General features: G+C 39.0%; 12 protein-coding genes across 20 annotated transcripts in view; 6 read left to right on the forward strand and 6 right to left on the reverse strand.

The window, feature by feature from the left end:
- Window positions 1-246: 246 nt before the first annotated feature.
- LOC306846523 (interferon-inducible GTPase 5-like) lies at window positions 247-3,608 on the forward strand (the record flags this gene model as incomplete). The annotated part of the gene is made up of 2 exons (XM_079379956.1): window positions 247-823; window positions 1,529-3,608. The coding sequence occupies 2 exons, from the start codon at window positions 247-249 to the stop codon at window positions 2,155-2,157; spliced, it is 1,206 nt and encodes a 401-aa protein (XP_079236082.1). The 3' UTR covers window positions 2,158-3,608.
- A 955-nt stretch (window positions 3,609-4,563) lies between these two features.
- On the forward strand, window positions 4,564-10,710 carry LOC306846198 (interferon-inducible GTPase 5-like). Its single transcript, XM_079379356.1, has 4 exons — window positions 4,564-4,634; window positions 4,899-4,987; window positions 9,192-9,759; window positions 9,852-10,710. The coding sequence occupies exons 3-4, from the start codon at window positions 9,198-9,200 to the stop codon at window positions 10,478-10,480; spliced, it is 1,191 nt and encodes a 396-aa protein (XP_079235482.1). The 5' UTR covers window positions 4,564-4,634; window positions 4,899-4,987; window positions 9,192-9,197; the 3' UTR covers window positions 10,481-10,710.
- Window positions 10,711-13,516: 2,806 nt separating this feature from the next.
- LOC306846219 (uncharacterized protein) lies at window positions 13,517-15,258 on the forward strand. The gene is made up of 3 exons (XM_079379390.1): window positions 13,517-13,533; window positions 13,734-13,857; window positions 14,529-15,258. Exons 2-3 carry the CDS (start codon window positions 13,794-13,796, stop codon window positions 15,134-15,136), a joined length of 672 nt encoding a protein of 223 aa, XP_079235516.1. The 5' UTR covers window positions 13,517-13,533; window positions 13,734-13,793; the 3' UTR covers window positions 15,137-15,258.
- Window positions 15,259-24,121: 8,863 nt separating this feature from the next.
- Window positions 24,122-39,874, forward strand: LOC306846183 (E3 ubiquitin-protein ligase TRIM16-like). Of its 2 annotated transcripts, none has more exons than XM_079379337.1 (6): window positions 24,122-24,788; window positions 25,200-25,295; window positions 25,388-25,609; window positions 26,429-26,588; window positions 26,732-26,779; window positions 38,983-39,873. In XM_079379337.1, the coding sequence occupies exons 1-6, from the start codon at window positions 24,204-24,206 to the stop codon at window positions 39,519-39,521; spliced, it is 1,650 nt and encodes a 549-aa protein (XP_079235463.1). In that variant the 5' UTR covers window positions 24,122-24,203; the 3' UTR covers window positions 39,522-39,873. The 2 variants fall into 2 exon arrangements, with proteins under 2 accessions (XP_079235463.1, XP_079235462.1); XM_079379336.1 differs by having other exon boundaries at window positions 24,128-24,788; window positions 25,376-25,609; window positions 38,983-39,874.
- A 1,668-nt stretch (window positions 39,875-41,542) lies between these two features.
- On the reverse strand, window positions 41,543-51,433 carry LOC306846194 (uncharacterized protein). Its single transcript, XM_079379349.1, has 3 exons — window positions 51,082-51,433; window positions 42,471-43,873; window positions 41,543-42,309 (listed from the first exon to the last, which is right to left on the reverse strand). Exons 1-2 carry the CDS (start codon window positions 51,164-51,166, stop codon window positions 42,615-42,617), a joined length of 1,344 nt encoding a protein of 447 aa, XP_079235475.1. The 5' UTR covers window positions 51,167-51,433; the 3' UTR covers window positions 41,543-42,309; window positions 42,471-42,614.
- Window positions 51,434-54,356: 2,923 nt separating this feature from the next.
- LOC306846202 (uncharacterized protein) lies at window positions 54,357-59,698 on the reverse strand. Of its 4 annotated transcripts, none has more exons than XM_079379365.1 (4): window positions 59,560-59,698; window positions 59,258-59,360; window positions 57,572-58,551; window positions 54,357-54,530 (listed from the first exon to the last, which is right to left on the reverse strand). In XM_079379365.1, exons 2-4 carry the CDS (start codon window positions 59,325-59,327, stop codon window positions 54,504-54,506), a joined length of 1,077 nt encoding a protein of 358 aa, XP_079235491.1. In that variant the 5' UTR covers window positions 59,328-59,360; window positions 59,560-59,698; the 3' UTR covers window positions 54,357-54,503. The 4 variants fall into 4 exon arrangements, with proteins under 4 accessions (XP_079235491.1, XP_079235492.1, XP_079235490.1 ...); XM_079379364.1 differs by having other exon boundaries at window positions 54,360-54,514; XM_079379363.1 differs by having other exon boundaries at window positions 54,360-54,514; window positions 59,258-59,363; window positions 59,560-59,692.
- Window positions 59,699-60,487: 789 nt separating this feature from the next.
- On the reverse strand, window positions 60,488-66,468 carry LOC306846196 (uncharacterized protein). 3 transcript variants are annotated; one of them, XM_079379353.1, is made up of 3 exons: window positions 66,393-66,468; window positions 66,089-66,168; window positions 60,488-63,902 (listed from the first exon to the last, which is right to left on the reverse strand). In XM_079379353.1, the coding sequence occupies exons 2-3, from the start codon at window positions 66,159-66,161 to the stop codon at window positions 62,731-62,733; spliced, it is 1,245 nt and encodes a 414-aa protein (XP_079235479.1). In that variant the 5' UTR covers window positions 66,162-66,168; window positions 66,393-66,468; the 3' UTR covers window positions 60,488-62,730. The 3 variants fall into 3 exon arrangements, with proteins under 3 accessions (XP_079235479.1, XP_079235478.1, XP_079235477.1); XM_079379352.1 differs by having other exon boundaries at window positions 66,376-66,465; XM_079379351.1 differs by having other exon boundaries at window positions 66,283-66,447.
- A 3,534-nt stretch (window positions 66,469-70,002) lies between these two features.
- LOC306846186 (tripartite motif-containing protein 16-like) lies at window positions 70,003-79,198 on the reverse strand. Of its 2 annotated transcripts, none has more exons than XM_079379341.1 (6): window positions 78,540-79,198; window positions 78,142-78,237; window positions 77,828-78,049; window positions 77,401-77,560; window positions 77,210-77,257; window positions 70,003-70,870 (listed from the first exon to the last, which is right to left on the reverse strand). In XM_079379341.1, exons 1-6 carry the CDS (start codon window positions 79,110-79,112, stop codon window positions 70,356-70,358), a joined length of 1,614 nt encoding a protein of 537 aa, XP_079235467.1. In that variant the 5' UTR covers window positions 79,113-79,198; the 3' UTR covers window positions 70,003-70,355. The 2 variants fall into 2 exon arrangements, with proteins under 2 accessions (XP_079235467.1, XP_079235466.1); XM_079379340.1 differs by having other exon boundaries at window positions 70,004-70,870; window positions 77,828-78,061.
- Window positions 79,199-82,836: 3,638 nt separating this feature from the next.
- On the reverse strand, window positions 82,837-87,354 carry LOC306846195 (uncharacterized protein). The gene is made up of 2 exons (XM_079379350.1): window positions 86,925-87,354; window positions 82,837-84,371 (listed from the first exon to the last, which is right to left on the reverse strand). The coding sequence occupies exons 1-2, from the start codon at window positions 87,010-87,012 to the stop codon at window positions 83,191-83,193; spliced, it is 1,269 nt and encodes a 422-aa protein (XP_079235476.1). The 5' UTR covers window positions 87,013-87,354; the 3' UTR covers window positions 82,837-83,190.
- Window positions 87,355-87,386: 32 nt separating this feature from the next.
- Window positions 87,387-90,365, forward strand: LOC306846209 (uncharacterized protein). Its single transcript, XM_079379376.1, has 2 exons — window positions 87,387-87,887; window positions 89,041-90,365. Exons 1-2 carry the CDS (start codon window positions 87,815-87,817, stop codon window positions 89,886-89,888), a joined length of 921 nt encoding a protein of 306 aa, XP_079235502.1. The 5' UTR covers window positions 87,387-87,814; the 3' UTR covers window positions 89,889-90,365.
- A 4,303-nt stretch (window positions 90,366-94,668) lies between these two features.
- Window positions 94,669-105,934, forward strand: mep1bb (meprin A subunit beta b; the record flags this gene model as incomplete). The annotated part of the gene is made up of 14 exons (XM_079379957.1): window positions 94,669-94,749; window positions 94,987-95,005; window positions 95,117-95,164; window positions 95,253-95,296; window positions 95,404-95,482; window positions 95,714-95,831; window positions 95,950-96,128; window positions 96,507-96,725; window positions 96,918-97,076; window positions 97,358-97,573; window positions 98,446-98,913; window positions 100,708-100,887; window positions 101,739-101,955; window positions 103,937-105,934. The coding sequence occupies 14 exons, from the start codon at window positions 94,669-94,671 to the stop codon at window positions 104,154-104,156; spliced, it is 2,247 nt and encodes a 748-aa protein (XP_079236083.1). The 3' UTR covers window positions 104,157-105,934.
- Window positions 105,935-111,211: 5,277 nt separating this feature from the next.
- Window positions 111,212-121,353, reverse strand: part of LOC306846171 (PH domain leucine-rich repeat protein phosphatase 1-like) — a 33,716-nt gene continuing 23,574 nt past the window's right edge. For both annotated transcript variants that reach the window (XM_079379317.1, XM_079379316.1), the window contains exons 11-17: window positions 121,132-121,332; window positions 120,390-120,552; window positions 118,759-118,889; window positions 117,891-118,007; window positions 117,622-117,816; window positions 116,501-116,729; window positions 111,212-115,570 (exon numbers count right to left, since the gene is read on the reverse strand). In XM_079379317.1, coding sequence (XP_079235443.1) covers window positions 114,485-115,570; window positions 116,501-116,729; window positions 117,622-117,816; window positions 117,891-118,007; window positions 118,759-118,889; window positions 120,390-120,552; window positions 121,132-121,332 — 2,122 coding nt within the window. In that variant the 3' untranslated portion in view covers window positions 111,212-114,484. The remainder of the gene's footprint in view (window positions 115,571-116,500; window positions 116,730-117,621; window positions 117,817-117,890; window positions 118,008-118,758; window positions 118,890-120,389; window positions 120,553-121,131; window positions 121,333-121,353) is intronic.

The raw sequence follows: 121,353 nt of genomic DNA on the forward strand, positions 1-121,353 counted from the left end.
ATTTGATTTTCAACAGCTAAAATGGAAGTTTCAGCTGAAATGAGCCAGTTTCAGATTAAAACAGATAATCCTGAAGAAATTAACAACAACAAAAACTAAATCTGTTACTGTTATTATTGCTTGGTTATATAGAACGTACTTTTGCAAAATAAAAAATCCTATTAATTGCATGTGTTGCATTTGTAAGGCCTATATATATAGCTTTACAATTCTTTTTTATAACATTGGATATTATTCTTTTTCTAGATGGCTACATTAACATTTGAAGATGATTATAATATAATAACTCCAGGGGAGCTGGAAGATATTAAAGAATCCATATCTACTCAGGATCTCCCAACAGCAATAAAAGCGATCAAAGAATTACTTGAGAAACAGGATCTTGTAGAACTTAACGTTGGTGTGACGGGGGAGTCCGGTTCTGGGAAATCCACGTTTGTCAATGCATTCAGGGGTTTAGGGGATGAAGAAGAGGGCTCTGCTCAAACTGGCCCTGTAGAAACCACTATGAAGCCTGAAGCTTATCTTCACCCAAAATACAAATCTGTGAAAGTGTGGGATCTTCCTGGCATTGGAACACCAAACTTCAAAGCCGATGAGTACCTTAAACTGGTTGAGTTTGAACGCTATGATTTTTTCATCATCATCGCTTCAGATCGGTTCAGAGAATGCCACACTCAGCTGGCCAAAGAGATCACGAGAATGGGGAAAAAGTTTTATTTTGTGCGTTCCAAGATTGACTCAAGCATTGATGCTGAGAAGAGGAAGAAGAGCTTTGGCCAGGAAAGGACACTGGATACCATCCGAGAGGACTGTGAGAATGGTTGGTTATTCAGATCACATGACATCAAAGATTTAGTTGTTGTCTATAAAAGTAGTGTATTGAACAAATATATTTAAAACATTAAAAAAAAATGATGATAATATTAATTAAATTGATAATGATATGTTAGCATACTATTGATATTAATTATCATAAACAGTGTTGGGTAGTCAAGTGTGCCTCACACATTCTGAAAAGTGAAGCCAAAACATTTCGATTGCCATCTGCAGTATAAACCCGCACTCTCAATGTAAAGAAATGGGACATGAGCTGCACTAAATAGTCAAATAACTTCAAATAAATGTTTCCCAAAAATGGTGTCCATGATTTTAGATATGTTCAAGTGTTTTTTTTTTAAAGTTTGGTTGAAGTTATTTATTTGATGCTATAAAAATGGGGTGTGGTGTCATGATGCAGGAGTTTGATACGGCAGCTCCACCTCACGATCACTCCTCAGACAGGCTGCAAATGATTCATTATTGCGTGGACTTGGGCTCCAAATGAATCACTACTGTGCAAACCCAGGCGTTTTAAATGAGCATTTTAAGATCTTATATAATGCAATTACAAGTACTCAATTTTTGGAATCTGATTACATAATCCAGATTACATTTCATCAGTTACTACCCAGCAATGACTGTAAATAGATAGTAATCCTTTTGTTTGTGACTTATTTCTTGATGTCCTGTCCCTGTTTCTGTCTAGGTCTGAGAAAGATTGGTGTAGAGGATCCTGTTGTGTTCCTGATCTCTGGTTGGGAGCTCGGCAAGTATGATTTAAATCTGCTGCAGGAGAGGATGGAGCAAGAGCTTCCACAGCATAAGAGACGTGTGCTGATGCTGGCTTTGCCAAATATCTCACTGGAGATCAATGAGAAAAAGAAGAAAGTTCTGCAGGAAAACATTGTAAGAGTTGCCTTACTGTCTGCTTTTGTGGCTACTGTTCCTGTCCCTGGTCTTTCAATCGCTGTAGATGCAGCTCTCATCGCAGAAGAGCTGAGAAAGTACAACAGCGCATTTGGCCTGGATGATCCATCCCTACGGAAGCTCTGTAGAACATCTGGGAAGACCATAGAGGAAGTGAAGAGTTTTATGAAGTCTCCTTTTCATAGAGGGTTGAGCACAAGTTCAATATTAACCTTGCTGGGTGCTACAGCTCTTCTTATATCAGAAGATGTTGTTGAGATGTTTGTGAGCTTCATACCCATTATTGGCTCTGTGGTGTCAGGAGGAATGTCTTTTCTGACCGTCTCAACTATGCTAAAGAAAGCTCTGAATGACATAGCTGATGATGCTAGGAACGTGCTGATGGCGTCACTGGAGACTGAAGTGTAAATGTAAAATTGACAAGAATATTCAACAGCATTTCTAAACACTTGCTTTTGGGATATTTACAGACTAAAGCATTCTTCACAATTAACACAAAATGAATTAACTGAATTTTGATACATGATGTATTAAAGCATTTATCACTTTGTGATGAGTGTTATATTTATGTCTAAATATAAGGAAAATATTTTACATTAAGTTCAATTTGATGCCATATAAGGAAGTGCGGTATGAAGCAATACTCCTACTCATGTTTCGTTTTGAGTAAAATAAAGGTCAGCAGCATGCTGCACATAGTCCCCAACACTTTGAAGCAATAGCATGTGGAGGGCTTACAACGGAAACTCATCTCCAAACTGCTGTTCTTCATAATCAAATTCAAACACAAAACACATTTGAGCCAACCAGACTGGTTTAATTTATAAACCTTGTCATTCAGATATCGGGATTTATAAACTAAAAACGGTCATAGAAAGTATTCTACTCCTTATATTAAGCTTTAAATATGAAGATACATTTCTAGCTCTGACTGATTATAAATCGTAATTTTGACTGATTTTTTAACTAATAAATTCAACATATATTTAGACTGTAGATATTGCTATATTAACTATGAAACTTTATTGCAATGTTGCTGATATATGTACACTGAATAAAGACCAATCACGCTTCCATGGACAGCAAACCATAGAATATCACGCACTTTCCCCAAAAACAACTTTTTTCCTTTATTGAAAAGGGGGAAAACATCCCTCTTTGTTCTCTTTCTCTGGATCATGGTTTCTACACTGGTGATTCTTTTTAACTCTTTTTGTTTTTACCATACAGTGCTGTAATCCTGTCAAGCAAGTCTCTTACTCTCATTACTATGGTGAAAAAATGTAGCCTTTTCGGAGTAACCTGGGTGTGTACGATTACCTTAGAGTCGTCTGAGAACGTATCTGTTTTTAGACAAATGTCCTGACACGCTTTATTCATGACTTACTGTACTGCTTTTCACTAACAACAAGTTACAGAACTGGTTTGAAACAAGAACAACCTCTTAAAAAGTAAGACGTCAAAACTCTGATGTTCAGATATAATGAGGCCTCAAAGGTCCACTAGAACAAGTCACTAAAAGCTAAAGGGGTGATTTGCCTTCTGGAAAGATGTCTTACTCAAATCAGCCAAATACTAACGTTATCTTATTTTCAACTAAAAGTTTATTCATTTGTAATAATCAAGGACTAAGAAGTTTTTCTGATTGTTTTTGTGTGTTATATATGCCATGTGATCTAACATATATTTGCATGATTTTTGCATCAAGTATGGCTCAACGACACACTTTCTATAGACACACAATATTGACAGCATCTAGCATAAATATCATTGCATATGAATAACTTTAGAGATTACAAATGTTCATCAATGAATCATGTTACAAATGAATCTTTATTAAATCAATATTGATGTAATGGAATTAATCAGTTTATTCTTTCATATTTCTAATCAATGAGATTAAGTATAACAATGCCATCACATTATTTTAATGCAACTTGACACATGTACTTAATTTAAAATGGTCACATTTTCTTAGATAAGAAACTTTGATGTTGTTAACCTTTTCAACATCGTCTCCTTTTATGAAGAGCAGAAGAGGCGTTGTTTTCCTGCATTTCCTGTAATCTACAATGATTTCTTTGTTTTAGTGGTGTTCAGAACCAGGTCATTATCCGAACACCCCTCGACTAGATGCCCTATAGTGTGTCTCATGGTTTTCTGATATCACCCCCACTATTGTGGTGTCGTCAGCAAACTTCACTATAGTGTTAGATGAGTGGATGGGTATGTGTAAATAAAGTGAACAGGGCTGGACTGAGGACACAATCCTGCAGTGCTCCTGTATTCAGGGTGAGAGTGGATGAAGTACGATGACCCAGCCTGACAATCTGTTAGTCAGAAAGTCCAAAGGCCATGAACAGAGTGTGATGGTTAGTCCTAGGTTGCTGAGCATGTTCACCATTTATGAGGCACTATTGTATTAAACGCAGAACTAAAGTTCACATTCTAACATATGTGACTCATTCAACACTTGTCAAGAGATTACGTGATTTAAAGTATATAAATATCATACTAGACATTAGTGGGGAAGAGATCTTAAGCAAATATTGTAAGAGTAGCCTTCCTGTCTCAGTTTTTGTTGCTGGTCTTTTATTTGCTGTGACAAAAATCTACATGCACAGACAGAACCAGAATCTTCTCAGTACGTATACACTGCAGTAAAAATGAGTCTAGCGATGCCTCTGGGTGTTAATGCACAGATATGAACAAAATCACTCACTATGCTACTGTGGTGATTCATACAAAGTGAAAGTGAAAGCATTTTTTTGGGTGGATCTCGATGCTATTGTTTTGCATAAAGTAGAAAAGGTTAGGTCCGGGTTTCACACGCTTCACTTCAGATCATAGGCTGGCAGGGTCCTTTTGCTGCTCAGAAGAATTTGGTAAGAAATATACAGGCTAACTGGCTCTTTTGCAATGTATTTTCACTGATCTTCTAAATGTCTAAAGCACTTTTGAAAACTCTTAACAGGAATATCTTGTTGTAAAATGAGGTCTATCTGGGATATCCTCAATTTTGTTACCTCACGTTTAATGTAAATTTCTTTAAAGTCTTCTTCAATGTAGTAATGTAAAATGCTTTTTAGAAGCTTTTTCTAACATTAAAATGCATTGATTGAATGTACTTCAAACTTTTCTTTGTACAGCAGTGAATTTCACATCTGTGAAGGAAACAACAGAACTTGTCTTCTCAGTCTAATAATTCTTCCTGTGTCTCATGCTCTGAAACATAAAGGTGAGATTAGAAACATGTAAGAGTCAGTTTTCAGATCTTACCAGTTCATTGCTTTATTTTTGCATTTGCATTTAAGACGTACATTTCGGATTGATGTCTACATGTTTGCTTTGTAGAAGCACAATACCCCTTGATGTGTCCAGGGCAAATAATTTTACGAAACTCATTCAACTTCACTGACTCATCTGATGACCTGAGGGAGCAGGGCAATCGTAGGGTAGGCATACAGGCAATTGCTGGGCCACTCGTTGGACTGAGCATCTCCTTCCTCTAAAGAAACATACTGGGCAGTGAGAGTTGTCTTCTAAGGCGAAGAGGTCCACCTCTGCCCTCCCAAAGACATTCCATATCATCTGAGTCACCTGGGGGTGTACTCTCCCAACATGTCCGCTCCTTGGTTCAGCCTGTGAACTGCCCTCAGTGAGCACAGGTTGCACTGTGGCCATAAAAGGAGGCATCTTGCCATCCTGTAGAGCAGGGGTTTTCAAACTGTGGGTCGCAGAGTGGGACAAGGTGGTTCGCACAATGCCACTTGGCTGCAGCTGAATTTGCATTTCAATGACGCGCACACAGTTCAGTCTAGGGCTGCACGATATAGCCTACCAACATTAATTACAAATTGCAATATTCTTAGTACAATTTTTGAATAGCAATTAAGTCTGCGATTTAAAACATGCATTGCGTGTTTTGAAGCGTGGACGCGAGCGAGTTCTAATAACAGTGAGGGTCTCAGATCGACGTTATTATTAAAAGGCTCGATCGGTCCCGTAAGGCTCCACCTGTCCGGCCCAAGGAAGGTTTCCGGTGGTGGATGAAGGTTTCCTGCGTGCTCGGTCTTTCCAAATGTGCAAAGTTTTTCAATTTTAATTAAACTCTAATCTGACTCCATTTTATCATTTAATCTGACTCCATGTTATTATGAAATACAATTTGATTGCTTGTCCATTTCTAATTTATTATTCTGATATTTGATTATTCTAGTTAACTCTTGACTTTATATTTACTCGTTCATTCGGTTGCTCATGTCTTTAACAAGGATGCAACGTAATCTACTAGAGTCAATAATTACAGAGTAAAACAGAATAAGGTCACATGTAACAATTTATTCTCAGTCAGGTAAATACTGTATGTATTATCTCAATTCCACAGCAATTCAAAGAGATCAAATCATATCAATACAAAACATCGAATTCTCAAAGATAAATCTATGAGTAAAGAATGCAAACCTGACTTTATAGAAATACATAGTGTGAGTATTCAGACATACCACACTACGGGCTTCTGGCTACAGAAATCGCCCTGATCCTTTTGCCACATTCTCCTTAAGTACTTCAGACCAGAATAAACATCCCCCAAACTCGAGACAAGAACTAACAATTTGAATTTGCTTTGATCAAGCAGAGTTAGCACCTTTTTGGGACAGAAGGTAATTTGCATGAAAACCACTGGGAACTGACCCACCCTCTATAGTATGCAAAATATCTCTGAACTCTCAGGGTCTGTATTCCCTTTTAGTTTACTTCTTACAAGAATGAGACCATTGTACCAGTCGCCCTGAGACAATTCAAATGATACCAAACATGACTGTAAATAACATTTGCATTAATGTAGAATATTACATTCTTCTATTGACCATTCTGAGTGAGTGAAGGATGGGGGAAGGAAGGGGATGAAAAGGAACTGATGCATATGTGAGAGAGGCATTTTCTTGTATTCTCTCTCAGTGGGATGTGGAGACAGATGTCTGTATGTTAATGCACTGTGTGTGTGTGTTGTCCATCTCAGGAGTTCAAATTGTCTGAGTTTCTGTAATTCTTACAGTCCGCATTATTAATGAGAAGAAACTTGCTCACTTCACTGCGCTGTATTCTGCATGAGATTGCATACACCGGTAAATTCACGTTACCAAAAGTATCCCTTCTCTTCAATGCCATGAATGGAGGTGAGGGCAGTAGAGGCAGAAGAGCCACAACTTGGTGAGTTCATAGTAAACTTCCAGTAAGAAGGGTGTCGGTCCTTGGTGGCAGGTTCACTGGCAATATACTGGAAGGAACTATTTGTCCTGGTGGCTGTGAGCAGGCTCTTCCAGAGCCAACCATATTAAGCCGAGTTCCTCCACAGCCTTAGTGAGAATGCAAATCAGTTCGCTGTCTATGCCGGCCTGTGTTGACCCTTTTGTGGGAAAGGTGTCAGAATCCTCTCAGGACCACGCCCAATCTTCTGCATCTAAAGAAGTCAGTGACATGGAGTTGTCAGCAACAGCTTCCTCCTCAGATCCACTGAAGAAGACCAAATGCAGCAGACAAGGGGCACTGATCTTCATGTGAGAAGTGTACCAGCGAATCATAATTCTGCGAGGAAGTGTAGCATGCAGGACCTTGTGTCGACATGAGGTCCCTCAAGCTCAGCTGCTAAGACCCATGACTCTGTTTCTTCCTCAAAGGAACCTGGGAGATAAGAAACGGGAGAGTGGGAGGGAAAGGGCTGCCTTCATGGAAGAAGACGATCCACAAGCAAAGCAGGTTTAGGCTCATGCTCTTGCAGTTAGAGCAGTCTGTCTCAGTCTGTCTCGCAGTTTTGTTGTGGGCAGGCAAGTGACACACTCACTGTGCCCCTCTGAAGTGTGCAGGTGTGCTCTGCACGAGCCTCACTCATGGCTTGACATTTAAAACAAATGTCTTTTTCCAGCAGGGAGATGATCTTTGTGCTTAAGGAAGACATTTTGATGAAATAGCATCCGGTGCCAACTTATACAGGCAGTGGGCTCCACCAATTATGGCAGGCTGAAATGCTATTTGTTCTTGCAGCTTCACAATAAGCCATTTTTAAAGCGAATCCCAAGCATTTTCATGTTAGGGTTACAATACGGGCCATTTTTATGGGACACACCCTTGCCAGGATTTCTATATTGCCTAAAATATCCATGTTTTGGCTGTTTGCACTGTGCAGATCAATCGTTGTATGACATTATTTCACGAGAGCTATAGAGAGCAGAGCAGATGGCTCCTTATGCTTTCAAATTGCTCTCGCTGTACTTTGTTGTCATACAATGATCGGTGCGGAGCTTCAAGTCGAACAAACATACAAACGTGCGCGTATTTGTATCGCTTTGATCGTTCTCACCTTCTCACATGCCACGATTGGTCAGTTATGTTCAATACCTGCATGTTATTGGTCAAACTACTTTGGATGTTTTAGGAATTATAAAAATCCTGGCCAGGATGTGTCCTGTATAAATGGCACATATGGCCACCCTATTTTATGTTGGCGTCAATATGAAACATTAGCATATTGCCTGTCCACTTGTTGGTCTTTTCGTGTTGGTTTGAATGAAAATGCAGATTTATTCTTTGCCACTAGGTGCCCCTTTTGAAGCTGTAAAATAGCTGTTTCCCTGGTAACGCTGTACACAAAGCAGCACTGCACTCACAAACACTGCTTTATCAGGCATTACAGGCATGATGAAATGAAATTGAGACCAATCGACCAATCACCGCAGATCACGCAAAGGAAGGGTTTGGAAAAATTAATCGTTGAGCGAATCGTTTGGACGTTTTTGAGCAAGTAAGGGAAAAATAAATGCATATTATAAGACAATGAAAGTGTTTTTTGACCTTGCATGCATGTCAACCTGTTTTTGGGCACTCCCAAAACCAAAATATTAACATTTTATTACCCATAATAGGGGCACTTTAAGCTTACGATGCTTTTGGGAAATGTAGCCCAGTTCCTTTTCAAAACATTCCCACATAACCACGCTATGGGGAAACTCCTGTTTACTCTGAATGCCGAAGCCTGATTTGTTAATGTTCATGATTCAGAGTCGACTCTTTCTTTTGAGAGACAACAACTTTATACACGGTGCCCTTTCAGATTTAAAACTTTGCAGGATGTTTTCATTCACTTAGAGCTGTGTTACACACTGCATGAAATGTAATTTTCAAAAATCCATAATAGGGGCTTTAATCCATAACTTTAAGTACATCGTAGACCCATTGAAACCAATGGAGCTATGATCAGCTTAGGCTTACGATGCTTTTGGGAAATGCAGCCCAGGACGTTAAGTCTCAGCTGAAATTGGCCAGAGAAAGGGGCTTCTGACATTTAGTGTTTTTTTGTTTTTTTTGCTACATATTTTCAAGAGTTTCTTTTTATAACACTGTTGAACTTGACATGATTTTGTATTAATTTATTTTCTTCTAAGATAGGTATGATGGATGATTTCTATATGATAACTGAGGAGGACCTGGAAGATATTAAAGAATCCATATCTACTCAGGATCTCCCAACAGCAGTAAACACGATCAAAGAATTCCTTGAGAAACAGGATCTTGTAGAACTTAACGTTGGTGTGACGGGGGAGTCCGGTTCTGGAAAGTCCACGTTTGTCAATGCATTCAGGGGTTTAGGGGATGAAGAAGAGGACTCTGCTCAAACTGGCCCTGTAGAAACCACTATGAAGCCTGAAGCTTATCTTCACCCAAAATACAAATCTGTGAAAGTGTGGGATCTTCCTGGCATTGGAACACCAAACTTCAAAGCCGATGAGTACCTTAAACTGGTTGAGTTTGAACGCTATGATTTTTTCATCATCATCGCTTCAGATCGGTTCAGAGAATGCCACACTCAGCTGGCCAAAGAGATCACGAGAATGGGGAAAAAGTTTTATTTTGTGCGTTCCAAGATTGACTCAGTCATTGATGCTGAGAAGAGGAAGAAGAGCTTTGACCAGAAAAGGACACTGGATACCATCCGAGAGGACTGCGAGAATGGTTGGTTATTCAGTTCATAATGTTTTTATTAGATACAGTAATTATTATAAAATATTTAATGACTTATTTCTTGATGTCCTGTTTCTGTCTAGGTCTGAGAAGCATTGGTATAGAGGATCGTGTCGTGTTTTTGATCTCTAACTTTGAGCTCGGCAAGTATGATTTAAATCTGCTGCAGGAGAGGATGGAGCAAGAGCTTCCACAGCATAAGAGACGTGTGCTGATGCTGGCTTTGCCGAATATCACACTGGAGATCAATGAGAAAAAGAAGAAAGCTCTCGAGGAAAACATTGTAAAAGTTGCCTTACTGTCTGCTTTTGTGGCTACAGTTCCTGTTCCTGGTCTTTCAATCGCTGTAGATATAGGCCTTGTTTCAAGGGAGATAGAAACGTACTACAGTACCTTTGGTCTAGATGATCCATCCCTGCAGAAGATCTGCGAAAGATCTGGGAAGACCATTGAGGAATTCAAAAGTCTTATGAAGTCACCACTGAGTGGTGGGATAAACCCAGCTTCAATATTATCCTTAGCGGGTGCTGCATCTCTGTTTGTGGCTGAAAATACAGTTGAGTATGCTGTGAGTCTGGTACCCTTACTTGGCAGTGTGGTGGCCGGAGGAATGTCCTACATGACAGTCTCAACAATGCTGAAGAGAGCTCTGAATGACATAGCAGAAGATGCCAGAAAAGTGCTAATTGCTTCAGTGCAGACTGAAGTGTAAACACAGAATATGACATAGAAATGACCTGTATTCAGCTGCTTTGATTCAAACTTATAGCACATTTCAGTTAGTTCACTAAATGTGATCTTGCATTTCTTTTAACTTGGTTCTTTTGTTTAATTTCTTTAACTAAAATTTACTTTCCTCTTGGAGAAAAAAAATGCAGCATCATAATCTCTGTTGCTACACTCCTGATACATTACATTAAAAACATTTATCACTTTGGGATGCGTTTTGAATTCAGTTGTTTTCTTAATTGATATAGGGCAAACTTTTGACTATAATGCCATTTGAGGAACAATACTGCCAGTGCTGGTTTCGTTTATGAGTCCAAGATAAAGACCAGAACAGGATGTTGAATTTGCATGCACGTCTTCTCATGTCACAGGTTTTAACAAATGAACCAATCCAGTTTCACTCGTTCATTTACTTGCAGCTCTCTGGAATAAGTGATTATGCACAACCCGATCTCATGAATATGGGTATAAATAGTAGGCTACGCCAAATAAAAGTAAAAACTCGTGGTATTGATACAAAAAAAAGGGACGTGTATATGCTACGTGATGGGTAGGGTTAGGGTTGTGGGGTAGATGCATATCATATGCACCCAACAAATTTCATATCATATGCACGCGAACATTGCGTATTATATGCACGCCAAACACGCGCATGTCATATATACGCCAAAGTCCATTTTTTTCGTATCAATACCACGACTTTTCATTTTTATTTTGGCGTGCTAGTATTTATATGCATTTTCATGAGACCGGGCTGTTCTGCATGTCTGCCAATGGCAGGAAAATCCAACCAAATTTAGGAAATCAAAATCAATGTATGCTAATATGGACCTGTTTTACTTGATGCCTTCAGAGGTGCTACCAACGATGATCATAACAGATGTTCATTACATATGCATTGTATTTTAAGTTATTGGTGAGGGAACATATAGCCTCCATTGTTAAAATAGTGTTTGAATAAGTTGACAACTGTATTAAAAAAAACTAATTCTGCACGTGTCAGTGTTGTCAACTTATTTGGACTCTCTTGACATAAACAGATATGTTTTTTTGGCTACACAATATTGTAATGTAGAACACAAAATCATTGTGAGACAGATGTTGGTTAGCCGTGAGCTGTGGGAGTTCATATTATCTGTTTGGTTCCTCTCCAGCGTGCAGCTGCTCTCATGTCGTCTCAGGGTTGCCAAATAAGAAACACTCTTTCTGCAAACACTCGTATGTTGATAGTCCAGTATGGATGATTCGGTGCTGTTTCAAATGGCTTGCTCTACTAAACACTTTCCCACATTCGGAGCACACGTGATTTTTCACACCACTATGTATTTTCTGGTGCACTTTAAAATGACCAAGCCTTAAAAAGCTCTTTCCGCAGAGAGAACACACACAGGTCAGCAGTATAAGAGATTCTTCCACAGTTATGAATACTGATGTTCCTCTCGCACCTCATTCAGTTCTTCACCTTGCTCTTTCACTTCCAGCAGGTCTGAAATCAACATTCAAAAGATTAAGGGACACAAAATCAAAAAACAAAACAGCTTTTTGTGTGATCTCATTCTCATGTGAATGCCATCAAACATTAGTATAGAACTGCTATAGGCCTACAACATGATTGAGGAGTGACCTCTAAAACAATGCTGCTTGTCTTCATTCTATCAGAAACAAAGCACGAGACAAACGACTTGTTTCTCAGCAAATACACACATTCTTGTTATTATATTTTATTTTGAGCTAATCTAATGTTTGGTTCCTGGGTAATCATGTGTTGGACGGTCAGTGCAGAAGTCACATAATATTTTTTTTAAATAAAAGGGATATTTTTCTAGATTTTTTTTTTTTCAAAATCAGAATCATAATTTTAAAACATAGTGATGTAAAATGTGCTGGTTAATTCAGTTTCAGGCTGATACTAAAATAATAAGGATGTGACTAGCCACATTATTTTGAAGGAGTCTGCTGTGATTTAAAATGTGGGCAACATTTATGTTTCAACAAACTGTTGAAAGTTTCATGATCTATCTCTAAGTCACCTCGAAAAGCATCTGCTTAATGAATGAATGTATTAAACCTTCTGCACATTTACAGATCAATGTTCGGTTTATCCTCATATTATATTTCAGAGTGCAGAGCAATGCAAAATCTAAATATGGGTTTCCTACGCCTACGTTTATTTGCAGTAGCAGGTTAAGTTGTAAGTCTTTAACAAACTCCATGTTTATAATAGTATGAGGCTAATTATTAAGTTTCTTTATTCACTGTAAAGAAAAAGAAACACGCATAATCACTCTTTCCCTTTTCGATTCGCTTTATGCACCGAAAAATTATGAATACAAATTAATACAATTTGGCAACATTAACGACATGTATTATCACTTATCAACGCATAAATCATTAAAATATGAAATCAATAATTATTTTCATTATGTGACATTTATTTTATGTTACTAAGCACACATTAAATAATATTATCATGATGCTGAAAGCTTATCTGTCAGAAAAACGTGACCACTTTTGAAAGTTTTGTGGTGCTTTATTCACCATAAACACCGAAACATCTGCTCTGATCCGCGGCGCAGCCCTGATGACGTCACATCGACACACACCGGCTCCGACAGGCAAATTAAAAGTCCCCTTACTACACCTAGCTGTCCGTGCGAAATAGGTGTAGTGCTAGCTTGTAGACATTTTTATTTACCTATTTATTTAAAATCTAAAATAAAAATAAAAACTTTGAACACATAATGTTATTTTACCACAACAAATCATTTGATTAAGCACTGGTCGATAGTTTTTAAAGTCTGAGCATCAACATAAAGCTAAGTAACATAATGTTTGTATGAAACTGGCCTTATTAGGAGAATTTGAGAAGAGATCAATGAAGCCATGACTTTACACATTTCAGTGTAAAGTGTAACCGACTGTGACCCAGGCATAATAATAATAATTATAAGGTCTTTAATTTTGTATTTTACTCTTATCAAGATCCTCTGGCCGTGACGTCATCAGCCCCGCGCCTCCTCCTGTCAGCTGATAAAGGTCTGTGTTTTTCAGCATTTCAGGTGTATAAAACGACACTTAACGTCGAGTTTTCTTCGCCTTTTACTCCAAAAACATAGTACCTCTACTGTAACTGTAGTAATGTGAGATGAATGTTGGCTGTTAATTGTAATACATATGAAGTGTCGGTAGTTGTGAGGTAAAAGACGCGATCATTGATCAGCTTTTCCTGATTAAAGCACAGCGATCTTCATCTCGACACGTCTCCAAACACTCAGAAGACGCAGTTCTGCTGGAAGATGGAGTTTATTAAAGTGGAGGTGGTGGATCTGGAGCAGCTCGGAGTCACAGAAGAGACCGCAGGTGTCCTGAACTAATCAATCATCTTTAGATCTGCTGTCTCTTATACATCAGCAGGAGTCTCCAAGCCTGCGCTTATTTCATCCAAAGGAGCATTTAAAACACTTTTCTGTTTCAGTATATGTTTAAAATGTAACTTATTCCTGTGATTTCAAACCTGAATTTATCCTACTCACATGATCTTCAGAAATCATTCTAATATTCTGATTTGCTGCTCAAGAAACATTTATTATTATTATGTTCAAAACTGATTTTTTTTCCAGGTTTCTTTGATTAGAAAGCATTTATCTGAAATGGAAATCTTTTATAACATCATAAATACCTATTTCATCACATTTGATCAATTTAAAGCATCCTAGCTAAATAAAACTATTAATTTCTATCATTGCTTTTGAATGGTATAGAGTATAATGTTACAAAAGCTTTTTATTTCAGATAAATGCTGATCTTCTTCATCAAACAAGCCAAAATATTCACATAGAAAACAGCTGTTTTAAATAGTAAAAATATATATATAATTTTTTTTTTTACTGTATTGTAGATTAAATAAAAGCAGGCTTGGTGAGCAGAAGACACTTCTTTAAAAAACACTAAAGATCTTACCGTTCAACAGCTTTTGGCTGGTGCTGTATCTTCTGCTCCTCAGTTGATTTTTCCAAACGTGTTCATTCTAGATTTGACGGAAGAGGAGAGTCGAGATCAGAATGACGAGGAGGAGGAGGATCTCACGGCCGGAGAAATCTCACAAACAGAAACAGATTCGACACAAAGTACAGGATGCAAGAAGTCGTTCCTCTGCCCGCACTGTGGAAAGAGCTACAAGCGTAAAGGAGACCTGAAGGATCACATGGCGATTCACAGCGAGCGGCCGTACACCTGTCTGCAGTGCGGCAAGAGCTACACACAGAAGATCAACCTCCAGAATCACCTGCTGATTCACAACGGAGAGAAGCCCTTCACCTGCTCGCAGTGCGACAAGAGCTTCACGCGCAAGGGAGACCTGAAGAAGCACATCATCGTTCACTTCGGAGAGCGGCCCTTCACCTGCCAGCAGTGCGGGAACAACTTCAGACACCAGGGGAACCTCACCAGCCACATGAAGATCCACACCGGAGAGAAATCACAGCGCAATTACAGCGACAAGAAGCTGGCGCAGGTGTGCAATTACAAGAAGCCGGTGCTGTATCACGCCGGAGACATGCCCTTCAAATGTGACCCCTGCGGTCAGAGATTCATTCTGTCCGCGCACCTGAAGAGACACCAGAAGTGGCACTCGCATTAGAGATCGTTCGCACGCCTGGAGAGAGCTGTGTGTGTGTGTGTGTGTGTGTGTGTGTGTGTGTGTGTGTGTCTGTGTGTGTGTGTCTGTGTGTGTGAGATCGCAGCACATCATCTGTTCTTGAGTTCAGACAGAAGCGTTGTTTACAGTCCTGACTGAGCAAACTTCATTCTCAGTTCCATCATCCAAAATAAATGTTTTTGTGTACATAATGTATATTTATTATGTATATATAAAGACACATGCATGTAGAAATTTTGAAAATCTTTACATGTATACATTTATATTCATATAATGTACATTATATAAATATATTTAATATACACACAACATTTTCTTAAATATATGCATGCATGTGTATTTATATATACATAATAAATAGTGATTAATCACATCCAAAATAAGTTTTTGTTTACGTGTGTACTGTATATTTATGTATATATAAATACACACACATGCATATATTTATGAAAAATGTTAAGTTTATATATTAAATGTATTTATATATAAAATGTATGAATATACATGTCAGTGTTTTCAAAATATATGCTGTATGTGTGTCTTTATATATACATAATATACACAGTACACACATTATGTAAACAACTTATTTTGGATGCGATTAATCACGATTATTCATTTGACAGCACTAATTTAAAGATTAAATTATTCACAAAAGAGCAGTTTTACTGACCTGCAGATTTCACTCGCTCGATGAAACTGAAGGTCAAGTCAGTGCTATTAGCAATGCTTTTATGTCAGGAGTAAATCGTATTAATTATAATTACATTCATTTGTGAAGCATTATTATTATTGTATTTTCCTCCATATGTTAATTTAGTTCATAGCTGTTGAGAAGTGATGCATGAGAGTTACTGTTACTAGAATCCCCAATAAAAATAAACTTTCTTGTGCAACCTAACGAGAGGACTTCTGCGTCTGCCGTTCACACGAGTTCAGCTGTAGCTGTTCAGCTCGGTAATGACTATATACTGTTTTCTTGAGTGTGTTTCCTCACTGAAGAATTTTGCAACATTGATGCCGTTTCTTTACTGTTCATTTGAAGCAGTCTGTATTGTCTAAAGTGCTATATGAATAAATGTGACTCACGTAGTGTAGGTTATATAGGGCTGTATGCAAAATGCATTTGTATATGTATTCATTCGCTTGAGTTTTCTGCTCATCTGACAGTTTTGATCAGCTGGGCCAAAAACATGAACTCAAATGCCAAGAAAAATCATTGATCACTGGTTTAATCACAGAAAACACAACCTGACTGAACAACCACGTAATTAACGGTTCACTGCTGGGAATATATTAGCAAAACTGGGTTCTTTGTGCCTTCAATGTTCATTTCAAGATTTAAATGGTCAAAAGCACAGTATAAATGGGAGAAATCAAACATAATCTACAGTAAAATCACATCCATTGGAATAAATGCAGTATAGGTGTGAATACATAAATATTTTGTTTATTGATTGCCTTCATATCTAATCAGACCTCTTAAAAACTGTTTGATTGTTCAAAGCCAAATGATTCTGAAAGATAGCTTAGGCACCTGGAAAAGATCAAAATAACCTGGAAAAAGCATCAGATTTGTAGCAAGTTTCCGTGCTGGTTTAATGCATGCGAGACAATGACAGAACAGCACAGAAATGATCAAACTGTGCAGAAATACTTGCCAAAATACAGCCATCTGTGTTTCACTGCAGAAAGAAGTAATTCATCATTTTATCACTGAAGTTTATTCTTTGACTGAACGCTTTGCTTTTGAGAAAAAGAAAACACAGCTATTCATTGTTAATGTTGAATGGACCTGAGCTAGTATACATGAAATCCAGTGGCAAGAACACTTCAAATGAGAATGCTTCTGAAATCAGTTTTTAATCTTCTGGAACACATTTCAAGGAACACAAGAGTTTAAGTGCTGGAACTAGAAACACACTTCTGTCGGTCTGATTGTGCCGATCCAGTGTCCAGCTCTTTAGATGCTAATAAGCAAAAAAGTGGCTAGATGACAGAATTATTTATTTAACAGAACAATCATGAAATAAATAATCGCAACACTGTGCTGATCCAAGACCTCTCAATACGGCTGGCTCTATGACAAACTGATCAAGATAAAAGCATCTGCATGGAAATGGACGAACAGATGCAGTGTCTGAGGGGTTTCTTTTAGAGTACCATCAGTGTGATGAGGACATGGGTATTTATTTTGCAATTTAAATTGCTATTTAAAAGCAAAACAAAAAAAACTCCAGTACACTTCTGTACACCGTAGAAAAATATGGATTATCATATGTCTACTTGAAAATGATTTAGAGAGAAGTATTATTTGTATGGATTGGCCGTTATTGAGCACTATGTAAAGCACAAGTGCATCACAGAAGTAATAGAACTTGTGACGCTTCAGGAAAGCCCTAATATGGAAGGCATCCAGCTATCGCTGTAACTGAATAAGATAGAAACACATAGAGTGATGAAACATGAAGACAACACACATCTGACTGCAGCATTGTATAGTTTATCTGTGTTCTTAAAGCCATCTCGGGAATTTTCATTATTATGTTTATGATCCATTGCTAATCGCCTTTATAAAGTAGAATATATATTTCTGCGTCACTCTGTGATAAGAAGCCACATCAGAACATTCGACTGATGTTGTGGAGTATATGTTATGATGTTTTTGTTGGACAGCAGGTTTTGAAATGCTTCTCATTAGAAGGAAATATGTTTGGCGTGTTGATTTTTCACACACACACACACGAGTTTCCTCGTCTCATCGCGTGAAGTCACAGGTGATTTTCTCAATATTTAGATTTTTTTGCACCCTCAGATTCCAGATTTTCAAATAGTACAAACAATATACCATAATTTGTAGGATGAGAAACTGGGAAAGTGACTTTTTTTTGTGTTTCAGACGTGTCACTTTGCTCACATCTGATTGGTCCAATTTCAGTCTGAGATCTCTAACTCAGAACATAACCTGCCCCGGAGCAGAGTAAGTTAATCTGGTGATGAACACAGCTAAAAGACAAGCCACTTTCATGGTACCTAAAACCCAGGATTGGTGCAAACTAAACTGAAACTTACCTGGCTAACCAGCTTCACGGTACAGGCCGCAGATCTAAACCAGGCTGGATTTGCTTGGTTTTGTCAGCTCTGAAACTCTGCGTTTGTTCAGCAGGTGTGCATGCGCTCACAGACACTCAGCTGTTTCTTCTACGGAGCGATGACGCCGATGTCTGCAGCTGCGATGGGGTTGTAGAGTCTCTTTGTGAGCTGGCAGCAGTACATCATGACATGCACAGCTTCAGCGGGATTGAACCAGGACGGATTATTGCCCTCTCTCATCTCAGTCCCCTTCAAACACACACACACACACACACACACACACACACACACACACACACACACACACGTCTGAGGGTGCTTTCACACCTGTAGATCATATGCTTTGTTCTCAAACAGGGATATCGTTTGCTAAAATGTTGCATTTTCTTCTTGGTTCGGTTCGCATTCACAAGGTAACATTGCTAAAATGTTGCATTTTCTTCTTGGTTCGGTTCGCATTCACAAGGTAACATTGCACAGCGTACCAAACTGTGTTCATGCAAGTCACATGTGAGTAAAGCTGTCCTCTAATTGGTCAGAGTTCACCTGCTTACAGTATTTGTCAAGATGGAGTGATGTTCATTTACTGACACTTTTTAAATTTACTTGAGTACTTTATCAGTGTTTTTCTTTAGAAAACTTTACTTCACAACATTTCAAAGCATAATGTCATACGTTTTACTGCACTACATTTCATCAATTTAAGTTGCTGGTTTTTTTTTTACCTTTAATGCTTAAGAACATTAAATATATAATACTTTCTTGTACTCGAATAAATCCTTGAATTACTTTTACTTGAGTAAAAGAAAGAAAGTACTAGATTTCTAATGTAATTAAGTATTAAATTATATTTATTATGAAACATAGTGCAGTAAAAAGTAAAATATTGTGCTTTTGAATGTTGTGAAGTAAAGTTTTCTAAAGAAAAACACTAATAAAGTACAGAAACTTAAAAAGTACTTTTACAGCAGAATAAAAATACTTCACTACGGTCTGCCTCTGAATATATCTATCTATATATAATTATATTTTTTATATATGAAGAATTAATTTGCAAAAATAGATAAGTCAGTTTTTAACAATTTTCAAAAATCATGTTTGTTCATTGTGCATTCCTATTAATCTCAATCTAACTGCAGTTGGGTTATTTTGATTAGGTTAAAAAAATACAGCTAACTAACACAAAAAACACATGATAACAAACATGATTTCTGAAAAAAACACACAAAAAAACAGAGTTATCCGTTTTTGAAAATAAACTCTCCACATATACTCATATATATATATATATAAATGCAAAACCAAGTCAGAACAAATGCAGTTACAGTCAGAAGGAATCAAGGCTTTGTCCGGACAGCATTCCTGTAATGTGTGGAGAAGAGCAATTAATTGCACATTTTAATGTGAAGTGCAATAACAAATATTCACACTCACAAAATCAGACACTGACTGCTGCTTTTATATAACATCTGTGACCCTGGACCACAGAACCAGTCATAAGGGTAAATCCATCATGCATCATCTGAAGCTGAATAAATAATCTTTCCTTTGATGTATGGCTTGTTAGGATCAGACAATATATGGCTGAGATACAACTATTGCAAGGTGCAAAAAAAAAAATCTAAATATTGAGAAAATCACCTTTAAAGATGTCCAAATGAAGTTCTCGGCAATGCATATTACTAATCAAAAAATAGGTTTTGGTAAATTTACAGTAGAAAATTTATAAAATATCTTCATGGAACATGATCTTTACTTAATAGCCTAATGATTTTTGGCATAAAAGAAAAATCAATCATTTTGACCCATACAATGTATTGTTGACTATTGTTACAAATACAGTAGTATTTATAAAATGATACTGGATACACATTCACCTACCCCCCTGCAGTCTTAACAACCTGGAGCTGAACACGCTCAAAACTGTGGAGATGATTGTGGACTTCAGGAGAAACCCCCTGCTCTCCCCCCACTCACCATCATGAACAGCACTGTGACTGCAGTGGAGTCATTCAGATTCCTGGGCACCACCATCTCTCAGGACCTGAAGTGGGATAATCTCATTGAGTCCATTGTTAAAAAGGCCCAGCAGAGGCTGTACTTCCTTTACCAGCTGAGGAAGTTCAACCTGCCACAGGAGCTGCTCACACAGTTCTACTCCGCCATCATTTAATCCAAAAATTATCTAAATTATTTTTGCGCCTGAACTTATTGAATATGCATTCACGAGTTTCCGTTTCAGATGCAAAATTTATGGGAGGAGAGTATTAAAATGAATCACAGTTCGATTTAATAAAATTTGCACTCATCAAATTACTGGTATTTGCACCATTATTGAATGCCTAAAAAAAGCATGTCTTAAAGCAGATGATAATTTACACTGCTCCTGGTAGATTGCGCTGGTCATTATTGAAATTATCTGGCTGCGTCTGTGTTCTTTAATGTGTGTATTGTCAGTAAATCACATGCAGAATTTCCCCTCCCATCAGTGCTTTTATGGAATTACGTTGCAACGCTAAATGATGTTTTATTAACAAGGTTCGGGAGGAGCACGTCAGATACTTAGCCTAATTAACACAGGAGGTTCCCACTCAAGTTAATCAATGTTCGGCTATAAATACAGCTGACTTACCTCTGTTCATTCGACGAATAATCAGCATCCCTCCTCCACCCCTTCTCCACTCAAGAAGGTATCACTCTCTTATCACTACACATGATAGGATTCTTCTTTTAGGAGATTTTAATGTCCATGTATGCTGTCCTTCGAAACAACTAGCGGCGGCGTTTTTGAATGTCATTGACTCTTTTAATCTAATGCAATGGGTTAAAAAACCTACACATAATCAAGGTCACACTTTGGACTTAATTTTGTCTTTTGGTCTGTCTATAATTGATACTGATGTGATCGAATCTCCTATTTCTGATCATTTTCCTATCATGTTTAAAATGTCTCTTCCCGCAATCCCTCATATAACTGCCTCTGATATAAGACAAGTCCGAGTGTATTCACCACGATTCTGTGAGGCCTTTACTGAACGATACAATGATATCAGTTCTTCTGTATCCCTTGAGTTTTTAGTATCTGATTTAGATGTCGAACAACATTTTGAATCGCTAAACACTGTATGGTTGGAGATATTAAATGCTATTGCACCTTATAGGTCACTAAAGCCGAAGCGTAAATCAGAGCCTTGGATAGATCAAGATATTCGTTCACTGAGACAATCATGTAGGAAAGCAGAAAGAAAGTGGAAGAAAGACAAACTGCAAATATCTTTTAATATATTTAAACACTGTTTATCGTTATACCAGAGAGCTGTTAAGAAAGCCAAGTCTCTCTATTTTTCTAATTTGATCGAGAAACATCATCAAACTCCTAGAGTTCTTTTCTCTGTTATAAACTCGGTACTAAATCCTTCTGTACAGACTTTCCAGAATCCTACCAGTGCATTATGTGAAGATTTCTTGAATCATTTTGGGGACAAAATTACTCATCTGAGAGCTCAAATACAAGTGACCAATGATGAAATGATGACGTTAATGAGTCCATCGGCCTCTTGGACCACTTTTAAATTCTATCTCCCTGCAATCTTTAAAGGAAGTAATCACAAAACTAAAACCCTCCCCAAGCCCCCATGATATTATACACACTCGCTACTTGAAGCAAATAATTGATACTGTAGGATCAGGGCTTGTATCTCTACTCAATAAATGTCTGCAATCAGGGTTCATCCCTGATAGTTTAAAAATGGCCACAGTCACCCCTGTGCTAAAGAAACCCTCACTGGATGCTTCTATTTTAGCAAATTTTCGGCCTGTTTCTGTTCTACCTTTCATCTCTAAGGTGATGGAAAAAATTGTCTCTTTACAACTCCAGTCGTTTTTAACTAATAATCACATCTATGAGACTTTTCAATCAGGCTTTAAATCACTGCATAGTACTGAAACTGCCCTTGTAAGAGTTCTTAATGATATTCTAATGGCCACTGATTCTGGTGATTCTGTCATTTTAGTTATGCTGGACCTGTCTTCAGCCTTCGACACTGTTGATCATGCAATTCTCATCTCTTGCTTGGAGTCTTATGTGGGTCTGGGAGGGGCGGTTTTAAATTGGTTCAAATCTTTCCTAACAAATAGAACTTTCTCAATTAAAATAGGAAATTTCTCTTCCTCTTTACGCAAGCTAACCTGTGGTGTACCCCAGGGGTCTGTTCTTGCACCTACTCTCTTTTCTCTCTATCTACTTCCCTTGGGGTCCATCTTTAGGAAACACGGCGTTTCTTTTCATTGTTACGCTGATGATATGCAAATCTATCTGCCTTTGACCACGGAAAAGAAGCATGTTCTTAATAGTTTATCAGCATGTCTGGATGACGTAAAATCATGGCTCTCAAAAAATTTCCTTTTTCTAAATTCAGATAAATCGGAAGTTATTGTTTTTGGCCCCTCTGAAACTAGAACACAAAATATACCTAATCTTGAGTTCTTAAATTTAGCTATTTCATCCCGAGTGCGAAATCTGGGTGTGGAAATCGACAACGGCTTGAAATTTGACAGACAAATCAGCTCTGTAGTAGGTTCTAGTTTCTTTTATCTTCGCTCTCTCTCTAAAATTAAAACCTTTCTTTCTAACGCCTCTTTAGAGGTTGCTATCCATGCCTTTATTACATCTCGGCTGGATTACTGCAACTCTCTATATTACGGTGTTTCAAAGACTCAAATTTCCCGTTTACAAGTCGTTCAAAATGCAGCAGCTAGATTCCTGAAGGGATGTAAAAAATTTGATCATGTTACACCCCTTCTGAGATCTCTACATTGGTTACCTGTTCAGTATAGAATTGAATATAAAATTCTATTACTTGTCTACAAATCTTTAAATAATCTTGCACCATCTTATCTGACGGACTTACTCCACCCATACACTCCTAAGCGAGGACTTAGATCGGGAAACAAATTCCTCCTTCAGATTCCCAGAACCCGCTTGAAAAAAAAGGGAAATAGAGCCTTTGAAGTGGCTGGCCCCACTCTCTGGAATAATCTCCCGACCCAAATTAAAATGGCTTCCACTTTATCTGAGTTTAAATCTGCTCTCAAAACTCATCTGTTTGTCTCGGCTTTTAACATGTAATTCATCCTGTTTTTATTGTTTCTAAGTGATTATTGATTGTGTTCTTTCTTGTGTATCTATATTGTAATTATTGTACAGCACTTTGGTCGGCTGGCGGCCGTTAGTAAATGTGCTTTAGAAATAAACGGAACTTGAACTTGAACACTAGAGTTCTCACCACACAGCACGCCAAATACGCATTACCTTACTCGTGCTAAACATATGTAAGTGTGAACTCGTGAATTTGCCTTGTTTAGTAAATCTGGCCTTTAGTTCCTTGCCACTGTCACCTTTGGCTTGTTTAGTTGGGGACACTTAAATTATGGCATCATCGTCAGCTTTATTGCACAGATACTATTTGAAGAGAACTCAACTGAGCTGTACTATGACATAACTGAATCAATGATGAACTGACTTTAACTGAAAAACTGACTGTTTGCTATTGTCCTCTTGCATTGTTGACACTATTTTCCTGTTTAACACTGTAAAGCTATTTTGACACAATCTGATATATGACAGCTGGGTGGAGTGGCTATCTTGAGTCCTGCTGGGCCTCTGTGTGTACCGGGACATTTCATTCCAGAGAAGACAAGGTCATGGACTCGATCATCTGACCAACCGCTTCAAGTCGAACACACCTAATGTCTTTGCATTCACTTTAATAACATTCAGGTGTGTCAAAACTAAACTCAGGAATGAGGAACCTGTTTTACAGACTCACAGACAAACCTGTTTTGCATGTCACTCAAACACAGAACCAGGAAACAGGAATCACCTGACTTCAGGGAAAGAGACACTGAAGTGTAGTTGAGCTGTTGTGTGTTTGTGTCTCTATATTCATGCATTAAAATGGCAGAAGCCCGTATTTCAGAGGAGCAGTTCTTGTGTTCAGTGTGTCTGGATCTCCTGAAGGATCCAGTGACCATCCAGTGTGGACACAGTTACTGTAAGAGCTGTATTACAGACTGCTGGAATGAGGAGGATCAGAAGAGAGTCTACAGCTGCCCTCAGTGCAGACAGACCTTCAGTCCAAGACCTATTTTAGGTAAAAACACCATCTTGGCTGAAATGGTGGAGAAACTGAAGAAGACTAATCTTCAAAGTGCGGTTCCTGCTGGAGCTGGAGCTGGAGCTGGAGATGTTCAGTGTGACGTCTGTACTGGAAGAAAATACAAAGCCGTCAAGTCCTGTCTGGTGTGTCTGAACTCTTACTGTCAGAATCACCTCGAACAACATGAGAGTTTCTTTAAAGGAAAGAGACACAATCTGACTGAAGCCACTGGACGACTGCAGGAGATGATCTGCCAGAAACATGAGAAGCTCCTTGAGGTTTTCTGTCGCACTGATCAGGAATGTATTTGCTTGCTGTGTACGATGGATGAACATAAAAACCACGACACTGTATCAGCTGCAGCACAGAGGACAGAGAAACAGGTATTTAACACTAGACACTGATGAAATATTGCTGACACTCGTTTCATATGTGTTTATATCAGCACCATATTAACAGCTTACAGCATTCACACTGAACACGACAGCAGAAATGAACAGCAGCTGCAGGAAGAGATTCACTGCTGGAAATACACTGTAAACCTTTATCAACACAATCTTTCATAAAATAGGCCTTGATTAAGAAACATAAAATCCCCCATTCTTTGACAAAATATATATTTCTATCAGTCAAAATGCAGGTTAAATGCAGTGACAGACGACACAGAAACACTGTCAGAGTGAAGCTCTACGTATGCGTCAGGATTACTTTTATGATAGTTACACTTGCATTTAATCTTTATAATAATTCATGTACAATAGTGGTAAATGATAAATCATGTGTTTGTCCTGCAGAAGCAGCTGAAGGAGACGCAGAAGACGTTCCAGCAGAGAATCCAGCAGAGAGAGAAAGATCTCCAGCAGCTGAGAGAGGCTGTGGAGTCTCATAAGGTGAGTCTGGAGAAGAAGAGAAGTTTGTCTCCGTCTCAGTTCAGACTCACTGAAGCCTGAATCACTGTGTGTCCTAACAGCGCTCTGCACAGACAGCAGTGGAGGACAGTGAGAGGATCTTTACTGAGCTCATCCGCTCCATTGAGAGAAGCCGCTCTGAGCTGATACGGCTGATCAGAGATCAGGAAAAGCAAGCAGTGAGTCCAGCTGAAGGACGACTGGAGCGACTGGAGCAGGAGATCAATGATCTGAGGAGGAGAGACGCTGAGCTGGAGCAGCTTTCACACACACAGGATCACATCCAGTTCCTGCAGGTAACACAGATCTAGAAGAACAGCATCATAGTGGACTTGAGCAGATCCTGCTGTGACACCAGACTCACAGAGAAACATTTCATGAGTGTCTTATTATATAATCATCAGTCAGACTCTCTTCTTTTAAAAGAGATGCCTCTTAGGTTTCAGCAGCAGAAATCTTGCTCAGATGGGTCTTATATCAGTACTATTCTTTAAATCACTTGTAAAAGCGGCGTCCCACTGCTCCGTATAGTCAGTCCATCCCTGCTCACTTTACAATATTGCCTCCCCCTCTCAAAATTACGGAAAAAGACCAAAATGCAAGCTGCCACAAATAATCCGTGTTTATTTGATTCTGCATTAAATTCTACGATCACAGAATCATGAAATCCTGGAGTGACCGCACAATGCTTCGGTGTATTGAAACCAAACCAAACCTGAGTGTGTCTTAAGGGTCCTTGTGAGGTTTCAGTGTTTCTATTTGCTGTAAAGTAATAAATAATGATCAATCCAATCATAGCCTTTGAGCTGGTTTTCCTGAGCAAATCTACTCAACTCTACAATCAGACTCCATTGATGAGCTTGAGCTGTTAGATGGACATTTATGTTCTTAGCAGATGTTTTATCATCCAAACTGTTTCCTAGAAAGTTCACATATAGTGTAAGCAGCAAATACTAGAATCTGTAGCTCTAATGAGATGTAATGAATATGAGAAGAATGAAGCTGATGCTGTGAAAGTGCTGGATTGAGTTACTAAAGATCAGTCAAATCTGATGTTGGAGCAGGTTATTGGGTGAAGTGTGGAGCTGATGAGTTTTGAATTGTGTTTTCTGTAGAGCTTCCAGTCTCTCTCAGCTCCTCCTGAATCTACAGACGTAAATGATGATCTCTTCAGTTCTCTCGTCTCTTTTGATGATCTGAGAGAATCTGTTCATCAGCTGAGAGACAAACTGGAGGATTTCTGCAAAGAGGAGCTCAAGAAGATCTCAGACAGAGGTAAAGTCCTGCAGATTCATCTGCTCTCAGAAACCAGTCCATCATCATCATCTCATATCATGGAGAACATCATATTAGAAATGTGTTAGGAATGGATGCAGGATCATGAGAATCACACTGTTCATGTCTGTTGATTTCCACAGTCACATTCACCAACATTGTTCCCAGGACCAGGAACCACTTCCTACAATGTAAGTCAGTAAGAAAACAAGAGCAGTTTTTGAAGGAGACACAATTAATATTATTACTGATTTAATTAGTTTTATAATGTGTGCTTAGTTTGGTCAAGTGTGTTGCTGTGGAACAGTGTGAGAAAGAATTTGAGTGCTCTATCTGAGCATCATGTGGTCATAAATAAACAAGATGAATGCAGTGCAGTGCTGGCCACCGTGTTTTGCATAAACCTTTATTTGTAGTTTTTTTAAAAGATAAAGTATAGCCTGCATGCAGATTAATAAATGCACACATACAGCATATATGTGGGTATGCATGTTTTTATGCACATTTACTGTAAACACACACACACTATTTTTAATGTTTTTGAAGGAAGTCTGCAATGCTCATCAAGCCTGCATTTAATTCATCACAAATACAGACAAAAACAGTCATATTTTGAAATATTTTTACAATTTATAATAATGGTTTTCTATTATAATGTGCATTCAAATATCATTTATTTCTGTGATCAAATCTGAATTTACAGCATATTTACTCCAGATATCAGCGTCACATGATCCTTCAGAAATCATTCTAAAATGCTGATTTATTATCAGTTTTGGAAACAATTGTGCTGTTTAATATTTTTTATAACCTGTGATAATTTTAGGATTCTTTGAAGAATAAAAGAACAGCATTTATTTAAAATATAAATATTATGTAACAACATGCACTACTGTTCAAAACTTCGGGGTCATTTTTTTTCCAAAGATTATTAATACATGTATTCAGCAAGGATTTTAAATTGATTAAAAAAGTGATATTAAAGCCATACTGTCAGGAAATATTTCTATATTTTGAAAATCCTGCCAGGATTCAATCAATCAATCCTGTATAAAGCATCACAGGTTCCAGAAAAACATTAAACAGCACAATTGTTTCCAAAACTGACAATAACACATCAAATCAGCACATTAGAATGATCTCTGAAGGGTCATGTGACACAAGACGAGTAAAGGCTGATCAGAATTCAGCTTTGCATCACAGAAATAAATATAAAAAATATTAAAACAAAACCATTATTTTAAAATGTAATCATATTTCACAATATTACTGTTTTGTCTGTATTGTTTATCAAATAAAATGGAGGGTTGATGAACATAAGAGACGTCTTTTAAAAACATTAAAAACAGTAATGTGTCTAATAGTAATATATCTAAATAAATATTCTAATAGCATGTTCTCAATATGAAAAGCAGCAGGCTGGCCATGAGCAGCTTGAAGTACTGCATTGCATGTCATGGTCAAGCTCTCAAACACATCTGAGTGTTCATATGATCTGATGTGGTTTGGCCCTGTCCTGTCTCCCTGTAGCACTCACTGTCTCAGCTGTCTTACATTACAGATGATGGCTGAAGTAGAAAAACTAGTATTTATTGTTTAATACATCATGTTGGAATTAACATTAGACAAGCATAAGTGATGAAAAATCACTCAACATTCAAGTTTACAGAATACATTTCTATAATGTGTTACTCACTGCATTTATCTGCTGACGAGATAGCTAGACAACTAATGAGAACTCATGTAATTATATCCCACATAACGCTTGCAATAAAACAGAAATAAAAGCTTGGCCTTTTTCACGAAACCAGAATCCAAACGCTAGGCGCATATGTCAGCAATGACCAAAACACAATGCTGCATCATACTAGAAGAGTTAACGGAAATAAATACAAAGAATCAAATGGAAAAACAAGAACTTGTCCTTATCTGAATGTAAATGTGCTGTAAGTTATATCCTAGAGCTGCTGCTATTCTGCTGCTATCCAGGCGCGTTTCTCAGACATCATTCTATATTTAGGGGTACATTTCAGGTCAGCCAAGAAGTCAGAAAATGAGTATTCTTTTTTGATAAATAAACTAGGTGGTTGAATAATATATCCCCTTAATGTGTTAAATTAATTATTTGGCAAGCTTAAGCTCTAATGACTTTTTAAATATGTTAATGAAAATTAATGTTTGATTCATTATTTTGTCAACTGTGTTACGGACAAATTCTGTGAATTCAAATGAAACATTTCATCCTGCTATCATGAAGGATGAAACTTTCTTCAACATAAATCCACAGTATGCAGATTTTAGCATTATTCGCCATCCTTACCAAAGACATCCATCTCCAGACACACAGTTGACAAAGTAACACAGTTGATAGGTATGAACTTAGAACCCATAAAGCAATTTAAACACACACAGATTATAATAATATACATTATATAACATTAATGACTATATTATATTATTATAAAGTTAAATAAAGTTTTATAATGCATCATGACACTTCAAGTTGTAAGGACTTGTTCAATAACATCACAACATTTTATCAGTCATGACTATGCGGAAATTAGGGTCATCATACATGCCATTCTTCCTGGACATGTCCTGGCCAGGATTTCTATATTGCTTTGATTCAAAGCACCTCAAGAGTGTTTCGAAAACATAAGGAACCGAAGTCATACACCACACGCAAACGAAGCCAAAACCTAGATATTTTAGGCAATGAAGAAATCCTGGCCAGTACGTGTCCGGGAAAAATGGCACGTATGTTCACCCTACAGAAACAGATATATGCTAAATCTGTAATATTATATAGGTTTAAGTCAATCATGAGGAATTCTGAATGCTTTATAACCCTTGACAAATGTGAATATACTGTGTATATAATATTATGGATAGGCCTGAGTTTGGTGTTTGGTTTGAAAGTGTGGCCGTGATTCGATCAGTTAAGTTTATCCACTGTAATGCAAATCATGGTATTTAGGTAATTCCAATGTAATTTCCGTGTAATGACAATAGTTTGTGAATTTATTTCTTTATCAACAGCACTCAGTGGGAGCATAAATTGACCCACAAAAGTTGTTTGCACTGCACTCTTTCGTCACTTGATCTTTCGTTTAGGCGCATTGATCCATTAAATCACTTATTAGACAAAACCATGATCCGCACTCACATGAAATAGTCTTTTCTTTTCATTTTATTCTACAGTTTATCACCAATAGGACAAGGACACATACATTTCAGCTCAAAGGCCTTCCTCAGTGTTTATAAATTGCATAAATTGACCCTGAATTGCCAACAATGTCAGATAACACAGCTGACAGATAACACATAGTTGACAGATAACACAGCTGGCAGATAACACAGCTGACAGTGACAGATAATACGGCTGACAGATAACACGGCTGACAGATAACACAGCTGACAGATAACACAGTTGATAGATAACATAGCTGACAGTCACTGATAACACAGCTGACAGATAACACAGCTGACAGATAACACAGCTGACAGATAACACAGTTGATAGATAACATAGCTGACAGTCACTGATAACACAGCTGACAGATAACACAGCTGACAGATAACACAGCTGACAGATAACACAGTTGATAGATAACATAGCTGACAGTCACTGATAACACAGCTGACAGATAACACAGCTGACAGATAACACAGCTGACAGATAACACAGTTGGCAGATAACACCGCTGACAGTGACAGATAACACAGCTGACAGATAACACATAGTTGACAGATAACACAGCTGACAGTGACAGATAACGCAGCTGACAGATAACGCAGCTGACAGATAACACAGCTGACAGATAACACATAGTTGTCAGATAACACAGCTGACAGATAACACAGCTGACAGTGACAGATAACACAGCTGACAGTGACAGATAACACAGCTGACAGATAACACAGCTGACAGATAACACATAGTTGTCAGATAACACAGCTGACAGATAACACAGCTGACAGTGACAGATAACACAGCTGACAGATAACACATAGTTGACAGATAACGCAGCTGACAGATAACACAGCTGACAGTGACAGATAACACAGCTGACAGATAACACATAGTTGACAGATAACACAGCTGACAGATAACACAGCTGACAGTGACAGATAACACAGCTGACATAACACAGCTGACAGATAACACAGTTGACAGATAACACAGCTGACAGTCACAGATAACACAGCTGACAGATAACAAAGCTGACAGATAACACAGCTGACAGATAACACAGTTGACAGATAACACCGCTGACAGATAACACCGCTGACAGTGACAGATAACACAGCTGACAGATAACACAGCTGACAGTGACAGATAACACAGCTGACAGATAACACACAGTTGACAGATAACACAGCTGACAGTGACAGATAACGCAGCTGACAGATAACACAGCTGACAGTGACAGATAACACAGCTGACAGATAACACATAGTTGACAGATAACACAGCTGACAGATAACACAGCTGACAGTGACAGATAACACAGCTGACAGATAACACATAGTTGACAGATAACACAGCTGACAGATAACACAGCTGACAGTGACAGATAACACAGCTGACAGATAATACATAGTTGACAGATAACACAGCTGACAGATAACACAGCTGACAGTGACAGATAGCACAGCTGACAGATAACACAGCTGACAGATAACACATAGTTGACATAACACAGCTGACAGATAACACAGCTGACAGATAACACAGTTGACAGATAACACATCTGACAGATAACACAGCTGACAGATAACACAGTTGGCAGATAACACATAGTTGACAGATAACACAGCTGACAGTGACAGATAACACAGCTGACAGATAACACATAGTTGACAGATAACACAGCTGACAGATAACACATAGTTGACAGATAACACAGCTGACAGATAACACATAGTTGACAGATAACACAGCTGACAGATAACACATAGTTGACAGATAACACAGCTGACAGATAACACATAGTTGACAGATAACACAGCTGACAGATAACACATAGTTGACAGATAACACAGCTGACAGATAACACAGCTGACAGTGACAGATAACACAGCTGACAGATAACACAGCTGACAGATAACACAGCTGACAGTGACAGATAACACAGCTCACAGATAACACAGCTGACAGTGACAGATAACACAGCTGACTGATAACACAGCTGACAGATAACACAGCTGACAGTGACAGATAACACAGCTGACAGATAACACAGCTGACAGATAACACATAGTTGACAGATAACACAGCTGACAGATAACACATAGTTGACAGATAACACAGCTGACAGATAACACATAGTTGACAGATAACACAGCTGACAGATAACACATAGTTGACAGATAACACAGCTGACAGATAACACATAGTTGACAGATAACACAGCTGACAGATAACACATAGTTGACAGATAACACAGCTGACAGATAACACATAGTTGACAGATAACACAGCTGACAGTGACAGACAGCTGACAGTGACAGATAACACAGCTGACAGATAACACAGCTGACAGATAACATAGCTGACATTTCGGCCATTTTAGGGCCTTGTGCAAACTGCTGACCTTGGACTAGTTAGTACATGACCTTGATTAACTTATGTTTTTTTTTTTTTTTTTTTTACCTTTATTTAACTAGGAAAGTCACATTGAGGTTAAAACCTCTTTTACAAGTGAGACCTAGTCAAGACAGGGTCAGATAGCAGGATTAAACAAATAACAAACCACAAACAAAACCAACATCATCAATGAATACAACAAAGAATACAGTAGCATAAGCATTTAGGTATTACCTAATACCCTGTATAATACTGTTCACAAAAACGACATTAATAAGATCGTGTTGATAATGAATTTAAGTGGAAGTAGAATTATCAAAACATCTACACTTAGCAATGACCAATTCTTTTATTCTATGTTTAAAATCTTTTAAAGAGATGAGGGATTGTAGTTTAAGTTTAGTCTGCACATCATTCCAGGACCAGGGACCATAATAGAACAGACTTAGCTTTCCAGCCTCTGTTCTAATAGCCGGCACTTTAAACTGTAACCATTTTTGTGACCTGAGATTATAGGAATTTTGAAATGATAAAAATGTCCTATATAGATATTTTGGAAGTTTTCCTAAAAGAACTTTATAAATTAAAATATACCAATGTTCAAGCCTGCGCAAATGCAGAGATGACAATCCTACCAAACTGTAAAGTAAACAATGATGTGTCCTAAAACTAGAGTTTGTGATATATCTGAGAGCAGAGTGATAAAGGGGGTCAAGTTTGGACAAGGTGGACAAAGAGGCAAATCTGTAAATAGTATCCCCATAATCAATCTGTGACAGAAAAAGGCTAACAACTAAACGTTTTCTTGAAACCAAAGAAAAACAGGACTTTAGTCTATACAGAAAACCCAATGTGAATTTTAATTTCTTTACAAGGAAACCAACATGATATTTAAAATTTAGGTTTTTATCCATCCAAAAACCCAAATATTTGTAATTATCTACAGACTGGATACAAATTCCATCTAATGACTTGATGGAGAAGGATGATAGTTTTGTTCGCCCATTCTGAAAAACCATAACTTTAGTTTTATGTGGGTTTAGCAACAGCTTCAAATCTAATAGGGCATATTGCAGGATATTGAAATCTGCCTGCAGATTTGAAAAAGCTAATTTAGCTGTGGGGGCACAAGAATACAGAATTGTATCATCTGCATAGAGGTGATATTTACAAAAATTAAAATTATCACAAACATTATTAATATAAACTAGGAAAAGCAAAGGACCCAAAACAGAACCCTGTGGAACACCCTTAGTTACAAGGACTGGATTTGACAGGTCATTGCCATTTTTGACCATTTGTGAACGATTGGTCAAATAGCTATGAAACCATTTGACCGTGTTACATCCAATACCAGCTCTCAGCAGGGTATTAACCAATAATGAATGGTCCACAGTATCAAACGCCTTTGTGAGGTCTATGAACAGAGAAACACAGCTAAGTTTACTATCCATAGCCTCTTTGATATCATCCATGACTTTTAAAGTGGCGGATATTGTACTATGCCCCGAACCGGAACCCAGATTGCATTTCATTTAAAATATTATGTGAGTGTAAGTATGATTTAAGTTGAGTAGCAACTAAAGATTCCAATATTTTGGAAAGAACAGGAAGATTAGAGATGGGTCGAAAATTATTCATATCAAATCGATCACCAGATTTGAACAGGGGAGTAATGTAGGCTTGCTTCCAGATTGTTGGGATCTGATTACAACTTAATGACATATTAAAAATATGAGTAATAGGCTCAGCTATAACCGGTGCAGCCACCTTTAACAAAAAGGGATCTAGACCATCAGGTCCAGGCGCCTTTTTAGGGTCAATAGAATTTAGTGATTTCATAACATTTCATAACATTGTTTTTATATTCTTTCTCTACATATTTATAAATATAACATGTGACGCAAGTTCACCAGAACATGTTGATAACACAGTTGACGGTCAATTAATCTACTCTACGTGCAGACAATAATATAGATAAAATACTGAAGAGGAGAATTTATGACTTTCCACACCGTCTTCAAACTTGTCTCCAAAAAAAGGAAAATACATCAAGTGATGTTGAACATGTGACTTTGGAACAAACCATTGCTGATTTATAGGGGGTTTTATAGTGAGTAACACAGTTGACACTGATTTCTCGGACGTACACAAAATGGATGATTTAATGTAGATGCATGAGCAAAATATTTTTTAAAACATCTTTCTCATAATTTAATGTTTATTTTGTACAAATAATTATATGAAATATATACAGAAAAATATATTTTAGAGCTAATCTGAAGAGCAAAACCTCACATTTACCAAATCAGACAGCACAAAACAGCAACTTCCAGTATAGAATAAGCCATTTTTGCAAGATAAAAGATCTGTTGGATTTTTGTATTAAATTAATTAGAAATGTCCCCTGATATAAATGTGATCATTGTTTTAAGTGAAAAGTTAATGAAAAATAAGTAAAATTGATAATAGAGTCCATGGACATGACATTGGATTATAGAATCACTCCTAAACCCTTTCATTTCCGATTATTTATAAATTAATGTTAGTTCCAGGCCAGAGGGAGCACCCAACCACCGAGCAACAAGGATCTCATTTGAATTTTGACATTTTAAACAGCATGATTAAATCAATTAATCACAATCCCACTGTGCATCAAGCGCCTGCCGCCATTTCAAGGCATCCAGTAGCCAATAATGTGATTAAATGTTTCCAGTTAGCAGATAATATAGCAATTTTTCTAAAAGACCTAAAAGAATTAAAGGTGGCTTGTGAATGTCTTCATGAATTCTATTTAGTATCAGGGTTAGCTATAAATATTTAAAAAATGTGAATTGTTTGCTTTAAATGAAAGATCTAGTAACTTTACAGAATTTTGTGGCATTCCAATAAAAGACTATATTACTTGTTTAGGAATTATGATATGCAAAGATCAAAAAGAAAGAATTCATCTTAATTATACCCCAATAATAATAATAAAAATAAATAAAAAAATTAACGTGGCTGATGAGAGACCTTTCTTTAAACGGGACAGTTTTATTATCAAAATCTGAAGGATTATGCAGATTAGTTTATACCGCAATGGCTATAGATATTCCAAAATGTATCATTAATGAGATAAATAAATGTATATACAATTTTATTTGGTAAAATAAACATCATTATTTGAATAAAAAAATACTTTGTAGTCCACTTAACCAAGGTGGGCTAAATGTACTTGATTTTGAAACATCTAACACTATTTTCAAAATTAAGTGGATACAAATTATATCCATTCAAAAGATCAGCTATGGCATTACATTCCTAATATTATTTTTGAAAAAGTTTGCGGTATTGAATTTCTTCTTAATTGTAATGTTAATATTAGCAAGCTTCCCATAAAACGTTCTAACTTTCACAAGCAGGCATTGTTATCATGGATAATTATATACAAACACAATTTTTCTCCTCACAAATGCTTAGTTTGTAATAATAAATACATTACAACCCAAAATAAATCTCTTTTTTTATTTCATTGGTTTAGAAATAATACTGTGTTGGTTTCACAACTTTTGAATATTAGCAATGGTCATGTTCTTACCTTTTCTATTTTTAGAAAAAAAATCATTTTATATACCTGCTAAGGAGTTTATGATGGTAATTAATGCAATTCCTTCAGAATTTAGGAAATTATTAAGAAATGATATAGACAAAAAACATATATAAAAATAATAATTTAGATTTTAGTCTTAAACTGGAAGGTATAAATATAAAAGAACAAAAAATGTAATAATAAATATCTTAGAATATTTGCCAAATTTCTAGTGTTCCTTTAGCCATTGGTTTTTGGCGATCACAATTTCAAGATGTCAACTGGAAAGAAACCTTTAAGATCTCCAGACGTTTTTGTATCACAAATAAAATCTTAACTCCACAGGACCTCCAATCAACCACATCCACTGCTCTAACTCCCATCTTCTCCTTCTGTCCCCTCACCGAGGCAGAAGTATCCAAACTTCTCCTCTCCAGCCATCCTACAACATGTCCTCTCGACCCAATCCCCTCACACCTTCTCCAAACAATCTCTCCCACACTCTTACCGGCACTCACACACATTATCAACACATCTCTGCTCACAGGCATCTTCCCCACAGCATTCAAGCAGGCTCGGGTAACCCCACTGATCAAAAAACCTACATTAAACACTTCTCTTTTAGATAACTACAGACCTGTCTCTCTCCTTCCATTCATAGCGAAAACACTCGAACGAGCTGTCTTCAACCAGCTCTCGCGGTTTCTTTCACAGTACAACAAACTGGATGCTAAACAGTCAGGTTTCAGGAGTGGCCATTCAACAGAGACTGCGCTACTCTGTCACTGAAGCCCTGCTAATTGCAAAGGCTGATTCCAAATCATCTGTCCTCATTCTGCTGGATCTTTCTGCTGCTTTTGACACTGTCAATCATCAGATTCTCCTGTCTACACTCTCATCACTGGGCATCACTGGGATTCCACTTCGCTGGTTTGAATCCTATCTCACCGGTAGATCCTTCAGGGTGGCCTGGGGAGGGGAGGTATCCAAACCACATCAACTGATCACTGGAGTTCCTCAGGGATCGGTTCTTGGACCCCTCCTCTTCTCCACATACACTACATCGCTGGGTCCCATCATACATGCACATGGCTTCTCCCATCACTGCTATGCCGATGACACACAGCTCTATCTCTCTTTTCAACCAGATGACCCAACGGTAGCTGCACGGATCTCAGGCTGCCTGGCGGACATCTCGGCATGGATGAAAGAACATCACCTACAGCTCAACCTGGCAAAGACGGAGCTTCTGGTCTTCCCTGCCACTCCGACTCTACGGCATGACTTCACGATTCAGTTCGGCTCATCAATGATTACCCCATCAACTTTGGTCAGAAATCTTGGTGTAATCTTTGATGACCAGCTGACCTTCAAAGAGCACATTGCAAAGACTGCTCGTTCCTGCAGGTTTGCACTACACAACATCAGAAAGATCAGGCCCTTTCTGACAGAGCATGCTGCAAAACTTCTTGTCCAGGCCCTTGTTGTTTCTAGGCTGGACTACTGCAATGCTCTTCTGGCTGGTCTGCCATCAAACACAATCAAACCTCTACAAATGATTCAGAATGCAGCGGCACGACTGATCTTCAACGAGCCCAAAAGAGCGCATGTTACACCTCTCTTCATCTCCTTGCACTGGCTACCAGTGGCAGCTCGCATCCAGTTCAAGACACTGATGCTTGCGTACAGATCTACCACAGGCTCAGCACCCTCCTACTTCCACTCACTATTACAAACCTACATCCCCTCCAGAAGTTTGAGATCTGCTAGTGAGCGACGCCTTGTGGTACCATCACAGAGAGGCTCAAAATCACTCTCCAGAACATTCTCGTTCACCATTCCTGGCTGCTGGAATAATCTTCCCACCCCTATCCGGAACGCCGGATCCCTGGCAATCTTCAAGCAACAACTGAAAACTCATCTCTTTCGGCAGTACTTGACTTCATCCTAAACTCAAAAAAAAAAAACTCTTTCCCTCTATCTTTCTCTCCCTCCCTTACTAGCTTGTACTTATTTGAACAATGACTGAGACTTGGTGTTACGAGCACTTCCTCTGTCTGACTGCCTCTTCAAGATGAATCGCTTCTTGTATTCCCCGATTGTAAGTCGCTTTGGATAAAAGCTTCTGCCAAATGACTAAATGTAAATGTAAATGTAAAATGACAGAAGCATCATCCAAGACTGTTCATCGTGTTTATCCTGTAAAACAGGTCATTGCAAAGTTTTGTAAAGACATTGACTTGAAGTGTGTTTTCTGTAAATAGCAGAATGAGAGTATTGTCCATTTATTTTATGATTGTATTTACACAAAAATATTTTGGTGTTTTTTTTTTTTTTTTGTTAAACACAGATCTAATATTGAATTGAAACTCAAAGAAAAGGATGTTTTATTTTTTTATGAGTATACTGTTGATTTAAAAATATGGTATATTGTGAATTTACTCATCATATTTGGACATTTTTTTATTCACAAATGTAAATGGGCAGCGAAAAAACCTAATTTTACTCATTTTAAAACAGAAATAAGTCACTACCTGTACACGTTAAAAGAAACCAGAAATAACAAAGCAAAAAAAAAAAAAACACTGTTAATTACTTTGAAGCCTTAAATCTTGTTTTTGAATACTTTGTAATTATTTGTGCTTGTTTACTGACATGTGTTTTTCTTGTTGCTTTTCCTATTTATTTTCATTATAGTATTTGTTTTGTTTTATTTAAAATTGCATTGGCCTTGTATGTTCTATGGTCTTTGTTCTAAAATCTGCAATAAAAAAAGCGCCTGCCGCCATTGTTTTGAATGCGCTCCAACACTAACCGGAAACGTCCGAGGAACAAAGACGTCACTTCCTTAAACAGCCGTTGAAATGTGCGCGAAACCGGACGCGCGCTCTCAGATGCACGCGCGCACTTGTCTCTCCTCTCACTCAAAGTGTGCGTGTGCTCGCGCAAACTGTGTCCTGTGCACGCGCAAAGAGAAAATAATCACTTCATCCGATGTTTAAGTGAATAAAATAGCCAACTGACCGCCTGGAGTTCCACAAATATTGACTTTTTTATTTTAAGTATAAACATTATTTACAATACACAGCGTGGTTTTAATCCTATTTTTAGGGGGACAAGGACACCCCTCAGATAGGCTGGGTCTCGTGAACCCTGAACATGAAGAGTTCAGCTACATGAACAGATCAAACAGATTCATAATTCCTGATTCTGATGTGTTTTATCTCCTTCAGATTCCCAGCAGCTCACTCTGGATCTGAACACAGTGAATAAATACATCCGTCTGTCTGAGAGCAACAGAGTGATTACTTACACTGACACAGATCAGCCGTATCCTGATCATCCAGACAGATTTGATGGTGTGTGTCAGGTGTTGTGTAGAGAGAGTGTGTGTGGACGCTGTTACTGGGAGCTGGAGTGGAGTGGAGATGAATATGATTTTGTATATATATCAGTGTCATATAAGAGCATCAGCAGGAAGGGAGGTAATGAGTGTATGTTTGGATATAATGATCAGTCCTGGAGTTTGCTCTGCTCTTCCTCCAGATATTCATTCATACACAATAACATAGAGACTGTTCTCTCTGTAAAGTCCATCAGCAGTAGAATAGGAGTGTTTGTGGATCACAGAGCAGGAACTCTGTCCTTCTACAGCGTCTCTGACACAATGAGCCTCATCCACACAGTCCAGACCACATTCACTCAGACCCTCTATCCTGGGTTTGGGTTGTCTTGGGTTTTTAATGTTGGATCATCAGTGAAACTGTGTTGATGAATCAGAATAGACTGATGAGAGATTCTACCCATAATGCTTTGAGCTGCAGGATAAATCAGTAACAGTGTTATTATTGAGTCTCTTCTTTTCTCTTCATGACATTAATACTGCAGCTGAACTTCTGTCAGTGAAATAACATCAGAATAAATGTAATAAATCCTCATATAGAGTCCTGCTGAGTGATCATGTGTTTCTGTGCTTTACCTACATTTATGTTCATTAAAATCACTCATTTAGTTAATCATATTAATAATAATGTGTAATAATTGATATTTTCATTTTTACAATTATTTTAATGATTGTTTTGAATGTTCAGTTCTCTGATATAAATAAATCTTCTCACTTGATGAACAAAGGTGATGTGTTTTATTCCTCTGTGCAGATCTCCAGAAGACAAATCAAGCTCTTTCAGTTTCCTTTGAGCCTCAAAGTCTTTGCACAATCAGGCTTTGAAATAGACCTTAAACAATGGGTCAGTACTTCACAATTCACGTTTATTTTCATTAAATGCATTGGTTGGAATATACAGTGTCTGTAAATATATACAGAAAAAAGAGGAAGAGGGGGTTTCAAGCATCAAAACAAAACTTTAATAACAGCTTTAAATTATTTTTGTAAATCATAAAGTGTCCTTTTAATTTCATTTCTTCTGAGCAAACATAACGAGTATTGTACATTTTTACCATGATTTAGAGACAAAAATGTAATTCAGTGTAATGATCTTATACCAAAATATCTTGTCAGGCATATTTAGAACAATAATTATCTTCTAATTAAGATCACATCAGACCCTGAATACTAATGAACCGTCATCTTAAATCTTTAGCAATCTTTTCCTCGATCCTTCAAACCTCTATGTTTTACTCATTTGTCAACAAAACGCTTTTAATCATTTAAATATAATCCAATTTAGTATGATCATTTTTTATATTGTAGAATAATTTGTTTTGTTTGAACATAAATATATCTGTTATGCTGCATGATCATGGAACTTTATTTTCCCCTTATTTTGACATTTTATTTTCATAAAAGTTATTTAAATCATAAAAGTAGACACTTGCATTTAATACGCTTTGTGTGTATAAAATCAGATTTGTAGATTTTAGCTGGATGTGAACACCAGACTACTCCACTTTAAACATTTAACACTAATATTGTTTCCAGTAAAAATATCTAAACATTCTTAAAACAAGATATGTTTAATTAAGAAATAAAATGACAAGATAAGTCTTGTTTTCTGGAATAATAATTGATTTTCAGCTTAAAAGAATAATAAAATGATCTGTCAATGGGGTCAGAAAATTAAAAGTAATTCAAATGGAAAACAAGGTCATCTGACCCCATCAGCAGTTTCTGTTGTTGTTGTTTTCACACCCTTATTTTTGAACCAGGGATTAATAATTTTAAATAATAATTATAATAATAGTTATGTAGCCTATAATAATAGATGCAGATGAATTTCCTCATTGATATATATTTTTGAGGGAATAATTATCTCATAATTTGACTGCAGCTTTAATCTGATCTGGACTTTCCTCTTTCACTTCCATCAGGTCTAAATCTGCTTATTAAAGATGCAGGGACACAATTTAACAGTGAAATATACAGTAACTATCTGTGCTACAACGGAATGTGTTTATGAATACAATAAGTTAATATAATACGATACAGGAACAGGTAAAAGCCCTGAGCTGTGATTATTTCCAGTCACTAAATGTGCTGAACCATTCGATGCTTTGAAACTTTAATGTTAACTAAACAGTCAGAAGTGATGAAGAATAATCACCAAACTGTGTTCCTCAGGTTCTTCCTCTGTCTTTCTGCATCACGCTCCTCTTTAATAAACATCTTTACAATAGTGTCACACACATAGAAGTCAATAAACCTAGAGTTTTCCCGGAGTTTTAAAGTCTCCGTCACTATTTTTCATTATGGGAATAAATGCACTGTAGATCATGAACTTCTGAACTACGAACCAAATACTTCATGAATATAATAATTCATAAAATGAGGCAGGTCACACTTGACAGATCCTTTTTTATTTGTCAATTTCATCATGTACAGTTTGCACGCTACACATTTGCGGCCTTGGTTATGAGAGAACTAAATGATGTAATTAATGTACTCTATTCAATCATAAACACACGGGGCTTGACTGATGTTTGCCGTCCAAGTAGACCGTATGAACACCAGTGCGCCTGTAATGACCTTATTTCAGTGAAGACAGATTCTCACTCGCGCTGAAGGAGTTGATTAGAGGAACAGAAATCATTCATTCTGTTTAAAAAACACCAGCGGTGCCATTATTAATGATGCACGTGAGAACCAATGACTTCTCTGATGCCAAACAAGCCATATTCTGAAGGACAGAGATGAGCTGAGAGATTTGAGAGTCACAGCAGAGAAATAATGACTTATATTTCTGTTCTTAACACTGGACTAGCTTTACAGTGTTTGTGTGGTTCTCGTTTGGAGCTTCACAGCCCCGGGTCTGTTCATAAAAAACACTCTGGACATTCTGATAAACATCTTTTGTGTTTGTGTTCAACAGAAGAATGTCTAAAAGTTTGGAAGAAAGGTCTCAGTTTTTTGGAAACTCACTAATTAAAGCTTCCAACACTTGCTTTTTTTGTCATGCATCACCTTACAACAAACATGATTAAGTAAATAAAAACTGTTGAAGGAATAGTTCATCCAAAAATGACAATGTGCTGAAACCGTACTCTCAGGATCATCAGAGATCAGCATGAGTTTGTTTCTTCATCAGGTTTGGAGAAATGTGTCTCTGCATCAGTGTCTCAGCAATGGATGAGCTTTAGTCTTCTCCAGATGTTAACTGATGGACTGGAGTGGTGTGGATTATTGTGATGTTTTTATCAGACTCTCATTCTGACGGCACCCATTCACTGCAGAGCATCCATTGCTGAGACACTGATGCAGAGACACATTTCTACAAACCTGATGAACAAACAAACTCATCCTGATCTTGGATTTTCAATTTTTAATGAACTCCTCCTTATAGGATATTAATGCAGATATAATGTTATTTAAACATCATTTCTAAAAGCATCCCTGCAAGAATAGTGACATTCACTTCGTCAGCTTGGGACAGTGCTTCTTCTTATGAGTGAGCAGCGTACTCAGCCGTCCGAAGCACTTCCCACACAGCGGGCACTCGTAGGGTTTCTCTCCGGTGTGCACTCGCTCGTGTGCTTTGAGCGAGTCGGAGACGGTGAAGCACATCCCGCAGCGAGCGCACTTGTACGGCTTCTCTCCGGTGTGAATCCTCTGGTGCCGCTTGAGGTAAATGAGTCTGGTGAAGGCTTTGCCGCAGTCGAAGCACACATGCGGCTTCTCTCCGGTGTGGATCTTCTGGTGCTCTTTGAAGTTGTGGTGCCATAAGAAGCCGCGTCCGCACTGCGAGCAAATGAAGGGCCGTTCGGTGGCGTGTGTTTTCACGTGTTTCTGCAGATGCCGGGCCTCGATGAAGCTCTTCCCGCACTGAGTGCAGTGGTATAACTTCTCTCCTGAGTGCTTCTTCATGTGACCCACCAGGTTCCCGTGATATATGAAGCTCTTGCCGCACTGAGGGCAGGTGAAGGGTCTTTCTCCGGAGTGAATGCGTATGTGGATCTTCAGGTTTCCTTTATGCGTGAAGTGGCGTCCGCATTGGCGGCAGGTGAAGGGCTTGAGTCCGGTGTGGATCTTCGTGTGATGCAGGAGGCTTCCTTTGTGCGTGAAGCTCTTTCCGCATTGATCACACCCAAACGGCTTCTCTCCGGTGTGGATCCGTATGTGATCGGTGAGATTGTCTTTGTGGATGTAGCTCTTGCCGCACTGCTGGCAAACGTACGGTCTCAGGCCAGTGTGAACTCTAAGGTGATTCTTAAGGCTCTGTTTGTGAATGAAGCTCTTGTCGCACTGATCACACGGGAACGGTCTGTCCACGGTGTGAATCCTGTAGTGATCCATCAGGTGCTCTTTACATGCAAAACTCTTCTGACACTGAAAGCAGGTGAAGGGCAGTTTGCAATTCTCTCTCGGAGCCGCTTTCTGCATCAGGTTGGTTTCGGTCTCCGTGCAGCTTTCTCCAGAGTGCACCCTGAAGTGGTCCATCAGGTGCTCTTTGGACTCGAAGCTCTCTTTGCATTCGAGGCAGGTGAAGAAAAAACCGGCTGTTTTCTGAGCTCTCTTATGAGACAAGCCCTTCCCGGACTCTGAGCAGCTCAAGATCTTCTGTCTGCTGAGGACAAGCTGAGGATCCTCCAGCTGATGATTATCGTCTTCGCTCTCCTCTTCACTCTCATCCTCGCTCTCCTCTTCACTTTCCTCTTTCACTTGCATCAGACCTGAAGTAAACATGGTAAAAAAAATTATTAAAATCACAGACTGACGATTGTCAAGGTAATGGAAATAAAATTTGCACCTCTGCATTGATCCGGAAAGCAATGCATAAAGTAAAAAAAAAAAAAAAAAAAAAAAAAAAAAAAAAGTGTATGTATATATGTATATATATATATACACACACATATACATATACATAAGCCCTACTTCTTATAAAGAAATTACATTTTTAAAATGCTTTAAGACCGTCAAAATACAAATTTTTTTACAATTATTTTTAAGAAAACCAAAATTCCCTTGATGTGTTGACATGAGCTTATTGCACTATAAAACATCCTGTAAGTTTGAGAACTCAAAACTTTGTTGTTAGTCTAAAAACAGCTTAAATTGAAGCCAGTCTGCCAAAACAACAGCTTGTGGAATGTAAGACTCTGATGTAATAGTGTGGATGGTCTCCGCAGAAGATGATCAATGCTGATTCTACATCGATGCCTCTTTAGCCCCGCCCACTGATTCTACACTGCTGATTATTTAGCCCCGCCCACTGATTCTGCACTGCTGATTATTTAGCCCCGCCCACTGATTCTGCACTGCTGATTATTTAGCCCCGCCCACTGATTCGTGCATGTAGTGTTTACAAGAGAGGCAAACGCAGACTCCTTTACAAACGAGGCAAAATTTTGAACAACTAAAAGATGATGCTGTGCTGACTATATTGGATCCGACAGTAATGTGAGTAACTGTTCATTACGTGATCAGTGTTGCTTTGTCTGTTATTACAGATCGTTTGATATCTATTGAGTTATGCGTTTTGACCCAAATCACAGCACTGATTTGTGTGAGGAATCATAGCAGTGGCCGTTTACTTCCAATTCTACAATCCTCCACGCCTATTCAAGCAGAGCGTTCTGATGAGGGGGCTTAAAAACAGCACAGAAAACAGCCTATTGCTTCTAAATTATGATGTTTTTTGATGTAAAAATCTTGATAACATAAGTGGACCTCAGAGAACAGTAAAACATAAAAACAAAGACGGTTCATGACCCCTTTAAAATAAAAGTGACACCTTTTATGTCATTTTTACACTGTGTTCCAAATTATTATGCACATAACTAGGGGTGTGCTCAAAATATGGATTCTTAGATATATACCGATATAATAAAAAAAGATACAGTATCGATATTCTAGCCCTTAGTATCGATACTCCGCCCAGCCGTTAGGGGGCGCAGCGGCACCCGCGAGTTTAAAAAAACTCATGGAAAATGTTAAAGCAAGATGTAGCATTTAAGTGATTTCATAGTGAAATATGTTATGGCAGTACATGGTGTCACAAAAAAGAATTATAAGAAGATTTAATAAGAAGTTAAGAATAATAAGAAGAAGATTTTGTGCTTGTGTGAGCTCAGACTGTACCCTTGGAAAGTTAAATGTTGACTTGTGGTAATTTCCAGATTAATACAATTTGTGTTCAATTAATCAGAGCACTTAAAGTTGCAAATATTTAAGCAAAATGCACTTTGTTATAATGCAATTTTGTCTTCAATAAATTGAAGAAAAATGCAGAGTTCTGTTTGTTGACTAAATGTGTTCAGCATTAACTAATTGGCTCTGGCCCATGTATTTTTATTGAATCGTATCGAATCGTGTCACATTGTATCAAATCGTATCGAGACAGCTCTGTATCGAGGTACGTATCGAATCGTGACCTGTGTATCGAGGTATGTATCGTATCGCCAGGTTCTCCAAGGTATACAGCCCTACACATAACATATCTGTATGATTTCATTAAAATAATTGTTTTCCAAAGAAAGTGTGTTTTATTTTTCATGTTTTCAGATAACTGATATCAATCATAGACAGGTTAGTTCATTAGTTTGCCAGGTGATCTTAGTTAAACAGAAACCTACTTAAAGAAGTTGTTCCACATTTTTAAGCAAGTCACAATTCTCATGCGATACGGGGAGGAAGAGAGATCTTTCTGAATATGAAAACTGGGAAATAGTGCAGTGTCTTGCAAAAGGCATGAAAAAGATCGATATCTCACGAAAACTGAAAAGAGATCATCGAAGTGTCAAAAGATTTGTGAGAGATTCACAGCACAGAAGAATTTGATCAGATAATGGCTTATTAAGAAAGGTTTCTGTCAGACAAACTTATGAAAACATATTCTAAATAATAGAACCCAATTTTAAGTTCATCATGGTGAAGCTGGACATTCTGGCGCTGATTGTAAGAATGATAAATGCATGTTGATGTCATTAATGAATGCCTCATTCATTCATTTAATATCTTGAATAAAATATGCCTATTTTCCGAAGTTTCTCTTTCTTTTTGGCATTATCGCCCGTGTAGACATTTCATGACGGTCAGTTTAATTTCCTTGAATAAAACAATCGTTGCGTTGTTTTTAAACTTGTAGTCTAGCGATAACATGGGCTATTTGATATTTATCATGTATGACTAAAATCATGCAGGGATTAAAAACTAATTCTGAGCAAAAACGTTGAGGTTTTTTCTTTTCTGGTAGCCTAGTTCAGAGGTCTATACTCTAAATAAGGATAAATAGGATTGGAACGCATCTCCAGAATCGCATACACGGATGCACGTTGCCATTATGGTAGTCAGCGCCGAAAAACAGGCAAAGAAAATATAAACTGAGGCTACAAAAGTGCTTCAGTCAAGATCAGCCAGGGATTGTGTTTTCTTTTGTTCTTTGATGAACATTAATGACTGGCGGCAGCGGCTGCTGTCAATGCATGTCCATACACCCTTGTATTCTCTCTCTACTCTTCACGTTCACTTAAGACATAACCGATTGTATTTACGGGATATTTTGATATAATTCTGTGTGTATTTGTCCATTCGAATGTGTAAGAATGTGAGAAAGAGAGCTGGGTCCAGTGTTCGCACTGGATCGAGAAGCAGAGTCAAAATTTAATTTTATAACAAGTAATTCGGTTCCTGACCTTCCATCTGATCCGATTTCAAAAATTGGAACAGCTTTTCGATTCCCAACCCTCCTACTAAATTATTTCATTCTTGCTGTATAGTGACTATGGGGCCATGTCACTTTTTTTTTTTTTTTTGCAATTTACTAGGTCTATCATTTGTCTTTTTTTTCTCTATAAACTCAATAATCGTCTTTCACCTGACTGTTGACATCGACATCGCGATACTTAAAAGACATCGTCAATATACGATAATATTGTCATATCGCCCAGTCCTACCCCTAACCAAAACTCACAAAGAGAGACATTTGCAGTGGGCTCAGAATTACATAGACTAATTTTCAAACAGTTTTATTCAGTAACAAATGCCGTGCTACACTTGATGGTCCAGATGGACGGAGTTCTGGACGGCTGGTGAATGGCCACCCTGTTCCAACAAGACTGAGACGTCAGCAAGAAAAGGTGGAGTGATGATTTGGGCTGGAATTTTGGGAAGTGAGATGGTAGGTGCCCTTTAGGGGGGGGTCAAAATGACCTTTGCAAGATATGTGGAGTTCATAGCAGATCATTTTCTGCAATGGTATAGAAATTAGGGCTGCATCTAACGATTATTTTGATAATCGATTAGTTGGCCGATTATTCTTTCGATTAATCGGATTAAAAAAATATTGACCAAAAAAAACACTATTCCACATTCTGCCCAATGTCCTTCAAACAAACGTGACAACTGAATGCTATGAAAACATACAGTGCTTAATTTATTAGACCACTTAGCATAATAAAGAGAAAACATATTTTAGAAATTTGTCAAAAATTTGTTTAAATTAAAAAATGTTATTGTCATTTATTAGACATAATAATAAAAAATGGCCTCATAACAGCTTGCATTCTTGCTGGTATTGTTTATGTACTTTTTGACTGCAATTGGGTATCGCGAAAAATAAATACTCAAATAAAAAATACAAGAAAAAATAAGTGCTCTGGTTTTCTTTCATAGATAACAGCAATAATGATATTATAGCATTAAAAATAGCCTACTACTGTTACTAAAGAGCTTACACATATTGGAGTACTAACCAGTACAGAAAGCCGAAAAATGATTTTGGTTATCACCAATACTGTTACTTTAGAGCAGCAGTGGCACAAACCTTACATAAACACATTGTTAAACTTACATAAATTTGTTAAGCATTGTAAAAATTGAATATAGTTTAAACCTCTATTAAAAATTAAAATAATAAAGATAATAATAAAGAGGAATAAAAACACAAACTCAGTGTTAACCAACAGGTAAGAGTAATGTTCTGCAGGAACTACTTTGATCACAGTCACCTCGTCATTTCTTTATCCTGTAAAAGGCCGTTATGGAGCGTCTCATGTTTATATTCAGACAGACAATTACACGCTGTTATCCCTTTAAAGTTCCTACTCTCATAAAATATTTTAATTTATTTTAAACCTTAAATTAACTTTCAACAACAGATAATTCAGCACAATGGATATGTTTGCGCTGAAAAGCCTATTAATTGTCTCCCTCTCTACTGTGTTCTGTCCGCCCGCCGCGCCGGCGCTCATTCGGTATTTTAAACTTAACACAGACTGTCAGGACGGACCTTTATGCAAAAATGGAAATGCTCGCGTGAATTTGTGGCATTTATAGATAAGGATATGACCGTAAACTGAACGTTTTTGCGCTGAGGACGCACACGCATCTGTCAAAGCGCCTGACAGGGCAAGCCATTACTCTTATGCATTAACTTAAAGCTTAAAATAAAGAATTATCATGTTTTGGGCAGCTTGGATCACGTGCTTCTCCGGCAGAATCTCATTCTGTTTCCTCCACTATTTTTAGATGCATTTTGTCCATAGAAATGCATTATTCAGTGCCGTAATTTGACTAACCAGCTGAAGTTGGACGTGCACTGTGGGCAGACCCGATTAATCGATCATGAGAATCGTTGTCGATGATTTTCATAATCGATAATAATCGATTTTATCGATTAGTTGTTGCAGCCCTAATAGAAATAATAATCGTGCCTTCCAAAATAAAATGATTTTCATGCAGGATAATGCACCATCCCATGCTGCAAAAAACACCATTGATTCCTTGATTGCTATGGGCATAAAAAGAGAAAAAAAAATTAACCACAGGCTCTGCACCCTCCTACTTCCGCTCACTATTACAAACCTACATCCCCTCCAGAAGTTTGAGATCTGCTAGTGAGCGACGCCTTGTGGTACCATCACAGAGAGGCTCAAAATCACTCTCCAGAACATTCTCGTTCACCATTCCTGGCTGGTGGAATAATCTTCCCACCCCTATCCGGAACGCCGGATCCCTGGCAACCTTCAAGCAACAACTGAAAACTCATCTCTTTCGGCAGTACTTGACTTCATCCTAAACTCAAAAAAAAAACCTTAATCTTTCCCTCTATCTTTCTCTCCCTCCCTTACTAGCTTGTACTTATTTGAACAATGACTGAGACTTGGTGTTACGAGCACTTCCTCTGTCTGACTGCCTCTTCAAGATGAATCGCTTTGTGTATTCCTCAATTGTAAGTCGCTTTGGATAAAAGCTTCTGCCAAATGACTAAATGTAAATAAATGTATGGTGTGGCCACTGACCTCAGTCCTATTGAGAGCCTGTGGAACATCCTTTAAATGAAGATCTATGAGGGTGGGTGGCAGTATACCTCCAAACAACAGCTCTGGGAGGCAATACTGGCATCCTCAAATGAAATACTGCTGGAAACTATACATGGACTTACAAGTTCAATGGATGAGAGAATTGTTAAAGTCATCTCCAAAAAGGCTGCATATTAAAATGCAACTTGAACTGTTTTGTTTGTTTTAAATTGTTTATTTTTGGAAAAATAACCTGTCCATGCAGCACATATGAAAGATTTCTGTCTTCAGTTCATTATAACCCATTGAATGTTTTCAAACAGCATTCTACATTATTTGGAACAACATAGTCAATCCCACCCAAAATATTAATAAAACATCATCTCCGTTCTTTAGCCAAGAACTCATCACCAAACACCAATGACTTGTACATAAGGGTACAGTCATTTTAGACATGTCCAAAACGGTTGCAACAGATGGAAATACAATTTTTAAATACATGAATTATGTTTCAATCTCTGTTGCCACAATTTTGAAAGTTTTGGACTTATTCTGTTTTAAAGAATGGAGTGCCCCAATACTTGAGTCCATATAGTGTCTGTACAAGTCACTGGTGTTTGGTGAAGAGTTTTTGGCTCAAGGTCTGCATATAAAGTCACACCAGAGGTGTTCAGCTGCTTTCTGCAGACCAGTCAAGTTCTTCCACACTGACTCAATCAATCATGTCTTTCTGAACCATGTCTTATACACAGAGACACTGTCATGTTAGAATAGAAAAGGGTTCTGTTCAAACTGTTTCTATAAAATTAGAAGCACACAATTCCCTAGAATATCATTATATGCTTAAACATTAAGATTTGTACTCATAGAAATTACTAAAGCAGTCAAACCTGTTCATTAGAAGGAGGTGCCAATACTTATGGCAATATAGTGTATATTTAAAACAATGCATGGGGAAAAATGGCTTACAAACTTTTTCTATGTAGTTATATCTAATTTTGCGGCCATGACATGACAATGCAGCTATAACTCCTTAAATAATGGAAAAGTTATGGCTTACATAGAGCCAAAGCTATAATAATACAGAATAATTAATGGAAGTTGTTTTATATTTTTCTGCTATAAAATTCAGATTGTTCACCCTAATTTTTAGGTAATCAACGTCACACCACGGATTGTGTTGATTGAGCAGGAAGGTTCACTGAGCTCAGATTAATTACATGCATTTGTTTCTGAGTTTATTAATCCTGCTTTCTCAAAATGCTGCTTCTCATGCGCGCGTCCGCGGAATCTGCTGCTCTCACGAACGCGCATGGCTCGAGATTGTCGTTAATTAAACTACACTTCGGTTGTGTACCTGTATGCTGTCAGAACACTAGTTATGGTGCCTTTGCGTCCTTTTCTGGCTTGAATTATGTAGCACGAGCGAGCGAGTCAATAAAGAAATGTTTTGATCGAAACAAAGGAAATGGGATCGTGTTTGAGGAGTGAACACTGCTTAACATGCTCTCAAACCAGAATACTTCTTCAACAGCAGTTCTGTCATTCAAACAGTATTACCATCAACACTGGCATCTACTTAAACACAGAAATACAGTCATGAAAACATATTTCCTCTGGTTATTTCACAGCAAGCAAACCTCTTGATTCCTCTGTTTGCTCATCTTTCACCCTGCAAGCCTCGGGAATCCGCATTTCTTCACTCTCCTCTTTAATAAAGTCCATCTTTGCAGCAGAATGTGATGAAGATGAAGATGATGAAGAAGCTGGAGTTGTTTTGGTCTGTTTGTAAACGAGTCTTCATCGCGGTCCGATTACTGTAATATTCGCCGCATGTTGACTCGTATATTAATAGTTAGCACTAATGTAGGTCCTTTTAATCCAGTCGATGTATATTTGTAGGTAATATCTCCTGATTTTGACTCTAAAGTGTGCTGTTGAGCGACGGACTGACGTTAGCGTAAGATGGCAAACACGGCTTCTTCTTCTTCTGATGTTTTTTGGCAAACCAACTTAAAGGTGCATTACCGCCACCTACTGACCTGGAGGGAAGGATATATACGTGTTTAAATAAATAAATACAAATACTATATATGTACACTATTATATTCTTTCCAAATTTCCTTTTTTGTAGACAATTAAACACTTTTTTAATATTTGATTGTATTTGTCTATTCCCTAGTAATATCTTGAGTGATACTTCATCATATCCCATCAAACCTAATTTATAATTAAGTTGATTTCTTTCTCTTTCATACGCATCACATTCTAGAAGAATGTGCTTTACTGTTTCTGGATTCCCACATTTATCACATCTGCCAGTTTCATGCTTCCCTATTTGGTGTAAATTGAAATTTAAAGCTGAAAGTCCAATCCTCAATCTCGTTATCTTTCTTCTTACTCCCAGATCTTATTCTCTCTTCACCCCTGTATCTGGTAAAGATGCCTTCCGTTTGCTGCACTATCCCATATCTTTCTTACTTCAACTGAAATTATTCTTGATCTCAGATTTGCTAATTGCTATATATATTTCTCTATATGAATGCTTCAGAGCCATGTTAGCCAAGCAGTCCACTTCCACCCCAATATGAGCCGGTACCCACAGGAAGTAGACCATTATCCCTAACGGTCTAATTCTATACAAGTTCTGCAATACTTCATATTAAATCTTGGCGTGCTGCAGATATTCCACTCACTAGACTTGCCAGTACTGACACTGAATCTGTACACATTACTGTATTATTTGGTTGTATTTCTTCAATCCACTGTAATGATAATATAATTGCTATTAATTCTGTAGTAAACAGACATATGATCTGATATATTTTGGCTATTTTTATTTTAAATGCAGGAATATATACTGCTGCTGCTGTCCTTCCTGATCCTTCGACCCATCCGTATATATATCTGCAACTGAGAATAATATGCTTGATTTATATACCGTTGAACTACTATATTTATAGGAATGCTCTTCTCCTTTTCATTTATTTCTATTTGTATTTGAAAGTCAATCAGAGGCATTGGGACCATGCACGGTGGAACTCAATTCTGACGGAGTAGCTAATGACCCTCAGAATACTTTGTCCGGTAATTTATCTTCATCAAAGTGGATCATTACTGAAAGGCATTATTTCTGCTGTATTTGAGTGTTTTAAGATCAATCACTGCCGCCCCATGCAGGTAGATGTTCTACGTATGCGTATGACGTTTGACGTAATCGGGCGACATTTCACCGCTAATATTTTTATTTTTTGTTTTGTTTTGCTATCACTTATATTATGGCAATTTGTCTTATAGCAGTGCCCAGTGTATACATTTATTTGTGGCGGCTTGCCACAATATCAAAACTGACCGCTACAAATAGATTTTCCAAAAGGCTTATACTTCGTTGAATAAAATGCTGCGCGGGTGTTTTTATATGAATGTATCTTTTAAAAGAACCGTCCGTTTTCTTCAGAAAAGCTTTGATGTCAGTTTTCATTTGGTCTTTCCTGTAATGGCTGATAAAGTAGCGCTTATTTGATTACAGTCGTTACCGGGGAAACAGCTATATCACGCTCCAACAGCGCCTCCTGCTGGCAGAGAATCAACTTGCATTTGCTAGTCTGCGGGAAACACTGGTGTCTGTCAGCAAACAGAAACAAAAAAGCATGCTTCAGAACTGTTTTGAGAAGGTGCTTAAGTTTTGAGCCATGTATTATTACTATGAATTAGGCTACTACTACTACTCTTACTATCTTGTGCCCTGCAATAACCATTTACGCAAACTCTCTTTTGATATAAAGGGAAAAAAAGAGAAAATCAGCCCAAAAAATCAGCATCATATATCAGCCATAGGCTGCCCTGATTTCTAAATATCGGCATTGGCCAGAGAAAAAACATTATAGGTCGACTTCTACTGCTGACACTTAAATTAATTGTTTTGCCACTTTTGCACTTGTTATTAAAGTATTTTGAATGCAAAGGGAACCTTTTTTTTTTTTAATTAGTGTTTATTTGTATGTTTATTAAAAACACGTTTTGTAATAACCAATTGTTCCGGACCTTTGACACTGATGAAAATTCAGATTTGGACCTTTGAATGTAGACTTTGAGAACCCCTGTTCTATGGCATCGTGAAGCACCTTTATTTCTAAAAGTGAGGCAAGAGAAGCATCATCTGCAAAATAAAACCACTTCTCTCCAAGACAGGTGTATGTATAATTTATCATAACATTTAAAAAACTGTGAAACTAACAATCTGTTGAGAAGTAATGTAACAATACTCCACAAACATGAAATAAAGTTATTATAAAATGATTCCCATAGCAGATGATTCTTCATGTGAAGGGCTTGATAGGGCTTTCTCAGTGGTTCCTCGATTATGAAACCCTTCTCCAATGCATATTAAATCTTCCCCGTCTGTGGATGCTTTTTAGTCAAGCGTTTAGAATTGATTAGTGATCAGTTTTTAATGTCTAATTGTGTTTGTGTGACTGTATGTAATAATGCTGGAAAGCACTTTGGTCAACGGCACTTGTTTTAAATGTCCTATAGAAATAACATCTGTATTGTAATTAGGTAAGACAATATGAAAGGTGAGCAATTTCCATCCTTGACTTTGGTTTATTGTAGCATGAATAATGATAAAAGTACTACAGACACACTTTGGTTTTCCTCTGTTGATGTTTTAAATCCGCTTCTTCAGTGTCAGTCTTTGGGCAAAACACAGTCCTGTATCACGACACACTCCACAGAGTCTGGTTTTATTTAGCATATAGAGTGCGCAGATGTGTTATAATACAAGATAACTCCGCATCCGTGTTATACGTAACCTCAGCTGGCTAAACTTTTAAAACCGTCACACATTACATTTAGAAGTGTCTCTACTCATCACTATTATGGCGAAGCATCAAGCAGTCACATGACACTTCATGAGGGCCAATGAATGGGTTTTATTTCATTTTTTCAAAGGAATAGTTCAGCTAAAAATGGAAATTCACTGAAAATGTGCTCATCCTCAGGCCATCCAAGATTACTGTGAGTTTGTTTCTTCATCAGTTATCCACACCAGTCCAGTCCATCAGTTAACATCTGGAGAAGACAAAAGCTGAAACACATCCATCAAGACGTTTTTAACTAAAATACAAGTCCATAATCCATAATAACACTTCCTCCAGTAATAAAGTCATCTAGTCTGAATCAGGAGAGAAAAAGTACAGGGTAAGCACAATTTACATTATATTTAATCATTTAGCATGCTTTTATCCAAAAGCGATTTACAAATGAGGAAAATAGAAGCAATCAAACCAACAAAAGAGCAATAAATCATAAGTGCTGTGCCAAGTCTCAGTTACTCTTAACACAGTACAAGTTGCAAGAGTATGTAGAATAGAAAAAGAATAGAGAATGCTAGTGTTAGAGGGTCTTTAATATATCATAAATCAAGAGAAAACTATTAGAATACAGAGTGATAGTGGTAGAAGGTCAAGTTTTTATAATAAATAACAAGAAAAGTAGGTAAAATAGAAATAGAATAAAGTGCTAGTGTGAGACGTCTCTTGAAGATGGCTATAAGGACTAAGCTGCTCGGATTGAGTTGGGCAGGTCATTCCACCAGGAGGGAACATTTAATGTAAAAGTCTGTGAAAGTGATTTTGTGTCTCTTTGGGATGAACAATAATGCATCGTTCAGAACGCAAGCTTCTAGAGGCACATTAATCTGAAGTAATGAATTGAGAATAATGCAGGGCTCCAAACCGTGACTAAAGCCCGAAACACACTGCACAATTTAAGTAATCTTATAAGATCACTGCATGTCACATTATTCGACATGCATCTAATAACCTTGCCTGCGATGTGTGTGTAGACTGTAAGAAGATGACACCTATCGACTCGTACGCTACAATGCACATTCCTATAGAAGAATAAAACATCAGCATGCGCTAGTAGTAAAATAAATAAAAAAGAGCATGATAAATCACACTTCAGCAGTTGTATTTTTTATGTGTGCTGAAAAAAATTGGAAGCGGCGAAAGAGGAAGGCACAAGAGCTTTTTATGCAGCTTTATGTTTTAGCGCCATGTCATGTTGATTTCAAGTCGCATTTTCATTGGTTGGTCAGTAAACGTGGATTATAGCAGCAATCACACTGCGATGATCCTGCTGTATCGTAGGCTATCTTTGGTCGCAAGACCGTGACAACGGCCGTCTTTGAACCTGTCTCACTGTACGACACAGGATCACCGATTAGGAGCCACGATCACAGAAATCACCTCGATTGCTTCACGATGCCAATCTTTTGGCTTTTTTGCTGAGGTCGCCACTGGTGACTACATAAATTTACATTAGATATGAAAATGTGCAAGTAGCGGCTTTTTTCTTGATTGTTTTACGATCACATCTTTTGTTATGTTGACAGAATAAATGGAGACAATGCGCATCAAAGTTTTAGAGGAAACACAGTCCTGATCTCTGCCGAACCACAGCGCTGACGGCACACCTGCTAAACACAGCTCCAGCATCAGAGACTGAAAGTGACGGAGACGTGCGAATTAAAAGTGCAGAAAATCAGAGTCTATTTCATGCACAACTTGAACAAACTACAACAAGTAAAGCTGTCAGCTCTGTGGATATTGGCAATATCGTTAACAATTCTCGTTTATAATCGATACTATGGCTTCTGGTATCAAGAAATTTAGTCTATGTGCTGTGTTCTGTTAATTCTGTTATTATTTGTAGCATACTTGCCGTCCAGTAATCGCAATAAGCTTTGTGCCATTACCTTTTAATAAACAAATATCAGCTTTAGAACGGAATTCATGACGAAGTTCAAACAATAAACCGCTCTTTTGGCGCTCTTTAATGTGGCGTGAACGATTGCTTTAGCGAACCCCTCATATCTTTCTCTTTACCACTACAGTACAAAATAAACATGAATGAACATCAGAAGGCAGGCTATTTTATAAGAGAGCCTACAGTACAGCTTACTGAAATGTCTCAGCGTTTCAAGCTGCAGAAAACGTGTAAAGCTTGTAAACAATGCCACGTAAGAATCATTTACCTCAGAATAACCGTTCAACTTTCATAAGCTCATCAGTCAGCTAGAAAAATAACTATAAAGAGGAGCATTCTGCTAAATATATGCGCTATTTTGCATATTCATATTTTTACTTAACCTGTTGTCTACATGATAAGAGAATGCGAGGAGCTAAAGATAAAATTCAAGACCTCCTATAAAATTGCATATTACTTATGAAGTAAAACAGGCTGGATGTGTGAAAGACAAATAACAACATTTATAAGATGCTTTGAAGAGGAGCCCAAACTATACTCAATGGCTAAATGATGCTGACATGATGGTCCATGATATTGGCACAGATTCTGTGTAATAAACAATTCTTTGTGACTGTATATAGTTCTGAAGTTGGAAAAGTGAACCTTTAGTTCCCAGGACATCTACAAGATAGATTAAAATGCTGAAAGACATAAACACATGACAGTATGACTGAAATGGTAAAGTGTAAAAAAATAAAGCACATTTATTCTGTGGCACCTAAAAAAATTATAATTTGTTAATAATAGTTTCTTATAGGAGCCAATGGCTCTTTAGTTGATTGTTTTTGTCTGGAGCCCTGGAAATGTTTGCAGAGCCAGTGTTTGTTCTGCAGGAAACCATCAATGCCTTCAATTTAATGCGAGCAGCTCTTGGTAGTTAGTGCAAAATGATTATTAGCGAAAACAGCTACAAACAAATATGCAGCTGGATTTTGATGCGAGAGACAACAGGAGACTGGAGGACGCGTGATTATGGATTATGGACTTGTATTTGAGTTAAAAACACCTTGATGGATGTGTTTCAGCTTTTGTCTTCTCCAGATGTTAACTGATGGACTGGAGTGGTGTGGATGTTTTTATCAGCTGTTTGGACTCTGACATTTTCATTTTGGGGTGAACTATTCCTAGATTGTAAAATAGATGATATTCCGATTCTCGGGTTTGTATGTAAATGTATTTTGTTTTTTTAAATACTTTTATAATGATCATGTTAGTTGATTGGCAAGTCATATAACTCTCCCGTCTGCGTTCAGTTCACATGGACAAGCCTATTCCTGGAGATGAACCTCCTCACTGTCTCAGCTTTGGACAAACCTTTTTTAAATGCTTCCCTAGATTCCCATATCGGCTGAAAGTCTTCCCGCATGAAGGACAGAGGTACGGTTTCTCTCCGGTGTGAACTCTCTCATGTACTTTAAGGGCTCCTGAAACTGTGAAGCTCTTCTCACAGTGTGAACACTTGTAGGGTTTTTCTCCCGTGTGGATCCGTTCATGCACTTTCAGTTCACCGGCTCTAGTGAAAGTACTTCCACAGTCCAAACACACGTAGGGTTTCTCACCAGTATGTATTTTCTGATGGTCTTTAAACCCATTGAGCCACAGAAAGCTCTTCCCGCAGAATGAACACACGTACCGCCGCTCGTCTTCGTGAATCCTCATGTGCGTCTTCAAATGCACGGCCAAGAAAAACTTCTTGTCGCAGCGCTGACAGTGAAAGGGTCTTTCTCCGGTGTGAGAGAGCAGGTGAGTTTTGAGATTGCAGGCCTCTGAAAACCTCCTGCCGCATTCAGGACACTGGTGTAACTTCTCTCCAGAATGCACTTTCATGTGTCTTTTTAAGCTGTTTTGATGAGTGAAACTCTTCCCGCACAGCATGCACGCAAAAGGTTTCTCTCCGGAGTGGATTTTCATGTGTTCCTTCAGACCTTCCTTCTGCGTGAAGCTCTTTCTGCACTGAGGGCAGGAGAAAGGCTTCTCTCCGGAGTGGATTCTCAAGTGTCTCTTCAGATCTCCTGAATTTGCGAAGCTCTTTCCGCACTGAGAGCACGGAAACGGTTTCTCTCCAGTGTGAATTCTTATGTGCCTCTTAAGATCTCTTTTACACGTGAAGCTCTTTCCACACTGAGGACACATGAAAGAATTATTAGGCTCAGTTGTTTCTGGAGAGGAATTATTTTCACTCTGAGAGCAACTGAAAGATTTTTCTCCACTTATGAAACATTGAGGCTCCTGATTCTGCTGTTTCTCCTCCGCTTCATTCAGTTCTTCACTTTCCTCCTTCACTTCCACCAGGTCTAAAATAAACACAAAATCAATGAATGGACTGTCAAAGACTAAATATTTGTTTTTAATCATTTAATGTGCTTAAAAGATATTTTGTAGAATGTCGTAAACCAAATAGTTGCTTTTCCATATTGTTTTCCATACTACTTTTATTGTTTTTTTTTAATATCTTTCATATAGAAGTCAATGTGGACCAGCAACTGTTTGGTTACCAACCTTTTTTAACACTCGTCTTTCATTTTAAACAAAAGAAATAAACACACCGACGTGGAACAACTTGTGGGTGAGTAAATGACAGAATTTTCATTTTTGGGTGAACTGTCCCTTTAAATTATGCCATATAGATCGTGGGTAATCAAATATATGCTGGTCCCCATTGACCTCCATACATTTCATACGGAAATCAATAGGGATTAGCAACTGTTTGTTTACCAGGATTTAAAAACATATATATTTTTACAAAATAAATAAATAAAAGCAAACTTGTGGTGAGTAAATGATGACAGAATTGTTTCTTTAAATTATGCCATATTCATGTTAATGCCATCAGATATGGAGCATAATATGTTTCTATCACACTGTTTTATTTAACCATGTTTTTAACAGTTCCTATCTTTTGTTCCTATCTGTCAAGAGAGCAAACCACAACCTGAGCGGCCAGCAAACTCATGTCTTTCCTCTGTCTGTGTGTCAGTGTATATTAAAGATGACACCCACCTCTGTGTTCCTCCGTTTCCTGCTCTTTCACTCCATCACTGCCTCCACTCTCCTCTTTAACTAACTCCATCTTCTTCAACACAGTCTATCTCCACTGTTTCTCCTGCTTGTGTGGAAACCAGACTCTGTCACGGTTATGATTTATGAATACATCACTGATCAATATTGTCATGTTTTCCTGTGGATTCGCTTTACTCAGAAATTAACATCAGTTTCGGCGAGAAACCGTCTAACGTTATTAGCGCTTGACATAAACCTGCAAAATACTACATTCAGTAACCAGCATTCATTCACATTGCTACCTCAGAACAATCTTTAATATCGTGTGCATCTTTAAAACACGTCAAAAGTTTCGTGCAGTTTTATAGTCGACCAATGCAGAAGCGCTCCTTCAACACCAATCACTCCTCCTTCCGTGAACTAGCCCGAGCCGCGTGACGCAGCACGTACGGCGTCTGAGAGCAAAATAAAAGTCCGCCTCTAAACATCGACGTCTATCTGACGTGTTTTCATCTGAAATGCTTATTTGTGTAGTTTGCTCATCTGTAATACATAACTAAAGCGTTTGTCTAGAACATTAGGGACGTCTTTGACCGTTGCGCCTTTTTTTTAGCGTTTCATGTTGTTTATTATAAAACAAGTTCAACTTACAAAAAAATATTTTTGCAAAGAAATGAATAAATACACAAATAAATGTAGAATATTGAAGTTATAGTTATTGGTGTAGAATGTTCCATTGGCCATGAAATATTTTTACGTATTTGATGTTGCTTATTTTATTGTTTGTTTGTTTGTTTGTAAATATGATCAGATGCATCATAAACAAATTAAACTTTTAAAACAAATAAATAAATCTAGAATATTGAAGTTATAGTTAAATATGCAGAATGTGCAGTTGGCCATGGTATATATATTTTTTTACATATTTGTTGTTTATTTATTTATTGTTTGTTTGTAGGGCTAAGCAAAGTATTTCTTCCAGCCCTAGAAATATTTCTGATTTGTAATAAGAAATTAGTGCATCAAAGTCAATACATTGTTGTTAACATACATTTAAACCATATGATCAGATGCATTGAAGAATGCCAAATCTAAACACAAAACATTTAAGACTCAAATCAATGTGCATCTAGGCCTAGACACCAAAAATCAGAAATAAGTCCCCACATGATTAAATAATCCTACAAACCCAGGCTTGGTTTGCAACAGATCAGGCTTACAGACACGTTTGGAATTCATATTCTTCATTTTAATAAAGGGACTGTCAGATATTTTAACACAAACGATTAAGAGCAAAGGTTGAAGGCAGGCAGCATTCAGAAACACAAGCCACTAAAGCCTGACAGGACAGGCAAATGAATGCAAAAGAGTAATTGAGGGCATGATTGGAACAGGCAGGATCCTGATGACTGTGAATACGACAATAACAGTGAGAATGATCAGGCTCTGCAAACACAGGACAAAACAAAAGAGGTTTTTATGTCCGGGTTTCTCGTTCAGTTTCAGGCTTGAAGCTCCATCTAATGGAGTGAGGAGGAATTTAAAGGCACAGTTTGTAATGTTGCTATAAACCAGGTTCAGCATACATAAACCACAACACTCACTGTTTCCATCAAAGCAGGAATCAACAGTATTACAGTATAGCTCTAAGAGATACAATGTTACAAAAACTGTTCATTAGAATCAGATCAGCTCTTTGTGCTCACTGAAGAAGTCACTGCATGCTACTTTAGTTTGCTGATCATTTTATACATGGTCAGAACCACTAAAACTACACAGCTGATGCGTTTATCAGTCCATTAAATGATTTATTTACATGATAAACTAGCATAAACTAGCACACATTCAAGATTGATTGATTTTTGCAATAAAAACAGAGAAATCATTTTCAGTACTGAAGAGCTATAATTAACAAAATTACATTTTAAAGACTTTAGAAAGGCAAATACACTGATGTTTGTATAGTTTGATAAATGCTACCACATGCAAAGAAATGTGAATACTGTATCGGTGCATTCAAGTCATGTGGGATAGACCGTATTTACGAGTTAAACGCACATAAATGCCTCCACAAAGTCGTTATTACGAGTGGAAAACTCCACATTTCCTCGAGTTGGGGAGGTGTCAGTGAAGAAACATGTAGGATGCAATGGAGCAGCCAAAGACTATAGATCTGCAGCATCTGTATTAATGGTACACGCTGCAACGTTTCAGGAATGACATCTGCATATTCACACTCGAAAGAGCAATATGGATGGGACAAAAATATATGTGCAAATGTATGCGCATTGAAGCTAGAGCACACTTTCTACAGCATCCTCCTCAGTATTTAATTCTGTAACCAGGGCTGGATAAAACTAACTGTGTTTGAGCAGTTTTCACAGCAGCTCATGTTTAGCTGATCGCATGGAGGTTTATGTGGCAGTAGGCTATGCTTCAAAGTCGTATAAATTAGCAGGATATTCTTTCATTTCCTCAATGAAAATCTCATTACAGCACATGGATTCATCGAATACTTCTTGCATTTGTTGATTTCATCTTATGAGTGGATATTTGGTGTTATTTAGTGTAAATCAGTTTCATCAGCTCTGAACAATATTATATGCAGCCGGCCAATGTTAACTATCTATTAATCCAAACATAGAACATTTACCCCATTTGCACCTGCGAGGCGTCCGATACACATTTTCCCTGTGTGTTAACCTCAGTATTTATGAATGTCTGACTACTTGACTCCTGGTAATGTATTTTGCCCCCAAACATATGATTCAACTATCAGTCGACTATCGGCAAGATTCAACAATTCTGATTCAACAATGAAAATCCTTAGTTGGGACACCCCTAGTAGAGTTAAAATAAATTATTTAGAAAAGTTTAATCATCATCTTGTTCTGATCAAAGTGACTTGAATGCACCTGACGTGGTAATTAAGACTTGACTCATAAGTACGAACTTCCCAGGAGGACTTGAGCGCTAATACTGATATTTCAACCTCCCTTAAATATCCTAAATGTGACTCTGGAGCATAAAACCAGTCATGAGAGTCAATTCTTTGAAATCTGAAAGCTGAATAAATAATCTTTCCATTGATGTATGGTTTGTTATGATAGGACAATATTTGTCTGAGATACAACTATTAGAAAATCTGGAATCTGAGGGAGCAAAAAAATCTAAATATTGAGAAAATCTCCTTTAAAGTTGTTCAAATGAAGTTCTTAGCAATGCATATTACTAATCAAAAATGAAGTTTTGATATATTTACGGTAGGACATTTACTAAATATCTTCATGGAACATGATCTTAATATCCTAATGATTTTTGTCATAAAAGAGAAATGTATAATTTTGATCCATACAATGTATTGTTGTCTATTGCTACAGATATACCTGTGTTACTCATGACTGCTTTTGTGCTCCAGGGACACATATGCTCTTTTGTTTGGGTAAAAATCCAAAAGTTTTGCTCTTTTTTGCTCACTTTTTCAGCTTTGGACAAGCCTTTTTTAAATGTTTTCCCAAACTCCCATATCGGCTGAAAGTCTTCCCGCATGAAGGACAGAGGTACGGTTTCTCTCCGGTGTGAACTCTCTCATGCACTTTCAGTCCTGATGACTGAGTAAAGCTCTTCTCACAGTGTGAACACTTGTAGGGTTTTTCTCCGGTGTGGATCCGTTCATGCACTTTCAGTTCGGCGGCTCTAGCGAAGGTCTTCCCACAGTCCAAACACACGTAGGGTTTCTCACCAGTATGTATTTTCTGATGGTCTTTAAACCCATTGAGCCACAGAAAGCTCTTCCCGCAGAATGAACACACGTACCGCCGCTCGTCTTCGTGAATCCTCATGTGCGTCTTCAAATGCACGGCCAAAAAAAACTTCTTGTCGCAGCGCTGACAGTGAAAGGGTCTTTCTCCGGTGTGAGAGAGCAGGTGAGTTTTGAGATTGCAGGCCTCTGAAAACCTCCTGCCGCATTCAGGACACTGGTGTAACTTCTCTCCAGAATGCACTTTCATGTGAACTTTGAGTGTGCTCTGTTGTGTGAAGCTCTTCCTGCACAGCATGCATGTGAAAGGCTTCTCTCCGGAGTGGATTTTGGCGTGTTCCCTAAGAACTTCCTTCTGTTTGTAGCTCTTTCCGCACTGAGGGCAGGTGTAAGGCCTTTCTCGCGAGTGGATCCGTATGTGTCTCTTCAGCTCTCCTGAACTCGGGAAGCTCTTTGAGCATTGGCGGCAAGTGAAAGGCCTCTCTCCGGTGTGACTCCGTACATGCCTCTTCAATCCTCCAGAGTTTGTGAAGCTCTTTTCGCACTGAGGACAGGTGAAAGGTCTCTCTCCGGTGTGAATCCTGAAGTGATCCTTGAGGCTTCCTTTGCAGGTGAAGCTCTTGGCGCACTGAGGACAGGTGTATGGCCTCTCACCTGTGTGGATCACCATGTGAACCTCCAGGTGTCCTTTACGAGTGAAACTCTTTCCACACTGAGAGCAGGAGAACGAGCCTTTAGCGTCCGCTCTTTTTTGTGAAACGTTCTTTCCAGTGTCTGAGGAAGTAGAAGACTTTTCCCCGCTTACTAAATCATGAGATTCCTGGTTCTGGTGCTTCTCCTTCACCTCATTCTGTTCTTGACTTTCATCTTTCTCTTCTGTCAGGTCTAAAATGTACAGTACAATAAGAGTACAATAAATAAGACAGGGCAGAAATAAAACATCTCAAATAGAGTGATATTTGGTATACTGAAAATGTCCATCAGATCATATGAGATACAGTTGTGCTCATAAATTTACATGCCCCTTGCAGAATATGCAAAATGTTAATAATTTTAACAAAATAAGAGGGATCATGAAAATTGCATGTTATTGTTTATTTAATACTGTCCTAAATAAGCTATTTCACATAACAGATGTCTACATATACTCCACAAGACAACGTAATAACTGAATTTATAAAACGACCTCATTCAAAAGTTTACACACCCTTGAATCTTAATAATCCGTGTTGTTTCCAGTGGGTGTAAACTTTTTTAATTGGATGATCAGGGTAAATTGTTCTTATTTTGTCTTCTGGTAAAAAATTAAGTATTTATGTAAATTCTTAAGTGCAGTACTAGGGCTGCACGATTAATCGCATGTGATTGTCATGCACATCTCGTCAGTAAAGCCGGTTCTGTCCAGGAAACAACACAGATTATTAAGAAACGCATACTAATATTTTACTATTACTAGTTTTTAGGGGTATAACGATACACCAGTGGCACGGTTCGGTTCGGTTGATGGTTTTGGAGCCAACAATAACTTGACTGAACTTTTTCTTAATTACCTTTGGCTTCACATGTTTAGTGCAGTCAGCATACCCGAGTAAACAAATATAAATACCTCCAATATAGACTAGTCAGAAATAAACATTTGTCTCTTTAGTGCAGTCAGCTTACCTGAAGTAAACTAAAATTAAATAAATAAACTCCAATGTACTCTAGTCAAAAATAAACACTGGCTTGTCCACTCTAAGAAACATTTGGATGTTCAATTAAGTTTTGAGTTCTTTTTCATAAACACCATCATGCAGCACATTCTGACTGAAATGTGGTCGGCTCAGTAATTGGTATCTTGGCTCCAACACACTTAGCAAACGTGTGAATCCGTCGTTCTCAACGGAAAACGGCCGCATATCTAGCGCCATGAAAACACCTATTGCCTTTGTACTTGTTTGAGCTCGGTCGGAGTCAGCTTGTAGCTTCATTCTAAAGGCAGTGGGAAACGTTTCCTGTTTTTGAGGCTTCTTACGTGTGCCGCTTATATCAATGTTGGGGTGATGTCTCCGGAGATGCGCTTGCATATTAGACGTGTTTCCTGTCGTATAAGAGTTTGGTGAAACAGTTACGACAGATTGTGTGCTTTGTCTACGACATAAATTCCATTCCTGTACTCCACTGGAAAACCAGTGTTCCCACACAGGAGACTTAAATGTGTCCGGAGGATCTGCCATTTCAGTGCTATGAGAAGCAGCCGTCCTGCAGATACTAGCAACCGAGTGTGACGCTCTCTCCCAAGTCACAGGAAATGACATGCACTTGGAAAACTGTAACTTTAGAATATAAAATATTGAACAAAATTTAAAAAGCTTTTATTAGTTGTTACTAATACAATTTAATCAAATGTAAGCCACAAAAAATTAGTTTAAATTACTAGATAAGTGCCATTAACCTGAACAATGGGCAGCAGGGGGCGTGAGAGTACCGCGGTATGCCACGAGAGTACCGCGATTCGTATCGTGGGAGGTGTATCGCCATCTTTCGGTTCGGTTTGAGATATCGTTACACCCCTACTATTTTTAGCATAGCTTTCTATAGTAAAAAGTGAGCAAGTGACTTGCTTTGTTTCTGAATGAATCATCCACTGGAACAAATCAGTTGAGTGAACGACTCAATGACTCACTCATTAAGACTCGCAGATTGAGTTTCATATTTAGAGTATCATTTCAAAATCATATTTCAATATTCAATAAAAAACATTTATTATACTTAGTTATGCAATGTTAAATTAAAATATTTCTAAAGCTACATTTTTGTATTGTCTAATCAATGCTTTTCCAACTGAACACAAAAATGACTTTAAATGATCTTTTGAGGGGTAATTCCTAGCCACAATTAATGTATGATTAATTAGATTAATTAAATGGAACAAGTAATTAATCACATTACAAATTGTAATTGCTTGACAGCCCTAATAATAATAACAATAAAAATAACAACTATAATTGTAGAATTGTTATGGCATGTTGGCTGCCCAAGCTTTTTATTATTTATTGTATTATTAATAAAGAGTCAACAATGCCACCAACCGCTGTGTTCCTCGGTTTCTCCACATGTTTCTGCATCACTCATGTCTTCACTCTCCTCTTTAACTAACTCCATCTTCACACTAGTATGCAGATAACAGTAGGTTAGTAGAAGCAGATGTTCTTCGTCACGAAGAAAGCAAATAAAAGGTGAAATATATCAGTCGGTCACGCGTGGATGCAGTTACAATAATTACCGAACAATATACTTCACAATAAAGCATTGCAATTTATATGCGACAGTAATCTATTAGATCTAATAATCGAGAGAAACAATGTCGCTGGAATACTTTTGTAAAACACGAACCCATCCGTCTTCAGCGCATATTATTGCGTCTATAAACACAACCGTGTGCGCGAGCGCTTCTGCAGCAGCCCGGCGCAGCTCTGATGACGCCACGGCCCTCTGTGTTCATTAACAGCGGCTGTCAGAGGAAAGCAGAGCATTGCGCCACCGTCTGTTAGCGACCACTACAGAGAGAAGAGGATACAGTGCATCTAGAGGAGGAGCAATTAGACTGAAAGCAGATGATTCTGGCCACTGAAGAATCCTCCAAGCTAACAGGGAACGTTCTCATAACTATCACTGATGTTTAGTCATGTAGCAGACGCTTAGTGTCGAGTCAATGTTTGGACAAATCATTGTTTCAGTTTATGGAACGTTCTTAAAACAGGCTTTCTCAGAACTGAGTTCAACAAAGCTTCATTGACAACAATAGAATGTTCTCGTAATATTTTCAAAATGCCTGTTTCTCTAACTTTCAAGAAAATAAAAGTCTTTAAACATGAAAAAAGTGGCGTTGTAAACATTCAAATGTAACATTCTCGGAATATTTTCAAAATGATAGAATGGAAGGTTCTTATGACATAAACAAGAAGAGACTTTTAAAAACCTATGTTTTTGAACATTCAGTAATTATTGTTAGGAATGTCTGCAAAACGTGCTTGGAGCATATGTTTGTCAGCTGTGCTGATGGAGGATCTTCTGCATGGGGCTGTTGCTGAATAATACAGCAGCGAATGCATATCTCATTTACTTTTTTCAGGAAATGAAGAAACTTTTAAAAGTCTTTATTATGCATTTGTTTATGAACACATTAAGCGATAGTAGCACATCAAAACTCTGACCAGCCTGCCAAATCTGCAGTCGTTTTAACTTCAAACTGTTGCATTCAGCTAAAATACGAGTCCATAATTCATAATAACTCTTCCTCCAGTGAAAAAGTTCATCTCCTGTTGTCTCTCACATCAAAATCCAGCCACACATCTGTTTAGAGCCATATTAGTTTAGAGCTGTTTTGTCTTGTAAACGCTGCTTGATCTGTGCAGATTTCTCTCCTGATTCAGACCAGAACACTGTTTCACTGGAGGAAGAGTTATTATGTATGATAGACTCATATTTGAGTTAAAAACATCTTAATGCTGGATGTGTTTGAGCTTTAGTCTTCTCCAGATGTTAACTGATGGACTGGAGTGGTGTGGATTATTGTGATGTTTTTATCAGCTGTTTGGACTCTCATTCTGACGGCACCCATTCACTGCAGAGCATCCATTGCTGAGACACTGATGCAGAGACACATTTCTACAAACCTGATGAAGAAACACTCATCCTGATCTCAGATGAACCTGAGAGTACGGTTTCAGCACATTGTCATTTTTGGAGGAACTATTCCTTCAGCAGTTTTTATTTACTTAATCATGTTTGTTGTAAGGTGATGCATGACAAAAAAAAGGCAAGTGTTGGAAGCTTTAATAGTGAGTTTCCAAAAAACTGAGACCTTTCTTCCAAACTTTTAGACTTTCTTCTGTTGAACACAAACACAAAAGATGTTTATCAGAATGTCCAGAGTGTTTTTTATGAACAGACCCGGGGCTGTGAAGCTCCAAACGAGAACCACACAAACACTGTAAAGCTAGTCCAGTGTTAAGAACAGAAATATAAGTCATTATTTCTCTGCTGTGACTCAAATCTCTCAGCTCATCTCTGTCCTTCAGAATATGGCTTGTTTGGCATCAGAGAAGTCATTGGTTCTCACGTGCATCATTAATAATGGCACCGCTGGTGTGTTTTAAACAGAATGAATGATTTCTGTTCCTCTAATCAACTCCTTCAGCGCGAGTGAGAATCTGTCTACACTGAAATAAGGTCATTACAGGCGCACTGGTGTTCATACGGTCTACTTGGACGGCAAACATCAGTCAAGCCCCGTGTGTTTATGATTGAATAGAGTACATTAATTACATCATTTAGTTCTCTCATAACCAAGGCCGCAAATGTGTAGCGTGCAAACTGTACATGATGAAATTAACAAATAAAAAAGGAGCAAAATCTGTCAAGTGTGACCTGCCTCATTTTGTGATCTATATTCATGGAGTATTTATTTGGTTTGTAGTTCAGAAGTTCATGATCTAAATGTGCTGACCTCTGTAGAAACACATTTAAGTGTCACAGCATTTTGCTAAGAAATAGATTATTGTTCATTTATTCTGGTCACACATTGTGTCCCATATACAGATACAGTGCATTTATTCCCATAACTTTTCTGGTGTTGGAAATGAGTTTTTCCAGGATTTTCAGAACTATGGCTAAGTACAGCAATCCAAGCATTAAGGTAACAAGCATGCTTTCTTTAACTTCATATCTTATCTTGAAACAGATATTATAGCTGTAACAGTTCACTAGTTCTAAATATTATATTGTGCTGCATAACTCTTCAGATCTTAGACAGATTGATACATCTATAACAGCTGGGTTTATCAGAGTACAGTATAGTTTCACCTGGCTTTCCTATAAATAAATTATATTCAATCTAACCTAAACATGACTTCTGTTGATGTAACCTGGTTTTCAGATTAGTTTATTAATATTAATTAACCTGAAAATCTTAAACCTGACGAAGACTTTAAAACTCTAGGAAAACTCTAGGTTTATTGAGTTCTATGTGTGTGACACTATTGTAAAGATGTTTATTAAAGAGGAGCGTGAAGACACGAGTGATGCAGAAAGACAGAGGAAGAACCTGAGGAACACAGTTTGGTGATTATTCTTCATCACTTCTGACTGTTTAGTTAACATTAAAGTTTCAAAGCATCGAATGGTTCAGCACATTTAGTGACTGGAAATAATCACAGCTCAGGGCTTTTACCTGTTCCTGTATCGTATTATATTAACTTATTGTATTCATAAACACATTCCGTTGTAGCACAGATAGTTACTGTATATTTCACTGTTAAATTGTGTCCCTGCATCTTTAATAAGCAGATTTAGACCTGATGGAAGTGAAAGAGGAAAGTCCAGATCAGATTAAAGCTGCAGTCAAATTATGAGATAATTATTCCCTCAAAAATATATATCAATGAGGAAATTCATCTGCATCTATTATAGGCTACATAATAATTATTATTATTATTTAAAATTATTATTGTCCCTGGTTCAAAAAGAAAGAAAAATATTTTTGCACTAAACAAGAAAAGTATCTGCTGATGGGGTCAGATGACCTTGTTTTCCATTTTAATTGCTTTTCATTTTCTGACCCCATTGACAGATAATTTTATTGTTTTAAACTTAATTATGATTAATCAATTAATTATGATTATTAATTTATTTATTTACAGAAAACAAGACTTTGTCTCTAAATCATGGTAAAAATGTACAATAGTTATGTTTGCTCAGAAGAAATGAAATTAAAAGGACACTTTATGATTTACAAAAATAATTTAAAGCTGTTATTAAAGTTTTGTTTTGATGCTTGAAACCCCCTCTTCATCTTTGACCCCTATATATACTGTATATATTTACAGACACTGTATATTCCAAACAATGCATTTAATGAAAATATATTTTATTCTTTTATAGCATTAATATGATATTTTGGTGCAAAAACTTTAAACTTGTCTAAATAAAACATCACCTTTGTTCATCAAGTGAGAAGATTTATTTATATCAGAGAACTAAACATTGAAAACAATCATTAAAATAATTTTAAAAATGAAAATATCAATTATTAAACATTATTATTAATATGATTAACTAAACGAGTGATTTTAATGAACACAAATGTAGGTAAAGCACAGAAACACATGATCACTCAGCAGGACTCTATATGAGGATTTATTACATTTATTCTGATGTTATTTCACTGACAGAAGTTCAGCTGCAGTATTAATGTCATGAAGAGAAAAGAAGAGACTCAATAATAACACTGTTACTGATTTATCATGCAGCTCAAAGCATTATGGGTAGAATCTCTCATCAGTTTATTCTGATTCATCAACACAGTTTCACTGATGATCCAGAACCAACCAAAAACCCAGGATAGAGGGTCTGAGTGAATGTGGTCTGGACTGTGTGGATGAGGGTCATTGTGTCAGAGACGCTGTAGAAGGACAGAGTTCCTGCTCTGTGATCCACAAACACTCCTATTCTACTGCTGACGGGCTTCACAGAGAGAACAGTCTTTATGTTATTGTGTCTGAATGAGTAACTGGAGGAAGAGCAGAGCAAACTCCAGGACTGATCATTACGTCCAAACACACACTCATTACCTCCCTTCCTGCTGATGCTCTTATATGACACTGATATAAACACATAATCTCCACTCCACTCCAGCTCCCAGTAACAGCGTCCACACACACTCTCTCTACACAACACTTGACACACATCAAATCTGTCTGGATGATCAGGATACTGGTGATCTGTGTTAGTGTAAGTAATCACTCTGTTTCTCTCAGACAGAAGGAAGCATTTATTCACTGTGTTCAGATCCAGAGTGAGCTGCTGGGAATCTGATGGAGATAAAACACATCAGAATCAGGAATTATGAATCTGTTTGATCTGTTCATGTAGCTGAACTCTTCATGTTCAGGGTTCACAAGACCCAGCCTATCTGAGGGGTGTCCTTGTCCCCCTAAAAATAGGATTAAAACCACGCTGTGTATTGTAAATAATGTTGTCGCGCACATTTCAACGGCTGTTTAAGGAAGTGACATCTTTGTTCCTCGGATGTTTCCGGTTAGTGTTGGAGCGCGTTCAAAACAATAGCAGCAGGCGCTTGATGCACAGTGTGTCACGGTTCACTAATTCATTGTTTCCTTCTCGTCTTGTGTTATTGTTGATATGTGTTGTGAGTGTGTATGTGTGTGTAGGTCGTGTGGGCGTGACCGGGCCAATTACCGCTGATCAGCGTCTCAGCTGAGTCTCGTTGCCAGCTGCAACTCATCAACACACCTATATATACTCACCAGTTTCTTCCCTCCTTTGTCAGATCGTTGTTTGATGTCTTTGCGTGCGGTCTCTGGATCTATGTTCCTATTTGGTGTTCCTGATCATTGCTGCTGTCTTGTTCGTGAGTCGGAGTTCCGTTCGGTGTTGCTGTGTTCCTCGTTCTGTGTCTGGATTACATCACTACTCACCAGCGGATTATCTCTTCACCACCATTCTTCTGTCCAGTTTGTCGAGGTCCCTGCGCCACTCATTGTTACTCAATAAAGAGACTGATCACTCGCAGTATTGCTTCCTCCATTATTGTTCGTGACAGAACGATCTGACCAATCTATGGAAGCAGCGAGTGTCTCAGCTAATTCCCTGGAGGCATTCATCACCAGTGAGTGTCACTGGAACGAGGAGGCGCAGTAGGACATGTTCCTGCATGGGCTGGCTGACCGCGTCCAGAAGATCTACGTCCTGGACCTCCCTACTACACTCAATGAGCTCGTCGATCTGGCACTAAGGGTAGACGCACGACTCTCCAGAGCAGAACGACGTGCACCTGCCAGTCGAGTCCCTGGAGGAGCTGTGAGTCAGCGGTTCAGCGACAGGGACGTGGTCAGTCCCACCTACGATCACGAACCCATGCAGGTAGGGCGGGCTCGGCTTTCCCGGGAGGAGAGGGAGAGGCGGAGATCCCAGGGCCTCTGCCTATATTGTGGAGGGGCGGGACATTATCTGAACAACTGCCCAGTAAAAGGCCAAGCCCGATAGTAACTATGAGGCTACTATCGGGTCGAATCTCCGCCGAGAAGACCTCATCACCATCATCGACCCTCCTTCCGGTAAGACTGAGATGGACAACACATTCATTTGACTGTCAGGCTCTACTGGACTCTGGGGCGGAGAATAATTTCCTGGACAGTTCATTTGCTCATAAACTTCAGATCCCCATCAATCCTCTCACACACAATATTTCGGTCCACGCCCTCAACGGTTGTGAACTTCCCACCATTTCCTTCACCACTGGACCCATCACCCTCATCACGTCAGGCAATCACACTGAGACTATCTCCTTCTTGATCATGGACTCTCCACTTGCACCTGTCATTCTCAGTCACCCCTGGCTCATCCGTCACAATCCCAAGATAGACTGGCATCAGAAATCCATCGTGGCTTGGAGCAATAGATGTTATGAGTCCTGTTTAGTGTCTGCCTGTTCGTCTGTTTCTGTTTTTCAGGAGGAGGCGGTGGATTTGTCTAACGTGCCCGCAGAGTACCAGGACCTGAGGGAAGTGTTCAGTAAGTCTCAAGCAGCTTCTCTTCCTCCGCATCGTCCTTACGACTGCGCCATAGATTTACTGCCAGGTACGTCTCCGCCTAAGGGCAAGTTATATTCGCTTTCTGTTCCTGAAAGGGAGGCTATGGAGAAATATATTTCTGATTGTCTAGCATCTAAGTTCATCCGCACTTCCTCTTCTCCAGCAGGGGCGGGGTTCTTTTTTGTGGGGAAGAAGGACGGGTCTCTGCGTCCTTGCATTGATTACCGGGGGTTGAACAACATCACGGTAAAGAATACTTATCCTTTGCCGTTGATGTCTTCAGCTTTCGAGAGGTTGCAGGGAGCGTCAATTTTCACAAAATTGGATTTACGTAATGCCTATCATTTGGTCCGCATAAGGAAGGGGGATGAGTGGAAGACTGCTTTTAACACCCCCAGGGGGCATTTTGAATATTTGGTCATGCCCTTCGGGCTGTCCAACTCCCCGGCGGTCTTCCAGGCACTCGTCAATAACGTGCTGCGAGATATGGTTGATCAGTTCATATATGTCTACCTGGATGACATATTGATTTTTTTCTTCATCTCTCCAGGAACATGTGCAGCACGTCCGGCGAGTGCTTCAGAGGTTGCTAGAGAATGGGCTTTTTGTCAAGGCGGAGAAATGCGCTTTTCATGCACAGTCTGTTCCTTTTCTAGGGTACATCATTTCATCGGAGGGAGTGCGCATGGATCCTGAGAAGGTCAAGGCTGTGGTGGAGTGGCCAAGTCCAGATTCCCGTAAGGCCCTACAGAGGTTTCTGGGGTTTGCCAACTTCTACCGGCGTTTTATTCGCAACTTCAGCCAACTAGCCGCGCCTCTGACTGCCTTGACCTCCCCCAGAACTACGTTCAGGTGGTCTAACACAGCCGAGGCTGTGTTTACCAAACTGAAGGGCCACTTTGTTTCAGCCCCCATCCTTATAGCCCCTGATTCCTCACGTCAGTTTGTGGTGGAGGTCGACGCATCAGAGATGGGGGTAGGCGCAGTGCTATCCCAGCGTTCTTCCGCAGACGACAAGATGCATCCCTGCGAGTTTTTGTCCCATTGTTTATCACCGGCCGAACGTAATTACGACATTGGTAACCGGGAGTTGTTGGCAGTCAAGTTAGCGTTGGAGGAATGGCGTCACTGGTTGGAAGGGTTGGGGGTACCTTTTATCGTCTGGACCGATCACAAGAACCTAGAATATATCAGAACTGAAAGTGAAAAGTGAAGTGACCCATACTCGGAATTCGTGCTCTGCATTTAACCCATCCAACGTGCACACACACAGCAGTGAACACACACACACCGTGAACACACACCCGGAGCAGTGGGCAGCCATTTTATGCTGCAGCGCCCGGGGAGCAGTTGGGGGTTCGGTGCCTTGCTCAAGGGCACCTCAGTCATGGTATTGAGGGTGGAGAGAGCGCTGGACATTCACTCCCCCCACCTACAATTCCTGCCGGCCGGAGACTCGAACCCGCAACCTTTGGATTACAAGGCCGACTCTCTAACCATTAGGCCACGACTTCCTGCTAAAAGATTGAACCCCAGGCAGGCTCGGTGGGCACTTTTTTTCGGTCGTTTTGATTTTTCTCTCTCGTACCGCCCGGGTTCCAAGAACATCAAACCCGACTCCTTATCGCGCATTTTTGACCGTTCCGAACGCCCGTCTACTCCCGAGTGCATTTTACCCGAGACTCTTTTTGTCTCCACTCTCACATGGGAGGTCGAGTCGAAGGTCAAAACAGCCTTAGAAGGGGTAATGCCTCCGCACGGTTGCCCGCCGAATCGGTTATTTGTGCCGTTATTCAGTGGGGGCATTGTTCCAATGTGGCTTGTCATCCAGGAGTCAATCGCACTAATTTTATGGTTAAGCAACGATTCTGGTGGCGACATATGGCTCGCGGCATTCACAGTTTTGTTTTGGCTTGCTCGGTTTGTGCCACTGGTAAGACTTCCAATCGACCCCCAGATGGGTTACTTCAACCGCTGCCTGTCCCTTCGAGACCCTGGTCCCATATTGCGCTAGATTTTATTACCGCCCTCCCGCCCTCTCAGGGCAACACGGTCGTTTTGACCGTGGTGGACCGGTTCTCGAAGGCGGCCCATTTCATACCCTTGCCCAAATTACCCTCAGCCAAGGAGACAGCGTTGACAGTCGTAAACCACGTCTTTCGCTTACATGGCCTCCCGGTGGACGTGGTTTCCGACAGGGGACCCCAGTTTGTGTCCAAATTTTGGCGAGAGTTTTGTAAATTACTGGGAGCGACTGTTAGTCTGTCCTCACGGTTTCATCCCCAGAGCAATGGCCAAACCGAGAGAGTCAACCAAGATTTGGAAAGGGCGTTGCGATGTTTGGTCTCCAAGAATCCTTCCTCTTGGAGTCAGCAACTGTCTATGGTGGAGTACGCCCACAATGCTTTACCAGTGTCATCCACGGGCCTATCTCCGTTTGAATGTAGTTTAGGTTACCAGCCACCAATTTTTCCCAGTCTGGAATCCGAAGTCGCGGTCCCCTCCGCCCACGCCTTTGTCCAGAGGTGTCACCGCACTTGGACTAGAGCCTGTGAGACTCTACTCCAAGTTGGGGCGCGCACCAAGGCTAAAGCTGATCGCCGCCGGTCTAAGCCTCCCGTTTACGTCGTGGGTCAAAAAGTGTGGCTTTCAACCAAGAACATTCCTCTCCGCTCCGTTTCTAATAAACTTGCTCCCAAATTTATTGGCCCGTTCACTGTCACCAAGATCATTAGTCCGGTGGCAGTCCGCCTCAACCTTCCTCCAGTGTACAGGAGGATTCATCCCGTCTTTCACGTATCCAAAATTAAACCCGTGTTTCATTCTACTATAAATCCGCCAGCCCCGGTCCACCCCCGCCGCGACTCGTAGATGGGGAGCCCACATTTTCGGTAAATCGTATTCTGGACTCAAGACAGAGGGGACGCGGATTTCAGTACTTGGTGGACTGGGAGGGTTACGGTCCGGAGGAGAGAAGTTGGGTACCTGCTAGAGACATACTGAATCACTCTCTTATCGATGATTACAATCGACAGGTAAGGGACCCTGGGAACGCCAGGAGGCGTTCCTAGGGGGAGGGGTACTGTCACGGTTCACTAATTCATTGTTTCCTTCTCGTCTCGTGTTATTGTTGATATGTGTTGTGAGTGTGTGTGTGTGTAGGTCGTGTGGGCGTGACCGGGCCAATTACCGCTGATCAGCGTCTCAGCTGAGTCTCGTTGGCAGCGCCAGCTGCAACTCATCAACACACCTATATATATATACTCACCAGTTGTCAGATCGTTGTTTGATGTCTTCGCGTGCTGTCTCTGGATCTATGTTCCTGATCATTGCTGCTGTCTTGTTCGTGAGTCGGAGTTCCGTTCGGTGTTGCTGTGTTCCTCGTTCTGTGTCTGGATTACATCACTACTCACCAGCGGATTATCTCTTCACCACCATTCTTCTGTCCAGTTCGTCGAGGTCCCTGCGCCACTCATTGTTACTCAATAAAGAGACTGATCACTCGCAGTATTGCTTCATTCATTAATGTTTGTGAGACAGTGGCGAATTAATTGATTTAATCCTGCTGTTTAAAATGTCAAAATTCAAATGAGATCCTTGTTGCTCGGTGGTTGGGTGCTCCCTCTGGCCTGGAACTAACATTAATTTATGAATAATGGGAAATGAAAGGGTTTAGATGTCCGAGAAACGTGCCTGGATTGCAGCAGTGAAGCGAGAAGCAGAATAGCAGCAGCTTTAGGATATAACTTATAGCACATTTACATTCAGATAAGGACAAGTTCTTGTTTTTTCCATTTGATTCTTTGTATTTATTTCCGTTAACTCTTCTAGTATGATGCAGCATTGTGTTTTGGTCATTGCTGACAATTGTGCTGTTTAATGTTTTTCTGGAACCTGTGATGCTTTATACAGGATTGATTGATTGAATCCTGGCAGGGATTTTCAAAATATAGAAATATTTCCTGACAGTATGGCTTTAATATCACTTTTTTAATCAATTTAAAATCCTTGCTGAATACATGTATTAATATTCTTTCAAAAAAAAAAAAATGACCCCGAAGTTTTGAACAGTAGTGCATGTTGTTACATAATATTTATATTTTAAATAAATGCTGTTCTTTTATTTTTCAAAGAATCCTAAAATTATCACAGGTTATAAAAGATATTAAACAGCACAATTGTTTCCAACACTGATAATAAATCAGCATTTTAGTATGATTTCTGAAGGATCATGTGACGCTGATATCTGGAGTAAATATGCTGTAAATTCAGATTTGATCACAGAAATAAATTATATTTTAAAGCACATTAAAATAGAAAACCATTATTATAAATTGTAATAATATTTCAAAATATGACTGTTTTTGTCTGTATTTGTTAAAGGTTTATGCAAAACACGGTGGCCAGCACTGAACTGCATTCATCTTGTTTATTTATGACCACATGATGCTCAGATAGAGCACTCAAATTCTTTCTCACACTGTTCCACAGCAACAAACTTGACCAAACTAAGCACACATTATAAAACTAATTAAATCAGTAATAATATTAATTGTGTCTCCTTCAAAAACTGCTCTTGTTTTCTTACTGACTTACATTGTAGGAAGTGGTTCCTGGTCCTGGGAACAATGTTGGTGAATGTGACTGTGGAAATCAACAGACATGAACAGTGTGATTCTCATGATCCTGCATCCATTCCTAACACATTTCTAATATGATGTTCTCCATGATATGAGATGATGATGATGGACTGGTTTCTGAGAGCAGATGAATCTGCAGGACTTTACCTCTGTCTGAGATCTTCTTGAGCTCCTCTTTGCAGAAATCCTCCAGTTTGTCTCTCAGCTGATGGACAGATTCTCTCAGATCATCAAAAGAGACGAGAGAACTGAAGAGATCATCATTTACGTCTGTAGATTCAGGAGGAGCTGAGAGAGACTGGAAACTCTACAGAAAACACAAATCACAACTCATCAGCTCCACACAGGGACACCGTTTATACAAGTGAAAGAAACGTTCTGACATGAGACCCATTTGAGCTGAAAGATTTCCAGAGCTGACAACCATTAATCTCTTTCAGAACAAGATGATGAGCTGAGAGTCTGACTGATGATTATATAATAAGACTCTCATGAAATGTTTCTCTGTGAGTCTGGTGTCACAGCAGGATCTGCTCAAGTCCACTATGATGCTGTTCTTCTAGATCTGTGTTACCTGCAGGAACTGGATGTGATCCTGTGTGTGTGAAAGCTGCTCCAGCTCAGCGTCTCTCCTCCTCAGATCATTGATCTCCTGCTCCAGTCGCTCCAGTCGTCCTTCAGCTGGACTCACTGCTTGCTTTTCCTGATCTCTGATCAGCCGTATCAGCTCAGAGCGGCTTCTCTCAATGGAGCGGATGAGCTCAGTAAAGATCCTCTCACTGTCCTCCACTGCTGTCTGTGCAGAGCGCTGTTAGGACACACAGTGATTCAGGCTTCAGTGAGTCTGAACTGAGACTGAGACAAACTTCTCTTCTTCTCCAGACTCACCTTATGAGACTCCACAACCTCTCTCAGCTGCTGGAGATCTTTCTCTCTCTGCTGGATTCTCTGCTGGAGCGTCTTCTGTGTCTCCTTCAGCTGCTTCTGCAGGACAAACACATGATAGTCAATCTCACAGAAAACCACTGGCACTAAATCATCATGTGAACAGATGAATCCAGGAAATGTAGTGTGAGAGTTTAAAGGCTAATTATCTAAACTGATAACTAATGGCTATAGGTTCAAACTCCAGAGGAGGATTAGTTACAATAATCAAAATTAAGCTATAAATGATTAAAATCATCTGGATTCAGTCAGAATTACTGAACAGTAATTAGCCTGTCAATGCCTTTAACTTTTGTCAAAGAACAGGTGAAAAATTCACTCCATTACTTTATGCTGTTTACCTGTTTCTCTGTCCTCTGTGCTGCAGCTGATACAGTGTCGTGGTTTTTATGTTCATCCACCAAACACAGCACACATATACATTTCTGATCAGTGCGACAGAAAACCTCAAGGAGCTTCTCATGTTTCTGGCAGATCATCTCCTGCAGTCGTCCAGTGGCTTCAGTCAGATTGTGTCTCTTTCCTTTAAAGAAACTCTCATGTTGTTCGAGGTGATTCTGACAGTAAGAGTTCAGACACACCAGACAGGACTTGATAGCTTTGTATTTTCTTCCAGTACAGACGTCACACTGAACATCTCCAGCTCCAGCAGGAACCACACTTTGAAGATTAGCCTTCTTCAGTTTCTCCACCACTTCAGCCAGCACAGTGTTTCTAGCTAAAGCAGGTCTTGGACTGAAGGTCTGTCTGCACTGAGGGCAGCTGTAGACTCTCTTCTCATCCTCCTCATTCCAGCAGTCTGTAATACAGCTCTTACAGTAACTGTGTCCACACTGGATGGTCACTGGATCCTTCAGGAGATCCAGACACACTGAACACAAGAACTGCTCCTCTGAAATACGGGCTTCTGCCATTTCCCTGCATGTGAGTGCTGATATAAAGAAGCAGGACAACAGCACTTAAGTTTCGGTTTCTCTACACCGACTCTTCCTGGTTCTGTGTTTGAGAGAAAAACAGGCGTGTCTGTAAATACCCAGATAATAGAAATGTCCACTAGATGTCAGCTTCATACAGACACTGAACTGGGGATAAATGAACTGCTGGCACAACCAAAGAGTAAAGGTTTGGCTGGTTAGCATGATATTCTAATGAAATACTTTTTTTGCAAGCAACAAATGGCTTATAAAAAATATTTCAAAAAAAAAAAAAAACAGTTATCAGTTATTTAGTTATCACAACAGCTGCTGAGACAGACAGATAGATAGATAGATGGACGGACGGGTCTAATCATGTTTTCATATGCTTTATTAAAATTCGGAAGCAAGTTAAGATCACCAGTCTTCCTTTGATGAGCCGATGACCGAGTATATGATCCAGTTTTGTGGACATTCACACAAAGATCAGTCATTAGTCAGGTGGTGACAGCATTTGACCACTGGATTTACAAAAATCATTTCAGGTTTAAAGGGATAGTTCACCCAAAAGTGAAAATGCTGTCATGATTTGCTCACCCTCAAGTATTTCCAAACCTGTATGAATGTGTTTGTTCTGCTGAACACAGAGGAAGATATTCTGAAGAATGTGGGAAACAGAGCAGTTCTGGGGCACCATTGACTTCCATAGTATTCAGAATATCTTCCTCTGTGTTCAGCAGAACAAACACATTCATACAGGTCTGGAACTACTTGAGGGTAAGGAAATCATGACAGCATTTTCATTTTTGGGCGCACCCTCAGTTGATCGTGTACATGAACTCGGTCACTGGTAAGTTCCTTGACGCACTGCAGGTTAGGACAGTGATCACTCGAACTCCAGTGACATGATTACGTACAGCGTCAACAGACAAAATAGTAGAACGTCACCGCTTAAATTAATAGACAACAGACAGGTTCAACCAACAACTTTGGTTCCTGACTTGTTCAGTACTGAAAAATGGATACAAGCTACAGGATCAATAGTGCTGCTATCAGTATTTTAGTAACACTGATTCATTACCCCTTAGACACAACCACACATCATCCAAACCATCTCCAAGTGGATGGCAGCAAGGATCCAGGATCATTCATCATGAAGACCGTTCCATAGGAAGCAGTGAATCCTGGGTGAAAAACTAAACCTGGCTGTTTCAGCATCACTCAGGCAAGACTAAATACATTTAAATTGATTTCAGTTTTTTATATGTTTCAGATCTGACCATTCTGTTGTCCTGGATTTGAAGACATGCTGGAACTGCATTTCTCATAGTTGAAAGATTTGTGCAGCGGTCTCCAGACATATAAGCAGCCTTCCTGGCCCCACACGACTAAAGGCTCTGGAGGAGAGACAGGTAATCCACAGGGTTGGATTCAGGGATTCAACGAGAGCATTTTTTCAGAACCGATCCGATCCCATCCCATCTCGAAAACTCTGAGTATCTGCCGATCCGATCCGATACAGTGCAGTTTTTTTTAAACCAATGTAGAATTTCTTTACTTCTATGTGTTGACCTGAGCATCGCTCTTTTGTGTGTTAAACACAAGCTGCTAAATAGACAACTTCATTTTAATGAAAATAATTATAATCATAATCTATGATAAAAATACTATAATAAACTAGATTATTGGATAATTCAGCAGCAAAAGATACTCTAGAAAAAATATTGGTGCACAATGAAAGATTTTAAGCATTAAGCCCATAGTAGCAGCCAGAATTGTTTTTCCAATTGTTTATTTTCTTAATTATTAACAAAAAAAAAAAAAGTCTATAGGCATATATATATATTTTTTTTAATGTCCCAATTGAGGTACAGGATGTGAAAATTTCAGATAAATGTTCACTTTATATATTTTGGTTGCATTTGTGAGTTTAAATAGCATTTAAATAGGTATATAATATCATAATATCGATATGTCAATCGATATACTTCGACACAATTATGAATTGAATCGTAATCGTATCGTATAATTTTTTGAGGTACCGGCAAATATCGTATCTGGGTATGAGAATCGATATCGTCTCGTGCCGAACCATCCGACTTACACCCCTCATAGTACTATTATATTTTAAATTCAAAAGGGAGTATTTAATACAAATACAATTATTTTATAGCAAACTTAAAAACCTAAATGCTAATATTTACTTATATTTTATATATGAATTTTCATAATTTTCTACAAACCTGATGAAGAAACAAACTCATCCTAATCTCGAATGATCCTGAGGGTGAGCACATTTTCATCTTTGGATGAACTATTCTTTCTTATCAGACAAATATAACATCATTATCCACATACTGATACAACATTACATTAATATTAACAATCACTGACTTGTGGACTGAAGGAGATATGTGGGCTCCATTCATACAGCCAATGATATTTCTGTATGTATTAATAAGTCAAATGATGTACATTTCTACATCAAAGTACATAAACCCATCTCAGAGAATTTAACCAACATACATCAGTCCTCCGTGTATGTGTTTATTTTCAGGGAATTGCACAAAAGCCTGGAACAACTGTCAAGAAATTAGAGAAGATATCCTGTTGAAAAATAAATAAACCACAATGCATACAATTTGTTTGGTTTTGAATGCAGATCGGTATTGTATTGATGATGACGGGCTGTAGAATACTTCTGAGACAAAGTAAAGATTGTTGTATTCCTCATTTGGATAAAAACATCTGCTGAATTTACAAAAGTGCTCTAGTAAAAGTACTCACATACATCATTTGGTTCATCAGTGTTTTCTAAAGGACAAACCTGTTAAAGCCACAAAAAAACTCCCACAAAATGGAGGAAAGGATGAATTTGGCTGGATGTGAATCTTTCTTAAGGTGTCTGAAAGTACATATATACACAATTTCACATGACTTTTTCACACGTTAACAAACTATACTGTAAGCATTTGAAATCTTTTCATGATTTTTGCAAATAAAAACAAAGTAGGAATATAGAAATGACCTAATTTCCTCCACAAACACATAACAGCTGTCGACTGGTCTAGTTTTTTAAATGATCTCATTGAAAGTCTTTTCAGTTTCCCATGGATCTGAAGAGTTATGATGAACTCATTTTATGTAAGATAAAATAAATAAAGACACAGACTGGCATTGTTTGACAAATGCTACCATGTGCAAAAAAACAAACAAAAAACATTATATATATTTTTCAGAATATTACTATTTTATAATACAAAAGCATCCCTAGAATTTTTGTAGCATTCACAGAATCCCACACACTTTGTGCTTCCTTAATATTCCTGTGTTTAATTTTCCAAAATTGCTCTTTTGGAGGACATACTGTCCCATATTTGGAGTTTAAGGTAAATCTCCTCACCAGAGTTGGGAAAAGTTGCTTTTAAAAGTAATGCATTACAATATTGCATTACTCCCTGGAGAAGTCACTAATTACGTTAATTACTTGTTATGTAAAGTAATGCATTACGTTACTTTTGCGTTACTTTTCAAATCTGGGCTGGGCTGGGTTGGCTTGCTTGTTTTTAATATAAAAAGATCTATTTTTGATAAATGTAAAAGCCCTTTCACACCAAAAAGTGTAATGAATAAGCCTCAGGCGGAAGGAAAGTAAATTCACATCTGTGCTGCAGAATGCAGGAGAAGAAAGTTCAACACTCTTCAGCAATAAAAAAAAAGAAATGAAGCACAAATGGTAGTTTATCAAGAGTATTTTTTGCTTATTAGTATGATTGAATTTGATAATCGAATGCAAGCGCACAAATCCATGCTCACATTTAGTCTAGAACTAACCATGTACGAGCACACAATGAATGCCTCCCAATTTTTCTCAACATGGGTACAAGAGAGCTTTCAGTGAATAAATGTGAAAACAAAGTAACTGGTGTTACTTACTTGAAAAAGGAACTCAGTTATTTTCTTGTTAATTAAAAAGTAACACATTACTAGTTACTTGAAAAAAGTAATCTGATTATGTAACTTGCGTTAATTATTATTATTATTATTACTTGTAATGCATTACCCCCAACACTGCTCCTCACTGTCTCAGCTTTGGACAAGCCTTTTTTAAATGCTTCCCTAGATTCCCATATCGACTGAAAGTCTTCCCGCATGAAGGACAGAGGTACGGTTTCTCTCCGGTGTGAACTCTCTCGTGAATTTTTAGTGCTCCTGACTGAGTAAAGCTCTTCTCACAGTGTGAACACTTGTAGGGTTTTTCTCCAGTGTGGATCCGTTCATGCACTTTCAGTTCACCGGCTCTAGTGAAAGTACTTCCACAGTCCAAACACACGTAGGGTTTCTCTCCCATATGAGTTTTCTGATGGTCTTTAAACCCATTGAGCCACAGAAAGCTCTTCCCGCAGAATGAACACACGTACCGCCGCTCGTCTTCGTGAATCCTCATGTGCGTCTTCAAATGCACGGCCAAGAAAAACTTCTTGTCGCAGCGCTGACAGTGAAAGGGTCTTTCTCCGGTGTGAGAGAGCAGGTGAGTTTTGAGATTGCAGGCCTCTGAAAACCTCCTGCCGCATTCAGGACACTGGTGTAACTTCTCTCCAGAATGCACTTTCATGTGTCTTTTTAAGCTCCGCTGATGTGTGAAACTCTTCCCGCACAGCATGCATGTGAAAAGCTTCTCTCCGGAGTGGATTTTCACGTGTTCCTTCAGACCTTCCTTCTGCGTGAAGCTCTTTCTGCACTGAGGGCAGGAGAAAGGCTTCTCTCCGGAGTGGATTCTCAAGTGTCTCTTCAGATCTCCCGAACTGGTGAAACTCTTTCCGCACTTGGAGCACGGAAACGGTTTCTCTCCGGTGTGAATTCTTATGTGCCTCTTAAGGTCTTCTTGTCGTGCAAAACTCCATCCGCACTGAGGACAGGTGAAAGGCTTTTCTCCGGAGTGGATCTTGAAGTGATCCTTAAGGCTTCCTTTGCAGGTGAAGCTCTTGGCGCACTGAGGACAGGTGTATGGTCTCTCACCTGTGTGGATGATCGAGTGGATCTTCAGGTGTCCTTTACGAGTGAAACTCTTTCCACACTGAGAGCAGGTGAACAGGTTTTTGGCTTCTGTTCTTTGAGATGTTTCTTGCAATTGATTATTATCCTTCTGTGAACGACCACAAGACTGTTTTGCATTTATGAACTGATGAAGTTCCTCATGCTGATCTTTCTGCTCCACTTCATTCAGCTCTTGATGTTCCTCTTTCACTTCTATCAGGCCTAGAACATGTTAAATTGTCCAGATCAATTCAAGAATGACAAAGTGAAATGTAAACTAAAAATGCTATCTGATCCGGTGTATATATAGCTGCTATAGCTGGTTATTATCATTTAGATGCATCACAGCTAACAAAAATGCATTCTAAGAATGTTCCCAGTGAGTTATGAAAAAGTTATAATGAATGTTTTCTAAACATTCAAAACATCTTGTTCTAAAAAAAATAATCATCTTATTTATTTACAAATATTAAAGGGATAGTTCACCTAAAAATGAAAAGTCTGTCATCATTTACTCACTGTGCACTTCAGAACTTGTATGAGTTTTTTTCCTCTGCTAAACACAAAAGAACGTTGATAACCAAACAGCTGGCGGTGGTCACTGATGTCCATGGTATGCAAAGACTACTATGGAAGTCAGGGACTACCATCAACTGTTAAGTTAGCAACATTCTTCAAAATATCTTCTCTTGTTTTCAACAGCTGAAAGAAATTCATACAAGTTTGGAACGACGTGGGAGAATAAATGATGACAATTTTCATTTTTGGGTGAATTATCGCTTTATGGGAACGTTACATTTGAATGTTCTCTTGATGTTCTGAAACAAGTAGTAACATTTAAAAAACATTAGACGAACATCCGACGTAAACGTTTTTAAAAAGTTCCACAAACCGTGTATAAAAATGCTTTTGTGCTAACATATTTAAACATTATTAAAGACCAGATAACAATAGGTTACTGTTCATAACCCCAGTTCTCTGAAACACTGAGTGGAGAGATCCACCCATGGGAAGGGCATCCGTGCCTGACCTCTGCAGAAGCATCCAATTGCACCCAGTCTGGCTTTACAGACAGGAGCGCGTTCCCAGTGTCAGGTAAAGGGCCGCCCATTAACCGAGTCCATAAAGCCCCTGCATGCACTACCTTTCCTCAGTGAGTATATTCGCTTCTCGTGCAGCAAGCGGGGCAAACTTGGTGGATCTCTCCACTCGATGTTTCAGAGAACCGGGGTTACGAACAGTAACATTGTTCTCTTTCATCATCTCGTGGTCGAGATCAACCCATGGGAGATATGGACAGCTCCCCGGTTGCCCAGTACACTCACAGCGAGGCCCTGTAAGCCAGAGGATGGTCAGCTGCTTGACACGTCACGAAGTAACAGACCCCAAACAAAGTGAGCATGCAATACCAGCCATAAAATCATGAGGTGGTAACATCCATACAAACCTGACAACACTGGAAGCATATATTTATTTATGAATATATAATATGTTGTCAGGGCCAGGGGAGGGTACAAATGACCTGCTTAATGACATGAATAAGCCAGGCTGGAGCCTACGCCTAAGACAGAGTGAGCTACGGGGGTGTGGGTAACAGCAAGCCAGTAGTATCTGACAAATGTATGTGGAGAGACCCAGCTTGCAGTGGCACAAATGTTTTGCAAGGAAACCCCTTTAAATAGAGCCCAGGAGGCCGTCATGCCCCTAGTGGAATGTGCTTTTAGGCCCTTAGGAAGCCGCACCAAAGACTATAGAATACCCAAGACATGTCACTCATATAGTTTTGAATGGGGAATAATGCAACGCTTAATATGGCCGCTCAATCGCAGGAAGCGCCGCCTTCTGAATGAAAGACTTTGAGACTTTGGCCGCACTCCCTTAGATTCATATGCCAGAGAGATGGCTTCCACGAGCCAATGAGAGAGGTGTTGCTTAGAAATGGGATTCCCCGTGTTCAGGGGGTCTCAAGAAGTGAAGAGCTGATCACTGCTCCTGAAAGGGCTGGTCCCTGCACAACAGGACATAAAGCATTTAGCCTCTGATCCTCCGCAGAGGAGAATGGAGGAGGGTGAAAAGCTGAGAGCTCAAGCACCTCACAAGTGAATGATGGGAAGCATTTAGGCACAAAGGCTGGGTTAGGCTTGAGAAAAACCTTATCTCCACTAAGAGAATTTAGTGCACGAGGGATGAACAGAGAGCAAATCACTGACATGTGTGGCTGATGCCAAGGCCAGGAGAAGAGCTGTCTTGAAAGAAAAAAAGTATTTATTTTCCACTTATAGTACACTTGAACCATCTTTCATACACTAGTACACTAACATGTACTACAAGTGGTGACTAAATACATTTTTTAAATACAGAGATAGTATGTTAAAAGTGGATTTTAGTTCATATTCATGACGTCCCAAAATAGCCCAGTTGAGTACAATCAGATGATCTTAAGTTTATCTGAAGAAGTGCTCTTGTTTTTCCCCAGACTTGGTGCAATCGGATGCTTCTGCAGAGGTCAGGTACGGTTCCCATTGGTGGATCTCGAACATGAGCTGACGAAAGAGAACTTTGAACAAACATTCTCTTAATGTTACTGGAAGAATGTTTGCTCGTAACATTTAGAGAACCTTTTGAAAACGTTCTCTGTTAGTTGAGATTCTGTATATCATTTTTTACTAAAACACCGTTTAATGTCACAGCTCCAGTGATTTTCTAAGGTCTAAGTGTGTGAGAATTTGTTCACTGTCAGCAGTCATTATTGTAGAATAGAAAGTAATCACCAACCTCCTCTCTGCTGCTCTTCCTCTTCCTCTTCCTCTCTGTGTGTTTCTGCATCACTCATGTCTTCACTCTCCTCTTTAACAAACTCCATCTTCACAATAATGCCATGAAGCTGGCTTTTTCCTGCCTGTTTGGAAGTCACGTCTGAGGTTATGGGGATATTTGAACGCTATGAAGCAGCAATGCAAAATAAACCCTGTTCCTGATGCTTTACTGTCATAAACGATGCAGCATTTGACAAAAAAGCATTAGTGTATCATATTATGGCGATGATAATATATACGGTACGCTGAGTGATTTCAGTAAAATTGCAATGCATTTGAAGCACATTTGTGAATTACAGGAAACGACTTTATAATGTTTTGTAACTATTTATACACCTTAAACCGCAAACACGAGCCTCCCTTCAGCAGCAGTCCGAGCGCGTGACGTCACACGCCGCGCCCAGCGAAGCAGAATAAAAGTCTTTATCAAGTAATTCAAAATATGTGTCAGAGGGCTATTTACTGGCATATGTTTAAACTTTTAAATGCTTCCAATAATATGCTGATCTACCAGTGTTATAAGAGCAGGGGCTACTCCGTCAATACAAGGTTTTTCCTCCTTCTTTCATCATGCAGTAGGTGGCGATGTTGGTTTGTAAACCGCTGTAAATGATAAAGAAGAAGAAGCATCAGAAGAAGCATCTGTAAACTGATAAAGGACTCCGTGTTAAAGATATTGTTTTACGATGTGATTGTGTAAAAGTTCTGGATTACCTAACGCTACATGTGCTTTCAGCTGGATGTGTATGAACTGAGATTCAGGCCAATAAACAGAAGATATATGTGCATCTGTGTAAACGTGGCAAAGCTAAGTTAAGTGTGTTTTCCAAACAAGACTTTACTGTAGAGATGGAGTTTATTAAAGAGGAGAGTGATGCAGAAACATGCCGAGAGACAGAGGAAGAAACTGAGCAACAGAGAGGTTAGTGATGATTAATAATTCTTCATTAATGACTGTTAATTAAATTAGAGTTTGTTTAGAAAGTCATGCTAGCAGAGAAGACTGGAGAGGTGTCTCTAACTTTAATTTAATACAGAAATACTGAACTCATGTCATGATCCCCGCTGGTGTCTAATCAGAAATGAAGTCGTTTTAACACAGAAAGCATTCATCAGTCTTGTTTTTAACACTCATTTCATCAAGTACTCTCATTGAAAATGAGTTAAAAGAATTACATTTTAATTACAATTAGCAAAATACTGAACTAAAACAAAATATAGTTAACCCTCATAACACATTTGGGACTGTTTTGAACTACAAGGATTCTGAAAAATTCATTTTATTTTTTATATATATATTTTTTTGTAAGGAATCCCTCAAAATACCTATTTATTATTATTATAATATTTTTTTTTTTAAGGACATTTTACAATATTTATTTAAGAGATAGTTACACATTTCACATTCTGGTCATTTTGAGTCGTATTATAGTTATATTGGCATCAAAAGACTTTATCAAAATATATTTAGCATTTTCGTCATATCCCACACACTTTTGTTGATAAACATGAATATGAACCACCTCCACATGAAAAACTGATCACTTTTTCATCTGAGAGTTAGTTAAATGCAAGTAAAATGAATTTCTTTTGTTTGAAAACTTTTCAGAAGAATATTGATGCTGTTTTGTTAGAAATAGATATGCAGTTTTCATAAATTTGGACTGTTTTTGAACAGTCATGAGTTATAAAGATTTATTTATTTTTTTTACATTTAACTAAAAGCTCTAAGTAAATTACTTCAATTAAAAGAGATATTTCTTGATTCACATACAAGTTTTGTCATTTGTCATCCATTAATATAACTTCAAAATATAGCCGAAGTGTCTCTTTCTACCTCAAAGTGAGTTATTGTTCTGCAAATCCTTATATTTATTCACAAATACTCATAACTTCTACTGGTTGTCATGTATGATAGTGGTTTATAGTGCTGTCAAACGATTAATCACATACTAAATAAAGCTTTTGTTTATTGCTAATAATATGAGGAAAGATAAAGCACTGATTATGGTTTTGAAGACCGTTTGGTTTCACTTTGTGAACTGATGTTTAACCGTTTGCTGTGTTTGTTTTAGAGCTGACAGAAGAGAAAGAAGAAAGTCGAGAGCATGATCTGCAGAAGAAACATCAGGAGGGGGTAATAAATGCAGGAAAGAAATCTCTCAGTCGCTCAGAAACCAAAAAGAAACCCTCGCAAGAAGCCGGTAATTCCTTCGTCTGCCCCGAGTGCAGCAAGAGTTTCACACATAAAGGACACTTCAACGAACACATCAAGATCCACTCCGGAGTCAAGCCCTTCAGCTGCCCTCACTGTCAGAAGAGCTTCACCTGTAAAGGACACCTGAAGCGCCACGTTCGCATCCACACCGGCGAGCGTCCGTACGCTTGCAATCAGTGCGGGAAGAGCTTCAAGTGTGCCACCAACCTCAAAGACCACCAGCGCTCGCACTCGGGAGAACGGGCCTTCGCCTGCCAGCAGTGCGGGAAGAACTTCATCCTGGCGTCCAACCTGAAGGCGCACCTGAAGATCCACACTAATGAGAAGCCCTACGTGTGCGCCGTCTGCGGGAAGGGCTTTCTGCGGCTGGGCTGCTTCAACGATCATCAGAAGATCCACACGGGCGAGCGAGCACACATGTGCTTCGAGTGCGGGGACACCTTCACCAGATCCAGCGCTCTGAAGCAGCACCAGAAGATCCACAGCGGAGAGAAGCCCTACACCTGCTCGCACTGCGGGAAGGGCTTCACTCACTCGGGAGCGCTGAGGAGGCACGAGCGTGTTCACACCGGAGAGAGACCGTACCTCTGCAGCGCCTGCGGGAGGAGATTCACTCAGTCCAGCGACCTGCAGAACCACAGAAAGAAGCCCTGTCCCATGCTGCCTCGCTCCGAGCAGAGCCCAGCTCAAACACCTTCTGTGTGAAGACTAGATGCAGTCTGATAGGGACGTAACCATATCAAAATCTCACAATGTGATATTTAAAATGTCCCTATTATTCATTTTTTAAATGATCTTCCATGCAGTGTGTAACACAGCTCTAAGTGAATGAAAACATCCTGCAAAGTTTTAAATCTGAAAGTGCTCCGTGTATAAAGTTATATAAAGAGTCGACTCTGAATCATTGAAACGAGTCGTTTTTAAAACGAATCAACATTGATGTCAACATGAAACATTAGCATATTTCCCACCCACTTGTTGGTCTTTGGTCTGAATGAAAATGCTAATTCATTCTGTGCCACTAGGTGCCGAGCGGTAAAAGCTCACAAACACTGCTTTAAATGAAATTAACCAATCGCCACAGATTAGTGTCAAAGGAGGGGTTTGGAAAAATGAATCGTTGAACGAATCATTTGGGAGTTGTTGAGCAAGTAAGGTAAAAATAAATGCATGTTATAAGACAATGAAAGTGTTTTTTTTTATCCTTGTATGCATGTCAACCTGTTGTTGGGGACTCCTAAAACCCAAATATGAACCTTTCATTACCCATAACCGCTGCAGTCCACGACATCCAGGGGGCATGGTTGGATCCACATCTAGGGGGTGGAGATGGGAAGGTTTAGGTATAGGCAGGTGGGAGGAGTTGGATCTGGATCCAACAACGCCCCCTGGATCTTGTAGGCTGCAGCCAGACACTTCTCATAATAGGGGCACTTTAACTCTTTCCCCGCCAAACACAGAATTTTCCAGGTTTCCGTGTTTTCACTGTGATAGGCTAGGGGACGCTATTATACTGACTCTAGAATCACTCGATCATAAACACAGACCAGGAAGATGCAGAAACCAGCAATCTCATATGTAAGCATTCGCATATGAAAAATAATGCGATCATCAACACTAACTGCATATAAATGAAAACTGTCTAATGTTACAGAGTGAAATGTGGATCCAGAAAGTGTTAAAGGCCTGTGAAGCTTTGGGATACTAATGGAAGGCATACTGCATCTTTGCTTTGATAATATTACTGAATATGATCCAGATGTAGTATTTGATAAGAATGTGATTTTCTCAGCTTTTTCATCCAATACTGAAACAAATGATGTCATCATAAGCAGTCATTGAATGATTCACTCAAGAGATTTGTTCAAAAACCCTTATTCATCCAGAAACAAAGCATGCAAAGTCTTTATGAGTGAGTCATTGAATTATTCAATCAAACCCATTCAAAAAAATAATAATTATTCCACTACTTAGACATTTTTTGAATAGACTGCAGCAATAAACATTTGATCAGAACCTCAAGTAAATGTCATTTAGTTTCTCTTTCCAGAATTGTGGGAGAATCGTGATCTGTATTTTAAACAAAAGCATTGTGATTCTCCAGCAGTCTGTTGTTTCTCGTGTTGTCCTCTGGCGTGTGGAGAACTGACTCCACCGAATCAATCAGGATCCCTACAGTCTGCTGGAACACCATAGAACTATTCTTGTGGTTGTTCTGGAGTATGTGGTCAGGAGAGCCAGTCGTGTGCTGTATCTGATCATCACACACACATGCAGCACAGTGTGGAGATTACATGCGTTTCCAGAAATAAAAAGCTACACCAGTCTTCTGCTGCATGTGACTTATTTAACACGCTTACAACAGGTTTACCTCAGTTTGCATCAAAACAAATATAAAGGTACCTCAATTCTGTGTGAAATAAAACTTTATTTTAGGAACTGCTATGCAGGGCTGTTTTCCATTCATTTGTAAATGCTCTCACTGATTTGACATGATCCTGTATTGTTGAGTTATTGAAGGCTAGGTTATTATCACAGATTTATCAACACAGCAACACGTCTGAAATATCAACCTGTTTAACGTAAACAATCAGAATATCTAATATATACATTTATAAAAATCTTGCACATTAACATTAAACAATGTAACACAAATGACATTAAATTAATTAGTATATTAACTAAAAGGTTCATTATTATTGGGAATTATGTTTTATCAAAAAAGAAGAGAAAAGCAGTTGTTTCCATTCAAGATGGCTTGAGAGATTTGCACTCTAATCGCTATTTTGTCTTGAAGCAATTGCTGTTAAAAGAATATATATATATATATGCAAAAAAATAAAAATAATTAAATCACAGTTAATTTTATAGATCTCAACACTGAGACATTGAGAAATGTTTCTATGACTAATCCTTAGAAATCAGAAAGATAGTCTTGATATTTAAAAATCAATATGATAAACAATATTGTCAAACAATCTTTATCTATTTATTTATTTATTAGGACTGAATTAGAAGAACAAGCATTAAAGCTGCAGCATTGCGAGAGCTTAGAGTAGATGGTTTATTTTTACATTTTGGATTTATTTTTTGTTATTTGCTATTGAATTGATGTATTTAAAAAAGATGATAATGTGAATTCATATCCCGTCTGGTACAGTGTCTCAAGTCTCGTGTGTCACATCTGTGTGTGGTGTCAGTGTTTAAAGCGGTCAGGACACTGGTTAGACATTAGCTGCTCTTTGGGCTGTTATGGGGTGATATTTGCCTGCACAATAATGCAGTATAGTTTAATTCTAAACTTTGAATTGTATTTAATTAAAGATGAACTGAATAAATGTGGTTTTCTGATGCCAGTGTTGTAAGAACAAATATCACAGTTGCAGCATGCTTGGTCCATGAGAAGAGCAGGTTCATCTGGCGGATGAGGAAAGATCTCTGTGCTCCATTTCATTTCATGAATTTATTTTTCATTTATTAGTTATTTCCTCCTAATTTTGTAACACTTGTAACGTTTGTGATTGTATTTTTCAGGCTGAATCGGTTCTCTTTGGTGTTTTGTAATGGACCAAGTTTGAAGTGTCTTGGCTCTGGTTTTGTCTCATCTCTAATTATTATGGATTTATTATCACGTCTGTGGTGCTGTAAGATGACTCTTTTCTCCCGTGAGTCTCTGTCTCATATGTTATCTCACAGCTGATGAGTTCAGATGAGTCTTTGTATCTGTACCAGCCCTCCCTGGTTATAAAGTGTTTTACAGCACTCTTCTGTTCTTTTCACACAGTGTTTATATATTGAGATATATTATATATTAGGATTTTTTGGTAACATTTTAGTATAGGGACCAATTCTCACTATTAACTATTGCTTATTAGCATGCCTATTATTAACATATTGGCTAATATGCACATATTCTGCATCCCTAACTCTACCCAATACCTTCTCTCTCTCACACACACACACACACACACACACACACAGAGAGAGAGAGAGAGATATGCAGTTTTTATGCATATTGATGTGATCTTTCTCTCTGTGGTTTATCTTATCTTATCTTATTGTGCAATGCTCAGAGTAAATGCCGATCTCATCTCCTGCGGTGTATAGGAAATCTGGCCCCATTTCTTTGCCGTCAGTATTTAATAGTTTTATCTGAACAGCTGAACATAAGAACTTTGCTGCTACTAACAGAATGCAGTGGCAGTGATTTTTGCCTTTTTTCTGTAAGGTGTTCAGGGTAATAAGTTCCTCCTGAAAGCGCTCTGGTCTCCTGAAGTGAGTTAGGAATAGAAACGCTCACTTTCAAATGGACTTTGCTGATAGACTGCCAGTGCAGTAACCAATTACAATTAATCCGATTACGTTATCAGATTCCAAAAAATAGATTATATATTTAAAATTATAAACAGTTTACAGTTACGTTTTTATAGATTACATATTATTTACAAAATGGCATTAAATGATTGATATTGATTTGCCCTAATTCTGATTTTTCCTTTCTAAAAACTCCTACTGCTTCTACAGTCTTCTAGTTTCATGCATGGACCTGCACACACACAGCCGCTCGTCAGGTGACTGTAATTACACAGAACACAGAGAGGCCACACAATTACCACTTTATGGTTTAATTCATCATTAGTTTTTCATCACCTCATAAACTCCATGCAGTTCTTTAACGAACTCCAGGTTGTGAAACCCTGATGTGAAATGTTGTTTAATGCACTTCATGATGTTGGTAACAAAGAATAGAATATATTTTCTCACATGTAAGGTCAAAAGTAACCAAAAAGCAGTCAGTATGCATTACATTACATCAGATTACATTATAATCTACAACTTCCATCATGTAATTTGTAAACTGTGAAGGACAATAATTAGTAAGTAATCCACCAGCACTGTTGACTGGTAAAAGAGCACGTACAAATACAAAGCCTTTTCCCCGTGTGCCCTTAGTTATGCTTGATAGGAAAGTCACTTTCTAAATAAATGGTCCGACAGCAGTAAATGTGCACAATTTCCTATACAAGCATTTATCAAACTTGCTCTTGTAGGATCTGGATGAACAACAAATCTATCTACACACAGCCTAATGCATATATATTATAAATATTATAAAATTAGCACACAGACATTTTTTTGAAGGATAGGCTCCACAGCTGCATCTGGGCTCTTCCCTCAAGTTTCTTCCTTGTCAGAAAAAACAAATGTAGTTTTTTTTCCTCGTGTTTCTAATACATTTCTCCCCATTAAAAGCTCCTGTTAATTGTTGTGAGTGTTCTGAGGAACTTGTTTTGTTTTGCTCATAACTGTATAATCAGACTCGATTCTGAACCTGCTCTGTCAATCATTGATCTGCTGTCTCTCCTATCAGCTCCATCATGCCAGCTTTGCACTTTCGGTCGTTTTATGCATCTTTTACAGCGTTGTTGAGCTGATTTCAGATGAATCCTCCTCTGTCAGGTGTTCTGTGCTCTATAGCTCAAGCATGGACCCCGGGGCCGCGGCACACATGCTTATGTTTCTCATGCATTTCTTATTTCTCTTCAGCTCTCAAGGCAGATGTGAGGTGAGTGTGACTCTTTTACTAAATTATATCATGGATATTTCAGTTTCTGTGCTGCACCACAGCAGTTTTTCTTTTTTAGTCCAGTAACTCATCTGTTTTTTGTTGTTCTGGAGTATTAATATGAAGTTGTTCTGGAGTATTAATATGAAGTTGTTCTGGAGTATTAACATGAAGTACTGACTGTAAAGTGAAAGGTCTTGTTTGTATGACAATCTCTCGTCGTATTTTGTCTATCAGGAAACGCAGCGGGTGATTGGTAAGGGTGCTTTCTCTCTCTTCTTTGCTGCAAAAGTATTTAAATGTATACAAAAATGAGCTGTAAAATTGTGTAAAAGCTGAGACTGACTGCATTAGCACTGATTTTCAGAATATAATGTCGATGGCGGTAAAGAGGACCTGTTTGATATCAATGAAGGTGAGAGGTCATCACACCGGCTCTATACGTGCTTGTATGAAGGTTATTGTGATTTATCATGCCATGTCTGATTTCTTCATGTTTTCAGAGGCTGGTATTGATCTTTTTGAGGGAGATATTGTATATGATGAGGTAAGAGGTGATATTTTATTGATACCAATCAAATCCATTTGTTTATGTGTGGTTTGCTTTTATTATAGAGCATAACTGCTGTATGTGAGTAAATGTTTCTGTCACAGAATTTAGGGAGAAATTCTATAATTGGTGATGAGTACAGATGGCCAAAAGTGATTCCGTATTACCTTGAGGATGATTTGGGTGAGTATCTTCTCTCAGAAACTATATAAATACAAAAAGTCACTTATGCTCACTGCGAAGGCTGTATTTGATCAAAAATACAGTGTATTGTAATATTCTTTAATAATTTAACTTTACTGTTTGAATATTTCAAAATGTAATATATTTTTTTGTAATTCCACACCTTATGTTGTGAGTCAAAGGCTATGCTAGACTAATTAACCCCTGAAATAACACATTCTCTATGGGCAGATATTAATGCGAAAGGCGTGATCCTGAAGGCCTTTGAACAGTATCGACTGAAGTCATGCATCGACTACAAACCATGGAGTGGAGAAGAAAACTACATCTCTGTATTTAAAGGCAACGGGTGAGCTGCTACATACATGTTTATATACAATGATTTTGTGCTGAACAATGGTTTGTTGCAATCAAATATGTTAAAACACTTCATGATCTATGATCTATATATATTTGTGTGTGACTAGCTGCTTTTCGTCCATCGGGAACCGGCGTGTTGGCAAACAGCGGCTGTCCATCGGCAGTGGATGTGATCGGATAGCAACCATCGAGCATGAGTTTCTCCATGCGTTAGGCTTCTGGCACGAGCAGTCACGCTCCGACCGCGACGACTACGTCTCCATCATCTGGGACCGCATTACTGAAGGTCTGTTTGATACACGAACAAAGACCTGAGAAACAGCACAGCCTCTGAAATCCAGCTCTGCAGTTTGATTTCAACATTGTATTCTGGCTTACATCACATTTAGATGTTTTCATAGTTAACACACTTGCTAAAGTACCCATCCACTTTATAAAGAAATATATCAGTGCATCAGTGTCTCAGCAATGGATGCTCTGCAGTGAATGGGTGCCGTCAGAATGAGAGTCCAAACAGCTGATAAAAACATCACAATAATCCACAATAAAAACGTCTTAATGTTGGATTTGTTTCATCTTTTGTCTTCTCCAGATGTTAACTGATGGACTGGAGTGGTGTGGATTATTGTGATGGTTTTATGACACGTTCACGTTCATTTCACAGGAAAGGAGCATAATTTCAACAAATACAACGACAGCACTTCCAGCGCCCTGAACGTTCCCTATGACTACGGATCCATGATGCATTACAGCAAGAAAGCCTTCCAGAACGGCTCGGAGCCCACCATCGTCACCAGGATCCCGGCCTTCAGCGACATGATCGGCCAGCGCATGGAGTTCAGCGACAGTGACCTGCTCAAGCTCAACCGACTCTACAACTGCTGTAACGCTTACACAAACACACTTTCCTACTTAAAGTGCATTGTTTAGTTTGTCATGGTCATGAACTTGATGTACCTCTTGATGTCCAATTCAGCAAGGGACATTCTTAACGATAACCATTCAACAATGGCCAAGTGTAAATTTATCGCACATCAGAACATGTATGAATGTTTAAAGTGTGGTTATTTTACAGCCAGCTCCTCCACATTTCTGGACTCCTGTGACTTTGAATTGGAGAGCATCTGTGGAATGATCCAAAGTCGTGAAAATGACGTTAATGCGACCTGGAAGCGCGTTTCTACAGCCGCAGGTGGACCAGACACAGACTACACCAACATGGGACGCTGCGACGGCAAGTCTTTAAAACAGTTTAAAAAGTTCAATCAATTCTTTATAATGGAAATGTTCCTGTCATAATTAACTCACACTAATGTTGAGAGAAACACTATTGTGGTGTCAAATCTAATATGACACATATTCACTTGCCACACGAGAACTATGACGTTTCATGTGGCTTATGATATATGTTATTTTATACTGTTATGGTGCATTTTTAGTCCCTTTTTTTGGAGCTCAGCAGCATTTGTCCTTCACTTTAGTTGTAAGGAAAATAATTATCTGTCCTGTTTTCAGGAAAGGGTTACTTCATGCACTTCAGCACTGCGAGCGGGCCGGAGGGGAACAGGGCTCTGCTGGAGAGCAGGGTTCTCTACCCCAGACGGGGATTCCAGTGCCTGCAGTTCTTTCTCTACAGCAGCGGCCACATTAACGACCAGCTCAGGATCTGGACGAGAGAGTACGACACAGAAAACCCCAACGGGACCCTGCGGCTCATTCAGCAAGCTGAAGGTACGGAGGTCCCCAGTAAAATAAAGTGTACTTGAATGCACTAAAAAATACCTCAATACAAGCAAGTACGTAGAGTATGTAGTACATTCTTATTTTTTGTGCTAAATAAAATTGTAAAAGTTATACACTATAAATACAGTAATTAAAAGTATATTTCTTCTTCAGTAGTACTGCATTTGCAAAAGTATATTAAATACCACTGATATTTAAATTTATTTTTAGTGCATTGAAATAAAGTACACTACCGCAAAAATATACAGATGACTTTTATTACTGTATTTCTTAAAAGTGTGCTTTTAATTATTTAAAAATGTGTTCAATGTTAGTACACTTTTATATAGTTATTCTAAGTTTAAATTAAATTGATAAAGTAATAGTTATAAGTACATTTTCCCAACTGTGCTACTAAAGTAGACTTAATATAAATACAGTACTCAGCACTAACTGACTGATTTTAAGTGTAGTCAAATAAAGAACCAGAAGTGTTTTATAATTGCATTGCTTAAAAGAGTTATGATCACTTTACATACAATATTAGTGGATTTTTATTTATACTATCACTAAGTTCTATTTGGATTTATCATGCAAAATACAGTAGAAATGTCTTACTTAAGAAGTACTAAAGAATAATTTTTAGTTTATTAAGTACAAAATTAGTGCGTGAAAATAGAGCATTTAAGTACATTATGGAAGTGTACTGAAATACAGTGTATTTTACTGCTCTTTTTTCACCTGGGTTCATCTAGAGAGTGTTTGAGGGTCATGTCTCCAGTATTTGGATTAAAGAGTATCAGACTTTCTCTAAAAGGTGACTATTATAAGACAGCTTCTGTGCATAAATCATACATTAACGAGCACTCTTTATTGAAAAGCTCCTCCTGGTGGCGAGTGGCAGCTCCATCACGTCAGTCTGAACGTCTCCAGAAAGTTTCGAGTGGTTTTTGAGGGAATCAAAGGCAGCGGGAACGCTGGCGGACTCTCGCTGGACGACATCAACCTCTCAGAGACCCACTGTCCTGAACATGTGTGGAGGATCAAGGACTTCAGGAGTGTCCTGGAGAACACGCCGCCGGACGCCGCTATCTACAGCCCACGCTTCACCTCTACAGACGGCTACAGCTTCCAGATGGGCCTGTATCCTAACGGATCAGCTGGATACACGGGAGAGCTGGGAGCATACGCTCACCTGATATCCGGATCTGGAGCGGTGGAGGACGGTCTGGTCTGGCCCGCGCGCTGGAAGCAGATGACCATGATGCTGATGGACCAGAACGCAGACATTCGCAGACGCATGAACAACCAGAGGAGCGTCACAACTGACCCCACCATGACTGTGGAAGGTGAGGCTTGCGACCCCCATCCTGTTTTGTTGGGTTTCTGAAATATTTATATGCAAAAGATTTATCCTTTGCAAGAGGAATCCAGTGTTTCCCATTAATAAACTTTAGTTGCTCCCACAGTTTCGTAATGAACCAGAAATATATCTCTAAAGTTGTGCTTCGCGCCATTGCTTTAGCAAAGCATCTGGAAAAGTAGAAACTGTGATATGGCTTGTCGAATTGCTAATATTTTATGTAAATAATTATATGTGACTTTAGCTGGCAAAATGAGTGTGAGTGCGCACAAGCTAATTTTAAGCTACAGGTTTTCACAAAAATGAGTTCATTAGGTCCTCGTCTAGCGATCCCAATGCTCCAAATAATAATTAAACATCTAAAATGATCTTTATTTGTATGTTTTCTGAGAGGAGTACATTTTCTCTGCTTGCATTCTTGTGCTGTTGCTGACTGATATATGAATCACAAACATAACGACACTTCCAGCAGTGCGTGATCCTGATAAATATACACACAGACTGTATACATAGAATTACAGTATTTCAATTGGCTAGTCACGAAGACATAATCTGTTATGTCTTAAGTGAACATTTGGGGAACTGCTGGGGAAAACATCTGATGTGAAACATGATTTTAGATCCGTGCAGAACAGTAGGACTTACTATACAGGTCCTTTTCAAAAAATTAGCATATTGTGATAAAGTTAATTATTTTCTGTAATGTACTGATAAACATTAGACTTTCATATATTTTAGATTCATTACAACACAACTGAAGTAGTTCAAGCCTTTTATTGTTTTAATATTGATGATTTTGGCATACAGCTCATGAAAACCCAAAATTCCTATCTCAAAAAATTAGCATATCATGAAAAGGTTCTCTAAACGAGCTATTAACCTAATCATCTGAATCAACTAATTAACTCTAAACACCTGCAAAAGATTCCTGAGGCTTTTAAAAACTCCCAGCCTGGTTCATTACTCAAAACCGCAATCATGGGTAAGACTGCCGACCTGACTGCTGTCCAGAAGGCCATCATTGACACCCTCAAGCAAGAGGGTAAGACACAGAAAGACATTTCTGAACGAATAGGCTGTTCCCAGAGTGCTGTATCAAGGCACCTCAGTGGGAAGTCTGTGGGAAGGAAAAAGTGTGGCAGAAAACGCAGCACAACGAGAAGAGGTGACCGGACCCTGAGGAAGATTGTGGAGAAGGACCGATTCCAGACCTTGGGGGACCTGCGGAAGCAGTGGACTGAGTCTGGAGTAGAAACATTTTTTAACATTCAGATTAATACAGTACATTGTGCCCTATTTTATTTTATCCTATTTTATACAGATTTTTTTTTTTTAGAGTGTGGATTTGTAATGGGAAGCATTTGTAAGCCTGTTATCACATAAACTTAACGGTCCACCTGCAGTTTCCTACCAAAATAAAAGCTTGAGAGTTTAAGACTTGCAAGTGAAGAACAAGAAAGTAAGACAGTATTGCAATTTTACTGCTAGTTTAGCTCTTACAAGTGAATAAAATAAAGTAAAGTAAAATAATGACTATACTTATCATGAAATCATTATTTTCCCATTCATTTTAAGTGCAGTTGTTTTGCAGTAGTAACATATTAGTGTTGTATAATAATAATAATAATAATAATAATAACAGTAATAATATGATAATATATCATCATCAAATTGCTTTAGTTCAGTAACTAAACTAAGAAGAGGTTTGAGTCCAATTTGACAATTTCACCTCCAGCAGTCTCCCAGAATCCTGTGGATGTGTTGTTCACTCTCTCATCAGGGACTGAAGATCTCTTCTGGGATGATCCACGTAAAGTAGGAGTGAAGGTAACAGAAGAGGATGGGACAGAGTATTTCCGTGGTCCTGGTGCAGGAACGCCGGTTTTCCTCACGCAGGCCAGAGCGCTGAGCCGAGACTTCATCAAGGGTGGAGACGCCATCTTCCTGCTCACGATGGAGGGTGAGAAACACACGGCCGTCCACACCGGCTCATTCACTGATGATGAAAACGAAAACTCATTTACTCATATTTCATTGATTGTATTTCTTCAGAGCAACTGAAAAGCAGATCTTGAGCAGAATGTTCACGCTGCTCTGTTTCATACACTGAAAGTAGACTGTCAAGAGCCAAAAAGTCTTTAACCTGTTTAATCCCAATTTTTTTCAGACATGAACATATCCAGATGATGTGTCATTAGTAAACCTTTGAAATAATCAATAATTATTTTTTTTAAATGTTTTTGGAAAATTGCGATTGTGACTGGTGGGATCATGTGTGTACTGAATTAACATATTTCTGCATTTATATAACATTCATATATATATATATATATATATATATATATATATAATAATTTTCACTAACAACTGCAATTGGATTTATATGTATACCTGAGTTCACTGTTATCCCAGCGGTCACTATTGTGACCATCAACATGTTTGCTCATGAATTCACATATATTCAGTTTTGTTGAGTGTTGTAATAGAATGTTAATATGAGACACCTTAAATATATGACAAAGATTTTTGGTACTTATTATCTTTAAGCTAACATCATCATCTCATGGTGCAAACAGGAATTAAACTGCTCTGGTCATGTGACAATTTGCACTAACCATGTGACACTGCACATATTTAACTGAGACCCTTTATTTGTCCATATTTGCAGGAAATGCACTAAATGCACTAAAACATCAGTCAGTAAGGTTTTTAGAGCTTTATAAATGAAAACCTTCTTTGCGGTCACTATTGTGATGGGTGGGATTAATGGGTTAATCTGGCACTGCTGACGTTCTGTCTGTGTTCCTGCAGATATCTCTCATCTATCTGTGTCACAGCCCTTGCCTTCCACAACCATGACTCCACCAAACTCACCTTCCCCTGGAACACCAGCCCCAGCCCCAGACAACAGCACAACTCCTGCCTCCTCCAGCTCCTCCAGCGCTGCTCCTCCTGAGCCGTGTGTGTCCGTGCGCTGTGAGAACGACGGAGTGTGTGTGCTGGACGATGAAGGACAGGCCGTATGCAGGTCAAACATCACACACCAAATCATGTTGATTTTCTGCAAAAGGTTTTCCTGATATTCTTGTACAGACTGTAAGCCATAAATCAAACCAGCTCCGAAACTAATAAACAAGAAAGGTCAATAGTGTGAGTAAAAAGACATGAATATACTTAATGAGACAAACTACACAACCATGAAGTGATGAAATTGCAATAAGTAATATTTTTTTCATTCATTGCTTTTACAAAGAATTTAATTTTAACATTAACCAAACAAAAAACATCAATTTACTTAATGAGACAAACTCAATTTACAATTAAAACAATTAGAATTTATTTACTTTAATGTAAGGCAGGGTTATTACATTTAACTAAAACTGAAACTAACATTAAAAACCACTAAATATTTTAACTGCTTGAAATAAAATAATTGGTAACAGTTAAATATTAAAAATATTTCAGTTAGTTGCCAGGGCAGCATTTCTCATTTTCATTCATTTTTTACAAGAATTAAGATCTAAAAAGGTCTTAAATCAGAGCAGAATGTCTTCATAAAGTGGTGGCATTAAATGTAGCATTCACTGCAAAACATGAATATCTTCCTCAGTACAAATATATAAACATCCTTAAATCATGACAAATTTACTGAGACTGAAAATGGAATAAATTAAGCCTTGTTTTCTGAGCAACTGAAGAGAGTTTATGCTTAAAACAAGTCAGTGGGAAATGAAAACATGTTTTCTCTGAATTAAGCTGATCTGTCTGAGCTCATTGGCAGATATTTGTTCTTGTTTTAATCATAAACTCACTTTTAGTTTGATCATTTTTTTAATAAACAAGACTTCTTATCTTCTGTCATGTTGCTTCTCATGTAAATGTATCTTGATTTATGAATGCACTGGAAAACAAGATAAAATACTGAGGAAGAACAGCAATCAGAAGGTACAGTAAAAGTTATTTCCATATTCCACTGTCTGAAAGCACAGATATTTAATCCTAAAGCTACTTTTTTGTCAAATTAATTATGAAGTATCCGTTGGAAGTTCAACACTTCAAAGTTCGAAAATACAAGACATTTACATTTTGAGACCATATCAATGTTTTGTGCTCCATTCAATCAATGATTTTAACTTTCTTTATTTAGTCTTAAACTTACCTTCATAAACCCTGCTACCCAGGTTAAAATAAGTGCTCTTACATAATGAACTTAAAGTGCTCCATTTTTGCGCACTAATTTTGTACTTAATATACTAAAAATGACTCTTTAGTACTTCTTAATATAATCTTAATATCATCTAAGTGTACTCAACTGCTATTTTGGGACACCATGAATATGAACTAAAATGTGCTTTCAACATACTATCTCTGTATTTAAAAAATTTATTAAAGAGATAGTATATTAAAAACACATTTTACTTCATATTCACGAGTTCTCCCTTACATCTAATCTGATAACAAATAGTAAGCATATTTTGGCGTGCTGTCCTGGGGAGGGCTCCGAGCCCAGAATATGACCCGAACCCAGAGAACTCCTTCTATCCCTAATATGGGATCAAATAGATCAGGGGTGAGGAGTTGGGGTGGAGGAGGGATGCCGGAAAACTGTCATTGGACAGAGGTAGACAGGCTGCATATTTATACGCATTGTGCTCGTTAGGGTAGTTAACTAAACGAGTTGATTATCTGATCGTGCTCCTCCCGAACCTTGTTAATAAAACATCATTTCATGGTGTCCCAAAATAGTACCATTGAGTACACTTAGATGTTTTTAAGATCATTTTAAGAAGAACTAAAGAATCATTTTAGTACATCAAGTACAAAATTAGTGCACAAAAATAGAGCACTTCAAGTACATTAGTGTACTGAAATAAAGTGTATTTTACTGCACATTTTTTCACCTGGGTTAATTACCTGACATTGTATGATCTGGATAAATGAGGAAGAGTTTAGTGTTCTTCAGTAACAGGTGTTGTTTTCTGGTCTTGTGTGTGTGTGTGTGCGTGCAGGTGTGCGGTGGGACAGGACTGGTGGTATTACGGCGACAGGTGTCAGTTTAAGAGCTCTACTCAGAGCAGTGTTCTGACGGCGGTGCTGGCGTCTGTCGGTGTGTTTGTGATCATGCTGATGGTGACAGTGGTCAGTGTGCTCTGTGTGAAGAAAAAGCAGAGGAAAGTGCAGCTCGAAGAGCAAGGAATCACCATGAAGAACATGATCTCGTTTGCATGAAGATCTGAACATTTCTCTAATGTACATGACTCATTAAATACAAACAATGCTTTGATCTAATTGATACTTTGATGTAATTAGTTCAGTGGCCCCAAAAAAACATCTACGTCCAGTTGCATAAAACGCATAGACTAGTCTCAAAAATGTTCTCGATTTAATTTAGCCCATTTCGACTAACCGGCAAAATACCGGAAGTGGTGCATTTCACGGATGAGAATCCATGAAACACTTTATTAGATGGTTTTCCAAGGCAGCATGATGTATTAAACCCATTTAAAAATCATAATTAAGCATAATGTTAACGCTTCGATTTAATTAAATAAATATATGCCATGCAGGTTTAATATATACAGGTTTTATTTGCATGCGTGTATGTTACGTGCGCGCGTCTCAGAGCGTTCACAGTAAATAAATGCTGCTCCGTACAAACTGTTATCATTTACACGTGTGGAGCGTCTCAGACTCCATCTCTTCATGTTGTTGTGTTGTTTGGGTTTATTATAACCTTCATCTGGGAACACAACGTGCTCCATTTCATCAGATTTTAAAGTAAATCATTTATAAACCTACGCAAATACATCAATGTCTTTATCAGTATGCTAACTGTTCATCGCGATTTCAAAATAAAAGCTCAAACCCTCACTCTGAGTTTACACGTTTTGATGTTCACATATTCAAGAAATTACAGTGGCTATAGCATTTCTGTCATAAATAAATGGCCAAATCATAAAGATTTCGTGAACATTTGAATTAAATGTTGTATGTTCAACATTAAACAAGAACTGCGTCACAAATGATGCACTATACACTACCCTGATAGCACACATACATCTCGGAGACGTCTATTTGACGTCTGCATTTACAGCTGCAAGATGCTTTTTTTTTTCTGCAAAACGTCTATAGGATGTTTACTTTTATGTCAAATAGACGTCTATTAGATGTCTTTAAGATGTTTATACTATATACTCAACCATGCATTGTATGAATTTTATAAGGTTATTTTGGCATTAATAATCAGAGCCTGATAGCCCCTCCCCCTTTGCGACATAATTAACGCTGCAACAGTTGAGTGCATGAAGTGTCCAACATCCCACACTTCATTTTTTTCAGTTATTTACGTGCATTCGGGTATTTAAAGTGCACTCAAAGACTATAGAAATACAAAGATGGTTCAGTCCTATACTTATGAATGGGAGAAACTCAATATGGCGGGATAGTCCCGCCTTCTAAATGAAAGAGTCAATCGCTGATTGGTAAAGTCATTGCATCACTGCAGTGGCTAATAGAAGCTCCGGTTACCATAGAAACCTGAGGCTAGACTGAAAAATAAGCTTTTCAAATGCTATTTGAACATAAGAAATAACATTGATGGGGCAGTTCATTTAAGATGTTGTTGCCGATTTGAAATATATTATTTATTTACGAGTTCAGTGAGCAGTTTTTGAGATTTCAGCATTCCCCCATTCGTTTAGAGAGGACTTGGCCTTGTTTAAGCTGCCCGGAGGTGTTGCAAATATGGCCGCCGCATGAACAGACTTAATTGAAAGAGACTTTGGTGCACTACTCACACTATTTATACTGTAAAATGTCATAGAATAGTGCATAAGTACGCAATTTGGGACACACATATAGATTAGATCGCACAGTAAAGTGTAAAGCAATCGTCAGGCTGTCGGTGCCTCTGCAGGCCTTTGTTATAATGTGCAATGTACATTAGCTCTATTGTTTATAACACATTATGTATTTGAACAGTTTTGTTCAATAAAAACCATATGATTACTTGCTTTTGACACTTTATTTGAACTAGTTATTATTGCCTCATTGCTATGATACATGTATTTGAAGTAAGTTTAAAGTCTATTTTTATTACCACAAAAATGTATTATAATTATACGGCCCTATGAAATCTGTTTTATTTTTTTGTCCAAATTCTGTTTTTTTATATTTTTCTATACACTGTTTTAATAGTTAAATAAACATTTAACTATTAAAATAAACATCTCTCGCGGTGATACCCAGTTGCTGGTGGAGCTGCTTCATCAGGCGGGAAGTGAAGTTCGTACCTTGGTCGGTTAGAATCTCCTCTGGGATGCCTACCCTGGAGAACAGCTGGATGAGAGCATGGATGAATATCGGCGTAGTGATGGTGCGGAGTGGGAAGGCTTCCGGGTACCTTGTCACGTAGTCACAGACGACTAAGATGTATCGGTGTCCCACACTGCTCTTCTCAAGTGGTCCCACTATGTCCATGGAGATGCGTCGGAAGGGGGTGGAATAGCGGATGTAGTGGTGCTCTGCCCCGCTGACGCACAGTACTGGTCTTTTGGCGTGTGGAACATGTAGTGCAGTATGTTTGGACATCAGTGTGCATGATTGGCCAATAGAATTGTGAACTAATGCATGTGTATGTTTTGTGTTGGGCCAGATGGCCTGCCTATGGAATTGTATGTGCCAGATGTAACACTAGGGGGCGACAAGACGGGAACAATTAAACGTAAAATATCACCGCACATACAACACATCATTTTGCAAAACTTACTGTTCATTGCCGACATTAGGATCACTTGTACAACCAACAACGGTTTCAAGGTCTCATCTTTCCATTGCAGTTCACTAATGTTTTCTGGGACCTGCCAGCCATTAACCTCAAGACCCTCCATGAAAGGTTTAGGGACTGGAGTACCCATGTACTTTGAGGTGCCGCTGGCGGCGTGTCTTTCTCGGGCCTTTAGTCCCGCCCTGCAGCAGACTATTGTCAAAGTCTGACAGACTGATAAGCTCTTCTTGCACTACACATATATCTGCACAGTTTTGTTTTATTTAACTGGTTTGCACTCTATCTGGATTGTCCACTACTGCTACATTTAGCATGTACACCTGCCCGGGGATACCTCTTTACATCCTCATGTACATATTGTACTGCCATTGTAGAAGCATAGTTGACGTTAGAGACATGACAATACTTAATAAGAGACAATGAACTACCAGTGTCCAGCAAAGTTTTCAGAGAATGTCCGTTAACAGCAATGTCCAAAACCATTTGACTAGTTTGTCCCAAGTCAGTGACATTGTATTCTTCTCTAGGGCATAACAAAATCCAATCAATTTAGACTTCCTTACCGGGCACACTGAAGCCTTGTGCCCTGGCTGCTGACATGAAAAACAAATTAGTCATTGACCTGTTGTAAATTTAAGCCCTTGTGTACTTGTTGTAATCTCTTGGGGTTGGTGGCTCAGTTCAGACCCATGACCACTAGCATGTTGGGTGTAGCGTGCTTTACCTTTAGGAGGTTGAGAACGAGGAACAGTTCTGTGAGCGTTCATGTACTGCTGGGCCAACTTAGCGGCTTCCAGTCCTGATGTTGGCTCGTTCTCCTTAACCCAGGTTCGGCTGTCGAAAGGGAGCACTCGAAGTAACTGTTCCAAGATCACGAGTTCTCCAACCTCCTCTTTGGTATGCAGATCCGGTCTTACTCAGCGCTGGTAGAGATTCCCCAGACGATGATAAGTTTCTGTTGGAGCTTCCCCATCCGGCACTGTTGCTGCCGGGAACCATTGATGGTAAGCCTCCGGTGAAATGTTGAATTTCTTTAGAAGCGCATCTTTCAAGTGATCGTAATCGTCTGCTTGATCCTCATCCATTGCGAGGTGCGCCTCCAACGCCTGTCCAGTCAACAATGGCACCAACAGACAGCTCCACTCCTCTCTTGGTCATCGCCAGGCCCTGGCTAGTCGCTCAAATCGTCAAAGGTAGCTCTCGATGTCATCCCCCTACTGTAGAACTGGCATCTCCGTTCGACGAGGCAGCAAACTCTGCTGAGTAGAAGCTCTTGCTGGTGAATCAGTAAGTTGAACTGGTGCATTATCTGTGGACACTCTCCATGGCGCAGGAGTCGGGAGTTCCATTGGCATGCTCCTGGTATCACTTGGAGTCACTGGTTCAGGCCGTACTGTCTGCAGAATGGATTCTCGTAACCCCCTGAGCTCCAGAAGGTACCTGTCCTCCCTTAGCTGCTGCGCACTGAGAAACTTTCTCATGATGCTCACCATACCCTCACTGGAACAGGATGGGCCTGGCTTGTTCTGGGCACCTGGAAGCCCCACTGATGCCTCCTCTTCCGATGATGTCCCCAGAGTGTCCCATGCAACATCCTCTGTAACAGCATCCTTTGCTTGGAAAAGCAAACCAGGTCCTTTCCCTTTTGGCGCTTTCTTACGGGTAGCCATCCCACCGCTGCCACCAAATGTGACGCAGTAGACCATTGCAGATCTACTGCGGGAAGTTTTAGGTCCAGGGAAAAAAATAAAGGATGGCTTGACCCGTAGAAGTAAATGAAAGATGACTTTTATTTACAGTGCGCCGTGAAAATTTCCAGTGGTGAAAGTATATACAGTATTTGCACAAGTGCTCAGTCCAAAACACAAATAGCAAAGTACCAAAAAAACTAAAATAAAAGAACAAAATAAACAACGAATAATATGTACAAATGAGTATCCATAATATACAAGAGGTCTAGTTTTGCTTACAGCACCGCAGTAGCACGTTCGAACTTGGTAAACAAGCAACTTTATGTGAGCCTGGTCTCCATTCTTATAGTCCAGGCTCCACCCCCTACCCAGAGGGTACCATTAACAGGTAAGTATTTAATCTTATAATTTCACTTTAGATCATAAACTTAACATAAAACAATCACATTATAAGACAAAAACCTAATAAACCATTACTAAAAAACTCGTCATTCTTCATATTTTCTTTTTTTTCACACACATATATGAATGCGCAGTTATCTTTGTGGGGATTTGCTGTAGACATCTATTGTTTCTATATTGACCAAACTACATTTTCTCTCCAGTAACCCAGTGGTTCCCATTCCTGGTCCTGGAGAACCCCAACAATGTACGTTTATGATGTCTCTCTTATCCAGTGCTTCCCAAATCTGTCCAGGAGGCCCCCCTGCCCTGCACCTTTTGTATGTATCCCTTATCTAACACACCTGATTCCACTCATCAGCTTATCAGTAGAGACTGCAATAACTAAATTGGGTGAGTCTGATTAGGGAGACATACAAAATGTGCAGGGCAGGGGGTCCTCCAGGACAGGTTTGGGAAGCACTGCGTGTTATCTGACACACACATGATAAGCAGATGAGATGATGAGTGAAATCAGGTGTGTTTGATTAGGGAGACATCTATAATGAGCAGTGGTTGGTGTTCTCTAGGACCAGAATTAGGAACCATTGCACTATTGCATTGAACATGCTCAGATACTGTTATTTGTTATTTTATATTACTCACCATTAACTCTTCCCCTGAAAAGTTTATGTTGCTGTATATGGTGTCATGGCTGTCATGTAATCCTTGACCATCAAAACATACATAATTTGGTTATGGCGGAAAGTAAAATGGTTGCCATTTCTGAAAATGTTTAGGGCTGCAAACTATACAAGTGTACCAAGTTTTGTGCTTTTATGAAAAAGTTAACATTATTTTCACATATCACCTGGACTATTAAAATTTTCCACAATCTTTTTATGCACTCTTTCCCAGATTGGAGAGCCTCTGCCCATCTTTACTTCTGAGAGACTCTGCCTCTCTAAGAAATCCCTGTTTTTTTACACCTTGGCACAAATGACAGAAAACTTTAGTGCTGTCAAACAAATAATCATGATTAATCCCATCCAAAATAAAAGCTTTGATTTGCATGTGTGTGTGTGTGTGTTCGGTGTACATTTATTATGTATAAATTCTAAATTGATCCTGTCATTGACATTACTAAATGGGCCCAGGAATACTTCCAGAAACCACTGTTGGTAAACACAACCCGCCGTTGCCATCTGCAGATTCCAACTAAAGCTTTGTTATGCAAAAAGGAAGCCATATCTGAACATGGTCCAGAAGAGTCGCCGTGTCCTGTGGGCCAAGGCTCATTTAAAATGGACTGTTTCAAAGTGGTAAAGTGTTCTATGGTCAGACGAATCCAAATTTGACATTCTTATCAAATCACAGACGCCATGTCCTCCAGGCTAAAGAGGAGGGAGACCTTCCAGCGTGTTATCAGCGTTCAGTTCAGAAGCCAGCATCTCTGATGGTATGGGGTGCATAAGTGCATACGGTATGGGCAGCTTGCATGTTTTGGAAGGCACTATGAATGCTGAAAGGAATATAAAGGTTTTAGAGCAACATATGCTCCCCTCCAGATGACGTGTATTTCAGCAGGACAATGCAAAACCACATACTGCAGCTATTACAACAGCATGGCTTTCTAATTTTCTGAGATACTGAATTTGGGACTTTCATTAGTTGTCAGTTATAATCATCAAAATGAAAGGAAATAAACATTTGAAATATATCAGTCTGTGTGTAATGAATGAATCTAATATACAAGTTTCACTTTTTGAATGGTATTACTGAAATAAATCAACTTCATGATATTCTAATTTTATGACCAGCACCTGTATGTTCTATTGTGAATAAGATATAAGCTCATGTGATTTGAAAGTCTTAGTTTTCATTTTATTCAAATTTAAAAGACGTCCCAACATTTCCAGAATTCAGGTTGTATGTCAAGATTAAAAATAAATTTCAAGTACTTGATTGGTTCACATTTGCCCAACATTTTCAATCTAATAGTCAAGTTTTTAGAAGAGAAACAATTATACTACATACTGTATATATACACATCTATTAGAAACAAGCAAAAAATGTTACTTAATGTAGGTAATTATAATAATTTTTGGTTTCTTGCAACTGAATTTTACCATAAAAGTAAAATATCAAGATATTTAACTTAAAACTAAAAACACTTTGTTAGTCAATGTTTCATTTAGAATGGTTTTTTTATATTAAAAAACAAAAACAAAACAATAATGGTATTGTGATAGCTTTAAAATATGCATCACATGAAATTGATCTCACCGAATAAAGATGAATTGTCATTATTATAGAGCACTCACCTCTGTTAAACTGGGATATGAGAAAAATGACACATTTTGGCTATGAAATACACAGTTGTTAAACACATCAGAAAGCACCACAAGAACAGCTACTTTAGAGTCATAAATTTAAGATTTATTATAACAAAACCAGGAACTGTTTGTGTGGTTGGTTGAAGGATAATTCCTTACAGATATACTGTTTTGCATTACAGGACTTGACAGTCATGCTGGTGTGAGGAGCGGATGAGTGTGTGTGTGAGTGTGTGTGAGTGTGTGTGTGTGTGTGTGTGTGCGTGTATGTGTGTGCGTGTGTGTGTGTGTGTGTGGCTCATTGATCAGCGAGTGACGACAGCACTGGGCAAAAGCACAGTTCATTTACAGGTGGTGTGTGTGTATATGCTTCTGGTACATATACATCTATTGGCATGTATGCATAAAGGGTCATCTCGTTCTAGACACACAGTTCCCTTAAAAAGCATTGGTATACAATATTTTTCTTATTTACAATCATTGGAAAGAGGAAAAAAAAAAAAAAAATCACCATTTCTCGCAGAGAAGATTAGTAAAAAGTGACGAAGTCACCATAAAAGAGTAAGCAACTCCTAGGAGTTAGTCTTTAAAATTTCCACTAAATTTCTAGTTTTTATACAGGCGTGAAGCCTTGATTTACTGAAGAGATACAGTATTACTTTAAGTGCCCTATCTACAACAGTTAAGCGTGGTATTACTAGTGTGTACCGTACAACACAATCAACGTCAACGCAATCTTCTGATTTTAAATCAACTTAAAGTCTGTTGTAGCTTCTCTCGCATAAAAAGATATGGTAACTAAAAAACAAAATCAAAATGTCCAGAGTCTCATAATTGGTCATGACAGTTAACGTCGCAATACTAGTGTTGAATTATATAGGTATTGGTTTAAGGTAAATAAAAGTTAAACAGTCAGTGATCAGTAGTGAACTGCTCTTCAAACTCTAGGGAATCGCTTTAACGCCGAGGCACGATAGAGCGCGGTTGGGCTGGCCTTCTCTTAAAGGGATCGGTTGAGATCCAGATGAATTTTGTGGGAAGTGGCGTCAACAGCTTCATATTAATTGACTGCAGAAGATAGTCCACATTCAGTCTTCATTTACTCAGCCTCATGATGTTGCATGTGTTTCTCATTCACTCCAAAATAGCGGCATTTGTGCAAGAAAGGCTTTAGTTTTGGGCGAAAGAATGGGCGATTTTTCTGAATTTATCAATTAATTCAAATGTAATGTTTTGCCACGATTTTATCAGGAATCAGTTTTTAATAAAAACATTAGTAAACGTTACAATTAGACACACTGACAATGTGTCAATGCTAACAGCTGATGTGAGCGCATGACGAAAGCAGCTTATAAAGCACCAACATGTGTCGCGCTCTTTGAAGGAGTGTAACGTACAACATATCGCAGCTATTCACACACAATGCGTTTCTGTGCTAAAAAACACGAGACGCTGCAGTTCAACATCAAAAACACAAGGTTATGAGATGCGAGTTGAACTTCTTTTAACACGAGCGCCACATTTTTAGAGCACCGTTTCACATGCATAACGCTAAAGACGCGAGAGCAAAGGTCAAATGCGTCCGTCGCACACGTTTACATAGAAAAACACTGGAAAAGCAGAAACCTGTGCAGAACTACTACTGCATGCCTGATCATTTGATGTTTGCATGATGCTGACAGAGTGAAAGCTGCTTCTATTACTGTTAAGAATTGCCTACTAACACTGATATACTTTGAATAATTTTTATTTGAATTAGAGCAAATAAAATAAAATAAAAATTCGAATTTCGAATATTCGTCAAATTTAAAATAAAAATCTACATTCAAATGCAAAAATGTTGCATTCGAATTTTAGGTGTGCATCGGGCAGCCTTATCAGTGGTGCACGAGATGCGATGACGATGTAGGTGTCGTTGCATTTTAATGGTTTTGTTAGCCTATCCCGCTGAATCCACTAGATGCAGCGCTGCTATGTTCATTCAAATTATTGCATAAAAAGAGAACAGCAATACAGAGAAGATATTGTTTACGTCAAAACTGAAACCAAGCCGTTCACAGAACGCATATTTTTCTATAGAGACATCTATCACCGTTGCACTCGCATCTCACACGAGAGAGCTGCATGTTTAGAAAGCCATATCAAATTAATGTAGTTCAACTTTTAAAAAACATGTCTCGAGACTTTCTGGCATTTTTTTGGCCTTCTCACTACATCATGTTTTTAAATGTAAAAAGTACTCCATGTGAGTGGCTTTCAGCCCTTTGTGTTAAACATACATACATTATGCGGTTTTGTTTCTAATTGTTTACACCAATTAATTATATTTGGCTTATAGACATTTTTTTAAACATTATGCACTTTTCACAGTTATGTTATTTTATTGCTTTGAAGAAACGTGCATTAGTAATCTTTTGCTCAATGCGCCCCTCTTGTGGCCTCAGGAGAGAAGCCAAAAACGTTTTCTCCCCTAACTAAAATTATTACTTTTAAATTTGAATATACTTTGAACATTGATAATATTTAAGAACAAATTAGAATTGAGCTTTTGAGTCATTTTGACAGCCCTGATTTGAATTGCCTTGATCTTTTGAGTTGAAATGAAGAACTTTCTTTAAATTAATGATTTTGTACATTTGTAAGAAAGTGAATGTTACTTGAATCATGTTGTAGTTATGTTTTTAAGTTGACTAGTTACAATCGACAGCACTAAGTTCAAGAACTGTGGATTAAAGCCAACAAGATCAGGCTGAGTAGATGAGGACAGAATGCAGAGACTTCAGAGTGGCGTGTCGTAGTAGTCCGCAGGTCGCTCGCTCTTGGCCGGCTTCTGTTGATCCTGCTGATGTTGTTTCATGATCTCCTTCTCCTCCAGCTCCAGATGAGCTGGTTGTCTGGGTGTAAGGTTTCTTACATGGAGCTTCAGTCGCCACCTCAATCAAGTTGTGGCTCTGCTCCTGCAAGTTTCCCTTCCGCTTCCCCAAAGTCTTGCTCCAAGCATCCGTTCCCGGCCTTCTCTGGCAGCTTCTCCGGGGTTTCTGGGGTGCAGGGTGGAGGTGAAAGAGGCAAAGGGAGCAGACAGTGGATGTTAGCTTACACTTCCACCTGGACTGCCATTGGAGGATTGGTTGAGATCCTGGTAGATTTTGCAGGGAGTGGCACCATAGGTCAGTGTAGCTGTGAGCATAAGACACTCCTCTGTATTGAGTGCATTCTGTCTTCATTTACTCTGCCTCATGTCAAGTGTTTCTGATTTTTGCGGCATTAGTGCAAGAATCGCTTTAGTATTGGGTGACAGACTGCACTTTCAAGAACTGGATTAAAGTCATCAGGCTGAGTAGATGACGACAGAATGCAGCGACTTCAGAGTGGCGTGTCGTAGTAGTCCGCAGGTCGCTCACTCTTGGCCGGCTTCTGTTGGTCTTGCTGATGTTGTTTCATGATCTCCTTCACCTCCTCCTCCAGCTCCGGAGGAATGATGAGCTGGTCATCTGGGTCGGGTTGAGCGGGCGCCGTGAAGTAACCCCCAGGTTTCTTAGAAGGAGCTTCAGTCGCCACTTCAATCAAGTTGTGGCTCTGCTCTTGTGGCGCCACTGAGCCGTTTCCCCTCCGCTTCCCCAAGGTCTTGCTCCAAGCATCTGCTCCCACAAGGTTCCCGGCCTCCTCCGGAAGCTTCTCCGGGGTTTCTGGGGTGCAGGGTGGAGGAGGCGGAGGCAAAGGGAGCAGAGAGTGGATGTCGGCCTCCACTTCCACCTGACTGCCGTTGGAAAAGACTCCTGCGATGGGTTCCTCATCCTCGCTGTCCAAGCCATTGTCCGAGAGCGCACTGGAGAAGGTGGCGCTGGACAGCTGCCTCTGGAAGGAGCTTCCGGAGTTGGGAGCGAGGTGGAGCGAGCAGCAGGGGAGGCGTGGGTTGGGGTGGCTCTGCGGATGAAGGTGGAGCTGGGCCTCTTGCAGCAGGAGTGGGGGCTCGTCCGAGGATGCCGTGGATCCCACTTCGGAGCTCATCTCGGACGCACTGACCTCGGAGCTGATCTCACTGCAGGAGGACGGGGGCATGGCAGCAGTGGATGGCGGAAACAGCCCAGGCCCGGGGCTCGGAGGCGCATGCGTGTTTCCGGAGCCGGGCTCGGCGCAGCAGCAGCAACAGCAGTCTTCTGCTACATTGAGCTGCACCACCACGGCGCTGAGGCTGTCGGTGCAACCGTACGACTGCGCTAGCGTGCACAGCTTCTTGGCAGCCGCCAGCGCGTCGGGCACCTTCCGTATGGCTTCCACCGCCTCGCTAGGGTCCAAGACTTCGAACAGACCTCTGCTGCCCAGGATGAAGAACTCATCTCTGGGGGTCAGCGGGAGCGTGGTGACGTATGGCCGAGGCAAGACCGCCGGGTAGAGGAATGAGTAGCCCATGATGCGTGTGGAGTCAGTTACGCCGTTCACTTTGTTATCCTGTTGGAGAAGGAGAATTTGCCGTAGTGGCGTACATAGTGGTCAGTAATTGTTATTCTAATACAACAATAACATTCAAAGACTAAGTTCATGTGAGGAAAGGGGGTCATGACATGAAACAATTATTCACCCTCATGTCGTTCCAAACCAGTAAGACCTTCGTTCATCTTCGGAGCACAAATTAAGGTATTTTTGATGGAATCTGAGAGCTCTCTGACTCTCCATAGACAACAATGATATCACCATGATCAATGCAGAGAAATGTAGCAAGGACATTGGTAAAATAGTCCATGTGACATCAGGGGTTCAACTGTAATTTTATGAAGCTACGAGAATACTTTTTGTGCGCAAAGAAAACAATTTGTACTCTTTGTGACTGGTTTTCGGTCCTTTGTATTAAACTATACATACATGAAGCTGTTTTGTTTCTAATTGTTTAAGCAACTTCATTAAATATGGTTCAGAAACATTATTTTAAACATTATGCACTTTTTTCAAAGATAGTCATGTTATTTTATTGCTTTGAGGAGACGTGCATTAGTAATATTTTGCTTGATGCGCCCCTCTTGTGGCCTCAAGAGAGAAGCCAAAAGCTTTTTCCCCCCAAACTGAAATTATGCCTTAAATATTATCAATATTTGAATTATATTTAATTTTAAAGTACAAAATTCGTATTTAGTTTTTCAGCCATTTTGACAGCGCTAATCTAGTGTTGTTTAAACAGCATTAATTTACTGCATTAACTACTGGTGCAATCCCAGAACGGCAGTCTCAAACAGTGACTAAACAGCTATTGGTTAAGATGAACTAATAGTTGAAGTTATCACACTTTGATGAACGAGAGGTTTTCTTCTTTGGAATAAGGTGCACACAATCAGATCAGGAACACAGTGAATGTTCATCTCATGTTGACCTCCGTGTTTCTGGTACCTCAGTGATGATGGCTTTATGCTGCTGAACGCGGTTGTATTCCTCCTTGATGCTGATGTTGTACAGCAGTGACAGCGGGAGCGCCTTGCCGTCGCGGCACAGCACCGCCTGACACTTGCCCACATTAGCGGCAGTGAGGGTGAAGCAGCCAGCGGGGTCGGTAGGGTCGTGCCGGATGTGACAGAGCGCCGCCGAGCCGCCCAGCTTCTGCCCTGCGGTGCCCAACTTCCTGTTCGACCCAGAGCAAACAAACAGGCCTATTCAGTACGGCTATTGAGTGATTAAAACTTTTAATCTAATTGATTACATGATGTGCCGATAAATTAATCAAATTAAGTGCAAATTAATCGCACATAAATTAACATAAAAACAAAGTCATTATTGTGTTAAATGAAAAAAGCATTGAATAAATATTACAAAAGTTTGCTTTAGAAGAAATATATTGATTCAACATTGCACAAATAATGATATTAAATGGGCATTAATGGGATTTAAAAAATAAATAAATATGAAACTAAAACAATTTAATAAATGATGCTTCAAATATGAAACTAAAACAATTTAATAAATGATGCTTCAAATATGAAACTAAAAGCGCAATTAATTGTTGGCAAGACACGGAATCATTCATTCAACCACTTTATCACTTTATATGTATGAACTTATAACCACTTGACTTTGTTTGTAAATCTTTGTTTGCAAAACTGAAAAAACTGTCAATTATGACAATATAGTGTTGTTTATTGAACTGTTGTACCAAATCAGAATCACATTTGCATTGGGGAAAATCAGCGCACTTGCTGGTGTGATATTGCTAAATTATACCATATGATAGAAATATAAAGAGGGTGTTTTTTGGCGCTCATTTCTTGAATTTTAGGTTTATATGACTGTTCTAATAGGCTTCATCACACAGTCAGTCATCCTGCATCATGTTCATCAGACGCTGCATCAATAAAAGATGACGGACAGGTCTGAACGGGGCTAAATGTGTTAGTCATTTTAACACCTTAATTTTATTTAATTGCACAAAATTTTGTGTTAAATCAACTGCCCTAGTATTTAGTATGCATCAAATGTTTTTCTATACCAATCCTCAGCACTAACTGTGTGTGCATTACCTCTGCATGACGAGGAAGGTGTTGGTCATGTAGTCTTCCTCGCTCTTGGTCCTGTGAAGCTCCTCGGCCAGTATGTCGTTCATGGTGCACTGCAGTAAATACGGCACCTCCACGTTCCTGTCGCCGTCAAACACGCCGTACAGAGCTTCTCTGCTGCCGCAGAAGCTGTTCACCGACAGCGCCGCCACACACAGTCTGCGCAACACAAACACACACGGTCACTGACCGCCACACACCAGCTCGAGCGCTCAGGTCCACAGCACACTCACTTGTTTTTGACGCCCGAGGCTTCGGTGAAGCCGTGGCTCCAGACAGCCGGCCCTCCTGCCCCCTCATTGGCTGAGAACGAGGAGGGGGGCGGGTCGATCCGGAAACAGCGGATGTTACTGAAAACATGTGGAAGACATCAAGTGTTATTGAATGGCACACATATACAGAAGCATGGTCCAAAACAAACACTTTACAAGCGAGTAAAACGGCTTTGGCAAATAAACAAAACATTACAAACCCAGTGGCTGATAACTTTGAGGAATTTTTTGTTTCAAGCCACCAAAACCAAACTGAAGAGTTTTACCGAGAGCCTTTGTTGGCACATGATGAGGTGAGAATGTATTTTGGAAAAACAGATCACTTTTTATTTCAGCTAGTCGCCAACATCTCATTTTAGTTTAGTTTAACTTGATATAAAAAAGAACCAGAACTAAAACAAACATTAATAAAAACTATATAGACATAAATTAAAAATAAAAAAATCTCAAAAAACAACTAAATTACAAAAACCTTAAAAAAGATTTAAAAACTATAATTGTATCTCAAAGATACTAAAATAACACTGGGCCAAATGAAGACATTATTATATCAGATTATATGGAAAGCATTGAACAAATATTAGAAGAAATGGCTTGATATAACGTTTTTAAAATTTTATTTCGTAACATTTTGTAACCTATTCATTCGACTGCGCAGAGCATAACCTGTTTTTACACCTGTAGGAAAACCCCTTATTGCTTTTTTTTTTAGCATTATTATTTTTGTCCATCATTTTTGTAATTAATGATACGGAAGAATGTGTTAATATGACACTCATTTTAAGGAAAAGAATTGTCAGAAGTGTAAGGCATGAACACGTGCTCTTACTTGAGCTGCTCGAGGGTCTTGTGGTCCAGATTCAGGCGCAGGTTTCCCGTCAGATCCAGCTCTTGAAGTTTAGGAGGTAGACTGTCAGGTAAAGTGATCTCACTCAGCTCATTACAGCTCAGATCCACACACTACACACACACAGAAACATATGAATAAAAATCCATATCATCATTTACATTACAGCATATTAAACATCACACAGCACAGGACAGTACTAAAACACTCACAGAAACTAGCGAATTAAAAACTGTTCTGTCAACGGAAATAAAGTAATGTGAAGAAAATTGAAAACAGCTTTCTTTACACAATTACTGAAGTTCTTCTGCTGGTTTTTATCAGTGTTGAACTGAACATTCTGTGGCCGTGTTGACTGTTTATGATGGAATACGCATGTGTGTGTGTTTGTGTGTGCATGTATGAGTGTGAGTGTGAGTGAGCGTGTGTGTGCGTGTGTGCATGTGTGTGTGAGCGTGTGTGAGCGTGTGTGTGCGTGTGTGCATGTGTGTGTGAGCGTGTGTGTGCGCGTGTGTGCATGTGTGTGTGAGCGTGTGTGTGTGCATGTATGAGTGTGTGTATGAGTGTGAGTGTGAGTGAGCGTGTGTGTGCGTGTGTGCATGTATGAGTGTGAGTGTGAGTGAGCGTGTGTGTGCGTGTGTGCATGTGTGTGTGAGCGTGTGTGCATGTGTGTGTGAGCGTGTGTGTGCGTGTGTGCATGTGTGTGTGTGCATGTATGAGTGTGTGTATGAGTGTGAGTGTGAGTGAGCGTGTGTGTGCGTGTGTGCATGTGTGTGTGAGCGTGTGTGTGCGTGTGTGCATGTATGAGTGTGTGTATGAGTGAGCGTGTGTGTGTGTGTGCATGTATGAGTGTGTGTATGAGTGAGCGTGTGTGTGCGTGTTTGTGTGAGCGTGTGTGCATGTATGAGTGTGTGTATGAGTGTGAGTGTGAGTAAGCGTGTGTGTGTGTGTGTGTGTGTGTGTGTGCATGTGTGTGCGCGTGTGTGTGTGTGAGCGTGTGTGCATGAATGAGTGTGTGTATGAGTGTGTGTGTGTGTGTGTGGGTGCGCGTGTTTGTGTGAGCGTGTGTGCATGTATGAGTGTGTGTATGAGTGTGAGTGTGTGTGTGTGTGCGTGCATGTTTGTGTGAGCGTGTGTATGAGTGTGAGTGTGTGCGTGCATGTTTGTGTGAGCGTGTGTGCATGTATGAGTGTGTGTATGAGTGTGTGTGTGTGTGTGTGTGTGTGTGCGCGTGTGCGTGTGTTTGTGTGAGCGTGTGTATGAGTGTGAGTGTGTGCGTGCATGTTTGTGTGAGCGTGTGTGCATGTATGAGTGTGTGTATGAGTGTGTGTGTGTGTGTGTGTGTGTGCGCGTGTTTGTGTGAGCGTGTGTATGAGTGTGAGTGTGTGCGTGCATGTTTGTGTGAGCGTGTGTGCATGTATGAGTGTGTGTATGAGTGTGTGTGTGTGTGTGTGTGTGTGTGTGCGCGCGTGTGCGTGCATGTTTGTGTGAGCGTGTGTGCATGTATGAGTGTGTGTATGAGTGTGTGTGTGTGTGTGTGTGTGTGTGCGCGCGTGTGCGTGCATGTTTGTGTGAGCGTGTGTATGAGTGTGAGTGTGTGTGTGTGATGTGACCTTCATCTCCAGGAGCTGCAGGACCTCGGGGAAGACCTCGATGCAGTTGGAGTGAGCCGCTAGTGTGTGCATGCGTCTGCAGTTCATGATGGTGGTGGGCACCGCCTTCAGCCTGTTCCCACTCAGGTCCAGCTCCTCTAGCTCCTCCAGCTTGGCCATTTTACTGCAGAACACACAGAACATTGATCTGATGAATATATTCATTCAGAAAAGTCCATGTTCCTGTATTCAGCTGCTGACTCGATTAACACTGAAGTGACAAACCACACACACACACACGGTCTACAAAACATCAGCCCACAAAATTATATTTCATCTTAATATTGTAATATCAAGCGGGGTGTCATTAAAGTTAGTAAAATGAATCAATCATCAGTACATCATGATATTATTAATTATTAAAATCAAATCCTTATTTTATCCTGGTCAAACTATATTGAATAAAGAAGGTCCTATTTTTATGAGAACATAAAAATGTGAAAACAAAGCGAGGGTTTGGACTTTTATTTTGAATTTGTGAAATGTAATTGATGGAAACATACTAATGTCTTCACACATGTTTACATAACGGTAGAGAGAGTTTTCATTAATGTCTTCTTTCCACTAAATAATATGCTCTGTGTGCTGAAGTCAGAATGCAAGTGTGTCATGATTTCCAGCTTGTGCTAAACACAGGTGTAGAGTTCAGAGCAAAGACTGGTCATTCCTCCAGTGGACAGTAATTCCTGGATCATGCTGTTACCTGGCTGGGAAGGTCTGCAGGTGGTTGTAGGCCATGTGCAGGATCCGCAGGTGTGTGTGTCCTGTCAGCTGCGGCACACACCTGTCGGTCAGGTGGTTGTTGGTCAGGTAGAGCTCCTGCAGGACGCTGCTGCTCTCCTCTGATAGGCTGGACGCCGGCAGATTCTCCAGCTTATTGGCCGATGCGTTCAGACACCGCAGACTGAAGACAAACCACACCGTG

The sequence above is a fragment of the Barbus barbus genome (genome assembly GCF_936440315.1).
Source record: "Barbus barbus genome assembly, chromosome: 26".
In the NCBI taxonomy this organism is placed as follows: Eukaryota; Metazoa; Chordata; class Actinopteri; order Cypriniformes; family Cyprinidae; genus Barbus; species Barbus barbus.

Bases quoted from the DNA above. Each gene is read 5' to 3' on its own strand.
- LOC306846219 (XM_079379390.1), top strand. From the start codon at position 13,794: ATGGAGTTTATTAAAGTGGAGGTGGTGGATCTGGAGCAGCTCGGAGTC. The intron at 13,858-14,528 runs GTGTCCTGAACT...TGTTCATTCTAG, and splicing joins AGTCACAGAAGAGACCGCAG to ATTTGACGGAAGAGGAGAGT.
- LOC306846202 (XM_079379364.1), bottom strand. From the start codon at position 59,327: ATGGAGTTAGTTAAAGAGGAGAGTGGAGGCAGTGATGGAGTGAAAGAG. The intron at 58,552-59,257 runs GTGGGTGTCATC...TGTTTATTTTAG, and splicing joins GGAAACGGAGGAACACAGAG to ACCTGGTGGAAGTGAAGGAG. The intron at 54,515-57,571 runs GTTTGTCCAAAG...TGTCTTCTCCAG, and splicing joins TAGGGAAGCATTTAAAAAAG to ATGTTAACTGATGGACTGGA.
- LOC306846209 (XM_079379376.1), top strand. From the start codon at position 87,815: ATGGAGTTTATTAAAGAGGAGAGTGATGCAGAAACATGCCGAGAGACA. The intron at 87,888-89,040 runs GTTAGTGATGAT...TGTTTGTTTTAG, and splicing joins AGAAACTGAGCAACAGAGAG to AGCTGACAGAAGAGAAAGAA.
- LOC306846198 (XM_079379356.1), top strand. From the start codon at position 9,198: ATGATGGATGATTTCTATATGATAACTGAGGAGGACCTGGAAGATATT. The intron at 9,760-9,851 runs GTTGGTTATTCA...GTTTCTGTCTAG, and splicing joins CCGAGAGGACTGCGAGAATG to GTCTGAGAAGCATTGGTATA.
- LOC306846196 (XM_079379353.1), bottom strand. From the start codon at position 66,161: ATGGAGTTAGTTAAAGAGGAGAGTGAAGACATGAGTGATGCAGAAACA. The intron at 63,903-66,088 runs GTTGGTGGCATT...TGTACATTTTAG, and splicing joins AGAAACCGAGGAACACAGCG to ACCTGACAGAAGAGAAAGAT.
- LOC306846194 (XM_079379349.1), bottom strand. From the start codon at position 51,166: ATGGACTTTATTAAAGAGGAGAGTGAAGAAATGCGGATTCCCGAGGCT. The intron at 43,874-51,081 runs GTTTGCTTGCTG...TGTTTACTTCAG, and splicing joins GCAAACAGAGGAATCAAGAG to GTCTGATGCAAGTGAAAGAG.
- LOC306846195 (XM_079379350.1), bottom strand. From the start codon at position 87,012: ATGGAGTTTGTTAAAGAGGAGAGTGAAGACATGAGTGATGCAGAAACA. The intron at 84,372-86,924 runs GTTGGTGATTAC...AACATGTTCTAG, and splicing joins GGAAGAGCAGCAGAGAGGAG to GCCTGATAGAAGTGAAAGAG.
- LOC306846183 (XM_079379336.1), top strand. From the start codon at position 24,204: ATGGCAGAAGCCCGTATTTCAGAGGAGCAGTTCTTGTGTTCAGTGTGT. The intron at 24,789-25,199 runs GTATTTAACACT...TTTGTCCTGCAG, and splicing joins CACAGAGGACAGAGAAACAG to AAGCAGCTGAAGGAGACGCA. The intron at 25,296-25,375 runs GTGAGTCTGGAG...GTGTCCTAACAG, and splicing joins AGGCTGTGGAGTCTCATAAG to CGCTCTGCACAGACAGCAGT.
- LOC306846186 (XM_079379340.1), bottom strand. From the start codon at position 79,112: ATGGCAGAAGCCCGTATTTCAGAGGAGCAGTTCTTGTGTTCAGTGTGT. The intron at 78,238-78,539 runs GTAAACAGCATA...TTTGTCCTGCAG, and splicing joins CACAGAGGACAGAGAAACAG to AAGCAGCTGAAGGAGACACA. The intron at 77,258-77,400 runs GTAAAGTCCTGC...TGATTTCCACAG, and splicing joins CAAGAAGATCTCAGACAGAG to TCACATTCACCAACATTGTT.